The sequence below is a fragment of the Salvelinus sp. IW2-2015 genome, linkage group LG20 (assembly GCF_002910315.2).
Source record: "Salvelinus sp. IW2-2015 linkage group LG20, ASM291031v2, whole genome shotgun sequence".
Lineage (NCBI taxonomy): Eukaryota > Metazoa > Chordata > Actinopteri > Salmoniformes > Salmonidae > Salvelinus > Salvelinus sp. IW2-2015.
This window is the reverse complement of record NC_036860.1, coordinates 46,003,993-46,127,452: the sequence shown is the minus strand read 5'-3', so window position 1 is coordinate 46,127,452 and position 123,460 is coordinate 46,003,993. Positions and strand designations below refer to the sequence as shown.

The 123,460-nt window shown below is 42.7% G+C and overlaps 5 protein-coding genes and 1 pseudogene across 13 annotated transcripts; 2 read left to right on the top strand and 4 right to left on the bottom strand.

Annotated features, from left to right (window-relative positions):
• Window positions 1–1,873: 1,873 nt before the first annotated feature.
• Window positions 1,874–38,408, bottom strand: LOC111980788 (protein POF1B). 4 transcript variants are annotated; one of them, XM_024011774.2, is made up of 13 exons: window positions 37,807–38,408; window positions 35,432–35,557; window positions 14,720–14,928; window positions 13,779–13,812; window positions 12,249–12,329; window positions 12,007–12,099; window positions 11,398–11,511; window positions 11,089–11,241; window positions 10,791–10,910; window positions 6,177–6,305; window positions 5,689–5,759; window positions 5,373–5,504; window positions 1,874–2,771 (listed from the first exon to the last, which is right to left on the bottom strand). In XM_024011774.2, the coding sequence occupies exons 1-12, from the start codon at window positions 38,176–38,178 to the stop codon at window positions 5,378–5,380; spliced, it is 1,629 nt and encodes a 542-aa protein (XP_023867542.1). In that variant the 5' UTR covers window positions 38,179–38,408; the 3' UTR covers window positions 1,874–2,771; window positions 5,373–5,377. The 4 variants fall into 4 exon arrangements, with proteins under 4 accessions (XP_023867542.1, XP_070305531.1, XP_070305530.1 ...); XM_070449430.1 differs by having other exon boundaries at window positions 14,720–14,916; XM_070449429.1 differs by having other exon boundaries at window positions 35,438–35,557.
• Window positions 38,409–39,384: 976 nt separating this feature from the next.
• LOC111980610 (brain mitochondrial carrier protein 1-like) lies at window positions 39,385–57,414 on the bottom strand. Of its 3 annotated transcripts, none has more exons than XM_024011432.2 (9): window positions 57,254–57,414; window positions 56,576–56,674; window positions 51,927–52,065; window positions 49,849–49,943; window positions 48,116–48,201; window positions 47,837–47,932; window positions 47,464–47,588; window positions 47,097–47,310; window positions 39,385–45,650 (listed from the first exon to the last, which is right to left on the bottom strand). In XM_024011432.2, exons 2-9 carry the CDS (start codon window positions 56,637–56,639, stop codon window positions 45,609–45,611), a joined length of 861 nt encoding a protein of 286 aa, XP_023867200.1. In that variant the 5' UTR covers window positions 56,640–56,674; window positions 57,254–57,414; the 3' UTR covers window positions 39,385–45,608. The 3 variants fall into 3 exon arrangements, with proteins under 3 accessions (XP_023867200.1, XP_023867201.1, XP_023867199.1); XM_024011433.2 differs by having other exon boundaries at window positions 56,576–56,671; XM_024011431.2 differs by lacking the exon at window positions 57,254–57,414 and having other exon boundaries at window positions 56,576–56,821.
• LOC111980611 (glucose-dependent insulinotropic receptor-like) lies at window positions 56,937–66,992 on the top strand (annotated as a pseudogene).
• Window positions 66,993–70,912: 3,920 nt separating this feature from the next.
• On the top strand, window positions 70,913–73,721 carry LOC111981920 (RNA-binding motif protein, X-linked 2). Its single transcript, XM_024013411.3, has 6 exons — window positions 70,913–71,145; window positions 71,550–71,665; window positions 71,903–71,954; window positions 72,165–72,294; window positions 72,477–72,663; window positions 72,879–73,721. Exons 1-6 carry the CDS (start codon window positions 71,141–71,143, stop codon window positions 73,532–73,534), a joined length of 1,146 nt encoding a protein of 381 aa, XP_023869179.1. The 5' UTR covers window positions 70,913–71,140; the 3' UTR covers window positions 73,535–73,721.
• A 36-nt stretch (window positions 73,722–73,757) lies between these two features.
• Window positions 73,758–107,693, bottom strand: LOC111981921 (E3 ubiquitin-protein ligase Siah2). Of its 3 annotated transcripts, XM_024013412.2 has the most exons (3): window positions 107,132–107,693; window positions 81,907–82,486; window positions 73,758–81,628 (listed from the first exon to the last, which is right to left on the bottom strand). In XM_024013412.2, the coding sequence occupies exons 1-2, from the start codon at window positions 107,537–107,539 to the stop codon at window positions 81,935–81,937; spliced, it is 960 nt and encodes a 319-aa protein (XP_023869180.1). In that variant the 5' UTR covers window positions 107,540–107,693; the 3' UTR covers window positions 73,758–81,628; window positions 81,907–81,934. The 3 variants fall into 3 exon arrangements, with proteins under 3 accessions (XP_023869180.1, XP_070305528.1, XP_023869181.1); XM_070449427.1 differs by having other exon boundaries at window positions 73,758–82,486; XM_024013413.2 differs by lacking the exon at window positions 107,132–107,693 and adding an exon at window positions 96,853–98,578 and having other exon boundaries at window positions 73,758–82,486.
• Window positions 107,694–108,562: 869 nt separating this feature from the next.
• Window positions 108,563–119,381, bottom strand: LOC111981956 (transcription initiation factor TFIID subunit 9). 2 transcript variants are annotated; one of them, XM_024013460.2, is made up of 7 exons: window positions 119,074–119,381; window positions 118,187–118,268; window positions 117,204–117,340; window positions 116,969–117,103; window positions 116,785–116,866; window positions 116,471–116,581; window positions 108,563–108,920 (listed from the first exon to the last, which is right to left on the bottom strand). In XM_024013460.2, exons 1-7 carry the CDS (start codon window positions 119,107–119,109, stop codon window positions 108,766–108,768), a joined length of 738 nt encoding a protein of 245 aa, XP_023869228.1. In that variant the 5' UTR covers window positions 119,110–119,381; the 3' UTR covers window positions 108,563–108,765. The 2 variants fall into 2 exon arrangements, with proteins under 2 accessions (XP_023869228.1, XP_070305527.1); XM_070449426.1 differs by lacking the exon at window positions 108,563–108,920 and adding an exon at window positions 111,418–111,547.
• Between the last annotated feature and the right edge of the window lie 4,079 nt (window positions 119,382–123,460).

Genomic DNA, 123,460 nt, shown 5'->3' with positions numbered 1-123,460 from the left:
TATGTGAGTGAACAGATGATGGAGTGAGTGTGTGTGTGTGAGAGTGTGTAGGGCCCTGTGAGTGTGCATAGTCAGATTGGAAAGAGAGAGAGAGTATGGGTTGTGTTAGGATAGAAGGAGAGGGAGAGTACGGTTTGGGTTATGGATGGAAAGAGACAGTGAAAAACAATGAAAACTAAAACTTATATAAACACAACAGAATTGAGGAAGTTAAGGAACACCGGCAGACAAAGACAGACATGGTAAAAATCCCTGTGAGTTTGGACACACACAAACAGTTCTGTGGTAGTACTGTACAAACACACACTTACACAATCACTCACTTACACACACTCTACATGTCCGTGCATGCTCTCTCTTTCGCTCTATCAAACACAGAGAGAGCGAGAGAGAAAGAGAGTGTGTAAACCCAATATCCTCTGTGGCCCCCAGGGGCTTTGAGTACACAGGCAGTGCAGGAAGAGAGAGACTGCATTATCCACATCAAAGCCCTGAATTATCAGCCATAATCAATGCTTCCCCATTATCCCCAGCCCCCACATCTCCCTCTCTCTCCTCACCCATCCGATGCTCAACCTCACACACACTAGCCCATGCATCTCTAACTCTAGAGCTACATCAGGCCATGCAGTGGGAAGGGAGGGAGAGAGGATAGAGATGTGGAGAACGAGAGAGAGAGAGAGGGATTGGAAGAGGGGAAACTAAGAATGATACCGCTTCAAATCAAAATCAAATCACTATCGTGATCATATAGACACAATAGTGTGCGTACGTGTAACTGTGCGTGGGTGCTTGCTTGTGTGTGTCATAACTTATTAGGATGTGACTTACGTACAGGTACCAAGAGGCTAGTCTGACAACGCTGTTCTGCCGTTCGCTACATACTTTAGTCTGAGACTGCCATCATTGAAGTCGTTTGTGGTGATGAGGGGTACGATTAGTGTCCTACAAAGTCGTAAAGCGATTGGATTGTCTCTAAACAATCGGTGTATCAAAAACAATTATGATTTTTTTTACCCACGTGTGTTCTGGCTCTGGTCCAACCCATCGGTTTCTGGACCAATCAGATGGCCCGAATGTGTCCGCATTCGGTGAAGGGTCTGCAAATACTCAGATCCAGACTTGGGCATGGTGTACCGTTTGGCCGGAGCAAGGAGTCTGGTTAGCCAGGCAATCAGGAGGCCAGGTAGGTAGGCCAATCAGGAGGCCAGGTAGGTAGGCCAATCAGGAGGCCAGGTAGGTAGGCCAATCAGATAGCAGAGGCCCAGATAATCCCTAACTTTATGAATGAGACAGTATTTTCCTTTAGGAGCCGTAGCTTCCCTCCGACCTCATTCTCCTGAAGAGAGCAGTTGAGGACCTACCAGAGACTAATCACTAATTCATGAAGCATGCATAAAACGGAAATGGTTCAGTCAAGAAATGTGTCACAAAAGTTTCTCACACACTAACAACACAACTAATAATTGTACTTATTTGACTGTTAATACTACTAATAGCACTGCAATATCTAGGTACTAGTGTCCTACTACCATTACCAAGCATATATAGATCACAGGGCATGTGTGCATCGTCAGACAGAAAGTCCAGTGAATGGGACAGTGAAATGGTTGACAGTCTGCCTGAGCCAAGCCCTACAGAGATATCATGACCTCATTCATTGAGAGCAGAGCAGAGGGGGATGCTCCATACCACTCTGTCACTCTGAGCCACAACTGTAGGCCACTGGCCCCCTCTGCTGCCACAAGAAGGTAACTGCACACTGACAGTGGCACCCTACTGGATAATATAGTAGTTGCCCCGAGGCCTAATTATTGGCGTTTCATAGGTAAAAATAAAATAAAACACATAAAAAAATTAAAGACAAGTGACGTTAAATTCTACATTTTAATCACAGTTCCAAAAAGCAGAGGTTAAGGCCTAATTAGAAAAGAACAGGCTGACTTTAAATGTGAGAGCACATTAAAGAGAACTTAAGCATATAACAATTGAAGGAAAAACAAAGTACTCCATACAGTGTTTATTGTGCTTCTAWAATGACCAGGTCATCCACTAAGGTATATTACCCATAGAACCATGCACCAGTCCATGTCCAACCCAGTCATTCATATTCTCATACACCCACTCCAACCCCCAACCCCAAGCACAGCATTCCATTCAAATAACCCCTCATTCAAAACAAACCCATGCACCTCTTAAGGTTTAAACATGAAACAAAATGCATCTAAAACATATCGCACTTATGTACCATTACCTTGCCACAAAAGAATAGCAAATGACCAGAAGAGGTGGCCATTTTTATTAAATGTCTGCCAAAGCGAGTTTCACCATAGTCTTTTTAATTAGCGCATAATTAAAGCATATTTAGCTAACTTATTTACATGCAAAGTAACCATAATGCCTTCAGAGGAGTTGTCCCCAAGATTAGCAGGGTAGTGCTGGCTCCATGGAGGACAGAGGACTAGATAGCTGCACACTAATAAGCCCCCTCTTCCCTGTCCCCTCCCCAGCCCTCGTGGCTGTAGCATAAGCTTCTACTATAACATATTTGGTGGTTGAGTATTTGGTGTCCCTATCCTAACCAAAGTCAAGCCTCTCGTCTAACCCCATTTGTTCCAAACCACTCATCCCAAATATAGGGGTGTTGACCCTACCACCACCACCCTGGGAGCCCTGAGGAAGTGGGAGACGGCAGCTGCGGGGGGAGAAGGGGAGGGACGGACGGAGTGTGGGAGGGAGGGGGAACATCAGGGTCTTCTTGTCCTTCATTCCTGTGCGGAGCAAAGAGAAGCAGTCTCTTTACATTTACATTTACATTTAAGTCATTTAGCAGACGCTCTTATCCAGAGCGACTTACAAATTGGTGCATTCACCTTATGAAATCCAGTGGAACAACCACTTTACAATAGTGCATCTAACTCTTTTAAGGGGGAGGGGTGGGGTTAGGAGGATTACTTTATCCTAGGTATTCCTTAAAGAGGTGGGGTTTCAGGTGTCTCTTTAAGGGGTTGTAATGATTTTCTGTTTCAAAATAAACAACATGGATACAGTCGTTATGGCGTGAAGGACTAATCCATCAGATGTACTTAATTACATGTCTGTTTCTCGCTTTTTCTCACTCAGTATAAATCTGCCACACAACTCTTTCATTATGTCTTGGAAAGACAAAAAGCTTGATCTTATCTAACCCTCTGATTGATGTTGTTGTTTTGACTAGTGCTAATGACAGCTTTGATTCAGACGTCATGACAGCTCTAAAACTAACAGTGGATCTCCAATCCCTGGAAAAGTCGATAATGTCACCCAACAGTGCATTCAGAAAGTATTCAGACCCCTTTACGTTTTCCACATTTTATTACGTTACAGCTTTATACTAAAAAGGATTAGATTTTTAAAAAAGTCCTCATCAATCTACACACAATACCCCATTGTCTGAATACTTATTTACATAAGTATTCAGACCCTTTGCTATGAGACTCAAAATTGAGCCCTGGTGCATCCTGTTTCCATTGATCATCTTTGAGATTTTTCTACAACTTGATCGGTGTCCACCTGTGGTAAATTCAATTGCTTGGACAGGATTTGGAAAGGCATATAAGTGTTATACTGTCTATATAAGGTCCCACAGTTAACAGTGCATGTCAGAGCAAAAACCAAGCCATGAGGTGGAAGGACTTGTTCGTAGAGCTCCGAGACAGGATTGTGTCGAGGCACAGATCTGGGGAAGGGTACTAAAAAATGTCTGCAGCATTGAAAGTCCCCACGAACACAGTGGCCTCCATCATTCTTAAATGGAAGACGTTTGGAACCACCAAGACTCTTCCTAGAGCTGGCCGTCCGGCCAAACTGAGCAATCGGGGGAGAAGGGCCTTGGTGACCAAGAACCCGATGGTCACTCTGACAGAGCTCCAGAGTTCCTCTGTGGAGACGGGAGAACCTTCCAGAAGGACAACCATCTCTGCAGCACTCCACCAAACAGGCCTTTACGATACAGAAGCCACTCCTAAGTAAAAGGCACGACAGCCCACGTGGAGTGTCCCAAAAGGCATCTAAAGTACTCTCAGACCATGAGAAACAAGATTCTCTGGTCTGATGAAACCAAGATGGAACTCTTTGGCCTGAATGCCAAGCGTCATGTCTGGAGGAAATCTGMCACCATCCCTATGGTGGTGGCAGCCTCATGCTGTGGAGATGTTTTGCAGCGGCACGGACTGGGAGACTAGTCAGGATCGAGGGAAAGATGAACGTAGCAAAGTACAGAGAGATCCTTGATGAAAATCTGCTCCAGAGCGCTCAAGACCTCAGACTGAGGCGAAGGTTCCCCTTCCAACAGGACAACGACCCTAAGCACACAGCCAAGACAACACAGGAGTGGTTTCTGGACAAGTCTCTGAATGTCCTTGAGTGGCCCAGCCAGAGCCTGGACTTGAACCCGATCTAACATCTCTGGAGAGACCTGAAAATAGCTATGCAGTGACACTCCCCATCCAACCTGACAGAGCTTGAGATGATCTGCAGAGAATGGGAAAAACTCCCCAAATACAGGTGTGCCAAACTTGTAGTGTCATACCCAAGAAGACACGAGGCTATAATCGCTTCCAAAGGTGCTTCAACAAAGTACTGAGTAAAGGGTCTGAATACTTATGTTAATGTCATATTTCCTTMTTTTTTTAAATACATTTGCACTCCAAAAATCTGAACCTGTTTTTGATTTGTCATTATGGGGTATTGTTTGTAGATTGATGAGGGAAAAAATAATTTTTGCAATTTTAGAATAAGGCTGTAAYGTAACAACATTTGGAAAGGGGGGTCTGAATACTTTCTGAATGCACTGCATATCCACTCCAACTCAATCACTACCTCTTGCATGCTTCTCACAAACAAGGACACCTGTCCAATTAAACATACCACCCTGATGTGGAATTTAGTAGAGTTGGGAGAACATCCATTTATTTTACTACTAACAGACAGAGGCAGAATTGAACATGGTCTCTCCATGCCATCAGTGCCTAGCTCTCCAGGACCATAGAGGGAATTGCCTCCATCCATCCATCAGCCTCTCATCATCCCTCCTCACACAGCGACCCCTGGCCCAGCTTCTGACAGGGCCCAGTAAGGAACCCAAGCTCCCTCCTGGTTCCCCGTGACAGTACACACATGGTTAACACTATTTGGCCATGTCAGAATGGACATCACTAATCATATTTCACTTTTAACCACTTACCCTAACCTTAATTATTTCCCTAATCTTACCCCTCACTTCAAACTCTAAACTGAGAACAATACCTGATGTTGTTACTCGTCAGTTCTTACAGTATAGCTATACTATAGTTTGTCCATTCTAGCATGGCCATCTAGCTTATACTTCTTACCTGCTCTACTCTACCTGTTTGATAATCTCCCCTGTCCGGCTCTTGATGACGATGGTCTTGGCGTCCTTGATGGGCAATGTAGATTGGAAGTCATCACTCAGCAGGCCCAGGAGGGGGTACTGGTTACTGTACCTACACATCAGTTATACACAGTAAGGACCGCATACTGGTTGGTTATGTTCTTACTGTATACCAGTACAAAATCCTGTTTTGGGAAATACCACACTAGGCATCCTAAATTACATTAACCCATTTTAGGGGAGCTTCTTCCAAATATTCCCCATAAAATAGGCTCATGGTGTTGTGGGGGACTGACCTTTTGGTGATAGTGGTTGTGGTGACATTCTTGGCGCTGTCGCTCTTCTGCTGCTGCAGTCGCCAGATCTCCTGATGGTTAAAGGTCAGAAATGGGAGGTCAGAGATGAATAAGAAGGGAGGAGGAAGTAGGCCTGTGCTGTAAACAGGTGTTAATGATGTAGCTAAAGGTGTACACGCGTGTCAGATAAACACATTCCTAAGGTGAAATTAAAAGAACCTTCAGAGCCACGTTAACACAAGGACTGTGAGAGAATGTAGTCAGACTGGCCRGACCAAAAAACCCATAACTTGATTATGGGAACAAATGAGATGAAAGACCCTAAAAGCAGGTTTTTCCCCCTAATCCAAACCTGTTGGGTTAGTTTGGTTCTCTTAAGGGAGTTTAAGTCAGGCAATACATACAAATCTTGTTGGAGTTTTTTCTTAGATCTGATCCTAGATCTGTGCCTAAAGGCTGAACAGTGACCAGTAACTATGACCCCTGACCTCTTCCTGACGTTTGATGACAACCTCCCGCTGCTCCAGTGTTGTCAGCAGCTGTGTGATGCGGAGCTGCAGGCTCTTGTCACCTGATCTCTCCGTGGTGTACTCCGTGGTGATCCGTGTCAGCTGGGTCTGGACAGACACACACATAGTCAGAGACACACATAGTCAGTATAACACTATATACCCATAGTCAGTATAACACTATATACCCATAGTCAGTATAACACAATATACCCATAGTCAATATAACACAATATACCCATTGTCACGTTCCTGACCTGTTTTCCTTTGTCTTGTATTTATTTTAGTTGGTCAGGGCGTGAGTTGGGTGGGTTGGTCTATGGTTGATTTTCTATGTTGGGATTTGGTGGCCGGCCTGGTATGATTCTCAATCAGAGACAGCTGTCAATCGTTGTCCCTGATTGAGAATCATACTTAGGCAGCCTGGGTTTCACTTGTGTTTGGTGGGTGTTTGTTCCTGTGACTGTGTTTGGGCCACACAGGACTGTTTCGGGTTTGTCACGTTTGTTGGTTTTGTATTTTGAAGTGTTTTGTTGATTTTTCATTAAAATATGAACACTAACTACTCTGCATCTTGGTCCGATCCATGCTCCTCCTCGTCTGAGGAGGAGAACGACTACGACAGCCGTTACACCCACCAACGGACAGCGGAGTGGAGAAGGAAGGCAAGAACAACAGCAATGGAGAGAAGAGGAATGGACATGGGAGGAGCAGACGGGAGAGGACCCTGGGCATACAGAGGAGTTGTCGCCGCCAAGCGGAGCTGGAGGCAGCGAGGAGACAGAGGCAACCGGAGAGAGGAACCGGAGGTATGAAGGTACGGGCTAGCACGGAAGCCGAGAGGCTCACCCAAAAATTTCTTGGGGGGGCTAAAGGGGAGTGTGGTGAGCCGGGTAGGATACTGAGCCAACTCCCGGGCTTACCGTGGGTGAGAGGGCGTCGTACTGGTCAGACACGTGTTATGCGGTAAAGCCACGGTGTCCCAGTACGCGTGCTTAGCCCAGTGCGGGCTATTCCACCATGCCGCACTGGCTGGGCTAGGTTGGCATCGAGCCGGGTGTCATGAGCCGGCCCAACATATCTGGCTCCAGTACGTCTCCTCGGCGCGGCGTACATGGCAAGCCCTTACAGAGGGTGTCCCCGTTCGCCAGCATAGGCAGATGCGCGGCACGGTTTCCACCTCGCCGCCTGGCAGGGCTACGGGACCATTCAACCTGGTAAGGTTGGGGAGGCTCGGTGCTCAAGAGCGCGTGTCCTTTCACGCTCGGTATATCCGGCGCCACCTTCCACCCAGCCAGTACCATCAGTGCCGACACCACGCACCAGGCTTCCAGTGCGTTTCCAGACCTGTTCTCCTCACGCACTCTCCCTGTGGTGCGTGTCTCCAGCCCAGTGCCTCCAGTTCCGGCACCACGCACCACCTACTGTGCGCCTCAGCGTCAGAGTCGGCCGTCTGCCACGCCGCCTGCGCTGCTTGCCTGCCAGCGCTGCCCGTCTGTCCCGAGCTGCCCGTCTGTCCCGAGCCTTAGAGCCATCCAGCCAGGACCCAGCCAGAAGCCGTCCAGCCAGGACCAGCCGGAGCGTCCAGCCAGGACCAGCGGAGCCGTCAGCCACGGACAGCGCGCCGTCCACGCCAAGACCAGCCGGAGCGTCAGCCAGGGCTGCCGCCGGGCTTCCGCCAGCCAGGATCCGCCGGAGCCTTCCGCGCCAGATCCGCCGAGCCTGCCGCCAGCCAAGGATCGCCGGCGCTTCGCCAGCGATCCGCCGGAGCCTTCGCAGCAGGTCCGCCGGAGCCTTCCGCCACCGGACGCCGAGGCCTTCGAGCCAGATCGCCGGAGCCTTCCGCCAGCCAGATCCGCAGAGCCCAGCCTCCGCGCACGCGCCAGGTCCGACTTCGCCAGCAGACTCCGCCAGGACGCAGAGCCTTCCGCCAGCCAGACGCCGGCTCGCGCAGGATCGCCAGAGCCAGCCAGCCAGATCCGCCCCCAGTCGGTGCTGCCCTCAGTCGGTGCTGCCCCTCAGTCCGGTGCTGCCTCAGTGCCCGGTGCTGCCCTCAGTCCGGTGCTGTGCCCTTCAGTCTGTTACTGCCCTTTGGAGTAGTGGGATTGACATGGAGGGTGGTATTGGGAGGAGCCACGAAGCGGGGGTTGACTATGTGGGGTGGGACCAGCAGCGCCAGAGCGCACCGTGGACAGACCCACCCAGCCCTCCCCTAGACTTTGTACTGGTGCCCGGAGTTCGCGACCTTAAGGGGGGGTTCTGTCACGTTCCTGACCTGTTTCCTTGTTTCTTGTATTTATTTTAGTTGGTCAGGGCGTAGTTGGGTGGGTTGGTTTGGTATTTTCTATGTTGGGATTGGTGTTCGGGCTGGTATGATTATCAGAGACAGCTGTCATCGTTGTCCCTGATTGAGAATATACTTAGGCAGCTGGGTTTCACTTGTGTTTGGTGGGTGTTTGTTCCTGTGACTGTTTGGGCACACAGGACTGTTTGGGTTTGTCACGTTTGTTGGTTTTGTATTTTGAAGTGTTTTGTTGATTTTTCATTAAATATGAACACTAACTACTCTGCATCTGGGGATCCGATGCTCCTCCTCGTCTGAGGAGGGACCGATACGACAGTTACCCCATAGTCAGTATAACACTATTATACCAGTAGTATACACTATACAACCCATGTCAGTATAACATAACATACGTCATAAACATTCAGTTAACACTACCATATTCAGTATAACATACACTGTCAGCTATAAACTACATACCCTAGTCAGTCATAAACTAAGACCCATAGTCGTATAACACTACTACCCATATCAGTATAACTACATACCCTAGTCGATATAACTACTAATACCTAGTCAGTATAATCACTACCCATGTCTATACACATAATACCATAGTCAGTATAACCTACTCATTCATAACACAACATAGTCAGTATACACTACATAGACACTACCGTCAGTATAACACTATAACCATAGTCAGTAACACACTAGTCAGTTAACACTACATCCATAGTCAGTATACATATCCATGTCCAGTTATAACCTAACATACCTGTCAGTATATCATACCATAGTCAGTATAACACTAATACCATAGTCAGTATAACACTCTTATACCCATAGTCAGTATACACACTATATACCCATAGTCAGTATCTACATACCATCCCATATCAGTATACACATACATACCCATAGTTCAGTTACAAACTTCACTAGCATAACCCTTAATATGACCTTAGTCGTTACATCACTATACCGTTATAGTCAGATAACAGTACAGTCATAGTTTCAGCTATAACAACAATGTCAGTATTTAACACTCCATACCATAGTCAGTATAACTATATACCCATGCGTTAACCATACACCATGTCAGTATAATACCATACCCATGTAGTCTAACTAATACCATAGTCAGTATAACACATATACCATAGTAGTATAACACTACAGACCATAGTCAGTATACACTATATACCTAGTCAGTATAAACAGCTACATTTACCCATAGTCAGTATACACTTACACTCGTTCGTATACACATAACCATAGTCAGGTTTGTGGGAGTGTGTCCCTTGTCTTATAACTCACCATAGTCAGTTTATACTATCATAGTCGGTTAGCATCATATACCATAGTCAGTTACCACTGCTTACCAGGCGTTTACCCTAAGACCCATAGTCGTATCACACTAGCGGGAGTAGCGGGTATAGGTCGATCATAACAAATACCATGTCAGTATAACACGACTCCATAGTCAGTATATACACTACTAACTGTCGTATTAACTAGTGTACCTGTCATTATACATACCTAGCCCATAGTCGTTACCTATACCCATAGTCGCCTTAACACTACTACCATTTGTTCGTTAACGACTACTACCCTGTCGGGATAAACAAATACTCTAACAGTTAAACTATACTAACCAGTGTAACTTACATCATGTCAGGTGTCTATGGACCTTGTCAGTATAACATACTACTATAGTCAGTTATCTAATACATAGTCAGTTACATACCTACTCTTTCTAACATACATCCCATCTCAGTTAACACTATTCATAGTGTTAAATACATACCTGTCGGTAGTGATTGAACTATTCCCTAGTCAGTATAACTAACATACTAGTCAGTTTAGTTGTGGTTCTATCAGTATACATATACCTATTCGTATAACCTAGCTTAGATCGTATCACACTATTCCCTAGTCAGTTAACCTAATACCCTTAGTCATATAACCACTATATTACCCATATTGTAAACACTACTACCCATGTACGTTAACACTTATAATGTCAGTATACATTACATAGTCAGGGTAGGGAGGGAGTATTACATAAGTCAGTTAACATGACACTCGTGGCTCAGTATAAACACTTTACCATGTCATTCTTCATGACATACATGTCGTGGGGTTTCAACTACATACATAGTCGCATTATTTTACCACTAAACTACCTAGTCAGTAATACTCCATACCCATATTTCTGCCCACAAGTACAGTCAGTACTGCTACACTACTTCCAACTGTGCAGGAAAGCCCATCCCTGTATCCATACATTTCTGTAGGCTTCTCACCCTGAGGCTCTGCAGTTCCTTGTCCTTCTCCTGGCGCAGGGCAGCTAGCTGCTCCGAGTACTGACGTGACAACTCCTCTGTCTTAAACTGAATGGTGCTACTGCTGCACTGACCGGCCAGCTGGATGAAAACAGATACAGAGAGAGACAAGTTAGTTAAGGAAGTTGGTTCTATGAGAATAATTCTACAGTCAGATACTATAGTTAAGTAATCTTGTGCAGGAAGAATTGGTAAGAGTTTATTCTAGCTCTGAAGTGAGATAGGTTAGAGTCAGAGATGGAGAGTAAAGTTAGAGTACCTTCTGTTTGAGCATCTCGTTCTCCTTCTCCAGGGCTCGGTAGCTGCCCTCCAGTTCTCTAATGCGGAACTCCCTGCCTGAGTCTGTACTGTGGCTGCTCAGGATCTGAGTCTCCAGGGTCCGCTGGCTGGAGCTGCTCTCCTTCAGAGATATCTATATGGATGGATGGACAGAGTTGCTCACACATATACTGTATGCACCCATTGCACTAACATATATGGCAGAGGAGGTGTACACACAGGCAAACCCACACAAGCAACACACAGTGGAAGACACACACAAACAAACTCCCCCAACACACACACCTACCTGTAGCTGTCTGTTGTTCTCTCGTACGGCCTCTAGGAGGCGGTCATACTGCTCAGCCTGGTCAGCCTTGAAGCTTAAGTCTCTCTCCAGGGTCTCCTTCTCACTCTCCAGACGCTGGGAGAACAGAGACCAAAGTATTTTTTGTTGTCGTGAAGACAGTAACATTAGTACTTTCAAAAAAGTTATACTTTAAGGTAAATGGTTTTATACATTTGTACATTTTAATGTTTAGCTCACAGAATTGAAGTTAAAAGTATGCATTAACAGCGTCCCCTGTCAGTCATCTAGTGCAGTGGTTCCAAACCAGGGGTACCTCTGGGGGTACTTGGCCTATCCTTAGGGGGTACTTGAGAAGACCCATGACACCATAGGCTTACTGGTAAAATGCGCGTGAGGGGGTACTTCAGGAGTACTCAGGGCAGAGCAAAAAACAGTTGGTGGTACAGTAACCGAAAAAGGATGGGAACCACCGATCTAGTGCATTTATAAATCATTAACAGAGACAGACGCAGTAATACTCTGTTAGACTGCCTACATGTATATTTCAATGGGACAGTTTAGAAAAGAGCCATTAGAGGCTATTTTAGGGGCCCGCTCCCCAGGTCTTACCCTCAGGTCCTCTGACATGTGGATCAGCTCCTCCCTCAGGCTGCTGAAGGTGGTCAGCAGGAGACGCATTGTCTTGTCAGCTGTCATACGGGTCTGAGAGAGCGGGAGAGAGGGGGGGAGGAGGTCAGAGAAGATATGTGAGAAAAACAAGACTAACAGGAGAGAGTGATTAATAGAGGGAAAGACTGTGAGGGAATGTTCTTGGAGAACACTGTTAAACAGCCAATAGAAACAGGTGTTACCTGCAGCAGGTAACGGATCTGCTGTTTGGTCAGTTCAGATGCTCCTTTGGGGATCAGGGCCTCGATGTCCTCTCTCTCCATCTGGACAAATACACACACACACACACACGTTTAGTCTTTCATGTTTCGAATGGTTACCTTCTTCTAAAGAGCACTTTGAGCACCTAGTGAGAAAATAACTATACTAACAAAACCATTGTGCTTTTCCCTACTTCATTCAAAAAGTATTCAGACTCCTTCCCTTTTTACACATTTTGTTACGTTACAGGCTTATTTGAAATGGATCAAATAAATATTTATCCTCCTCAATCTACACATAATACCGCATAATAGCACATTTAAAATCATAAAAAAACTGAAATATCTTATTTACATAAGTATTCAGACTCTTTGCTATGAGACACATAGTTGACCTCCATCATTCTTAAAAGGGAGAAGTTTAGAACCACCAAGACTCTTCTTAGCGCTGGCCGCCCGGCCAAACTGAGCAATCGGGGGAGAAGGGCCTTGGTCAGGGAGGTGACCAAGAACCCGATGGTCACTCTGACAAAGCTCCAGAGTTCCTCTGTGGAAATGGGAGAACCTTCCAGAAGGACAACCATCTCTGCAGCACTCCACCAATCAGGCCTTTATGGTAGAGTGGCCAGACGGAAGCCACTCCTAAGTAAAAGGCACGACAGCCCAGTTCTAGTTTCCCGAAAAGGCACCTAAAGTACTCTCAGACCATGAGAAACAAGATTCTCTGGTCTGATGAAACCAAGATGGAACTCTTTGGCCTGAATGCCAAGTGTCATGTCTGGAGGAAATCTGCCACCATCCCTATGGTGGTGGCAGCATCATGCTGTGGAGATGTTTTTCAGCGGCACGGACTGGGAGACTAGTCAGGATCAAGGGAAAGATGAATGCAGCAAAGTACAGAGAGATCCTTGATGAAATGCTGCTCCAGAGCGCTCAAGACCTCAGACTGAGGCGAAGGTTCCCCTTCCAACAGGACAACGACCCTAAGCACACAGCGAAGACAACACAGGAGTGGCTTCTGGACAAGTCTCTGAATGTCCTTGAGTGGCCCAGCCAGAGCCTGGACTTGAACCCGATCTAACATCTCTGGAGACCTGAAAATAGCTGTGCAGTGACGCTCCCCATCCAACCTGACAGAGCTTGAGATGATCTGCAGAGAATGGGAAAAACTCTCCAAATACAGGTGTGCCACGCTTGCAGTGTCATACCCAAGAAGATTCGAAGGCTATAATCACTTCCAAAGGTGCTTCAACAAAGTACTGTGTAAAGGGTCTGAATACTTATGTAAATGTCATATTTATTTTTTCAATATTTTTTTATACATTTGCACACCAAAAATCTAAACCTGTTTTTACTTTGTAATTATGGGGTATTGTTTGTAGATTGATGATAGAATAAGACTGTAACGTGGTCTGAATACTTTCAGAATGCACTGTAACTGTTTAAACCGTACAGTACAAGACTTATATGATGTACTGTGTAAAACCATCATGGCAGCCGTCCCCGCTGTACCTTGTAGTCGTTGCTGGGGTCCAGGAGGTGTTTCCTGGGAGAGAGATGGAAAGGTAAACACTGAAGAACATGACAGGTCATGAGGCACGCACACACACACACGCACACACGCACGCACACACACACACACACACACGCACACACTTAGTCTAATCCTAATCAGACTGGTCTATAAATCATTGCTGTGTCTCTACACAGGTTCACATGGATGCAGAAGGACAGGGAAACAGAGGGGTGTGTTTGCTCAGTGAATCACAGGCACTATGASTAAACAGAGAGTCTAGAGAAAGAGAGGTCTGACTGACAGTTGTAATTACAGGACTCCTTGGGAAACATTGTTGCTGAGCAGATTATCCCAAAAAACATTAGGGTGTTGTACATTCCATAGCGTTACTGTACATATTATATGGCCTAGCTAGTGAGTCTAGAAAGTTTATGTAAAATGTGTTGACTATGACTACTAGAGACTGTTCTTTAATGGCTCCAGGAGCGTTATATTCCCCCAAAACTGTAGTCTCTATGGGTTACAGAGTAGCAGTGCCTGCGCCTCAAACCTCATCCAGTATTTTATGACCTAACCTGACAAACCTAATACAGTATTTTATGACCTAACCTGACAAACCTCATACAGTATTTTATGATCTAGCATGACAAATTGAATTAGAGCAAGTGTGACATTCTGAACCAAGTGTGAAACTGAGGAGAGGAGAGCCAGAGCTAACACTGATTATTGAAATACTCAACCAGCACCCGAAACGACCCCTACAGTTTAGAAGGAGATAGAGTTACAGTACTTTCTCCCTTTGGTTTCTGTCTTGCTTCCTTATTGTTTTTCTTAGTATGTTATGTTTTATGGTTGGTGCTGGAGGAAAAACAAAGCTATAACAAAGCTATAAGCCCTACACATTAAAAAGGCTTTATGTTGAAAAACCTAAACCCACCGTCCGCGTATCTTGGCCACGTGTTCTGAGATGCACGTGTGGATGTCACAGTTCTTCCTATAAACCTCCGCCAGCAGCTCTCCAAAGAAACGTGTGTCCATCTTCACCACTGGTTGTACCTCCCTCACCTTGCACTTTATCTTCACCTGAGACACGTTCTCTATCACCCTCTCCACCACCCTCTCCTCCACACTGTCCTCTTCTACCTCCTGAGGAAAAAGAGAGGGAAAAAGTTCAATCTTACACATCAATCTATCACAAGCAAAAGAGAGAGACATCTACAATCATTGAATCAATTACCCTACAGTCGGTTTCCTACAACACAACACATGCAACTGTTCCTTGCCCCAAAAATACTGATTTAATCATATAATTTTCGGTATGGTAAAACATTTTCAGTGTAAACTTAAATGACTAAAACTAGATATAAAGTATGTAGAAAAGATAATGGAACAATATATTATTTAATAAGTACATTTTGGGGAACGAAGACTCACCAAAATAAAAACTAGACAGTCAGGGAGAATCTAAAATGCAAAAAATGGCATGGCATGGGGCCCCCCCATTGATTTTGCTATAATGTCTGAGCAGTCACTCAGATCGCAATAGAACACGGCATGAGCCACTGCAAAATGTGTAGAATGGCACATTTTCTCTCAGCTCAATGGAAGAATGTGTAGAATTGCAGGAAATTAGCTTTGAAAATGCAATTATTCTCTCAGCCCCATGACAAAATGAATAGAATTGCAGGAAACTATCTTTAAAATGTTCTTTCCGCCCCCAAACTATGTAGAATTGAAGGCTTTAAAACCGCAAAATGTTGTCTCTGCGGCCAACAGGAGGGCCTCTAACAGAGCTCTGCTACCCGACCCGAGCTCGACGGGCCCCGACGTTATACATCGCGTTAGGACCGGGTATAGCCTGTTTTTCATCAATAACTAGGGTACGGGTAGTGCTTGGGTATCACTAAATTGATCACTAATATTTTGAAGCTGAGCCATTTGCTTAGAGTAACCAAAAGAAGCTTACTGCTCTCTCACGTCTCTTTGGTCGTAGAGCAGAGCCAGAGATACTTTTGAGGAGATGGGAAACTCCATTGGAATCATATTAATAGTACACAGACAGAGCAGAGTGCATGCAGAGCGAGCTGACCGTGCGCAGGAAGAGAGGGCCTGAACGTCACGGGCCTGAACGTCACGGGCATGGGTAGGGTAAGGCCTGTACGTCACGGGCATGGGTAGGGCCTGAACGTCACGGGCATGGGTAGGGCCTGAACGTCACGGGCATGGTAGGGTAAGGGCCTGAACGTCACGGGCATGGGTAGGGCCTTTGAACGTCACGGGCATGGGTAGGGTAAGGCCTGAACATCACGGGCCTGGTAGGGTAGGCCTGAACGTCACAGGCCTGAGTAGGGTAGGCCTGAACGTCACGGGCCATGGGTAGGGTAGGGCTGACGTCACGGGCATGGGTAGGGTAGGCCTGAAATGTCACGGGCATGGGTAGGGTAGGCCTGATCGTCACGGGCATGGGTAGGGCCTGAACGTCACGGGCATGGGTAGGGTAGGGCCTGAACGTCACGGGCATGGGTAGGGTAGGGCCTGAAAATGTCAACGGGCATGGGTAGGGTAGGGCCCTGAACGTCACGGCATGGGTAGGGTAGGGCCTGAATGTCACGGGCATGAGGTAGGGCTGAACGTCACGGGCATGGGTAGTGGGCCTGATCGTCACGGCATGGGTAGGGGCCTGAACTGTCACGGGCATTGCGGTAGGGTAGGGCCTGATCGTCACGGGCATGGGTAGGGCCTGAACGTGCACGGGCATGGGTAGGTAGGGCCTGAACGTCACGGGCATGGGTAGGGTAGGGCTGAATCACGAGGGCATGGTAGGGTAGGGCCTGAACGTCACGGGCATTGGGGTAGGGTAGGGCCTGATACGTCACGGCAGGTAGGGTAGGGCGCGTGTCACGGGCATGGTAGGGTAGGGCCTGATCGTCACAGGCATGGGTAGGAGCTGAACGTCACGGGCATGGGTAGGGTAGGGCTGAATGTCACGGGCATGGTAGGGTAGGGCCTGATCGTCACGGGGCATGGGGTAGGCCTGAACTCACGGGCCATGGGTAGGGTAGGGCCTGAACGTCACGGGCATGGGTAGGGTAGGGCCTGAACGTCACGGGCATGGGTAGGGTAGGGCCTTAAAATTCATGCCTGTGCAGGGCTCGAGCCTCTAATAAACATTTACGCTAATTTGACAACAGCTGTATCCCTTSTAGCCATGACCCTTTTTTGTGCTATAACCCATTTTTTATGGTTCTTCATAGAGCCATTATTGAGAATGGTTCTATAAAGAACCGTTCTTAAAGAACCGTTCTTAATCTCAAAGGTTCTACAAAGAACATTTTGAAGAAACATACAGGGTTTTACTTCTGGTAGCGATATTAAAATTCCATAGGTGTTAATTCACAAGTTGAATGAGGTGTGCTAGCCCTGGAACAGCTGGGGGTCCCTGAGGAGAGAATTGAGAACCACTGATTTTGTCAACAGTCCTCAACTGACACAAGGCCTTAAATGAGTCTTTCAAAAGACACCATAACTAACCCTAGTCATATTTAACATGTAAAGACAAAACACAACAGATTAGATCAACTGGAATGACTCTCTCACTCACAGTTGCACAAAAAGAGCTGTGAGCAAACCACGCCGTAAAATATTTAGAATGAGCCGCCGCCCCTACATTTTACAGGTCAGTACAGGCAGAACCATCATGCTCTCACAACACTGGCTCAGTTTCCACTTCATCCACTCAGCGACTGGTTCAGCGACTGGATCCTGGTGCCTCATAATGGCTGGCTGTCCTATATCAGGACAATCAATAGATAGGGCCCGTCTATTGTAGGCAATAGCTTAATAGCTGCCGCGGTCACTCTAGACCAAAGGGCGAGACACTCTAGACTAGGGGTCGACCGATTAAACGGAATGGCCGATTAATCGGGGCCGATTTCAAGTTTTCATAACAATTGGAAATCGGTATTTTTGGGCACCGATTTGCCGATTYTTTWWATTTTTTTATTATTATTATATATTTTTTTTACACCTTTATTTAATCTTTATTTAACTAGGCAAGTCAGTTAAGAACACATTCTTATTTTCAATAACGGCCTAGGACGGGCAGAACGACAGATTTTTTACCTTGTCAGCTCGGGGGATGCAATCTTGCAACCTTACAGTTAACTAGTCCAATGCTCTAACACCTGATTACATTGCACTCCACGAGGAGCCTGCCTGTTAGCGAATTCAGTAAGCTAAGGTAAGTTGCTAGCTAGCATTAAACTTATCTTATAAAAAACAATCAATCAATGACTGTCATTGCTCCAATGTGTACTTAACCATAAACATCAATGCCTTTCTTAAAATCAATACACAAGTATATATTTTTAAACCTGCATATTTAGCTAAAAGAAATCCAGGTTAGCAGGCAATATTAACCAGGTGAAATTGTGTCATTTCTCTTGCATTCATTGCACGCAGGGTCAGGGTATATGCAACAGTTTGGGCCTGTTGTCCGGACCTCTGGCAGTCTCTATGGGGGTGCCACAGGGTTCAATCCTCGGGCCGACTCTTTTCTCTGTATACATCAATAATGTCGCTCTTGCTGCTGGTGTGTCTCTGATCCACCTCTACGCAGACAACACCATTCTGTATACTTCTGGCCCTTCTTTTGACACTGTGTTAACTAACCTCCAGACGAGCTTCAATGCCATACAACTCTCCTTCCGTGGCCTCCAACTGCTCTTAAATGCAAGCAAAACTAAATGCATGCTCTTCAACCGATCGCTGCCCACACCTACCTACCCGTCCAGCATCACTACTCTGGACGGTTCTGATTTAGAATATGTGGACAACTACAAATACCTAGGTGTCTGGTTAGACTGTAAACTCTCCTTCCGACTCACATTAAGCATCTCCAATCCAAAGCATCCTTCACTCATGCTGCCAAACATACCCTAGCAAAACTGACTATCCTACCGATCCTTGACTTCGGCGATGTCATTTACAAAACAGCCTCCAACACTACTCAGCAAATTGGATGCAGTCTATCACAGTGCCATCCGTTTTGTCACCAAAGCCCCATATACTACCCACCACTATGACCTGTATGCGCCCGTTGGCTGGCCCTCGCTTCATATCCGTCGCCAAACCCACTGGCTCCAGGTCATCTATAAGTCGTTGCTAGATAAAGCCCCGCCTTATCTCAGCTCACTGGTCACCATAGCAGCACCCACCCGCAGCACGCACTCCAGCAGGTATATTTCACTGGTCACCCCAAAAGCCAATTCCTCTTTCGGCCACCTTTCCTTCCAGTTCTCTGCTGCCAATGACTGGAATGAACTGCAAAAATCACTGAAGCTGGAGACTCATATCTCCCTCACTAGCTTTAAGCACCAGCTGTCAGAGCAGCTCACAGATCACTGCACCTGTACATAGCCAATCTGTAAATAGCCCATCCAACTATCTCATCACCATATTGTTATTTATTTTGCTCCTTTGCACCCCAGTATCACTACTTGCACATCTTCTGCACATCTATCACCCAAGTGTTTAATTTGCCATACTGTAATCATTTCGCCACTATGGCCTTTTTATTGCCTCACCCCCTTATTCTACCTCATTGGCACACACTGTATATAGACTTTCTCTATTGTATTATTGACTGTATGTTTGGTTATACCATGTTTTAACTCTGTGTTGTTGTTTGTGTCGCACTGCTTTGCTTTATCTTGGCCAGGTCGCAGTTGTAAATGAGAACTTGTTCTCAACTAGCCTACCTGGTTAAATAAAAAAATAAAAAATAATTTTACGTTGACAACGTCAGAGAAAAATAATGGGCTGTAGAAAGAGTCTCAGATATCCCTTGGTGTAATATCTTGGCTAATTCACAAATCTAGAAATCGGATGTTTATGTTTTTGGCCTGAACTGATCAGAGTTTCAGTCTGGTTTCGCCTGGTTTCACTGCCAGTAGACTGAGAGAAGATAATGTTCTCTGTCTGATCTCTTCCTCCATATCAAATTTCAAACCATGGTAGGTGTGGTTGAGCCACACAGCAGCCAGTCAGGCCAGATTCCAAAGGGGAGACTGAGCCAATAGGAAACTATGGTTTTCAGCTGGTTAGGTTTATGTTCACACTTAAAGCACGCACAAACACTGATATGTTTGGGTGCAAATGAGAATGGGGTAATTATCACTGCCCCTTAGATTTATTTAACCTTTTACTGATTTTTTTTTAGGTAGTCTCCATTATCAATGTTTCTAACCCTGACATTTATTCTGAATGCAGGTTGCCAGTGTATAAAAATCCCAACGGTTGGATATCCTAACTCTGGCTGGATTCCAATAGGAATTATATATCACTTTGCAAGCCAGCATAATGTGACTTGAAGGCCTGRTCTGTAGGTCCCTAACACCACTGTGTTGTGGTAAAACATGGCAATCAAAATAAGGCATTATGAAATATGTAACGTATTGTCGTAAACAGTTTATATAATATATATATATAAACTCAGAAAAAAAAGAAATGTCCTCTCACTGTCAACTGCGTTAATTTTCAGCAAAATTAACAGGTGTAAATATTGGTATGAACATAACAAGAATTGAACAAGTTGCACAGACATGTGACTAACAGAAATTGAATAATGTGTCCCTGAACAAAGGGGGGGTCCAAATCAAAAGTAACAGTCAGTATCTGGTGTGGCCACCAGATGTATTAAGTACTGCAGTGCATCTCCTCCTCCCACAGTTCTTGCTGTGAGATGTTACCCCACTCTTCCACCAAGGCACCTGCAAGTTCCTGGACATTTCTGGGGGGAATGGCTCTAGCCCTCACCCTCCGATCCAACAGGTCCCAGACGTGCTCAATGGGATTAAGATGCGGGCTCTTTGCTGGCCATGGCAGAACACTGACATTCCTGTCTTACAGTTAATCATGCACAGAACGAGCCAAGTATGTGCTGGTGGCATTGTCATGCTGGCAGGGTTCATGTCGGATTGAGCCTTGGCATGGAAAACGGTAACCAACATTGAGCGGAGGGCGCAGTCTTCCTATCTTGTAGACTGCACAAAGCGTTGAATTTGCCTGCCAATGACAACAAGCTAGTCCGATGATGCTGTTACACCCACCGCACCAGACCATGACGGACCCTCCACCTCCAAATCGGATCCCACTCCAGAGTACAGGCCTCGGAATGTAACGCTCATTCCTTCAACGATAACGCGAATCCGACCATCACCCCCGTGAGACAAACCACGACTCATCAGTGAAGAGCAGTTTTTGCCAGTGCTGTCTGTCCAGCGACGTGGGTTTGTACCCATAGGCGACGTTGTTGCCGGTGATGTTTGGTGAGAAGGACTGCCTTACAACAGGCCTACAAGCCCTCAGTCCAGCCTCTCTCAGCCTATTGCGGGAATCAGTCTGAGCACTAATGGAGGATTGTGGCGTTCCTGGCGTAACTTTGGTGCAGTTGTTGTTGCCATCCTGTACCTGTCCCGCAGGTTTGATGTTCGGATGTACCGATCTCTGTGCAGGTGTTGGTACACCATGGTCTGCCACTGCGAAGACGATCAGCTCTCCGTCCTGTCTCCCTGTAGCGCTGTCTTAGGCGTCTCACAGAAACGGACATAGCAAGTTATTGCCCTGGGCCAATCTGCAGTTCCTCATGCTTCCTTGCAGCATGCCTAAGGCACGTTCACGCAGGATGAGCAGGGACCCTGGGCATCTTTCTTCTGGTGTTTTCAGAGTCAGTAGAAAGGCACTCTTTACTGCGTCTAAGTTTCATAACTGTGACCTTAATTGCCTACCGTTCTGTAAGCTGTTAGTGTGTCTTAACACCGTACCGTCCACAGGTGCATGTTCAGTACCTATCCAACACTTTGTTCTCCACTTAAGCCACCAATAGTTCAATTTCTACTCCAGGTGAGAGCAGCGACTGGGCGGAACACTCAAGGTGTTTAATTTATACCCTTTGACATTATTGTAATCAGCACATACTCGCAGTCTTTGGAATTGTTTTACACTGGAGTGCATTATCTTTGAAAGACTAGTTGCTACTAGGAAAGAAAGGCGAGAGACATGCTACGGTTTCTTTTGATTTAGTCTCGAGTTTCATATTATCATATTTACATACTACACATCAGATTCTGTCAGCAAACTAACCCGAAAGATGTTTGATCGCTCGCAAGTTTAACATAACGGAATTTAAAGGTGTCAAATGTTTATATTACGACTTCCGCCGAGGTATACATCTGGGTAGAATCTCCATACTCTCTTGGGTGTCAAGAGGGCGGCAATGTCTCGGTGAGTCAGACGCTCCACCAGGTTTTTATCCAGTCGTCGATCCACCTTTCATTTATCCTTTGTTTTGTACTGTGATCATATCTCCGCACACCTGGTGTGGCATTCGCCTGCATATACTTCGTCGTGCATATAATCTGCTGGATGTCCACACCAACCCAATGGTCTGTGTGTGGAAATTGATATAATAAGGTGAAATATATTGATTTGTTAATATGATAATGATATGGATGTGTAAACTCCAGCAAAAGGTGGTTGCGCGGGTTTTATTAGTTTGTAAGATCCCTTCGTTTGTCAAGGAGTTTAGGTCTCCACCCTTTTCTCATTAATGACATGCTTTACGCGTGTTCATTTGGCTTCGCCCTCTCAAACCAGATAGGGCTTTCCGTCCTCTAGACTAGACCCCTATTTCCTGGCCTCGCTTGCGAGCAGGAGTCTGCACGATTCCCTGCACAGATTTCCCCTGACACTGTAAAACTTTCGCTGCCAGGAGCAAACTTCAACCTGTATATACCTACACGATTAGCACAGCAGTGACCCAGTCTCATAAAGTTTGGATCACTACCTATCTCCATCTTGCAGAGGTTTCGTACTTTTCTTTATTTAAAACTTTCTGCTTCATATTGCGTTAGGTAATCATAGGGCAAAGAACCATCTAAAACTTCATGCACCAATAAAAACACCAACATTCATGTCATCAATGTAGTATTAGCCAATGAAAGAAAGGTGTTTTGTACAATATGGGATTGTATTCAAGTGAGCCACCCGTTACCTTGATGACAGCTTTCACACTCTTGACATGCTGAGGCCCCAGTCAAGTCATCTGATGCAGCACTCCATACATCCCCTTCTTTCAAAATAAACCCTTACACAGCCGTGTTTTGAGCATTGTCTTGTTGAAGACAAACAAAATGATAGTACACACTAAGCACAACGAACGGTGGGGGATGGGCTAGTCGCTGCAGAATGGCAGGGTTTAGCCCATGCTGGTTAAGTGTGCCTTGATTTCTGCTGGTGTCACTGACAGGTCACCAGCAAAGCAACATCACACCTCCTCCTCCATGCTTCAAGGTGGGAACCCATAATGCGGAGATCATCCGTTCACCTACTCTGCGTCTCACAAAGACACGGCCGTGGGAACCAAAAATCTCAATTTGGACTATCAGACCAAAGGACATATTCCACCGGTCTATGTCCATTGTTCGTGTTTCTTGGCCCAAGCAGTCTCTTTCTATTGGTGTCCTTTAGTAGTGGTTTCTTTGCAGAAATCAACCATGAAGGCCTGATTCACGTACCTCTCTGAACAGTGAGTTTGATATGTGTCTTAACTACTGTGAGGTGCAATCTGAGGTCAGTTTGATTGCCAATTTCTGAGAGGCTGTAATTCTATATATGACTTATCCTCTGCAGCAGAGGTAACTCTGGGTCTCCTTCCTTGGCTGTCACATCCATGGAGAATCCAAAGTAGTCGATCCCAATATAGCGAGGTTAATGAAAATGATGTTTATGGCGTAAATGCAGAAACAGTTTGAACCTCAAAAAATAAGCCAATCAAAAAGAGTTTAACTGACGACAGGACCTCCATATTACCTTTAAGACACATGACGGGTCAGGATCAATTTCGTCTTGACCATGGAAAAATCCTGTCATTGTCCTTAAGAATAAGAATAGAAAACTAGTAATGATGGGTTGAAGTTCTTCAAAAATACCTGTCGTGCAGTCTACAACCTAGACCATCAAGCGCTATGACGAAAACTCGGAGTCTACATGAAGAGACAGTCCACAGGAAAGGACAGACACACAAGAGAGTACCTGCTGTGCAGAGGATAAGTTCCATTAGAATACCAGCCTCAGAAAATTGGCAATCAAACTGGCACCTCCAGATTGCCACCTTCACAGGAATTTAGTTACAGACACATATCAACAGTCAAACTGTTCAGAGGAGTACGTGAATCAGGCCTTCATGGTTGAATTTCTGCAAAGAAACCACTACTAAAGGACACCAATAAGAAGAGACTTGCTTGGGCCAAGAAACACGAACAATGGACATTAGACCGGTGGAAATCTGTCCTTTGGTCTGATTAGTCCAAATTTGAGATTTTTGGTTCCCACGGCCGTGTCTTTGTGAGACGCAGAGTAGGTGAACGGATGATCTCCGCATTATGGGTTCCCACCWTGAAGCATGGAGGAGGAGGTGTGATGTTGCTTTGCTGGTGACACTGTCAGTGACACCAGCAGAAATCAAGGCACACTTAACCAGCATGGCTAACACAGCATTCTGCAGCGATACGCCATCCCMTCCGGTTTGTGCTTAGTGTGACTATCATTTGTTTTTCAACAAGACAATGACTCAAAACACAGGCTGTGTAAGGGTTATTTGACCAAGAAGGGGAGTGATGGAGTGCTGCATCAGATGACCTGGCCTCCACAATCACACAACCTCAATCCAATTGAGATGGTTTGGGGTGAGTTGGACCGCAGAGTGAAGGAAAAGAGGCCAACAAGTGCTCAGCATATGTGGGAACTCCTTCACGACTGTTGGAAAACTGGTTGAGAGAATGCAAAGCTGTCATTAAGGCAAAGGGTGGCTACTTTGAAAAGTCTAAAATCTAAAATACATTTTGATTTCATTAACACTTTTTTGGTTACTACATGATTCCATATGTGTTATTTCATAGTTTTGATGTCTTCACTATTATTCTACAATGTATAAAATATAACATTTTCCTACAGTAGAAACTCACTTTGTGAAGTCCACAGGAATGAAAATGAATGAATTCAACAAGMATGTCTCTGTCACTAATAAACACAGTCATGGGTTGTAACTACAATTCACTCGAATTGACAAGGCACACTGGGAAATTATATTGGGGGAGTGGCTTAGTGGGGGTGTGACTTTCAAGAAGTGTTGTACCAGTTTAAGTGGTCTATGGTTATATTCATTAAAGTTTTAGCATGTCTGCTGCCAGTTCTAAAGTATTTACAGTATAAGCGCTTACATAAGAGCATGTGGCAATAAAGACCTGTAAATATTTTTGTAAGTGTCCATTACCCAACCTTGTCAAGAGATATGAACCTCTTGGTGTAAGCAAGTGGGGTTCAACGCAATATTAAAAATACTATATGAGGTGTTATTGCATAACACTGAAAGTGTTCATTTCCCAACATCGACAAAGTGTAACAGTGTCAGCACAAAGCACACTGTTAATTTAACACTCAAAAGTGTGGACCAGTATAGACACCGCCCAGGGTTAAATTTAACATGGTCCGTGTTGATTTAACACTGGAGAATTTGCCGTGCAATTTTCTGGATTCAGGTTCACTGAAACATCGTTTTAAGCTTTGTTTAACCATTAACAGTTACAGCTGATTTCAGGATTTGTATATCGAGTCGCTCTACTTAAATATTTGTCATCTGATGTATTTGTTTCAGTCTCTGAATTGTTTAATCAAACGCCAGCTCCTGATATTAGGGCATAAAAAGCTATATCCTGTCCCGAGCTTGTTTCCCCCGTTTTTTCCTGGCTGAACAATGATAGTTTTCGTCCCACATTGCCAAACGTCATAAAAACTGCACCCTCAACTTCATAACTCCTTTGCTAGTTATTCAATCATAGAACTAAGACATTCACTGGAAAGAAACTTGAAAATTATTTGTTTTGTTGAATAGTCATGACTGGTTCAAGCTATTTCTTGTGTCGAAAGACAAAGGTGGCGAAGAATATCATTGCTACTTAACGCGGATCCAAATTCAGTTTTGGGATCCACCGGCATCATTGGAGTAGGGTAATCTGGACGTTTCTGACAGGTCTTGGAACTGTAAAAACGCGCAGCCTCTCCCCGCTTGGTCCGATGGGATAGGTAGTTATTTAGCCAACACAGCCAGATATGTACACAGTCTTGTGTACCCTTAGCCATTTTTAAACTGACTATCGTATTTGTTGATTAAATCTGACTTCATTAGTATAATGAGTAATCAAGGAATGTCACAAGTTAATTGACACAAGAAAACTTGAGAGAAAAGCAACTCTATAGAGCGCCAATGGCTACAATGAATGGCGAAATTACTTCCGGACAGAAAGGGTCCACAGAGCTCCTCCTCACTGCTCTATAATACTGTAATAATCTAAAAAACGGTCACCCTCTATTTCACCTTCTCTCTCCCCTACCCTTTCTGTCATAACATCTCAGATATTAGCGCCATGTTGGGCGCTAACCTTTGGGCTTCTGAGTGGCGCAGCGGTCTAAGGAACTGCATCTCAGTGCTAGAGGCATCACTACAGACCCTGGTTCAATTCCAGGCTGTATCACAACCGGCTGTGATTGGGAGTCCCATAGGGCGGCGAACAATTGTCCCAGCGTCGTCCGGGTTAGGGTTTGGCCGGGGTATGCCGTCATTGTGAATAAGAATTTGTTCTTAACTGACTTGCCTTGTTAAATAAAGGTTAAATAAATAAATAAATAAATATATTATTATGACATGTACTGTACTATGTGATGAGTGACAAGGGGTTATTAATAAGGGGCTTTTTAATGTGGAGAGATAAGTGATAGTTTGGCTTACTCGCTCCTGCCTGCACTGCTGTGTTTTGGGTGTAATCACCCGTGTGGAGGAAGAGTGTCCTTGAACCTTGCCTGGCTCCTGGTTGGGTGTGTCTGATATGGAAACATTCCAGGGATTCTTCCAGTGAAAGAGAGGTAGTTGGTAGAGGTTATGGTGACAGGCTTGGCCCTGAAGCTGGCTGCCACTCAACCGGTTTGGAGAACAGAGCAACACCTGAGGCAAGAAGCAACAGGCTCTGTAAACACTTTATGCTGCTGCCCCTCCATAGCACGGAGTTAAACTTATATGGATACAACTGAACTGGGCATGCATAACTAAGTTCAAGCACAATGGTGAGGTTAGCTATACCCTGAGTGAAACTTTTCTATATCTATACAAATACACATAGGTTACCAGACTGTAAGGTCAAGATACCCTATGAGTCAAACCTAAAGATTTTAATTTGATAACCCTGTTGCAGGAGAACTTTCATGCAATGCTTGTTTATACGTGTAGTGTATTTGAAGTTTAAAAAGGCTTCTGAAGTTTGTAATTTCCACTTTGAAACGTCAGACTTGATTTTCCCTTATGGAAAATGTCCATATAATCCACATAATAATTCACATTTCCTGTTACTGCAGGATCATTTTTCAGCTGTAGCAAACTGGCTTAAATTAAGATACTACATTTGTATCTGTTTCCATATAGTTAAACCTATAGTACCAGTCAAAAGTTTGGACACACTTACTAATTCAAGGGTTTTTCTTTATATTTACTATTTTATACATTGTAGAATAATAGTGACGACATCAAAACTATGAAATAACACATATGGAATCATGTAGTAACCAAAAAAAGTGTTAAATTAAGTTGCCACCCTTTGCCTTGATGACAGCTTTGCACACTCTTGGCATTCTCTCAACCAGCTTCATGAGGTAGTCACCTGGAATGCATTGCAATTAACAGGTGTGCCTTGTTAAGCGTTAAAAATTCATGTGAGGCAATCAGCTGTGTTGTGACAAGGTAGGGGTAGTATACAGAAGATAGCCCTATTTGGTAAAAGACCAAGTCCATATTATGGCAAGAACAGCTCAAATAAGCAAAGAGAAACGACAGTCCATCATTACTTTAAGAAGGTAAGTCAATGCAGAACATTTCAAGAACTTTGAAAGTTTCTTCAAATGCAGTCGCAAAATCCATCAAGCACTATGATGAAACTGGATCTCATGAGGACCGCCACAGGAAAGGAAGACCCAGAGTTACCTTTGCTGTAGAGGATAAGTTCATTAGAGTTACCAGCCTCAGAAATTGGCAATTTACTGCACCTCAGATTGCACCTCACAGAGTTAAAGTTACAGACACATATCAACATCAACTGTTCAGAGGAGACTGCGTGAATCAGGCCTTCATGGTCGAATTGCTGCAAAGAAACCACTACTAAAAGGAAACCACTACTAAACTGCATTGTTGGTTAGGGGCTTGTAAGTAAGAATTTCACTGTAAGGTTCACCTGTTGTATTCGGCGCATGTGACTAATAAAATTTAATTTGATTTTAAAGGACATCAATAAGAAGAAGAGATTTGCTTGGGCCAAGAAACATGAGCAATAGACATTAGACCGGTGGAAATCTGTCCTTTGGTCTGATGAGACCAAGTTGGAGATTTTTGATTCCAACTGCGCGTCTCTTTGTGAGACGCAGAGTAGGTGAACGGATGATCTTCGCATGTGGGGTTCCCACCATGAAGCATGGAGGAGGAGGTGTGATGGTGTGGGGGTGCTTTGCTGGTTACACTGTCAGTGATTTATTTAGAATTCAAGGCACACTTAACCAGCATGGCTACRACAACATTCTGCAGCAATACACCAGCCCATATGGTTTGCACTTAGTGGGACTATCATTTGTTTTTCCAACAGGACAATGACCCAACACACCTCCAGGCTGTATTTGACCAAGAAGAGTGATGGAGTTCTGCATCAGATGACCTGGCCTCCACAATCACCCAACCTCAACCCAATTGAGATGTTTTGGGATGAGTTGGACCACAGAGTGAAGGAAATGCAGCCAACAAGTGCTCAGTATATGTGGGAACTCCTTCAAGACTGTTGGAAAAGCATTCCAGGAGAAGCTGGTTGAGAGAATGCTAAGAGTGTGCAAAGCTGTCATCAAGGCAAAGGGTGGCTACTTTGAAGAATCTAAAATGTAAAATATATTTTGATTTGTTTTACACTTGTTTGGTTACTACAGTTGAAGTCGGAAGTTTACATTACACCTTAGCCAAATACATTTAAAACTCAGTTTTTCACAATTACTGACATTAATCCTAGTAAAAATTCCCTGTTTTAGGTGAAGAATGTGAAATGTCAGAATAATAGTAGAGAGAATGATTTATTTCAGCGTTTATTTCTTTCATCACATTCCCAGTGGGTCAGAAGTTTACATACACTCAATTAGTATTTGGTAGCATTGCCTTTAAATTGTTTATTTGGGTCAAACGTTTTGGGTAGCCTTCCACAAGCTTCCCACAATAAGTTGGGTGAATTTTGGCCCATTCCTCCTGACAGAGCTGGTGTAACTGAGTCAGGTTGTAGGCCTCCTTGCTCGCACACGCTTTTCAGTTCAGCCACACGTTTTCTATAGGATTGAGGTCAGGGCTTTGTGATGGCCACTCCAATACTTGACTTGTTGTCCTTAAGCCATTTTGCCACAACTTTGAAAGTATTCTTGTGGTCATTGTCCAGTTGGAAGACCCATTTGCGACCAAGCTTTAACTTCCTGACTGATGTCTTGAGATGTTGCTTCAATATATCCACATATTTTCCATCCTCATGATGCCTTCTATTTTGTGAAGTGCACCAGTTCCTCCTGCAGCAAAGCACCCCCACAACATGATGCTGCCACCCCCGTGCTTCACGGTTGGGATGGTGTTCTTCGGCTTGCAAACCTCCCCCTTTTTCCTCCAAACATAACGATGGTCATTATGGCCAAACAGTTTCATCAGATCAGAGGACATTTCTCCAAAAAGTACGATCTTTGTCCCAATGTGCAGTTGCAAACCATAGTCTGGATTTTTTATGGCAGTTTTGGAGCAGTGGCTTTTCCTTGCTGAGTGGCCTTTCAGGTTATGTTGATATAGGTCTCGTTTTACTGTGGATATAGATACTTTTGTACCTGTTTCCTCCAGCATCTTCACAAGTCCTTTGCTGTTGTTCTGGGATTGATTTGCACTTTTCGCACCAAAGTACATTTATCTCAGAATGCGTCTCCTTCCTGAGTGGTATGACGGCTGCGTGGTCCCATGGTGTTTATACTTGCGTACTATTGTTTGTACAGATGAACGTGGTACCTTCAGGCGTTTGGAAATTGCTCCCAAGGACGAACCAAGACTTGTGGAGCTCTACAATTTTTTTTCTGAGATCTTGGCTGATTTCTTTTGCCCCCATGTTGTCAAGCAAAGAGGCACTGAGTTTGAAGGTGGTCTTGAAATACATCCACAGGTACACCTCCAATTGACTCAAATTATGTCAATTAGCCTATCAGAAGCTTCTAAAGCCATGACATAATTTTCTGGAATTGTCCAAGCTGTTTAAAGGCACAGTCAACTTAGTGTATGTAAACTTCTGACCCACTGGAATTGTGATACAGTGAATTATAAGTGAAATAATCTGTCTGTAATCAATTGTTGGAAAAATTACTTGTGTCATGTACAAAGTAGATGTCCTAACCGACTTGCCAAAACTATAGCTTGTTAACAAGACATTTGTGGAGCGGTTGAAAAACTAATTTTAATGGCTCCAACCTAAGTGTATGTAAACTTCCGACTTCAACTGTACATGCTTCCATATATATTATTTAATAGTTTTGATGTCTTCACTATTATTTTACAATGTAGAAAATAGTAAAAATAAAGAAAAACCCTTGAATGAGTAGGTGTGTCCAAACTTTTCACTGGTACTGTATATCTGTGTCCAAGTGAACCAGGGCACTAGTGTAGGGGTTATGCTGACCTCAGGCTGTAGAATGTGTATTGGAGAAGGAGAGTTCAACTATGAGTTAATGGTATAGGAGAGAAAACTATGGGGTAATGGTATAGGAGGGTGAGAGTGATAGTAAAGCAGGAGAAACGGTGGGAAAGCAGGGAGAAGCAGATAAAAGAGAATGAGAAAAATAAAGGTGTTAGCTGAGCTATAGATATTGTGCTAGAAGAATGCAGAAACAAACAAGCCCTTCTATTTTACATTCTTATCTTTCTATGTTGTATTGCATGCACATGGGCTATATCATTAGGATGTTGGCTGTGAGTCAAGACAACATGTCATTATGAGCTGAATATGCTTATCCTTATCATAGTTAATTAACAACCAGCTCTGAAGGATTGCTGTTAGGAGATTGCCCAACCAAGTCAAAGTATTTTAAGGGCAATTCCACAGCTGCTAAGTCCAAATATATTTTTAGGTATCACAGAATGTTCTGGCAATTCTCACTTCATTGGGAGGAAGGATGTTTAACATGATTTTTACATTTGTATCACAACCCATTTTTTGAGAAAATCATGATGATAGTGACCATTTTAGGCCCCTTTTAGACCTATACATGCCTCCTGTAAGGCCCTATGATCTATGAACCGTACATGATACAGACAAAACCTTGGTGTCATACTCCTAACAGTGTGCTATAAAATATGTATGGCTATATTCTGAAATAAACATTTTCACATTMAATTTGATTATTATCATCTCAAAAAATATATATTTGATTTAGCAAATTTTTAGAACAATACACTCTTAAAACACATCACATTTCCAGAGTGGCTCTCTGCTCCTTCTGAAGAAATTATACATTTTATACATAGAAATTGACATTATAGGTCATTAACCTGTAGGATTGCGCATTTAGCAAATCACCATCTGAGGGAGTTCTCATTCATGTGTAAAATTGTATTTCAGAATGTAGTGATGCTCCATATTTTAGAGCACACTGTTAGGAGGTGTTGTCTGTATAATGTATAGTTCATGGATCATTGGGTCTTACATGAGGCCTGTATGGCTCTAAATAAGGCCTAAAATTGTCACTTTAATCATGATTTTCTCAAAAATGGTTTGTGTTACAAATGTAAAAGCATATTAAACATCCTTCCTCCCAATTAAGTTTCTATGTGAGAACTGACAGATTAATCTGAGATACCAAACATATTTCCAGGCYATGCTAGCATGGAATTGCCCTTAAAATCCCTACTACACTGTACACATCCATCCAGCTGAACCAGCTTCCCCTCTCTGGGGGGAGTAGGATATTACTAAACAGAGACATTCTATAGTCACTGATCAGACCCTATTTCAAATTCCTCCATTTTCTTAAGAAAGCCCTTATAAACCCAGACAGACTCATTTATCTAGAGTGAAAAGCACACTTGTATCTGGTTTGTATCACATACAATTTGATCTAAATAAAAATGTGATCCCTTCAAACAAATGTATTTTTGTATAGAATCTGAGACAGCAATCTCCTTTAACTATCTATACATCTGTAATCTAAAACTTGAAGGCAATACATAATGATGGCTCCACCTGGAAGTGTGTCCAGTMCTTCTAGACGGTATTGCCTTATCCACAAAGGCCCTGTGTGTCCATGTGAATACTGATGTAGGTCAGGACAGGAGTATGAACCAGKGCCCAGGGCATCAGTGTTACACTGTAACAGCAGAGTTTGGGGTATTGTGACACTGCCTGTGTAGAGTGGGAGGGAGTGTTAGCTTTCTAACAGTCTGACCATTTGACACTGGAGGGACCTCACAGGAATGTGAAGGCATAAGATAAACAATAACAAGGACATATGCAAATAAAATTGAGGTCTGTTTGGTCATACACAAACACACAAACTCGCACACGCACACACAGGCACACACGCACAGCACTCAACACATACAACACAGAACCAAAATGATCAGCAAACCATTTTACTGTGTACAGGCCTGTAACCACTAGTTATTGAGTAATCAACTACATGTATGTACCTTGTGCTCCCAATCTTCATCATCAAGGGCAGCAGTGTGCCAATAAAATGCCAAGCCCAGTCATTATCATCGCTGGGCTGTTAGTGTATCGTGGGAACACAGGCCAGAGACTGAAAGAACCTGTCTAGATCCAAATGGCAATTAAACTGGCTGCTGCCTATATGCAAAAAACAAGTTTGACATAGAAACATTTAGAGTCCGACCGATATATCGGTTCATGATCGCCGATATTGGCCTTTTACCGCTATATCAGTATCGGCCGATAATTCAACAGATATTCAATAAATAGGTTGAAAAAAGAGAATGTCATGCTTATCTGAACACTTGCGGCCATTCTCATGATGTGTCATTATCGTCACAATGTATGAAATCAACATTTGAAGCATAGTTATTGGACAATTGCTCTTTTGGATGGAAATGTATAAGAATTCAGTGTGGAAAAATTACAACATTTAATTTCCCCGCAGTCCAAAAAAAAATCGGAATTGGTATCTGTAGGCTACACCCAATTAAGCACGGACCAACACTGATATCTTTTGGTCCTGTCTCGTCCGGCTGTCTTTTTTTGGTGCGGTCCGGACTGGCCTTGAACCAATCATTGACGTCCATGTTTGGTTCGGATTTGGTCCGGTCTGGACCAGCCTTGATTTGGGCCAAATATAGACATCAATGTTTGGTTCAGATTTGGTATGGTCTGGACCAGCGTTGATTTGTAACTATTTGTATCTATAACTGACGTCTTATCAACTTTCATTCAGAACCGATAATGAACCTAATTTCAACGTCCGGGAAATAAGTATTTTAACCTTTCATTCAGAAGCTAAAATGAACCTAACTTCAACGTCGCAAAAATTCGTATTATAGACGTCTTTTCAACATAATTTAGCTTACTGGGACTAGTGTAGATTTGCAGGGTTTAGAAGGGCTGCAATTATTTTTGCCTCGCCTAGGGCGGAAGAGTGGCCAGGACCGGGCCTGCACAAAGTAATCTAACTTGGGAGTGAGAGAAAGTTCCTGTGTGTACAGCCGTCTACTAACTTGCCTACATTTTCCATAGTCATGCAAGCAGAAGATTAGAAGATAAGTGATTATCTTAGTCCCTCAGGGCAACAAAGCTGACTGAAATTTGTTTTGACATCACTTTAAATCCCAAAATCTTTATAGGGGGAAACTAACATTCACGTTAGAGTGCTGTGGTTTTTCCTTAGTGTGAAGAAAGTAAGAAACCTAGAATTCTGTCTTTCAACCTCACCTCTTCCAGATACAATAGCACACATAGGTGTGGTGTGGTTAGGAACAAGCTGGATCAGTCCTCCCTTCACAATGTACCTGACAATCACTAGTGATTAATGGATATGTTCTATGTGATTCAGTGAGAAAGGAAACTGAATCCCTGAATAACGCTAAGTCTATGGCTGTACGCCCTGAAGAACGCTAAGTCTACGGCTGTACGCCCTGAAGCGTCTTGATCTTGGAATGAATTAATGCTTCATTTCATTCTTAAAATATKTTGAATGCAAGCCTGAACAACATAGGCATGTCACAACACAAAGTGAGATGACAATAACMTAGAACAACTTAAACAAAGACAATATGCTAATAACTCCTCAGATGCTCAGTATGCCTCTTCAAGTGGCTAAAAAGATATCCTCGGTCAGACAAAATCTACACATTAACACACACACATGTACTCACACACTCAGTCACACACACTTTGACATGACCCAAGTATGCCGTGATGATTATTTGACAAAACAATACTGAACAGCAATAAGCCAGTTAATGTGCAGCCAGCAAATTGAGATGAAAGCCAGGTRATAACAACACCACACATGAATAAAGTTTTTTTTCTCTGTTCTGACAACAGCTATCATCATGGCATCTCTGGTCTGATCAAAAAGAGCTGCCRCCTCTGACCACAGCAAAGGCTTCTTGGTAACAGGGTGGCATGCCGCACCCTAACCTGCCCCCACGCATAGCGTTGCATAAGACTAGGGACAACGCTGATGAACAAAGTTCAGCTGTAATACTGTTAGTGTTCTCTATTCATAAAACCAACTGTATCGAAAAGGCCAAACTTTAGTCAAAGGTGTGTGTGTGATTGGCTCATTGTTCTGGTAAAGGCATGTTAAAAGCTCCAAAGCCACCACTAGGTCAAACTAGGCCAAGCTTAAGTGCTCAATACAATGACCGCACCATTAGGTAATTACCATAGTTCCATAAAAGTTATTTGAGAAACAGCTGTGAACAGGGTCAAGGGTCATAAACGGTCAATAGACCTGACTCCAGAAATAAAGGTCCAGGCAGGCAAATATATTCCAGGACTGCTGTGTGTGTGTGTTAGCTCTCAGCATTATTTACAGTGTGCTTGCATGACTACTTGCATGAATAATTGACTTAAGTGCAGTGCTGTACACCCACACTGTGAAAACAAAAGATGTTGATTCAACATACAATTGTAAGGCAACCAGCTGCCATTGAGAGTTTGCTCAAAAAAATGTTCAAACAAACTTTTTGTTGTGAGTTTCCTCAACATATTTTTTGTTGAGCAAACTCACAATCCTATCGCAGCTGGTTTCCTTACAATTGTATTTTGAATAAAAATAAAATGTGTGCATGTCAGGTCTTGCGTGTGTAAGTGCATATTTGTGTGTGTGCCCTGTGCAGGTGTGTGTGTGTGCATGTGTAATTAGATGCTTTCATGTGCACTAAACAGGTTTGCATGTAGGAAGGTGTATGTGTGTGTGTCTCTTGTGTGAAGAGCAGTACGCAAGTAAATTCGATGTGTGTGCAGGTGTGTATAGTCCCTCTCACCACCACCTCCTCCTCCTCCTCCTCTTCCTCCTCCTCTTCCTCCTCCTCCTCTCCGACACCAGGCTCAGGGCTCTTGATGGAGCTAGACGTCTGGCTGAAGACAGAAGGAGTTTTCCCATCGATACTCTGAAGGAAGCAAAAAAAACAGGCACAGGGTCATTAAGAGTATAGGTTCTAGAATATTACTGGTAGCACTTAATATGTAATTTGTGTTACACATCACATTTCTAAGAAGGAAAAATACTTGTATTTCTGTGGCACTGGTTTGATGATGAACCTGAAAGTTCAACGAGAAACACTGCTGCAGATTAGAGTGATGACTGGGGCTGCTGAATCAGAGGGGTGTAAGAAGTTGATTTATTATTTCGTTGTAATAAGGTGTGACGGCTGGTTTAAACTTGACTAGGTGTGGCTCCATAACAGGAGTACCCTGTGGGATCCAAGCAAAGACAAGCATTCAGGAAAGCATGCTTCTTTCATCGGTGTGCTTTTCTCAGGCTCAGAGATGCATTTTCAGGCTGGAAGTATAAAGGAGGCTCAAATGTGAAACATACGTTAGTTTGCAATTTTGAAAATTGCGTAAAACTGGCATACTGGCATTTTCCAGACCTACGACAGGTTCGGCAATTTACCTGTCTAACATCAGCGGTCTTGTGCTGAGATGAGAGAGGCGGAAATATGAGGTGTGTCCTTAAAAACATGCACCAATATGCCAATTTCAATGAGAGCAACCAAAGATATTTAAGACCGACCAAAAGCTAGTCTTAGGGGTAGGCCTGCCTAATGCAATTGGTTATGGCATTGATTTTACCAGCTGAGGCACAAACAGTAGCCTTATGTAGGCCTACATCACCAATGTTTTATGAAAATATCACAAACAGCAAAATAGTCAACAGACATTGTTTTTTATTTATTTATATTGGACATGATTTTTGTCCAGCTTCTCTGAAATGTTTAGACTCATTATGTGCAATGCCCATTCTATGAAAGGTGTCAGTGACTATAGGAAGCTTGTTTAGGAACATCAAGTAATTTAAAAATAATTTATCATTTTGATTTGAAAAAAAAAACTCTTCCACTTTCCTCTGTTGGACCGAACTGTCAAATCGCGACAATTGTCTGTCCATGGTGCTGAATCCGCTTGTAGGTTATATTGCCTGTTTGTTTGTTTACCTTTCACGTGGCAAAGTCACTACTGGCCATATCGACAGCGATGGTATGCTATAGCTATATATATATATATTTGGAAGCAGTAACAGTGAGTGGACAGTCCCCCTTTCTCTTTATATTGGATCTTTTTCCGTGTCCTGTGAAAAGTTTGAATGTGTGTAAAAACCTCCATAGTCTACGTTGTCTTTTAGGCCTAATATTATATGCCCACGGGGGAAAATGATGGTGCCTCTAACTGTATTTAGACATAGCCTATTTAAAACAAGTTGTTGTTACGTTTTATTAGAATTATTCACTGTCTTTCAAGGTCTAATTAATAGTGAATGTAATCTTGCTTATTGACAACATTTGGCAAGTCCATGGCTCAGACATTATGCATTTTACAGTAGGCCTATATCAGTGCGAATTATATTCTAACAATATATTTCCATATTAAAGCCATGCAATTAATGTTCAAAAATATGTTAAACATATTTAGCAAATTAGGGATAGGCCTACATTTTGTTATTTTGTTTCTGTAGGCTATTTAGGCTCTATATTGGAATAACATTCAAATTGGAGTGAATGACAACGCAATACATAAAAGACCATAAATGCACAACTTGAACGAACCACATATTTAGCCATGGAGCACTTTTTGATTGGCCAGTGAGTGGCCAAGCCTCTACAAACCTTCAACTTGTTTATTCATCAAAACCCAGCCATTTCCCGCCACCACCAGCTACTCGCCCATAATTCTGGTTGTGAAAATAGCAAAAATATTTCTGACACACCCCTAGGGCTACCACCAAAGCTTAGATTTACCATTGCATTAGGTTTGTTCAAATGAAGCCCTCAGGGTTATACTGGAGCAAAATGTTGTTCCTTTAGCCAACTGCCAAATCACTATCACAAGCAAGCATGTGGCTTTTTTCTGTACAGTATCAAAGAAAGAATGAATGGTGTAAAGACAATGCACTGGGCAGATTATGATATACCTGTCATGTCGACCTGCACTGACAAATTGTTCTCTTATTTGCACATGTATGGATTTTCTACTGAGCCACAAAGATCATCAGTAAGATGATGCCCAAGTGTAAACAGTTCTTTACATTCTTAAAATAAATGATATACAAATATTATAAATGTTAAACTCGTACTCTTTTAGGCATTAACCCCATCACTCCCAATCACACACATCATACAGTGTGTTGTAATAAACTCACCTCTACATGTTGTTGTCGGTAGATGTCCGATTCATCCAAACTACTCACGCTGACCCTCTGCATACTCTGCAAATATACAGGTGACACCATTTGCTGCATAACCTGAGGGGCCTGGTTGACCAGTACGTACTGCATCTGCTGCTGCTGCATCATCTGCTGCTGCATCATCTGCTGCTGCTGCATCTGCTGCTGTACGGGCATCAGGTAGCGCACGGTCTCGTAGCCATTACCGATACCATACTGTACCGGAGCAGGCGAAACACTCATAGTTCTGTAACCGTCGATGTATTGGCCCGAGGATAGAACTGTGGTGGCCGGGTCCGACGAGAGGTTGACGGTCCTGTATGATGTGGAGGTATTGTGAATAGACATCTTGCTGCGAAGAATTACGCCCAGACAGAAACTTTGAAAACGGTTATTTACCAAGTTTATCCACAAAGTGGCCTTGTTAGACCATGTGTGCTCGCATGCGACCTTTATTATCGAAGACAATCGAATAGCCTACTTCATGAAAAATAGTTGCAGAGTGAAGGCTAAATCAAATAAGTCCAGTCCCTATGAAACGCTGAACTTCCTTGAAAGAGAAAGTGATTTGCATAATAGACTACGCAACTAAAGCGTTGGGGGGCGGCGGTCTATGCAAATGACTTGCTGACATAGTGTGCTTCGTTCTCAAATCAGATGGAATATCGCCTACCTTGAATGGGCGGGAAAATGTAATGTGGGAGGCAACCAACATATACAATACAGGGCATGCCACAGATACACTGTATAAAATTGTAATCTGTATGATAGTTCCAGGTGTTGACCTGTAGGCTACTACAGCCTGCGGAGGTGCGTTCGATTTTTGGAAATCGTGCCTTATATATATATATATATATAATGCATAGTCTATTTTGACCTGTGGTACAGTGAGACAATTCTTGTGTGCACATTCTAAAATCAGGTAATTTCCTTCTTACTTGGTTATTCAACTGTCCACCCTTGTGTTCGGTGCTTAAAAATAATGATAAACTGGGTGGTTCGAGCCCTGAATACTGATTGGCTGACAACCACGCTGTTTATTATCTATGCATAGTCACTTCACCCCTATCTACACGTACAAATTACCTCAACTAACCTGTACCCCCGCAGACTGACTCGGTACCAGTACCCCCTGTATAGCCTCGTTATTATGTTATTGTGTTACTTTTTATTATTTTATTTGGTAAATCATTTCTTAACTCTTCTTGAACTGCACTGTTGGTTAAGGGCTTGTAAGTAAGCATTTCACGGTAAGGTTTACACTTGTTGTATTCGGCACATGTGACAAATAAAGTTTGATTTGATATCAGACCGTATAACACGGGTATGACAAAACATATATTTTTACTGATCTAATTACGTTGGTAACCAGTTTATAATAGCAATAAGGCGCCTCGGGGGTTTGTGATATATGGCCAATATACCACGGCTAAGGGCTGTGTCCAGGCACTCCGCCGTACATAAGAACAGYTCTTAGCCATGGTATATTGACCATATACCACACCCCCTCGGGCCTTATTGCTTAAATAGATCACTGATGGATGTATCAAAACCATCAGTGGATATATTTTATTTCGGAAGTATACATACTTGTTTTTTTATACAAAACCAAATCCAATCTGTAACTGAAAATAGTTTACACGTAATTAATCAACCATACAATCAATTGACTAAACAAGCAAAATTATTATAAATATGATTGCAAATACAGTTTTATCGACAGACATTTGACCAAAGTGCACATGACCAGGTAATATGACAGGCTAAAAGATTTGACAGAGACCAAACAGTGTCCCAGCCAGCTGAGTCATACAGCAGTAGAGAATACAACCATGAAAACAGAAATAAATACGATTTACTGTCGTCAAAATATACAATGCCTTCAAAAAGCATTCATACCACTTGACTTCTTCCATATTTTGTTGTGTTACAGCCGGAATTAAAAATAGATTAAAATGTAGATTTTGTGTCACTGGCCTACACACAATACCACGTAATATCAAAGGGGAATCATGGTTGACTTTTTTAAAAATTAATTAAAAATTAAAAGCTGAAATGTCTTGAGTCAATAAGTATTCAACCCCTTTGTTATGGCAAGCCTAAATAAGTTCAGGAGAAATGTGCTTAACAAGTCACATAATAAGTTACATGGACTCACTGTGTGCAATAATTGTGTTTAACATGATTTTTGAATGACTGCCTCATCTCTGTACCCCACATATACAACACAGATTCAACCACAAAGACCAGGGAGGTCCAATGCCTCGCAAATAATCAGACATTGAATATCCCTTTGAGCACAGTGAAGTTATTAATTACACTTTGGATGGTGTATCAATACACCCAGTGACTACAAAGATGCATGTATCCTTCCTAACTCAGTTGCCGGAGAGGAAGGAAACCGCTCAGGGATTTCACCATGAGGTGATAGGAGAAAACTGAGGATGGATCAACAACATTGGTGTTACTTCACAAAACTAACTTAAATGACAGAGTGAAAAGAAGGACACCTGTACAGAATAAAACAATATTAAAAAACATGCATCCTGTTTGCAATAAGGCACGAATGTACAACAGTTAAAAATGTGGTGAAGAAATGTACTTTATGTCCTGAATACAAAGCGTTATGTTTGGGACAAATCCAATGCAACGTCACTGAGTACCACTCTTCATATTTTCAAGCATGGTGGTCATGTTAGGGGTATGCTTGTCATCAGGAAGGACTAGGGAGTTTTTTGGGGGGGATAAAAAGGAACGGAATGGAACTAAGCACAGACAAAATTCTAGAGGAAAACCTGGTTCAGTCTGCTTTCCAACAGACACTCAGAGACCAATTCACCTTTCAGCAGGACAATAACCTAAAATACAAGGCCAAGTATACACTGGAGTTGCTTATCAAGACGACATTGAATGTTCCTGAGTGACCTAGTTACAGTTTTGACTTAATGGGCTTGAAAATCTATGGCAAGACTTGAAAATCGCTGTCTAACAATGATCAATCAACTTGACAGAGCTTGAAGAATTGTTTAAATAATAATGTGCAAATATTGTACAATCCAGGTGTGCAAAGCTCTTAGAGACTTACCCAGAAGGATGTACAGCTGTAAATCACTGCCAAAGGTGATTCTAACATGTATTGACTCAGGGGTGTGAATACTTAGCCTTGATGACAGCTTTGCACACACTAAAGGTGGCTACTATGAATAATCTCAAATATAAAATATATTTTGATTTGTTTAATACTTTTTCCCCCTCCTACATGATTCCATATGTGTTATTTCATAGTTTTGATGTCTTCACTATTATTCTAGTGTAGAAAATAGTAAAAATAAAGAAAAACCATGGAATAAGTACGTGTGTCCAAACTCTTGACTGGCACTGTATGTAAATGAKATATTTTTGTATTTAATTTTCAATACATTTGCAAAAATGTCTAAAAATGTGTTTTCACTGTAATTCTGGGGTATTGGGTGTAGATGGGTGAGAAAATCAATTTTGAGTTCAGGCTGTAACAACAAAATGTGGAATAAGTCAAAGGGTATGAATACTTTCTGAAGGAACTGTATAACAATACAGTAAGGCAAGTCTAAGGAGTMAAATGGTAACAGCTGAATGACAACACTGTACTTTCATTTTCATGATATAAAAAGAAAGACAGGATTATGAAGAGAAAGCATACAGTGTTGGTCAATTCTGAAATTCCAATACAATGATGAATCCATTTTCAATTAGGGTTTTTTCTATTCTTAAATTGGAAATTCAAATCACTCCCTGAAGTGAATGAACTGAAAATGTACTGATCACCTAAGTATGTATTAATCTATATCATGGTAATAATCAATTTGTGGTTACCAGAATGCAGCTGGAGCCAACTATATGGGTTGTATAAATGCAATAATTGTCCAATAATCATTATAAAAGAACAGCAATTAGATAAAAATACATAACACTGCATTTTTGAGTAAAGGGGGAAAAGGTTCAAGACTTCAAGAAAGTGTTCTTTGTTAAGTTCATATGGGAAAACATGAGGTTATTTAAAAAATAGATAAAGCTTTGGAAAGAAATTCGATCCAATAAAAATAAAAGTTATTCATTCATATTTTTCAATAAATCTGACTAAATATATTAGCCAATATAATAGTCTCTTCCACACAAACAATGGATGTGTTTAAAAGGAAAAAATCCCACACAATATTCTCTGTGGGAAAAAAGTATTACATCATGGTAAAGACACATCATCATGGTAAAGCTGAAAGGACGGCTTATTAAAACATGACTGCTGAAACAACAAATGAATGCTTATAATTGTCCTATTTCACACATGTACAAGTCTATTCATACGCATTTGTGATTTATTATTATTATTTTTTTCCATCTCCCAACTCAGACACCCTTGGAGAGTGAAGTCACGGCCAGGGTCTGCCATTATCAACGGCGAACATGGACCAATTAGGGCTAAGTTCCTTGCTCAAGGGCACAGACACATTTTTCAACTTGTTGGCTCAGGGCTTTAAACTAGCAACCTTTCGGTCACTGACCGAACACTCTAACCGCTAGGCCATCTGCCGCCCGTAAGCATGATCTGTAAAAATCAAACCTAAAGAAAACAGGACGTTGGTTTCAATTAATTACACAGTACATAACACCCACATCTCTCACACCTAATATCCATATACATGATCTGGAAATGCTACAACAAAACTTGTCATTCTAATAAAAACMCAACTCAACATGACCATGGGACATGAGGCAGAGGCACAGAAAGAGGCATCATAGAAATTAGAAACATGATTATGAAAGTAAAGTGTAAGGCTTGAGTAAGTATGTAACAGTGCAGTTCTCCTGGTACCTAGCCAACACTGACCTATTCAGGGACAGCGCTTTACAACAGCGGTGCAGTACATGCACACTTTGGCACTACGGCCCCCATATCCTAGTACTACAGGCCATTTCTATTCAGGGCTTTACGCAAACCTCAAAATAGAAACAAAAAGCAAGTACTCTGAAGTAGCTTTATGTACAAGCTAGACATGCCTGTCACAATATGGTGTATCCACCTTCACATGTGTCTCTCTGTACATACATGTACATAATGTACTTATGGGAATCACCATGACAACCAGGCAGGTCCAAGAAATGTCCTAATTGCTTCCACTGCCATGCTTGTTCCGGACAAGAAAAAACATATCTCTGTTTCACACAGAGGTCAGGGGACTTGGAGAGGGCAAAGGAAAATAACAATCTAAAACCTTTCAATAGTTATACTACCTTCTGACGAAAAGTGACATGTTTTTTACAGTAGAATTTGTGCGTGCGCCAACAACTTATCAGGTATTCGGGGGGTTTTGTAGTGAAATGCACAGAAAGCAGTCACTCTTCGGGGAACAACTGGTGGCTTTGGTTCAACAACAGACTGCATTCAAGTAATGACAAAAGAGTCCCCAATCCCATCTTATTGGCCATACAGATAGAGTCTCAGCTTTGTCCTGAGTTCCTCTAAAAGACAAAACAGAATCTATTGTAACCTTTTCTTAAAAAGGTAAGTCATTGAGAATAAATGATTTGACAATAAAAACCCGGTTAACCCATCATGCATCCTCTGCTAGCTAGCGCTGCCCAAAACAGTGAATAGATTATTCAAACGTCAGATCAGACAGGCAAAACAACAATTCTAAACATTTAAAGAGATTGAACCAGATCTTTACATTTGTAACATATTGTACGAATTGGAATACGTAACATATCATACGAATTGCAGGACAACTTCTTTTTTTTTTTAATTTCAGGAAGGAACATATACAAAATAGTTGACGTACACAGCTGTGCACAATTTTCAGAACCAGTTTTGGCTCGTGAGCGCTACTTTCTGGCTGAAATTACATAAAACCTTTGTCTTTTTCCTGCATGTCCCATGAAGTGCAGAGATGCGGTTAAAAACTAGGTCAGACACAAACAGAGGCCCATTCCACATCTCTCTAAATAAGCTCAAGTAGATCTCCAGTTCCCGTTCCACCCAGGATAGTCCTCCTCCTCACTAAGAAGGTAGCAAGCTGGCAGGCAACCTACCTAGCTAATACCTTATGGCCCAAACAGGCTTCCGTCCTCAGCTACAACCTAAGGTTTAGCTGCCAGGAGAGGCCTCAAGGGTGGTTGAGGGGTATGAAGAAGTGTTTTAAAAAACATAATACAACTAATAACTTTAAATGATTTTTTTTATACTATCAATATTATTAAAAGTTCAAATAAAACTAAAATAACACTTAGATGAGCATGCACAGACATACAGATTGTGTGACAGAGGGAGGGATTGTGAATGTAACAAGGACGAAGGGCTGAGGCGTCAAACTCATTCCATGCAGGGCCTAGTGTTTTCAAACTCAAGTCTAGACCTCAAAGCCAGTTCCACTGCATTTTTCATAGTTCCCCTCTAATCAGGGACTGATTTAGACCTGAGATACCAGGTGTGTGCAATTAATTATCAGGTAGAACAGAAAACCAGCATGCTCGTAGAGTAAGAGTTGAATAACCCTGGCCTAGTGGTTTTTGTTTTTTCCTTTTAATTAAGACCTTGACAACAAGGTGAGAGGAGTTCTTTACTAATTAGTGACCTTAATTCATCAATCAAGTACAAGGGAGGAGTGAAAACCTGGACACTCGGACCTCCGTGGAATGAGTTTGACACGTGGGCTGGGGTGTTGTGGGGTTTCCCGCTCTCCAACACACTATAGACCAGTAATGGGCAACTCCAGTCCTCGGGGGCCTGATTGTTGTCACACTTTAGCCCAAGCTAACACACCGGACTCCAATAATCAACTAATCATGATCTTCAGTTTAAGGCCAGGCACCACAGGCCGAAGTGACATTTTTGCATCTACCTATCAATTTTGAGGTTTGTTGGCATTTTGGTTAATTCATTTTAGTATTTTCAAGAAGTAAACTTAAAAATGTCGAACTTGATAAATGTATATTTTCTTTAGTTGATCATACTACCGTCATCAACATTATGAATTTTAACCACTTTAAAATTGGACATACATCAATCATTTTAAAGTTCACTGAATTACACAATTTCGAAGCTCATTTCATAGAATGTTCCAAACTGGACTACATGTAATAACTTACTTTGAAGAGATGGTGATTTGGTCTGAATAGGCTTTTGGTATTCTTAATTCAGTGTACTTGTCTTTACCTGCCATTTCCAAAAAGTCAGACTCTTCCCACCGCCAACTTATTTTTCTCAGCTTCAGAAGCATCTGCATTCTAATTGTGTGTAGTTATCCTTAGATATATTCTCCAGACTTGCCCAGGGGGAATTGTTGATGAAACTTTTTAAAATTCTAGATAACATTTGGAAAATTGCACACAAAAAATGAATTTTTTAAATATACAAGTTTTTAAAGATAAAAAGTTTATCCAGAATCTGCTCTGGACAAGTCAGGTCCTGGAGTGTCTTAAACTGAAACAAACATTTAGGCAGAATTCATCCAGCATCTATAAAAAATTAATTTGTATGGTATGTAAATATGTATACTTATTACCTAATTTGCATATCTTTTAATATTTCAAACATTTATACAAAACTTTGTCTATATTCAACTAGGAAAAGTAGATTGTTATATGATTAAGATAAAATAAAATCCCCAATATGGTATGGTGCCTGGCCTTAATCAGTTGTGTTTGCTAGGGATGGGGAAAAAGTGGGACAACACTCCGGCCCCCGAGGACTGGAGTTGCCCATCCCTGCATCTAGTCCGACGGGGTGTCCACTTCCTGTCCAACTACAAGTTGAGTTTCTTCAGCTGCTCGAATGTGATGAAGAACTAAATAGCTCTGGTTAAGGACAACAGATGACGGCAGCCTTGAAGTATATATAGTCTTGACATTATCTCTGCCCATACAAAAATAATCATAATACATTTAAGACTTTACTGAATAAAATTAACATTTGGTATTATTCAATATCACTGTAAATATACTGAACAAAAATGTGTTGATCACATTATTCATGAGCTGAAATTAAAGATCCCAGAAATTGTCAATTTGCACAAAAAGCTTCTCTCCCAAACTTTGTGCAGAAATGCGTTTCCATCCCAGTTAGTGAGCATTTCTCCTTTGCCAAGATAATCCATCCACCTGACAGGTGTGGCATATCAAGAAGCTGATTAAACAGCATGATCATTACACAGGTGCACGTTGTGCTGGGGACAATAAAAGGCCACTCTAAAAATGTGCAGTTGTGTCACAACAATGCCACAGATGTCTCAAGTTGAGAGAGCGTGCAGTTGGCATGCTGACTGCAGGAATGTCCACCAGAGATGTCGCCAGAGAATTGGATATTCATTTATCTACCATAAGCCGCATTCCAGCGTAATTTTAGAGAATTTGGCAATACGTCCAACTGGCCTCACAACCGTAGACCACGTGTAACCACGCATGCCCAGGACCTCCCAAATCCGGCTTCTTCACCTGCAAGATCATCTGAGCCCAGCCACCCAGACAGCTGATGAAACTGAGGAGTATTCTGTCTGTAATAAAGCCCTTTTGTGGGATAAAACTTATTCTGATTGGCTGGGCCTAGCTCCCCACTGGGTCGGCCTGTGCCCACCATGGCTGCGCCCCTGCCCAGTCGTGATGTCATAGATTAGGGCCTAATGAATTTTTTCATTTGACCGATTTCCTTATGAACAGTAACTCAGTAAAACCGTTAATTGTTGCATGTGTTAATATTTTTGTTCAGTATATAACAATGTTCTATCCTTGCATATTTTGCTTCAGTGCATGTATTTGGTGCCTTCTACTGCTAGGAATAGTGCTCTACAATGTCTATAATTAATCAACAAGACACAAGGAGGTGTGGTATATGGCCAATATACAACGGCTAAGGGCTGATCTTATGCGCGATGCGTTGCGGAGTGCCTGGACACGCCGTGGTATATTGGCCATATAGCACAAACCCCCGAGGTGCCTTATCGCTATTATAAACTGGTTACCAACGTAATTAGAGCAGTAAAAATTAAATGTTTTGTCATACCCGTGGTATACCGTCTGATATACCACGACTGTCAGCCAATCAGAATTCAGGGCTCGAACCAGACAGTTTAAAATACTCAATATGACCTGAAGCAAAACTGAACTGACATAACAGAAATCGATATATGTAAATGCAGGGAGTGAGTATGAGAGGTGTTCGGATGGTTCAGTTATTTGGATCATAGTGCTGGCAACACCGTGGGTTTGAACTTTGATTCCACTGATGGAAAGGATACAATGATGTTCCATGGCCCCAGCCGCAGCCAGTTGGGCCAGAAGCCCTTGTACAGGGCAAAGAATCCCTCGTTCTTCCATGTCTGCATTACTCCGTCCAGCGTGCCTTTATACATGGGGTTCCCTGACAGCACTCGCTGGTTCATCATACGTGTCCGCACTACGTCCACTGGGTTGGAGGCTAGCGCCCCCGCCAGGCCACACATAAAACTGGAACTGCAGGAAGAGACAGAAGTGGGAGAAGCCAGAGGTTCAGGTGTAATATGCTCACTCAATATAAAACCTTTTTAAAGAGAGCATGTCGGGACATAAGGAATAACAAATAGTATTTCTATAGATGCATTATCCAATATTGATGTCTAAACTCACATAAAGTGTGTGAGTATGGTGTCTCCCATGGTGCCAGACTTGATGAGGTGCTTCTTAGTGATGTCATAGACAGGAAGCTCCACTCCCACTACGATGGCTGCCCGCTGAGCTGTAGGGATGACGCCCTGAGGATGACAACAATATAAATCATCTGAGAGTACCAGTCACTCAACGGTCTTCAGATGGCCTAAAAAAACAGCTCTCTCACTGGTCACCATCTTACACAACAACAAAGACCACAAAAACTAAATCCTAACAATATGCCTATATACTTCACCTACTACTGCTGTCCCAACCACACAGTACATGGGGGTAGTTTAGAACAGATCAGAGCCACTGTTTGATAGGTTGTGACAGAGAGAGGACCACTCACCCTCCACAGGCCACGGGTTCCCTCCGTCTGGTAGATGCTAATGAAGTTGGACATCATGCTGCCTTGTAACAGACTGCCCTGGGCCTGCATGCGGATCTGAACACAGAACATCAGGGCTTGTGTTCAGCAGGCCAGAACGTTGTGGAACGTTCAGATAGAAATCTATTATAGAACAAACATGCCTCGGACACAAAAAGGAATCACATCAGTTCTATTCATGACATCTCTATCTGCAATGTCCAGGATCTAGATCTTCTTTAAAATACGTTTTTTTTTTACCTTGACGACATCAGTGGGGTTGGCCAGAGAGGAGGACAAGACTCCAGACACCACTCCACAGAACACATTGATCACCATGGTCTCATCTGTCAGAGCAAACACAGGACAGCCCGTTACTCCTCCACATAACACACACACACACAAATAGAGAGAAATGCTAGAAAGACAAAAGTATGTTCCACGTAATAACAAGAGGCTATAATTCTGAACGAGAAGTTTTGCAAATGATCTATTATTTCAAGGTGAACATAAAATCTAAAAGATCAACACAAACATGCAGTAATTCAACTTCAGACAGAGAATCATGAGAATTAGAAAGCCTACATGTACATAAAGAAAAACAGAGAGCCATTATCCTATTCATTATCACAAGTAAAAAATGACTACCAACTACATCTATCTGCAATTTGGATTTGTCACCATTTCACAACATACCACTACTGTATTATTGATACACTACCGTAATGGGACAGAGTGAGACTGCACCCTGTCTCTCTTACAGTACGAGGTTTGAAATGGAATGGGGACCTTCATTTATTTACTAGAAGTTATGACAGTTGTGGTTAGGACAAGAGATTATTAGTCACCGGCAAACAAAACAAATCTACAGTGGAAGTAGGTGTGACACAGGCGCAGGAAAAAAAGAATGGATCAAGTTAAGAACAATAGTTACAGTGAAACCTTGATCAATGTGACCAATAGTTAGTGTGGTCCTGGCACCGTTCATTATGGCAGGAGAACGGGCGCTGGATTCCCCGCCCAACCACCACCACACCAGGCAAACCACAGCCTGTATCAAAATAAGCATTCAAAACACAGTGGCACATCCTGGCAGAGTGAGGCATGCAGAGTGAAGAAGCACAACAGCAGAGAGGTCTTCTGTTTACAACACACACAATCACAAATAAAACCCAGTCCCCACTCCCTACTAACCCCAATCCTTATTAAATCTCAGAAAAAAATCAAACCCCTATACTAACTAGGTTAGTATCAACCCCTATACTAACTAGGTGAACCCCTGTCAGACTTCGTTTGGTCCGTTTCTCTAATGCAGGGGTTCAAATAATATTGTCATTGTTTGTACAGTAAATACAGATAGTCTCTCAGTGGAAAGTGATTCCTGTGATATGAGGATACATGCTGACGCCGGTTAATGTAATGCAAACCTATTGATAGACAGCGGAGGAGATTTGTTCCCTCTTGTCATGGAGGCTCCCAGTCGTCTGTTTAGATTGGGCATTAGTGACAGCAGTTAGGCATTCTCCATCTGTGTCAATGCAGGTTGTGCAGACAGGTATTTGAAAGGTTTTCCCCAGCGGTTATTTTTGCTGATGAGGGTATGAGAAAATGCCCTGTCAAACTCTACTGGAAGGCCTAGAAACAAAACACTGATCTTCAGAAGAATCAGCACAATGGTCTATTTCAAAATTACAGGCTTTATTTAAATCCCTGTTGTTTCTTTGTGTGTGCAAATTAACAGTATATGGTGAAGTAAAATCAAGTGCTGACTGCTGTCCCCTCTACCCTTTCAGGTTGACCAGCTAACCTCTTCCTTCCTCCTCCTCCCCCCCACACCCACACATGGCTGTAAAGGGGTGACTGTCCTGTCCTGGTATGAGTATTTGGAATTTGGCTGGGAGTTCAGTATTCAATCAAAAGCTATATGGGTGGAGCAAACAAAGAGAATATGATGTGAGATAGAAAGCAGTGGGGACAGAGTCATTGAAACCCACCTTCCGGATGGGTCACAAATAACCTCTTCAGTGTGTTGTATGTCCCAATCTTGATGGTCCCGTAGGAGGCTTGCCTCAGGAGAGCTGGGGAGATGCTGCACGGAAAAAGAGAAAGACAGAAGTAATATCAGGGAATGTCACTTCTATGAACAAGTGAAGAGGCACTCTGCCTAATTTTCACATTACCTTGCCATCAGGACTGTCAAGACTTTGGAAGGCATTTGTATTCTGCCCGTGGAGCTCAGTTCCCTAAATCAACTCTTGTTTAGGTTGCACACTATTGACTATTGTTGTCATCACACTAGTTCTAGAGAGCAGAATGACCTGGATTTCAAAAGCAGTTCCCTGATAAAAACCACAGCCAAGAAGAGCACTTCGCCCCTAGGTTGTGCTAAAGATCATTCCCACTTTCCTTGTCAAAGGTCACCCTCTCACAAACAAGACCAGATTCTATGTCAGTAGCTCAGAGGTCAAATGTTGATATTATCCTTGAGAATGAGAGAAGGTTCTAGTAGAGTTTATTTAGATTAATGGATAGTGGTTTACATGATAATGATCTAACTGTTCTAAGAAGAAAAATATTGTGTTTGATTCCATGTTCTACAATGGTAGAACTGAGAGTCTTGGACACTGTGTATACTTACAAATTAAACATTTATTGACAAGTTCACCCATTTGGCCACATAGACCTTTGTCAAAGCATGACTTTTCAAAAACAAAAATGTTGAATTTGCAAGTACAATGCGCAGTGTAGGAGTCACTTGTACCGTTGTTCAGTTCTTCAGTTGTTGCTTCTCCGATGCACCTTTGAGCTAAGATGTTGTTTTCTATTCTGTTAGTCCCTGACCTAAGCCTCTTCTAAGAACTCAGACCTGGACATTGTGTCCTGGATGTTGATATATTCAGGCCAGGAGCTTAAGCTGACCTGACAGTTTCTTGCCTCCCTACAGTAGTCCTACAATGTGTGAATACCATGTATGGATCACATATTTTGTTAAGTCTGTAAAAAGGTTTGCCAATTCACTGAGACATTTGCAACCATCTCTCTAGTCACCAGCATTGACATGATCAATTCTGATAAACTGCAGAAGATTACTACAATTCTGCATACAGTACCAAGTAGGGCCTAGGACTACATTTAGACTGACTGCCACAAATCCAGCATGAGGTTGCATTACACTGTGCAAACAGCATGAACATTAACATATGGTTATGTATGGCATAGCATTTAACATGATCATCTACAACAAAAGTATATTGTAAACATGGCATGACAGCCCTCTATATCCTCCTCCTAGCCATGATAGCAGGCATCTGGAATACAATAGCCACTTAGAATTGTTGCTATGCAGTGTTCATGGTGTTTTCATATTCATAAGCACCAGGCAGTCATCTGATCTAAGTTGTGGCCATTACACACAAAATAAATCTTGCATGTGTACCAGTATTGCTTCCGTTCCTCTCCTCGTACCAATCTGGGCTTGAACCAGCACACATCGACAACAGTCACCCTCGAAGAATCATTACCTATTGCTCCACAAAATCTGTGGCCCTTGCAAGGGAAATAACTACTTCAAGGTTTTATAGCGAGTGACGTCACTGATTGAAACACTACTAGCGCGCATTGCTAACTAGCTAGCCATCTCACAACAGTTACACATGACGCAAAACAGGTTGTACCCTTCCAGGGATAGACGTTAAGGTCAGAAAGGCATTCCTTCATTGGGCAAGTCAGGCATATTTACTTGCCAGATAATGTAAAGTAGCTATTATTACCTACACAGAGGGGTGGAACCAGAAAGACCMGCCTACTGGAATTCTTTGCATTTTGGTTGTTATCAGGGGGGGGCTCACTTCCCTCGGACAATAGGGCAAGCCTTAATGTCAATCCCTGCCCATCCAATCCAAACAGGTATATGTTCCAACATAGCACACCATAACGTGTGGGGCGGCAGGTAGCCTAGTGGTTAGAGCGTTGCAACCGAAAGGTTGCAAGGTCGAATCCCCGAGCTGACAAGGTAAAAATATGTTATTTTCTATAGTGTATAACATGTGTAAACCATATTATTTTTGCTCACCCAGAGTACAGTGCCTTGATGCCTTCCTCCTTGCCGATCTTGAACAGGGCGTGGAACATGCCCCGGTAGCGCACCTCCATGTACTGGGACTGGCCCTGCACCTGCAGCCGCGTCTTAGTCAGATCTATGGGGAATGTACCTAGGGGGAGAACAACAGACAACATCATGACAACATTGTTTCGTTTAGAGATCACAGGTAGTATATCAATGAAGAAAGTTCAGATGACACACAGTGACCCCTCAGTAACTAATGCCACGTTCACATTCTAGTCGGAATTAGAAAACTCAGAAATGTACGACTTGCTGRTTCTTTAAAACACGGCACGTGTATAATTACAACCAGTTAGCAAGTTAGAAATTTCTGAATTTCCTAGTTCCGACTAGCACGGAAATGCAGCATTAGGTCAGCTAATAATATGCTATGCAAGTGCCGCATCGTTTTCCAGGAAGTAGCCTGGCTTTTTTTATTTACTTTTGTACACTTTTTGAATGGTATTCAATGGCCAAAAATGTAGCGCAATGGTCTAAAGCGCAAAAACGTAATAAAAGGCATTTGGCAGAAGTAAAATCCTCCACAAATATAATATACAGTGCATTCAGACCAATTGACTTTTTCCACATTTTATTACATTTCAGCCTCATTCTAAAATGGATTAAATTATATTTTCCCCCCTCAACCTACACACAATACCCAATAATAACAAAGTAAAAAGTCGTTTTTGGAAATGTTTGCGCAAAAAAAAGGAAATATTACATTTACGTAAGTATTCAGACCCTTTACTCAGTACTTTGTTGAAGCACCTTTGGCAGTGATTACAGCCTCGAGGCTTCTTGGGTATGACACTACAAGATTGGCACACCTGTATTTGGGGAGTTTGTCCCATTCTTCTCTGCAGATCCACTCAAGCTCTGTCAGGTTGGATGGGGAGCGTCGCTGCACAGCTATTTTCAGGTCACTCCAGAGATGTTCGATCGGACTCAGGTCTGGACTCTGGCTGGGCCATTCAAGGACATTCAGAGACTTGTATCAAAGCCACTCCTGTGTTGTCTTGGCTGTGTGCTTAGGGTCGTTGTCCTGTTGGAAGGTGAACCTTCCCCCCAGTCTGAGCTGTTGAGCTCTCTGGAGCAGGTTTTCATCAAGGATCTCTCTGTACTTTGCTCTGTTAATCTTTGCCTCGATCCTGACTAGTCTCCCAGTCCGTGCCTCTGAAAAACATCCCCACAGCATGATGCTGCCACCACGCTTCACCATAGGGATAATGCCTGGTTTCCTCCAGACCAAAGAGTTCAATCTTGGTTTCATCAGACCAGAGAATCTTGTTTCTCATGGTCAGAGTCCTTTAGTTGCCTTTTGGCAAACTGCAAGCTGGCTGGCCATTCGACTTTTACTGAGGAGTGGCTTCCGTTTGGCCACTCTACCATAAATGCCTGATTGGTGGAGTGCTGCAGAGATGGTTTGTCCTTCTGGAAAGCTCTCCCATCTCCGCAGAGGAACTCTGGAGCTCTATCAGAGTCACCATCGGGTTCTTGGTCACCTCCCTGACCAAGGCCGCTCAGTTTGGCGGGGCGGCCAGCTCTAGGAAGAGTCTTGGTGGTTCCAAACGTCTTACATTTAAGAATGATGGGGGCCACTGTGTTCTTGGGGACCTTCAATGCTGCAGACATCTTTTGGTACCCTTCCCCAGATCTGTGCCTCAACACAATCCTGCCTCGGAGCTCTATGGACAATTCCTTGACCTCATGGCTTGGTTTTTGCTCTGACATGCACTGTCAACTGTGGGACCTTATATAGACAGACATATAGAAAGGTGTGCCTTTCCAAATCAATTGAATTTACCACAGGAGGACTCCAATTAAGTTGTAGAAACATCTCATGGATGTTCAATGGAAACAGGGTGCACCTGGTCTCAATTTCAAGTCTCATAGGAAAGGGTCTGAATACTAATGTAAATAAGGTATATCTCTTTTCTATTTTTAATACATTTTCAAACACATCTAAAAACCTGTTTTCACTTTGACATTATGGGGTATTGTGTGTAGATTGAGATTTTTATTTATTTTTAAATACATTTTAGAATAAGGTTGTAATGTAATGTATTAAAAAAAAAGGGAAGGTGTCTGAATACTTTCCGAATGCACTGTAGGCACACTACCAGCCAAAAGTTTCTACATTGTAGAATAATAGTGAAGACATCAAAACTATGGAATAACACATATGGAATCATGTAGTAACCACATTTTTTTTAAAGATTATTCAAAGCCACCCTTTGCCTTGATGACAGTTTTGCAAACTCTTGGCATTCTCTCAACCAGCTTCATGATGTAGTCACCTGGATTGCTTTTCAATTAACAGGTGTGCCTTGTGTTGTGACAAGGTAGGGGTGGTGTACAGAAGATAGTCCTATTTTGTAAAAGAACAAGTCCATATTATGGCAAGAACAGCTCAAATAAGCAACGACAGTCCATCATTAATTTAAGACATGAAGGTCAGTCAATGCGTAAAATTTGCAGTCACAAAGACCATCAAGCGCTATGATGAAACTGGCTTTCATGAGGACAGCTACAGGAATGGAAGACCCAGCGTTACCTCTGCTGCAGAGGATAAGTTCATTAGAGTTACCAGCCTCAGAAATTGCAGCCCAAATAAATGTTTCACAGAGTTCAAGTAACAGACACATCTCAAGGAGACTGCGTGAATCAGGCCTTCATGGTCAAATTGCTGCAATGAAACCACTACTAAAGGACACCAATAATAAGAAAATACTTGTTTGAGCAAAGAAACACAAGCAATGGACATTAGACTGGTGGAAATCTGTCCTTTGTTCTGATGAGTCCAAATTGGAGATTTTGGTTACAACCACTGTCTTTGTGAGAAGCAGAGTAGGTGAACGGATGATCTCCACATGTGGGGTTCCCACCGTGAAGCATGGAGGAGGAGGTGTGATGATGTGGGGGTGCTTTGCTGGTAACACTGTCAGTGATTTATTTAGAATTCAAGGCACACTTAACCAGCATGGCTACCACAGCATTCTGCAGCGATACGCCATCCCATCTGGTTTGCGCTTAGTGGGACTATCATTTGTTTTTCAACAGGAAAATGACCCAACACACCTCCAGGCTGTGTGAGGGCTATTTAACCAAGAATGAGAGTGATGGGGGTGCTGCATCAGATGACCTGGCCTCCACAATCACCCGACCTCAACCCGATTGAGATGGTTTGGGATGAGTTGGACCACAGAGTTTAGGAAAAGCAGCTAACAATTGCTCAGCATATGTGGGATCTCCTTCAAGACTGTTGGAAAAGCATTCCATGTGACTACCTCATGAAGCTGGTTGAGAGAATGCCAAGAGTGTACAAAGCTGTCATCAATGCAAAGGGTGGCTACTTTGAAGAATCTAAAATATATTTTGATTTGTTTAACACTTTTGTGGTTACTACATGATTCCATGTGTTATTTAATAGTTTTGATGTCTTCACTAATATTCTACAATGTATAAAATAGTAAAAAGAAAAGAAAACCCTTGAATGAGTAGGTGTGTTCAAAATTTTGACTGGTACTGTATGTATGTGTGCACACACACACACACACACACACACACACACACGAAGGGGAGACAGGTTAAAGAATAATGTTTAAGCGTTGAGACATGGATTGTGTATGTGTGCCATTCAGAGGGTGAATGGGCAAGACAAAATATTTAAGTGCCTTTGAATGGGGTATGGTAGTTGGTTCTCAGGCTCACCTACTAACAAACATTCCATTCTGGCTTTAAAAGCCTGCCAAAAACAAAATGCATTGTGTCCAACTATTTGAGTGTGTCAAGAACGATGCTGTTTTTTTTTTACGCTCAACAGTTTCCTGTGTGTCAAGAATGGTCCACCACCCAAAGGACATCCAGCCAACTTGACACAACCGTGGGAAGCATTGGAGTCAACATGGGCCAGCATCCCTGTGGAACGCTTTCGACAACTTGTAGAGTTCATTTCCAGACTAAATTAGGCTATTCTGAGGGCAAAAGGGGGTGCAACTCAATACTAGGAAGGTATTCCTAATGTTTTGTACACTCAGTGTACACACACACATATATATATATATATATATATATATATATACACACACACACACACAATTAATTTAATGATATAATTGTCAAGCCCCTTCAAAAGATTAGGGGACATGATACTGAAGTAAAGAGGAAGAGGTGATTACTATCACAGGGTATATTATCTCAATACAATGAGGTGGAGTAACAATGCATTGATTGCAATTCAAACCAACATGATTTCGCTTTCAGCAAATAGGTGTGTTGCATTGTTAAGCTTTTTTTCCAAGGAGCGGTATCATTTAAGTTGGTTTATCTAAGTAAATCTATAATTGCTTGGGGTTGCACACAATTGCATCACTATAGATCTACTCCATTGGAGTAGCATCATTAATCATTTGGAGTAGCATCATTAATCATTTGATGCAGCATCCATCATTTAGGGCCTTCGCCATCACTCAAGAAGAGAGACTGATGCAAATCTCGCAGTGCTTCTCAATGTGATGGATCTAAACATACGTCTTAAATGCGTGTGACTAAAATAATAATGAAATTAATGCATGATTAAAATACATTTGTGTGAAATGGTTTGGTGCATCACTTACCGAATTCTGCGACAATAGAGGCCATCCCTCCGTAGATGAACGGTTTCCAGTTCAGGTTGGTCATTTCGGTGGTGGCCGCTTCTACGTGATGGAGCCCTGCTAAAAACAATAGCAGGCCGCCGAAATACAAATAAAGAAATTGTTGTAATCGTACAACATGTAACATTGTGCTACCTGATTTGATTCCTCCCCGAGAGCTCATACAATCAGCATCACAAAATATTGCGCCGGAAAGGAACGCCTCTCTCAAAGAGTCATTAAATTAGCCATCTCAAATATTGAGAATTTCTATTGGCTGCAATTTAAGTCAATCAACATTTAAAGGATTCCAATTGGCTTTGGTTGTTTCATTCCCCGCCCATATCACTGTGTGTAGGATAAAGCGAGTGACAGCAATGTCATTCATATTTTCACCACAAGATGACACAATGTAATGTTATCTGATACTACCAGTTCAACTTTTAAAATAAAGAGGTGAGTCCCAGTCCTATCTGAAATGTCAATCAAATCAAAGGAATAATCGTTCATTTAGCAGAACCCGCGTTGGCCGCAAGGTCCGCATGTTAGCGACAACCAGCTTGCTACTATAGTTACTGTAGCTTGTTAGCTAAAGCCAACAGTTCTAGAAATAAGTTACGAAACCCGCTACAAACTGCAACACCACATAATGACACCTACCAGTAATGTAAATAAAAGTTGTGCACTGCTATTTTATTTTAGATTCCATATCTTCGACATCAAGTGGGTTTATTCAATAAATAAAACAACACAAAAGTTATCCGGCTACGTAGCTTTCCATTTCTAGTGGATTTGTGCCGAAAGATGAACAGAGGGCACCGGAAGTTTCCGGAACCATTTGGAAGGGTACGCGATAAAGATGCAACGCCTTTTTTATGTAGTTTGCCTTTGTTACAATTTCCCTAGGCCTACATTTATCATGTAGTAAATATATTACGTCATATGGCTATCTATTACACCAGACTTATGTTGTGAGTGATATATATATAGGCATATAAAAAATATACTTACAAACATTTATGAAAACAAATGTAAAGTGTATTTTATATCAGTTTTGATAGGCCTACAGCATGAATGACAAAAGACTAAACTGTTATAACATTTAGATCAATCAAGTGGTACAAATGTATTGAACATATCTTCAATGTTGGGGGAGATACTCAGAAAATATAGTTTACTTAACTAAAGTTACTACTAAAAAGAMAATTCTTGCCTACTTCACCTTTTTTAATTTAATTTTAGCAAAAAAAGTAGTCTGTAGTTCCAGTAGTTAGCTACACCGCTACATGGCAAAAAATCCATTAACTACTGAAAACATTACCTAGATTTGAATTTATTTCAACTACCACCAAGCTAATGCAAAGTTGAACTACATGTTGTTCAATACTCCCCAACACTGCCTATCTTCCCATAATTTGCACAAGGTAAAAGCCCAGTATTATTTTATGAAGACGGCACATACTGCAGTATATGCATTCATGGAGCAGATTTAACTAAACTCAATCACATCAAGTCCAGCAGGAAATCTTTTCCATGTCCAGTGGTATTTTTGAAGCTCATTGAAAGCATTAATTTATTGACCATCATGTAGAAATAACTGCTCAGTTCTCCACAAGAGGGCATGAAATGAATGACATCTTTGAATGATCCTGTAATTGGCTTTTCCAGCACTTGCATTACAATGCAGGACATTTCTGCCACTAACACAAAGCTCATGCACTTAAACAAATACTTCTAACATGCACTGCATTTCTTCAGCTATGTCAAAGCATGCTCATAATACATAATACACGGCAAAAGTATGTTCATACTCATTCATACTCTGCAAAAGTAAAAATGCTCTCTGTGAATGGCATTCTGTGTGCACAACAAATTTACCAGCTACTTAAATCAGTCAGTTCTGTGGCGTCTCCCCTCAAGCAAGAGCAACCACACCCTACATCGTTATGCCTACGGAAAGCTGCCAAAATAAAATCCAGTGTCAATGGCCAGCTCATTGTATCCCATCTATGTATTACAAATGTGTTGTTTTCTGTGCTAACAATGGTGCTAACATTCAAGTTCTATAATGGAAAGATCAGTCAAGCATTTAAAAGGGAACAGCCTGAGCCACAGAATCACAGATGAAACCTGAAAACATAATAGACCTACAAGTATGTTTGCGTCCAGGGCCACCCCTAGCCACTAAGAGACATAAGCGGCCACTAGGGGCCCCCAAACCACACAAACAAACTCAGGCAGGGTCTCAACTAACTGTTAGAATAGTAGAATTTTTGGTTGTGCATCACAGTTTTCTCTTGTCATGTCAGTCACTGACAGTCACTCAATTAGCCCATGTCAACAATTTTTGGGATTGGTAAATTAGTCTAGCCAGCAATCTAAACTTGTAGTAATCATGGCCGAATTACCGACCAGGCACGCAGGGCACATGCCCAGGGACCCTGAACTCCAGTGGGCCCCCATTGATTGTATTAGTCACTCTCACTCAGATATCATATTATATTAACATGGCATGAGTCTTGGCAAAATGTGTAGAATTGCAGGAAATTAGCTTTAAAACTGCACATTTTTATCTCTGCAAAATAAGTAGAATTCCATGAAATGAATTATAAAATTGCAAAATGTTCTCTCCGGCCCATGCAAAATGTGTAGTATTGCAGTAAATTAACTTTAAAATGTACTTTTTTTTCTCTCTGCTGTCAAGAAGGGGACCACTAAAATGTTTTGCCCACAAGGTGGGGGGCGCCCCAAACCAAATCTCGCTTAGGGCCCACAAAAGGCTAGGGCCAGCCCTCTTTGTGTCCACCACCTCATTCACATCTCACACAACAAGCCCAGTTGGATCTCAACTAAATCTATCTGAATCAATAACAATTTTTTTACTATCTCCCTCTTTATTACAGTGAACTGCAATGGTAAGAGGGATCTCTAAGAATGTTCAGGTGTTCCAAAAAAACAATCCGTGATTGTGAGAGCACTATTTGTCCTCTTGCTCTGTCTGTGGCAGGTGCTCTGCAGGTCATCTCCATTGGATGGAAAGGGTAGGGCAGTAGAGTGACTCAGTCTTGAGGATGATGAGTGTTAAATGGCTCCACAAGATCACAAAGTGGTGCGCATAAGCCTCGTGACTCGCTGGTACAGCTGCTGGACAACTGTCATGAGATTCCTAAAATGGTTTGTCAAAAGAGCACAAAAGACATGATCAGTGAGTGGTGCCAAACACAGAAAACTGTTCAAGGTAAGGTTCTGTTTAACATACTGTATTAAAAATATATATATTTATATTTGAGCAAAGATTACTAAATTATTACTTTGTTAATTACTTTATGAATACTTGATTTATTACCCTTACTGTGAGTATATTAAGACAAGAAAAGTAACTCAATAGCAATCTTCTTTTTACATCCTGTATTGTTATACTGTATATTTCATTCTCTATCAAGCGAGGAAACATATGCCAACACACACATGTAAAAAACACACACATAAAACAGAGGACATGCCACTACCTCAGATTGTTGCAAATTACCAACAGATGAACAGAAAAGACATTAACACACACCATGATTCATGACTAAGACATTTTTGCCCATCACACAAATACAAACATTTGGGCAAACATACACTGAAATACACACTCACTCACGCCTGTACACACACAGACTCACCGGGTGCTGATGGAGACACAGTTGTTGGGGTTCAAGCAGAAGAGCGAAGCCACGCAGTAGACACAGCCCAACAACATGGACAGCAGCCGTCTCTTTAAAGACATCTTTAATTCACAGTCCAAACGATTCTCAACTTCAGTGTTCAACTTCAGAGTTCAAGCCCAAGAGGAGGTACTGTAGTCTATTCAAAGAATAACAACACCTTCAAGAAGTTTCTAGCCAGGGCATGGTGGGGTTGAGAACCTGTAGGTGAGGAGTGGGCAGTGCTAGGCGTATACAGGGTGAGAATGCCTACTGCTACAGGGGCAGTGGGCACAATTACTGCTGACCAACAGAAGTTTTGAATGGCACTGAAAGGTMTAGTAGGGATGAATAACATACCCACATTGTATCTCTGTGGGAACCAGAGGTTTTTTTCCCCTCTGTGATTAAAAAGAGGATCTTTGCTCTACATGAAAAGATCACTGTGTACTTGATGTGAATCTGGTGATACTGTTTAGACTGACCTGGTTGGGTTGTTGTGGCTGAGGATGTGAGAGGAGGGAGTTGAGAAATTGTTACAGAAAGAGAGAGAAGAGAGACATGTACAGTTGAAGTCGGAAGTTTACATACACCTTTGCCAAATACATTTAAACTCAGATTTTCACAATTCCTGATATTTAATCAGAGTAAAAATTTCCTGTCTTAGGTCAGTTAGGATCACCACTTTATTTTTTTTWAATGTGAAATGTCAGAATAATAGAGAGAATGATTTATTTCAGCTTTTATTTCCTTCATCACATTCCCATTGGGTCAAAAGTTTACATACACTCAATTAGTATTTGGTAGCGTTGCCTTTTAAACTGTCTAACTTGGGTCAAACGTTTCGGGTAGCCTTCCACGAGCTTCCCACAATAAGTTGGGTGAATTTTGGCCCATTCCTCCTGACAGAGCTGGTTCAACTGAGTCAGGTTTGTAGGCCTCCTTGCTCACAAACTTTTTTAGTTCTGCCCACAAATGTTCTATAGGATTGAGGTCAGGGCTTTGTGATGGCCACTCCAATACCATGACTTTGTTGTCCTTAAGCCATTTTGCCACAACTTTGGAAGTATGCTTGGGGTCATTGTCCATTTGGAAGACCCATTTGCGACCAAGCTTTAACTTCCTGACTGATGTCTTGAGATGTTGCTTCAATATATCCACATAATTTTCCATCCTCATGATGCCTTCTATTTTGTGAAGTGCACCAGTTCCTCCTGCAGCAAAGCACCCCCACAACATGATGCTGCCACCCCCGTGCTTCACGGTTGGGATGGTGTTCCTCAGCTTGTAAGCATCCCACTTTTTTCTCCAAACATAATGATGGTCATTATGGCCAAACAGTTCTATTTTTGTTTCATCAGACCAGAGGACATTTCTCCAAAAAGTACGATCTTTGTCCCCATGTGCAGTTGCAAACCGTAGTCTGGCTTTTTTATGGCGGTTTTGGAGCAGTGGCTTCTTCCTTGCTGAGTGGCCTTTCAGGTTATGTCGATTATAGGACTCGTTTTACTGTGGATATAGATACTTTTGTACCTGTTTCCTCCAGCATCTTCACAAGGTCCTTTGCTGTTCTGGGATTCATTTGCACTTTTCACACCAAAGTACGTTCATCTCTAGGAGACAGAACGCATCTCCTTCCTGAGCAGTATGACAGCTGCGTGGTCCCATGGTTTTTATACTTGCGTACTATTGTTTGTACAGATGAACATGGTACCTTCAGGCGTTTGGACATTATTCCCAAGGATGAACCAGACTTGTGGAGGTCTACAATTGTTTTTTTGAGGTCTTGGCTGATTTCCCCATGATGTCAAGCAAAGAGGCACTGAGTTTGAAGGTAGGCCTTGAAATACATCCACAGGTACACCTCCAATTGACTCAAATTATGTCAATTAGCCCATCAGAAGCTTCTAAAGCCATGACATCATTTTCTGGAATTTCCCAAGCTGTTTAAAGGCACAGTCGACTTAGTGTATGTAAACTTCTGACCCACTGGAATTGTGATACAGTGAATTATAAGTGAAATACTCTGTCTGTAAACAATTGTTGGAAAAATGACTTGTGTCATGCACAAAGTAGATGTCCTAACCGACTAACCGACATGCCAAAAATATAGTTTGTTAACATGAAATTTGGGGTGTTGTTGAAAAACGAGTTTTAATGACTCCAACCTAAGTGTATGTAAACTTCCGACTTCAATTGTAAATGCATACTCTTATGAGGAAGTTGGGTAGTAATTTGTGCAGGGTAGTAAGTTATGTCACCCAATGAAATGTTTCCCATACGTAAAACGGAAGTAGTTGACTGATAACAGAGTTTCATGTCATCCTGTCTGGCAAATATTAACTCTCTCCCTATCTCTCATTCTCTCCCTATCATGATTTTGCCTCTGTTTGTTTAGAGCTGTGTAAATACATACAGAAAACCCTTAGCCATAACGTCCAATAGGTACAGTGGTTAGTCACAGCACATTTTGTACAGCACTGTGATCGTGCAGTGTTGTTTGGCCAAGATGAAGGGGCTTCTCAAGATGAAAATACCTTCTATTATATTATTTTTGCTAGGACTCACCTTAGACACTAGAGGAGCCAAGAGAGCAGATACTCTTTATTGATTCTAGTAAGTGGGAGTAGATGGTTGTTTTAATCTTCTGTGTCTCTATCTGGATTTTTTTCTTCTGTGTGTTTTCTAAAGGACTCACATACAGTGGGAGAACAAGTATTTGATACACTGCCGATTTTGCAGGTTTCCTACTTACAAAGCATGTAGAGGTCTGTAATTTTTATCATAGGTACACTTCAACTATGAGAGACGGAATCTAAACAAAAATCCAGAAAATCACATTGTATGATTTTTAAGTAATTAATTGCATTTTATTGCATGACATAAGTATTTGATACATCAGAAAAGCAGAAACTTAATATTTGTACAGAACCTTTGTTTGCAATTACAGAGATCATACGTTTCCTGTAGTTCTGACTAGGTTTGCACACACTGCAGCAGGGATTTTGGCCCACTCTCCCTACAGATCTTCTCCAGATCCTTCAGGTTTCGGGGCTGTCGCTGGGCAATACGGACTTTCAGCTCCCTCCAAAGATTTCTATGGGTTCAGGTCTGGAGACTGGCTAGGCCACTCCAGGACCTTGAGTGCTTCTTACGGAGCCACTCCTTAGTTGCCATGGCTGTGTGCTTCGTGTCGTTGTCATGCTGGAAGACCCAGCCACGACCCATCTTCAATGCTCTTACTGAGGAAGGAGGTTGTTGGCCAAGATCTCGCGATACATGGCCCCATCCATCCTCCCTCAATACGGTGCAGTCGTCCTGTCCCCTTTGCAGAAAAGCATCCCCAAAGAATATGTTTCCACCTCCATGCTTCACGGTTGGGATGGTGTTCTTGGGGTTGTACTCATACTCTTCTTCCTCCAAACACGGCGAGTGGAGTTAGAAAAAAGCTCTATTTTTGTCTCATCAGACCACATGACCTTCTCCCATTCCTCCTCTGGATCATCCAGATGGTCATTGGCAAACTTCAGACGGGCCTGGACATGCACTGGCTTAAGCAGGGGGGACCTTGCGTGCGCTGCAGGATTTTAATCCATGACGGCGTAGTGTGTTACTAATGGTTTTCTTTGAGACTGTGGTCCACGCTCTTCAGGTCATTGACCAGGTCCTGCCGTGTAGTTCTGGGCTGATCCCTCCCCTCCTCATGATCATTGATGCCCACGAGGTGAAATCTTGCATGGAGCCCCAGACCGAGGGTGATTGACCGTCATCTTGAACTTCTTCCATTTTCTAATAATTGCGCCAACAGTTTTTCCTTCTCACCAAGCTGCTCCTATTGTCCTGTAGCCCATCCCAGCCTTGTGCAGGTCTACAATTTTATCCTGATGTCCTTACACAGCTCTCTGTCTTGGCCATTGTGGAGAGGTTGGAATCTGTTGATTGAGTGTGTGGACAGGTGTCTTTTATACAGGTAACGAGTTCAAACAGGTGCAGTTAATACAGGAATGAGTGGAGAACAGGGGGGCTTCTTAAAGAAAACTAACAGGTCTGTGAGAGCCGGAATTCTTACTGGTTGGTAGATACTTATGTCATGCAATAAAATGCAAATTAATTATTTAAAAATCATACAATGTGATTTTCTGGATTTTTGTTTTAGATTCCGTCTCTCACAGTTGAAGTGTACCTATGATAAAAATGACAGACCTCTACATGCTTTGTAAGTAGGAAAACCTGCAAAATCGGCAGTGTATCAAATACTTGTTCTCCCCACTGTATATGCCTACAGATGGGTCTTCCCAAGAGACACGCCACAGCAAACTCTTCATCTCTTACCCCTTACTGCCCTACTTATTGAATTCAATGAACGGGGCTTTAAAAAAACACTAAAGACTTTATGATGAAGATACAGATGGCATCAAAAGTGGATCTTAGTGTATTGTCAGATTATGTTTATACTGCATACTACTGTCATTAACCCAGATTCGGTGGTGGTGAACCCTTGTGTAAAATGTCACCAACATCCCGGATGTCTGCACCAGGGACTCTTCGAGGGGACTGGGATGACAGCCAGATAGCAGGCTGGACAAGAGTCAGATGCAGAGGAACCACAGCTGCAGACGAGAGAGGTGGGGAGATACTTTGCCCTCTCAGGAGCAAAGGCACATCAGGAGTGGATGAGTACCTTCTCAAGTTATACCTTTTTTTCCATAATAACTTTTTAATTAACAGCACCGTTTATCATTGTTTTACAAGGAGTTTGGCAGAGAAAGATATTAACAAGAAACATTTACAGAAGTCAATACAAATAGGAAAAAGGGTCTTTGGATTCAAATATCAATATACCACAGCAGGAGTGGATGTTGGTGGATATCATTTATTTGTTTTGAGGGGGTGGGGATCTCACAGATATACAGGACTTAGAGCTTGTAAATGACTCAATGGCAGCTTACAATAAGACATGCTGGATAGGAGAGTCGGGTGGCAACCTCACGGCCATGATGCCTGGTGTGAGACCTATACCAACCCCTGTTGTCTACACCTCAATGACACCAGAAATTATGGGATGGATCCTGAGTGTGGCCTCCTCATTATCTCAACCAACCTGCTGGTGGCTGCTGCTCTGTTTCAGCTAATGTGCAGGAAGGGCAGTCAGAGCTGGTGCTTCGTTATCAACCTGGCCCTGCCAGATACCCTGATGTCCCTAACAACAGGGTTTCATTTCAATTCAGGGGATGAACAGACTCAATTTGTGAATTCTTGATCAACTGGATAATGAACAATATATATTTTTACATTAATAATCTAAATACTATAAATATAGTATGTTTATTATTCTCCTCTGCTCTGCAGCTACAGCAGAGAAACTTYGACAGCAGCAGTCTTTGCACCTTCTCTGTCATCCGTCCTAGGGGCTTCATTGTGGTGTTCTGTGCTGGCTTCTTCACCATCCTCTCTGTCTTCACCTACTTCTACCTGGAGATCCTGAAGATTGCCTGCGGCCACCAGATGCAGATCCGTCAGGCCAGCTAAAGGCTTCCACAGCGCAGCCACTACTGGGGCCACGTCAAGGCCCTGAGGACTGTGGCTCTGCTGGTGGGCTGTTTCACCATCTGCTGGTGCCCTTTGTAGTGTGTGTGTGGTGCAGGTGCTGTGTGAGGGCTGTGAATTGTACAAGGTGCTGGAGAACGACCTGTAGCTGGTTGGGACTGTCCAACTCCCTCATCAACCCTCTGGTGTACACCTGCTGGCAGAGGGAGGTGTGGCTGAAGATCGGGGCACTCATCTTCGTTAAGGACAGGTTCAGGAACACAGCTGTGTTAGAGGCTAGTGAGAGATGTCAGACAGAGCTGCGTATACTGCGTACACTTATACTGTTATATCTGTGGACGATGCCATGAGCCTGGACCGCACCTTCCCCCGGTCACCACTGAACAGGGCCACACTGTATCGCTTTCGGCCTCAACCACCTTGTAAATGACTTAAACATTTTGAGAACAACTCATTGAGGTTTAATAAACCAATTTGAACACTTACTGTGGCAGCTTAGCGCTTTCTCCATTTCTGGTAGAAACGGTTCACGTCACACATCTGGCGACAGCAACCAACTGACAAAAACAACGAAAAGTGGAAAAATAACAGTGAGATAATGGATGTGGAGACATCATGAAACCTATTTGCTGTTTTTCCGCTCTGTTTCCTCTACTAACCTAATTGATATTATCTCTGCAAAGTATGCACTTTGTCCCTCTGCATTCCCACCCAGCTAGCACATAATGCTCTGAGCGCTATATGTTTCTTAGAGCGTAATTGTTCTGGGAATGGTGCAGGATAGTTACTTGGCTTTGGAACATTCTCAGTACATTGAACTTGACAAAATAATGTTATTTTTTTGGTATTTCATTACTTTAACAGAACGTTTCCTAAAAGTTCAAACTTGGTTACATTTAATAAAAAAAAATGGTAATGTTCTAGGAACCTTTTCCAACTGGATTGGGAATGTCATCAAATTGTTCCGAGAATGTTAAGAAATAATGTTCTGTGGGAATTTCAGTACTTCAGCTTAACGTTTTCTGTAGGTTTACACATGGTTCAATTTTCTCAGAACACTACAAATATTTTCCATAAAAACCCAATAATTGGCCACACCTGATCTTACTAAGTGCTTGTTTCCTTTGAAATGGCGTCTGTTTGAATAAACTAAAATGAACAGCTTTGTATGAGTAAAGAAAAGATGGTATCATGGTGGATAGAGAACAGAAGATCATAGCTTTAAATCTCATTGACACAGTGTTTGCATGATTAATGCCTAAGCAAATTAAATTCCATGTGTCCTATCTGTGCTTGGAGATCAAAACAGTTAAACTAAGCTAGCAGTGTTATTAAAAGTCTTATTGAAACATTCAGTGAAAATAAAATAACCTAGAATTTCTGTTCTCAGGACGTTTATAAAATCTCCCAGGAATACTTTTAGGGAACCATAGTAAAACGTCCTCAGAACCGCCCTGCAACATTAAAATGTATGTTCCMAGAGCAGCCATCGCCTGTATTGTGGGAGGCAATATTGTCAACCAATCAATAGGATGTTTTTGCTTGACCCACACGAACGTGACCAATGGCATGACTGAAACAGGAGCCAACTTTGCTGCAATTCATGTATACAGTGGATATGTACAAATGACTGTGATATTTGAGTCTCTCTCACCATTTGAGTGTACATTGTACAAACATATTTTCAGTTTGAGTGTTTTGATATGTTATTTATTTTTTATTATTGGGATTTATTAGGTTGGAGACATGTTTATTTCAACATTATRAAGAAACTTTTATAAACAATGACAACACCGCCATGTTGCACTGAGCCTTGCTGTTGGAAAACAACATCAGTAGCTAGGTTTCCACCTAATTGGCGACAGATTTTCATGCAAATATTCTAAAATCTGCATAAAGAAAGATGCACCTTTTCCCACCAGAGATGTTTCCATCAAATTGACTTGTTGCAGATAAGAAGCTGTGCGTGATGATGTAGTGCACATAAAAATACTTTTGCAGTTAAATTCGAATGTACCGAATAAAAAAATACAAGATTAATGGGTTTCCATCACATTTTTAACTGTACTGATGGTTTTCTCGCAATTTCTTTTTGCGTTATATAGCGAATTTGCCCACTCTGGTATTGACACTGCATGTTTTTCTGACTAGTCCTAGTGGGAGGTTCACACAACATGTTATCGCGGTTTATTTCGATTATGATAGTTATTATATCAATAGTTGCGCATAAAAGCGTTTCCACCAACAGTTCTTGCATAATTAATTTTCCTTACTCCAAAAAATCCCACCCTGTCTAGCTGGACAGTTTACCGACAAATGTTCTGTTTCCATTAGGCCTGTCATTAAATATTTTTTCCCGACATGTACTTTACTCGCATTAAAAGGTTGGATGGAAACCCGGTTAGTGTCAGACTTGAGGCTGTCCCAGATGCACCTCCCCCGACTTCATTCTTCGACTTTTGTCTACATTCGGTTGCTTTCACCTTACCACTTAAACGAGCCCATTGTCTATGTGTGTCTGAGAAGCAGTGGTGGAAAAAGTACTCATTTGTAATACTTGAGTAAAAGTAAAGATACCTAAACAGTAAATTACTCAAGTAAAAGTGAAAGTCACCTAGTAAAATACTACTCGAGTAAAAGTCTAAAAGTATTTGGTTTGAAATATATTTAATTATCAAAAATACATGGAATTGCTAAAATATACTTATACAGCTTTCGGAAAGTTTTCAGACCCCTTGACTTTTTCCACATTTTGTTAAGTTAGTCTTATTCTAAAATTTATTCAATAGTTTTTTCCCCTCATCAATCTACACACAATACCCCATAATGACAGAGCAAAAATAGGTTTTTAGAAATGTTTGCAAATAAAAAACTTAAATATGACATTTACGTAAGTATTCAGACCCGGAGGTGAACCTTCTCCCCAGTCTGAGCTGTTGAGCTCTCTGGAGCAGGTTTTCATCAAGGATCTCTCTGTACTTTGCTCTGTTCATCTTTGCCTCAATCCTGACTGGTCTCRCAGTCTCTGCCGCTGAAAAACATCCCCACAGCATGATACTGCCACCACCATGCTTCCCCGTAGGGATGGTGCCAGGTTTCCTCCAGATGTAACGCTTGGCATTCAAGCGAAAGTGTTCAATCTTGTTTTCATCAGACCAGAGAATCTTATTTCTCATGCTGTGACAGTCTTTAGGTGCCTTTTGGCAAACTCCAAGCGGGCTGTCATGTGCCTTTTACTGAGGAGTGGCTTCCGTCTGCCACTCTACCATAAAGGCCTGTTTGGTGGACTGCTGCAGAGGTGGTTGCCCTTCTGGAAGTTTCTCCCATCTCCACAGAGGAACTCTAGAGCTCTGTCAGAGTGACCATTGGGTTCTTGGTCACCTCCCTGATCAAGGCCCTTCTCCCCTGATTGCTCAGTTTGGCCAGGCGGCCAGCTCTATAAAGAGCCTTGGTGATTCAAAACTTCTTCCATTTAAAAATTATGGAGGCCACAGTGTTCTTGGGGACCTTCAATGCTGCAGACATTTTTGGTACCCTTCCCTAGATCTGTGCCTCGACACAATCCTGTCTCGGAGCTCTACTGACAACTCCTTCGACCTCATGGCTTGGTTTTTGCTCTAATATGCACTGTCAACTGTGGGGCCTTATATAGACAGGTGTGTGCCTTTCTAAATCATGTCCAATCAATTAAATTTACCATGGGTGGACTCCAATCAAGTTGTAGAAAAATAATATGGCTGTAACGTAACAAAATGTGGAAAAAGTCAAGGGGTCTGAATACTTTCCGAAGGCACTAAGTATTAAAAGTAAAAGTAAAGTATAAATCACTTAAAATTACTTATATTAAGCAAACCAAACAAACAATGTTCTTGCTTTTTATTTATTTACAGATAGCCAGGGGCAATCTCCAACACTCAGACATAATTTACACATTATTTTTTATGTTTAGTGAGTCCACCAGATCAAAGGCAGTAGGGATGACCAGGGATGGTCTCTTGATAAGTGCGTGAATTTGACCATTGTTCTGTCAAAATGTAACGAGTACTTTTGGGTGTAACGAGTACTTTATAAAAATGTATGGAGTAAAAAGTACATTATTTTCTTTAGGATCTAGAAGCACAAGCATTTCGCTACACTCGCATTAACATCTGCTAACCATGTGTATGTGACAAATAAAATTTGATTTGATTTGATTTAGTGAAGTAGAAGTAAAAGTAGGCAAAAATGTAAACAGTAAAGGACAGATACCCCAAAAGTAAAAATACTTTAAAGTACTTTACACCACTGTTGAGAGGTGTACGTAGGTATAGGTGTTTTGAAGTGGAACAGCTTGTTTTGTGTACAAATGGTTGTTCTCTGATCAGTCAGTGATTATATGAACAACTTTTTTTGACAAAGTAATTTCTTATGAAAGTAGTGTGTATTATTACCTCCATTCAGGAGGTACATGGGAAATGGGTGTTATGTTTTATTGCCCACATTTTGCATCATCTCCAAATGATTTACTCTCTTTGTGTCAATGAAGAATTGCTTTATTGTTGTCACTTACAGTACCATAGTGGCAACATATTGAGAAAACCTTGATATGGGGTAGGTATTGTTTGAGTGTTTGTTGGTTCAAATAAATGAGACAGTGGTTGAATGATTATTCATTCATGGGCACTTCCTTGTCATATAAGCACTTATTTATAGGATAAATATATCAATTTTTCACAACTAGGCAATACAATTACACTCACTGATATGAGGGATGATGGTGCTATAAAAGTCGATATAAAGAGAACTGATAATAAGTGTGGGCCAATGCAGTATCATTGAAGCAAACTTTTCCTGAATAAAAAAATACTCTTGGAATTGAATAACATTATATTAAAATGCATTTTTTTCGGCAGGACTCTTTTGGAAAGACACAAGTTTGTCTGAAGTTTGTCCACTGAGAAGGAAACATGCCTTTAAACTACACCTCCCACAATCCCCTCCGCTTAGTCTGACGCGTCGATAGCGGAAGTTGTTCGGGTATCTCCGGTCGTCACTAGTTACCCCAGCCAGAAAGTCATAATTATGGCTAAACCCCGCCTATTTCTACAATTTCTCTTCTTAAAATCTGGTTTTAAACCTAACACTAACCGTAACCCCACTGCTAACCTTAACCTTAAATTACGACCAAAAAGCTTTTTATTAAATGTTTTATTAATATGTACGATATAGCCAATTTTGACTTTGTGACTGTGGTAGCTAACTAAAGTAATGACAAACGGGATCTCCATTTTAAAGTCAGAATCGCGTTTACGTTCATGAAGATCACTTTATAATGAAGTGAGTATAAGTGACCGATTATGTGCTGTACATTTTGTATCGACTGCACCTATTATATAGTTACTCGCGTTGGTGTAATGTTAATAGTGATCATGTGAAAAGATCTAGCTAACTAACTAGCCAGCCAGCCAGCCACTAACTTTACCTGGACATCAGTCAACATGGCTAACGTTGTCTTGCTAATAATTTGCTACTGTTACTAATGTTAACGTTATATAAATACACCATACTAACCATAATAGCTGCTAGCTAACTAGTCAGATGGTATGTAGTTACTCATGGGGTAAAAAAAAGCTTGGCCATGGATGGTCAAGAAAAGAGACAGGATCAGCAGAGAGATGATTCTGTATTCTATTGCATGTTAAACACAATTTTTTTGTCCATCTCTCCCTCCCACCCTGCAGTCCCCTGACCAAAGTGAAGCTGATCAATGAGCTGAATGAGAGAGAGGCCTCACTGGGGGTCAAGGAGACTGTGTCATGGCACTCGGAGTACAAGGACAGCGCCTGGATCTTCATCGGTAAGAGGCTGTGTCAGAGACACCTGTGGGATTGAGTAGAATTGATCCAAACCCTTGTATTACAAATCCACACCATACTAACAGCCAAGGTTGGTGTGTAGTGTACTGGCAGCTCACCATTTGGGGGCTGAAAATGAGTGGCTTGTTTATTCACAGTTAATGGCTTGCTCTCTAGTCTCTCACCACCAGAGTTATAAGCCTTTTTTTTTACCTTAGTGTTTCTGTTGTAACCTGCAGGTGGATTTCCTTATGAGCTGACAGAAGGTGACATCGTCTGTGTCTTCTCTCAGTGAGGCCCATACATATACCCTTTCCTCCCATCTCTCCACTCACTCACATTCCCCTTTCTCTCCCCCTGTTCTTTCTGTCTCTTGTTTATCCAATTGCATGTCTCTTTCCACCCTTATCTACCACTCTTCCCTCTGAACCTTCTTCCTTTTCATTCTGAATAAAAAATTCTGCATTAGGTTGAGTTATCCTGCTTAATGTGTGTCTGCAGGTATGGCGAGATAGCCAACATCAACCTGGTGCGTGATAAGAAGACTGGTAAATCCAAAGGCTTCTGCTTCATCTGCTACGAGGACCAAAGGAGCACAATCCTGGCTGTGGACAACTTAAACGGGATCAAGGTAATGAACAGTAATCACTCCCAGCTGAAAGAGAACAAGAGAGAAATACATTTTATGAGACCAAACCAGTAAACATGCATAAATGAAGGTTAGATGTTCCAAACACTTTTACTGGCAAAATACTTGTAAATTACTGTACCTCATTACATTGTGTTATGATCTGTCTCTCTCTTGACATCTAGATAAAGGGGCGGACCATCCGAGTGGACCACGTGCTGAACTACCGCCCTCCCAAAGACAATGAGGACATGGACGATATCACCAAGCGCCTGAGGGAGGAGGGCTGTGCCCCTAAACTACCCGACCATTCATCCTCTGAGTCCGAAGAAGAGGAACAGTATGCTGTACCAGTGAAGAAGCCCAAGAAAGGTGAGGAGGGGATACTACTGGAGGCTTAGATGGTACATGTCTGCTGCTTGTCATTCCCAGAGCCGTTTTGACTTTAATTGTAAGGCAAGGACACTGAGTACAGCCAAGTAGTGAAGGATAACTTGGCTGTCAGTGTCTCAAATAGGCGTCTGTCATGTTCATATCATCTCCTCTTACCTGACCTCACTCTGTCTTTTCTTTCATTTCCAACCCAGACAAGAAAGAGAAGAAGAAAAATAAAAAGGAGAAAAAGGAGAAGAAGGCTCTAAAGGAGGAGAGGGAGCAGAGGGAGAGGCTGGCCCAGACTCCCCCTGGGCCTGCCCCGACAGTGAGGATGAAGCAGGAGAAAGAGGACCTGGGTTATGACAAGTACAGCCAGCGGGGGGCGGCAGAGGAGCGGCTGAGGTCCAGGGGAGAGAGACCAGGGCCTGGGGCAGAACCACGGAACCCCCGAGACACACACAGGCAGGAGGACGGAGGGTTACGAAATCGCCATGGAGACCAACAGAACAGAGAGAGGGATAGGTCCAGGGAGGATGAGAAGAGGAGACATGAGATGGGGGAGAGGAGAGATGGAGGACTGCAGTTGGAGAGCAAGAGGACAGGCAGGGAGGAGGGAGAAAGAACTAGGGAGAGAGAAAGAGAGAGGGACAATGATAGAAATAGGGAGAGCGAGAAAGACAGGGACAGTGATAGAAATAGGGACAGGGAGCGAGAGAAAGACAGGGACAGTGATAGAAATAGGGACAGGGAGCGAGAGAAAGACCGGGATAGTGATAGAAATAGGGACAGTGATAGGAATAGAGAGAGAGACCAGTCCAGTAAGCACAGAGAAGAACACAGTCGGGAGAGAGACTACAGGAGAAAGTAACAGGAAATACATGCCATGAGAAGATGTCCTATACTGTTTCCACGACAATAGCTTAGTCAACATCAGCAGCAGAGTAAATGGGAACTGGATTTCCAATGGATTGCCACCTTTAAACTGCTGTACACTGTTTAATTTGACTTAATGATTTACTGTTGTAAATAAAAATGACAATTGCTTTTGTAGAGAAGACTTGAGATTTGCTTTCAAACAAGAGTGAGACAGATGCCATATAAATAACATTTTTATTTTTGTAATTAGATTTCAAGTGATAGACACCTAACGCAAGATCGGGGCTTCAAAAATATAGGTAATTTTGGGTGAAAAGAAAGAGAGAAATAGCCTCCAAAGAKATAACATTGACTGTCCAAAACAACATTACACAACTTATAATTCAGTGAAGAACCAACAAAATTAGAAAATGAATAATTCCTAATCAAACAAAGAGTATTTACATGGTATCACTAGCCCATACCTGCTTTACAGGATTTTAACTGTAATTCATCCGTATCACTGAACGTCACGCTAAATTATGTTTAAAAGCCACATCAACATAGTTAATCACCTAGCGAGAGAGAACAAAGCATTGCTACAGAAATATATTCCATGAATAAATTAACTTTGTGTCAAAACATGAAAGGGGAAAAAGAGGTAAAGCATATTGTGCCTGTGATCATCAGCCATTAAATAAACAATTTAATTCCAACCAAGAGGTTAAGCGTGTGAAGGAGCCTGTCGATCGTTGGCATTTGAAACACAGTACATGTAATCAGCTCTTTTAATCTCATCACACAAGGGTTCCAATGAAAATACCAAACTGGGGTACAGAGACTGAGGACGAGCCACCATTTTGTCCTTAGTAGACAGATATGAGTTAATCTCCCTCTCTCTGGGTTAACCATTCCTTATCCTCTCTAAACTCTCCCAGTGGGGGGCCAGGCAACAGACAGGCCACACTCACTTAATCACTGGGATTTTAGTCACCATCGTTGTCTGGCTGCATGAATAGATCCTCAATGCTATGCTATCCTCTAGTCCAGTTGATGCTATCTGTTAGTTGCCTAGGTGGTGATGTACTAGACAGTTTTTATGAATTCCATGTCTGCGCTTCGCTGGTCAGACTGGGCTAGAGGTCAGAGATCAATTTCTGCTATGACCTGGGCCCCAGATGAGCAGACACTTAGCCAGACTGGGAAGAAAAGGAGAGGAGAGCATTGCGGTGTCCCAAATATATATTTTTTTAGTTAGGGACATAATTGCAATTGAAAGGGGAGTTTTGGAGCGTGGAAGTTGGTGCAATTTAGCACTATGTGATGCAATATAGTTGAATATCATGCAAGCATCATATTTAACTGGGTTTTGACCAATTCTCTGTTGAGAGATAATAATAATAAAGTTCAGGGAGACAACCCAGATATTGACCTTCTGTCTTGGTTTATAAACTCCTCCACACTATATAGCCTCAAAGGTTTCCTACTGTATAGGAATACATCACACAAGCAGAACAAATATTTTGCCATTACAATTAACAACACTGATAGTATCAACCCCCATCATTTCCTGTTTACAAAAAACAAAGAAATACAGAAAATAAGCTCTGATCATAAACTGTAATRATCACATTTCAATCCACAATCTGACACATGATGCAGTCCATCCAGAGTTGAAAAGAAGTTGTCAAGAGTATCTATCACAAATAAGAAATTGTTATAGAATCCTCACAGGATCTGGCAAGACTCGGGAAGAGAGAAGTATTGGGCCTGCTGTACAAAATATGTATTTGACATGTTTACTATGAATGTACTGAATCTAAAACACTTGGGTTGTATTTCCCTGAGGTATGTCAAGAACGTGTGTACTTTTCAGGGTTGTAGAATGATTATAATGGATTGACAGGTGGATGAAAATGCCTCTGAATGAGGTATGGTAGTAGGTGCCAGGTGCACTGGTTTGAGTGTGTCAACGCTGCTGGGTTTTTCACACTCAACAATTTCTTGCGTGCATAAATAATGGTCCACCACCCAAAGGACATCCAGCCAATTTGACACAACTGTGGGAAACATTAGAGTCAACATGGGCCAGCATCCCTGTGGAACGCTTGACACCTTATAGAGCCCATACCCCGACAAATTGAGTCTGTTCTGAGGGCAAAAGGAGTGTACAATAATAGGAATATTGTACACTCAGTGTACAGTGGATATCATAAGTATTCCACCACCTTGGATGTCTTCACATTTTATTGCTTTAGTGGGATTAAAATGGATTTGTAATATTTTGTCAACAGATCGTTGACAAAATATTACAAACTCTCCATATTACAACAACATACTCTGAAATGCGTAAGTGAGATTTTTACTTTTTACATTTCTTAAAATGTAATGAAAAATAATATACAGTACCTTAATTAGATAAGTATTCACCCCGAGTCAATACATGCTAGAAACACTTTTGGGCAGTGATTACAGCTGTGAGTCTTCTTGGGTTAGTCTCTAAGAGCTCTTCACACTTGGATTGTGCAATATTTGCCCATTATTCTTTTAAAAAATGTTTCAAGCTCTGTCAAGGTGTTGGGGGTCATAGCTACACAGCAATTTTGAAATCTTGCCATATATTTTCAAGCAGATTTTAGTCCAAACTTTCACTTGGTCACTCAGGAACATTAACGGTCTTCTTGGTAAGCAACTTCAGTATAGATTTGGCCTTGTGTTGTAGTTTATTACCCTGCTGAAAGGTGCATTTGTCTCCCAGTGTCTTGTRGAAAGCAAACTGAAGACTGTTTTCCTCTAGGATCTATCCTGAAATATTCCAGTTTTTGCCAATGTCAAGCTTACCCATACCATGATGCTGCCACACTTGAAAATAAGGAGGCAGTTACTCAGTGATGTGTTGTGTTGGATTTGCCCCAAACATAAGGCTTTGCAATTAGGCCAAAAAGTGTATTCCTTTACCGTGTTTTCTCGCAGTATAACTTTAGTGCTTTGTTGCACACAGGATGCATGTTTTGGAATATTCTGTATATTTATAGCCTTCTTTTCACTTTGTCATTTAGGTCATTATTGTGGTGTAACTAGAATGTTGTTGATCCATCCTCAGTTGCTTTCTCCCATCACCCTCCCATTCTCCTGTAGCAGTTTTAAAATCACAAATGGCCTCATGGTGACATCCCTGAGCAGTTTATTTCCTGTCCTCCAGCTCAGTTCAGAACGACAACTGTTGTGTCTGGGTGGTTTAATACATCATCCACAGCATAATTATTCATTTGACCATGCTTAAAGAGATATTCAATGTTTGATTTGTTATTGTTACTCATCTACCAATCACTGCCCTTCTTTATGAGGCTTTTTATGAGGCTCTCTGGTCTTTGTAATTTAATCTGTGCTTGAAATTCAATACTTGACTGAGGAACCTTACAGATGTCATATGGACAGAGGAAGGTGTAGCCATTAAAAAATGTATGTCAAATCTATTATTTCACAGAGTGAGTCCATGTAATTTTTGTAATTTGTTAAGCCAAAATTTACTCCTGAACTAATTCAGGGGGTGAATACTTATGCAACGACTATATTTGAGTTATAAAATGTTTATTCATTTGTAGAATTATTTTCACTTCGACATTGAGTATTTCATGTAGTATAATGACAACAAAAAAATCACAATTACATCCATTTCAATCCCACTTTGTAAATACATCCAAGGGGGATTAATATTTATGACACCCACTGTAATGACAGCCTAGGTATTCATTAGCATTTCTAAGACTTGGTTTTCATATGACAGTACCTGCAAAGGATTTCTATATTTCTAACTGCCATCGTATGTTTAAAGTAGCTGTCCAGTGTTTCCAGATTTCTATTAAATATTTATATGATCTATAATTAATTACAATATGAATTAAATAATGTCCACCTTTTGGAAGGGAAACTATGTTAAAAATCAGGTTGTTTTCTGTGTTTGAATGATGTGGGGGTATTACCGGTCAATAAAAGTATTCATGACAAGTAAACTGCTGATTGGCCAGCTCAGCCAAYGAGACGTCTCGGCCAAAACACTGACATCCTCCTCTATGATATGCAGCTTCTCTATGATGAAATAGCAAGCATTTTTTAAACAGTCTGTTTCAGATATATGTTTTTTAAGTGGTTTTTTTCCTCAAATGTATGCTTTGGCCACAATTACAAGTATAGAACGAATCAACAACATTATTTGGCTATGAGTGAACAGATGAGCTTTTAAAAGTGAGATTTTTCCTGGACAGTTACTTTAAGTTAGATGATAGAATGCTTATGAATGTTGACAGATGTTTTTGTCAGGTAATGGTGATGTAGACCTAAAAGGTGTTTTCAATTTGCAAAGTGGAAACAAATGCACCATGAAATCCTGAAATCTCATTTTGTGGACAGTGTCTCTGCCTTAGTTTTCTTTTCACTGATTTGATCTCCTATTGCCCCATTAACAATACATTAATGAAATGCCAAACAGACAGTTTGTTTTTTATGACCATGTTTTCCTTTCTGCTTGCATTTTGTATTGATATTGATGTGTGTATTTTCTGTAAATCAGGGCTAATCTGTGAATGAGACATTGGTCTCAGTATGACTCCCTGATTAAATAAAGGTAAAAATAAATAAAAAGAAGACTGCAGTCCGATGACTCACGGCAACTGATCATGATAACTGACGCAGCATGAAAGGCTTAAAGTCCATCTTAGGAAAATATGATCGTCACAGTTAGCATTTTTTGCTGACATTACAGATAAACCATAGTGATTGCAGAGCTGTGCTGCCCAAAGGACTGTGTTGGCAGAAATGTCTGTCCAGGCAGTGGGTAAAACAGGGACACTGACCACTAGAGCAGAATGTCAGGAAGTTTCAACAGCTCAAAATAACCTCAAAACCTCTGTACAACAGTTGAGTAACCGTGAACACATAAATAGCGCTCAAATTAACAGAATATCCTCATACATCTTTTAGAAAATATGGTCATTTACATATTTCAAACATTTTTAAGAAAGACGAGAGCAGTGGAGCAGAGGTGATTGGCAGAGGGTGTTTCTGGGTATACTGCAGGGGTTTGTGGGCAAGTAGTGGGGATCCCTCCCTCCATGCAGGACATCAGGAGAGCGAGCAGGAGAGGACTGTTGGATTACAGACATATCCGTGGTCGACGTCATTAGAGGTATTTCATGGAAAGGTGGGTACTTGTTCGGTTACTATGATGCCAGGTGAGGGCGAAGGTACATGGCTAGACTACTATGGGATGCCCATTTTTACCCACTTTGTCACAGGATTTTGCCCCGAAGTCCACTCAAACCGAGAGTCTGTTCAAGACACTAAGGGTTGGTCTGAGTCAGTCTGAGTTAGTCCTCAGAGATGCCCTCCCAACGCAGGGCATGCTAGTTAGGATACGTACAAAAGTAAGGCTGTGGTGGGTTGACTGACACAAGAGGAAAACTACCCCCATAATACAGTATATCAGAGCATAAAATAACTGAAGGTAAACCAGGATCAACGATTAAGAGAATTGTTACACATAGGAACAAATAAGAAAATGTGTGTATTTACAAATGCGTGCCTCCTCCATACTGTTCTCTGTTGGTAAGGAGTGTATTCAGAGAAAAACACAGCATATATAATCCCAACCGTGGTGGTACTGTAGTACTTTCTCCAGAACCTTCTCAGTGCTTTACAAACTTTGACAATAACCTAATCTTCAGGCAAACATTGAAGTATTCACAAACGCACACACAATAAAATGTGACTTGACTTGTGTCATGAAGTGAACATAATGCTATCTAAAATATGACACCTCGAGACCTTGGGACTATCTGCGCAAAGCAGTTCTGAGATATTGAGCATAAAAGTTCACACATCTCAGAACTGTTTTGTAGTGAATTATTCTTTCTTAATTAACATTCATCACATTTGTTAAAGCGAAAGTTCCCCAAAATGGCAAATACACTATATCCTACAGAGAACTAGTAACATTGTTAAAGCTTAGCTCTGGATGAGTAAACTGATAATGTTCTGGTCTCTGACACAAGGTCAGTAAACTACTTGCTATTAAATCAATAAAATCTGGTAAGTTTGTAATTTCAGTGAAATACCCCTTCCATGGAGGTTTTCGTATTGATATAAGACAAAAACAGTAATGCCTCTCCTAAGTGCCTAAAATATGCTCTACTGCACCTGTATTTATTAGTTTTTACCTTAAATTATGTCCATTGTTCTGAAAAAGTGGTGAGAAAAAAAATCGAATTGAAAAAGAAGACCAGAACCTATGATATAATAATCAAGAACTTGGGACTAGAAGGTTCTATCTGCAAAATATATTGTTTTTAGATGGAGTATTTTTCAAGTCCCAGATCTCAGAACTGTTTTGTGATGTCTTACTCTTTTATGACTCAATAAGTATATCACCTTACATGCAATTCTTTTTGATTGACAACCCAGCATTGTGATTGGATCGCAGATAGAACCTTAAAGTTAAAAAGGTGTTTGCGCAAATAGAACTTACAATTTATTCTTTTTTTTTTCATTACAAACTGGACCTCTCACATGTAAAGGACCACCAAAAGAGTAACTATCTGAATAACTCATTTTTGACCAAAATGTAAGATAGAATCTTACAGTCCCAAGGTCCGGTCTTTCATTCAGGGATTTAAATGAAAAATGACCATACAAAAAAGGCGTGGGACTTCATTGTTAGCAAACAAGCTAACCTTCAATCAGTCAGGGTATAAACAACAGAACTTGTGACTTTGGAGAAGTACCGTAACATGCTTTTGTTGTTTGAGAATGTAAATATTCAACTTAAGTTTGTTTTACTTTTGTTGTTTGTATTGTCATACAGAATCCATGTGAATAACTAGGCACTAGGGTTTTACCAAACAGTGGTTATGACAGGTTTCATACCATCATTATGATGGCATTATGTAACCTTTATGATACGTTATGATGAGCGCCTATGACCAAAACATCTAATCTTTCTTTATTCTACATGCTGGACAGATATGCTTACAATCAGGATCAATCGCCTGAGTGTACAAAACATTAGGAACACCTGCTCTTTCCATGACAGACTGACCAGGTGAAATCTGATGATCCATTATTGATGTTACCTGTTAAATCCACTTCAAATCAGTGTAGATGAAGGGGAGATGGGTTAGCGAATGATTTTTAAGTCTTGAGACAATTGAGATAAGGATTGTGTATATGTATGCCATTCCAAGGATGAATGGTCAAGACAAAATACTTAAGTGTCTTTGAACAGGGTTTGGTAGTAGGTGCCAGGCGCACCGGTCTGAGTGTGTCAAGAACTGCAACACCGCTGGGGTTTTCATGCTTAACAGTTTCCCTTCTGCATCAAATGCATGGTCCACCATCCAAAGGACATCCAGCCAACTTGACAACTGTGGGAAGTATTGGAGTCAACATCGGCCAGCATCCATGTGGAATACTTTCGACACCTTGTAGAGTCCATGCCGCAACAAATTGAGGCTGTTCGGAGAGCAAAAGGGAGYGCAACTCAATACTAGGAAGGTGTTCCTAATGTTTCGTACACTCAGTGTATATTATACACACAACCTCTCAGTTACAGTGTCACCATCTTCATTTCATAGACACTCTGGACATAACATAGGCTTGTTTTAATAAGCATGACATACTTATGGAAATGGTTGCGTTTTGCAGCTTACTGTTTTGAACAGTAAGGAGTTGGTTAGTAGTCTGTGTAATCCTTTAGCAGAGCATGAGCAACCCCACAGCTCACACTAACCCAGACTGGGAGGCAGCGCATTGGTCACCATCAGGCCCTGACTCTGCCCACATGCGTCTCTGAAGCCCCGATTTGTCCACTGTCCAATTTACTGAAACTTGATTCGCTGTGAGGATTAGAAAGCTGCATCTGCAGGGGCCACTGGCTGTTGAAGTGGAGCTTCTCTGAATCTGCAGGGTGGAAGCAGATTGACGGACCGCCCCTTCTTACCCTGGGCAGTGCCCTCCTTGCCTGGCACCGGTTGGCTGGGCAGAAGAGGTGGTGGGGGTGAGCGGAGTRGGAGCAGTTGAGGGATGTGGGGTCCTGGGAGCAAGGCAAACTCACCTGGGCACAGGTAGGGAATCAATCATTACAAGCCCACCACATGTAAGCTACTGTACACTGTCTCCAGCACACACAATGAGAGAACAGGCACACACCTTGAAACTACGCTACAGGCCAGTTTCCATTCAAGCATTATGGGGAGCCAACAAGCCTCAAGCAGCAACACACACACACATATATCCTCTCGATCTCCTACCCGTCCTCTCACACACAAAACCTCTACTGCATCACACAGCAGTCAGTAACTGTACACTGGTTTGTGTGTAACTTCTACGCACGGGTGTGTGTGTTTCCAATCTGAGCAGCTCAGCACATGGAGATGGTGACGTTGATCCCCAGGTTGCCGTTGTCAGCAAACAGGTGCGCGATGGACGTGTCAAACACCAAACAGTCGCTGTTCATGATGGCAGCTGCCACGCCGTCGTGGATGGAGCGGGGCGTGGCCTCCCAGGTGAGGCGCCGCCGGTTCCCGTTGAGCTCCAGGCGGTAGGCGAAGTTCTCGGCCTGCTTCCTTGTTCCGATGAGCAGCACCACGGCGAAGAACTGCTGGTGGCCCTCGTACTTCTCCTGCTTCTCCAGGACCAGCATGAAGTGGTGGCCGAAGCAGGACTGCATCATGACCCAGTCCACAGCCCCCGGCAGGTTGATGTCTGTGGCCAGGAAGACGATGTCCTCTCCCTGCAGGGTGGTGATGGACTTGTGGGCGTGCATCAGGTGGGGCATGACGGCCTCCAGGGAGCCCTGCCACTTACAAGAAGCTCCGGGGCACGGGCATGTGTAGGGACGGAACTCACACACTTCCTCGTGTTCAGGCTTCTCACTGTGGTGGAGGGACAACAGGCAGCCAGCTGATGCGTACTGGAGGGGGGAGAGCGAGAGAGAGAATGACAATCGTTTACAATTTGGTTTTAGGTAGGTTGATTGATAACCTATTCTTGTTTATGACAATAAGCTTGAAGTGGAGTTGAATGAGCCAAAGATGGGAGAGGAAAGATGGAATGGGAGAGGGAAAATAAAAGAGATGACAAAAGGAGATGGGGGGAAAAGAGGAAATGAAGGAATGATGTTGGTGGAGAGGGAACGCAAGAGGAACAAATTGAGAGAAAAAAAATGTGGGGGAGGAGAGAGAAAAGAGAGGCAGGGAAAGAGTGCAAGAGAGAGGGAACAAAGACATGGAGGAGGGAGGGGGTGTGAGGGAGAGCATGTGAAGAGTAGTAGATAAAATGAGGAGGGTAGGGAGTGGGGGGAGGAGAAGAACATGATCAAGATAAATGTTCATCAAAAGACCCATGAGATTATAATATCACCAATTACCATTCACGAGACATTACTGTCCAACCAATGTCATGCATAGAAAACTAAGGCTACACAGATGAGGGAGACAAGGTTGAGTGTAAATGCCAGCTGTGAAAGTGTCAGGGTACGAGAGTGTGATGTGTACGTGTGTGGTGTGCGTGTTTGACGACGAAGCGGCTGCCTATAGATGTTTATGTGTGCATGCTTATGAGCTGGTGTGAGGCATGCATGCTCTTTAAAGGAGGAGAGGCTCAGGTCAATCAAGAAGAGATGAATTGCATGGCTCCAGTACAGGGCTTTCTCCTTGATTATCTTCGACAGGGAATACCAATGAAGGTCATACTGGTATGCTCTCCCTCCCTCTCCTCCTCATACGGCTGCTTAATCTAGTTGAACAGCAGCAGCACCTCTCTAGACAAACCCTCTGGCACTACTACAGCTTCCAAACACATCAACKGAGATGTTAGGCAGGACAAATCTTAGAAGATTCGATGATAATGAAACAATGTATGAAAACAATGCAATACAAGGCCATTCAACTAAATGAGACACATGACATCGTTAGCTGGGATGTTTTTAAAAGAAATGCACATACTGAATCAGCAGATAACAGTAAAGATAGAGTGTAGCAGGAGAGGAGAGACAGTATGTGAAGACATGTCATGTGCGTAGATCCTCCATTTCTGGGAGTGCTGGGGAGGTATTGAATGACTGGAGTAATAAGTGGATTATCTAATGAAAGGTGCATAGAGGGGGCGGATTTGGCTGTTTGGCCTTGATAAGGCTGGAGGGAGAGGGCTTCTGCTGAACTAGAGCTGGACTCACGTCCTGAAGGGCTACAAACACAAGGACAGGAGATCCATTTGATGTCATTAAGGTGGATAACCTGGGATAGATAGACAACCTATTGTCTGTGATGGAAAGCTTGAATTTGAATTTCCTTCAGGAAGGAATTGAAGCAAATGTCACAATATACCCACTCAGTTCTGTTAGATCAGTCATTACTCCAAGCAAGGTAGGAAGGAAGAAAGGATGCATTTTTCTAAGCATTCCAACAGGGCCTATGTGCTGTGTCCTCCTTTTAACCTGGGGTTGAAAGGATGGGAGCGTGTGAAGGAGGGGGACCGAGGGAGGATGTGGGGTGACATGGTGTGAGATATGCTTGTGTTTTGGCCCCAGTTAACCAGGGTTGTGGTCAATTCAGAATTGAAAATGACTCAAATTCCAATTAAATTATTGGATTTACATTTTAAATAGTAAACATGAATTAAAAGGAAATAGAATGCAATGAAATTCAAAGGCCTCTTCTATATTAGGTGTAATCTATATAAGTATACATCTTGTACATAAAACATGTCGTTATACACATGCATATAAAATATGGTTGACATTTTCCAGAATGCATTAGTAACCCTCAAATTATAATTGGCTATTCTAAGCACTAAGGTTAAAAGAGTATGAACATTGTTTCCATAGAAAAGTGATATATTCTTTGGTATCTGGAAGTGTGTCAGATACAATGAAAATCTCATGTTCTATGACAGAGTGGAATTTCTTTGAATTGCACTGAATTAAATTCTACTTCATGAACCTCAAATTCTACATCCTGTGGGGTGTGGCCAATCAAGTCAAATTTCAACTCATGAGTTGAATGGGAGTCAATTCAAAATTCTGAATTGAGCTCAACCCTGCAGTTAACTGGCCTAGGGGGCAAGTTTTAATATTTGCCCCATTAAATATTCATCTATGTGGCAGATTAGAGGCTTCCCACTTGGTGTGATCGAACATAGCTATTGGACCCACTGGACCATTTGAGAGAATAGAAGCATGACCGACAAACCGTGCGTTATATATAGGGTAGCTGGGTAGTAAAACCATCAGGGGCCAGACACACACAACTGCAACTGTTTGGGTTAGAAAATGTTGGTTAAAATCAAATACTGATTCCCCTGTCCATTAAACGTTTCCCAATTATTAACCTAACAATCTGGTTAAACGTCATTCCATTCGGATTTTCAAATGGGCCAGTCACGCAGTCACGCAAATTCCTCTGTATCCTTTTTCATTCGCTCCCAGACCAAATATTTGTATAGAAGTCAGTCTGTTTCACTGGTTGAGTCCCTGGGGGAAGCTGATCCTCTTATCCACCTTTATTAATGAGTGATTGACAGGATTTGTTGCCGTAATCCTGTTGGCAGGCCGTCTGTGATAAAGCTCGCTCCCTCCTCTCCCCTCCTTGATGTGGGGTGTGTGTGCTAGGGGGTTGGGAGGGAGAAGGGGTAAATGAGGACCTCTGGTAGAGTGCCCCAATGTTGCCAATGAATTTAATTTAGGCAAATTGAATTGAAAAACCTTGTCCATCAAAATTGGTCACATTTCCTCAGAGCCACCAAAACATTAACACTCGCTAAACAACTGAGCAGCGCTCACTTTACATCTCATAGGATGTAGCATGTCCCTGCTCCATTTGGATCAAACCCCTTTCTTCTCCTCGTCATCTCTGAATACAATAACAGTGATTGTACACTGTGTCCTACCTCCATCTACTCCTTCTCCAGTGTGTGTGTGTGTGTGTGTGTGTGTGTCGGACCGGTCATAGCCCGGCATCTCTCTGTGGGGTGCTACAGAGTCTCAGGGTTTTCATGTCAACTGCACTTCTCTACACTATCAATGACGTAGTGCACACACACAACCCCCTCGAAACTTATTCACCCACACAATTTTTTAAAATCAATTTAGCTCTCTAAACCAGGGAGTGAAAAACCAACTGGTTTGTTGGCAATCCCTTGACATTAACAAAAGCTGGTAAATTTGCCCAGTGGCGGTAAACGCTATTTTCTTCCTCCTCTCCCTCGTGCTTATTTTAATTAAACCTAATCTAGCCCGGGCCTGGGCTCTGGAGGCCTGCTAAAATCCTAACTAAAGCATTATCTTTCTAGTACTGGCTGGCTTGGGATGGGGCTGCATGGTGGGGGCGATATGGCGGAGGCTGGGGGATAGGGCTAGCAATAGGGATGGGACTGGTGCTGGGCAGATCGAGATGGGGCTGAGGCGGTGGGCTGAGGCTGGGTCTGGGGAGATGGGGATGGAGATAGGTCTACAAGGGTACGTGGGCTGGAACGGAGGCAGGGGGCAAGGTCTAGAACGGGGTTTCCCCAACTGGCGGGTGGTTGTATTTAAAAAAGAAAAAGGCCTGCGGCTGAATCTAGTTGATGATCCCTGGTCTAGAGAGATGGGGCTGGGTTCCTGCCAGGAAACGGGCCAAACCTTTGAAGAGGCACAAAGGTCAGCCCAGCCACTGGCTGCTGAATTAATGAACTTCCACATTTAAGTTGCAAATCATGTGCAGTGAGCTTGGCCAGCGAGGGGAGTCTGACTGGAGCTGCTGGTGAACGTTTCCTAGACTTATGTGTTCACGTTGAATCAAAACAGAAGTTCGATAAACCGCCTTGGCTTGTATCCCTCTGCTTTGACATTCTTAAATGTACATATATTTTCTAAAATTCTGTATGCTTCTTTGTTGGTCTTTGATGACAGCTTTTGACTTGAGGGTATTTCCATCGAAAAGGAACCATGAGGACCAACATGAAGTTCAAAGGAGCGTGTCGAAAAGCTAAAAGTTAATAGTTTTGGGGAGATTAAGGCATAGATAACATTTTCAACCATTTCCCATCTTAAAATGTAGGCATAATTAAAGGCTTTGATTTCTGGATAAACAGATGTAAAAAGGGTCTTGGAAAACATCTGCCAGAAAAAGTCTTAAAAAGGTATCAGAAATACATCAAAAACACAATAATGTTGACGTAAAGACCCCTGCCAACTAACATCAACACATATTTCGTTTTGGAAAAGCCGTTTACCTTCTGTTAGTTAATGAAATACTCTGCCTTGTCTCAGGATGGTAAGTTGGTGGTTGAAGATATCCCTCTAGTGGTGTGGGTGCTGTTCTTTGGCAAAGTGGGTGGGGTTATATCCTGCCTGTTTGGCCCTGTCCGGGGGTATCATCGGATGGGGCCACAGTGTCTCCTGACCCCTCCTGTCTCAGCCTCCAGTATTTATGCTGCAGTAGTTTATGTGTCGGGGGGGCTAGGGTCAGTCTGTTATATTTTGAGTATTTCTCCTGTCTTATCAAATAAAATTTTATTTGTCACATACACATGGTTAGCAGATGTTAATGCGAGTGTAGCGAAATGCTTGTGCTTCTAGTTCCGACAATGCAGTAATAACCAACGAGTAATCTAACCTAACAATTCCACAACTACTACCTTATACACACAAGTGTAAAGGGATAAAGAATATGTACATAAAGATATATGAATGAGTGATGGTACAGAACGGCAATAGGCCAAGGATGCAGTAGATGGTATAGAGAACAGTATATACATATGAGATGAGTAATGTAGGGTATATAAACAAAGTGGCATAGTTTAAAGTGGCTAGTGATACATGTATTACATAAAGATGGCAAGATCAGTAGATGATATAGAGTACAGTATATACATATATACATATACATATGAGATGAGTAATGTAGGGTATGTAAACATTATATTAAGCGGCATTGTTTAAAGTGGCCAGTGATACATTTTACATTACAATTTCCATAAATTCCCATTATTAAAGTGGCTGGAGTTGAGTCAGTATGTTGGCAGCAGCCACTAAATGTTAGTGGTGGCTGTTTAACAGTCTGATGGCCTTGAGATAGAAGCTGTTTTCCAGTCTCTCGGTCCCTGCTTTGATGCACCTGTACTGACTCGCCTTCTGGATGATAGCGGGGTGAACAGGCAGTGGCTCGGGTGGTTGTTGTCCTTGATGATCTTTATGGCCTTCCTGTGACATCGGGTGGTGTAGGTGTCCTGGAGGGCAGGTAGTTTGCCCCCAGTGATGCGTTGTGCAGACCTCACTACCCTCTGGAGAGCCTTACGTTGTGGGCGAAGTAGTTGCAGTACCAGGCGGTGATACAGCCCGACAGGATGCTCTCGATTGTGCATCTGTAGAAGTTTGTGAGTGCTTTTGGTGACAAGCCAAATTTCTTCAGCCTCCTGAGGTTGAAGAGGCGCTGCTGCGCCTTCTTCACAACGCCGTCTGTGTGGGTGGACCAATTCAGTTTGTCCGTGATGTGTACGCCGAGGAACTTAAAACTTACTACCCTCTCCACTACTGTCCCGTCGATGTGGATAGGGGGTTGCTCCCTCTGCTGTTTCCTGAAGTCCACAATCCTCTCCTTTGTTTTGTTTTGTTGACGTTGAGTGTGAGGTTATTTTCCTAACACCACACTCCGAGGGCCCTCACCTCTTCCCTGTAGGCCGTCTCATCGTTTGTGGTAATCAAGCCTACCACTGTAGTGTCGTCCACAAACTTGATGATTGAGTTGGAGGCGTGCATGGCCACGCAGTCGTGGGCGAACAGGGAGTACAGGAGAGGGCTGAGAACGCACCCTTGTGGGGCCCCAGTGTTGAGGATCAGCGGGGTGGAGATGTTGTTACCTACCCTACAACCTGGGGGCGGCCCGTCAGGAAGTCCAGTACCCAGTTGCACAGGGCGGGGTCGAGACCCAAGGTCTCGAGCTTGATGACGAGTTTGGAGGGTACTATGGTGTTAAATGCTCAGCTGTATCGATGAAACAGCATTCTCACATAGGTATTCCTCTTGTCCAGATGGGTTAGGGCAGTGTGCAGTGTGGTTGCGATTGCGCGTCTGTGGACCTATTGGGGCGGTAAGCAAATTKGAGTGGGTCTAGGGTRTCAGGTAGGGTGGAGGTGATATGGTCCTTGACTAGTCTCTCAAAGCACTTCATGATGACGGAAGTGAGTGCTACGGGGCGGTAGTTGTTTAGCTCAGTTACCTTAGCTTTCTTGGGAACAGGAGCAATGGTGGCCCTCTTGAAGCATGTGGGAACAGCATACGGAGATAAGGATTGATTGAATATGTCCGTAAACACACCAGCCCCGTCTGGGCCTGCAGCCTTGCGAGGGTTAACRCGTTTAAATGTTTTACTCACCTCGGCTGCAGTGAAGAAGAGCCCGCAGGTTTTGGTAGCGGGCCGTGTCAGTGGCACTGTATTGTCCTCAAAGCGAGCAAAGAAGTTGTTTAGTCTGTCTGGGAGCAAGACATCCTGGTCTGCGACGGGGCTGGTTTTCTTTTTGTAATCCGTGATTGACTGYAGACCCTGCCACATACCTCTTGTGTCTGAGCTGTTAAATTGCGACTCTACTTTGTCTCTATACTGGCACTTAGCTTGTTTGATTGCCTTGCAGAGGAAATAGCTACACTGTTTGTATTCGGTCATGTTTCCGGTCACCTTGCCCTGGTTAAAAGCAGTGGTTCGCGCTTTCAGTTTCGCGCGAATGCTGCCATCAATCCACGGGTTCTGGTTTGGGAATGTTTTAATCGTTGCTGTGGGTATAACGTCTCCGATGCACTTTCTAATGAACTCGCTCACCGAATCAGCGTATTCGTCAATGTTGTTGTTGGACGCAATGCGGAACATATCCCAATGTCCGCGGGAGCTTCTTGTTTTAGTTTCTTTTTGTAGGCTGGAAGCAACAAAATTGAGTCATGGTCAGCTTTTCCGAAAGGAGGGCGGGGGAGGGCCTTCTATGCGTCGCGGAAGTTAGAATAACAATGATCCAGGGTTTTACCAGCCCTGGATCGCTGTCCCGTGTGAATTTAAGTATGCTCTCTCTAATTCTCTCTTTCTTTCTTTCTCTCTCTCGGAGGACCTGAGCCCTAGGACCATACCTCAGGACTACCTGGCATGAYGACTCCTTGTTGTCCCCAGTCCACTTGGCCGTGCTGCTGCTCCAGTTTCAACTGTTCTGCCTATGGAACCCTGACCTGTTCACTGTGATTACGATTATTTGACCATGCTGGTCATTTATGAACATTTGAACATCTTGGCCATGTTCTGTTATAATCTCCACCCGGCACAGCCAGAAGAGGACTGGCCACCCCTCATAGCCTGGTTCCTCTAGGTTTCTTCCTAGCCACTGTGCTTCTACACCTGCGCTGTTTGGGGTTTTAGGCTGGGTTTCTGTACAGCACTTTGATATATCAGCTGATGTAAGAAGGGCTATGTAAATACATTTGATATATTGCCTTGTAATTCCATTAACAAAACCCACCACATATCTTTAAGATATTTTCTAATCTCTCTACCTCATGAGGGAGGATAATGAAAGTTCACAGAATTAACAAGTAATGGTTGTCCTGCCAATAAATTGGTGATTCTACTGATATACATTGTTTATTAAGTGATTAAAACTTGTAATTCCGTTACCAATTTACCAACAAAATAAATATCACTAACGCCATTACTGCAACTGAATTGGCTGCAATGGGAAATCATAAGACACAAACCCACTGTTGGGCCACCTTCTACCGTCCTTTCACTGGCATACTGTTATGGTCAGCTCATAACTGTTTTCTTTGTCTTTGTTGGTTAAACCAAAAGTGTTAAAACAGTCAGTCTCGACAACCCTTCTCTCTCGCCCCCTCTCTGCCTCTCTCTCCAGTTAAATGTCACCTCTCCCAGTTCTTACTGACACCTACCCATGAGCCCCCTCTTTCCATTTACTGTAACCAGCATCCTCACCCACTGAGCACCGACCGACACTGGAAGTCCATGGCCATTGAAAAGTAGTTGAAATTTGGTCAGTCTACCCTGGCCTTGATGTTAATGGATTGTACCAAATCTGAACCTATCATAGACGAATGTTTCACAAGTTTGGATATCACAGTACAGTTAAGTGAGTAGAGCACAGTACTGAGTACAGTACAGCAACTTACTGTACAGTGAGTAGAGCACAGTAGAGTAAAGTAAAATACAATAAAGTAAAGTAAGGTACAGTTATTGTACTGTACTCTGTGTTCTGCAATGTCCAATTATGCATTTCTGTGTAGTACACATCAGGGACCCATGATTTAATTCCGTTAGCAGGTGTAAATCCACTTCACTTACCATAGTTCAATAGCCAAAATATATTTTTTCAAACTCAAGGTGCCATGTCATAGCAGACACCGTATTCTTTCTGCAGACATCTTTGAATCTTAAGTCGAAGCAGATATTTTGGAAACCACGGTCGCATATAAAACTGAAGGGAGATTCCGTTACCAAAGTTTACATTTGCAAAGTTCAAACACAAAATACATTTTTTCAAATGTTTCAGTGTAAACTGTTAAGTAGTCCTTGTGCATAGAGTTGTATGGTTTGTTCAACTTTGAAATCAATGGGTCCATGAGTCCATGATTCTCTCTCTTAAATTCTGTCCAACACAGCCAACCTCAATTATAAGCTGGTCAGCAATCAATTAACAAATGACATGAAACCATCTCAAATTTGAGAAGATGAATAAAAACACCCAGTTGTGTGACCATTAACTGTGAGGGCATTGCTAGAAAATTAATTTACTGACAACCTCCTGAAGCAGCAGTAAAACACTGCCAACCCCACCTCAATTCAGCTGAGAGACCCAGCTTCTCTCCCACCACTACCTCTTGAGATGACCAACTCAAAGTACGCAAACTACCTCACTGGCTGTGCAGGAGTGGAACGGTCAGGCCTGTTCTAACAGTTACAAGTTGTTAGCTACACTGAATTATTGAACAGCTTCTCAGACTAAGACAACATTCGCCTGGGCAACTTCCTCACTGCTTTGCCGGGCTGGGTTGGTATCGACTGACTGGATGAGGCACTTTGGAAGCACTCCTTATGAGGTAGAGAGTGTCTTGTCCTCCCTCCAGGATGTGTTCCATCAGGCCTGTGAAGTTGCAGACTCATCAGTCCTGCTAAGTGGCTACTCTTCACAAGGCAGCAGGGCTTGCTGGGAGACCTGGTCCAGAGACTACAAGGTACCTGGGTTAATGGGCCTCAGACTAACCTGATGGAAGACTTTACAGGTCAGTCAATTAGAGAGTCTGGGATCACMGCCCTGGAGTAGTGTACATTCGTGCAATTTTAATCGTTGTGCTTAAACACAGAACTATAAACTAGAGGTTGACCGATTATGATTTTTCAACGCCGATACCGATTATTGGAGTACCAAAAAAAGCCGATATTGATTAAATCAGCCAATTGATTGATTGATATATTTGTAATAATGACAATTACAACAATACTGAATGAACACTCATTTTAACTTAATATAATACATAAATAAAATCAATTTAGTCTCACATAAATAATGAAACGTTCAATTTGGTTTAAATAATGCAAAAACAAAAGTGCAATATGTGCCATGTAAAACAGCTAACGTTTCAGTTCCTTGCTCAGAACATGAGAACATATGAAGCTGGTGGTTCCTTTGAACATGAGTCTTCAATATTCCCAGTTAAGAAGTTTTAAGTTGTAGTTTTTATAGGAATTATAGGACTATTTCTCTCTATATCATTTRTATTTCATATACCTTTGACTATTGGATGTTCTTATAGGCACTATAGTATTGCCAGCCTAATCTCGGGAGTTGATAGGCTTCAAGTCATAAACAGCGCTGTGCTTTAAGCATTGCAAAGAGCTGCTGGCAAATGCAGGAAAGTGCTGTTTGAATGAATGCTTATGAGCCTGCTACTACCTACCACCGCTCAGTCAGACTGCTCTATCAAATCATAGACTTAATTATAATATAATAAACACACAGAAATACGAGCCGTAGGTCATTAATATGGTCAAATCCGGAAACTATMATTTCGAAAACAAAACGTTTATTCTTTCAGTGAAATACGGAATCGTTCCGTATTTTATTGAACGGGTTGCAACCCTAAGTCTAAATATTGCTATTACATTGCACAACCTTCAATGTTATGTCATAATTATGTAAAATTCTGGCAAATTATTTACAGTCTTTGTCAGGAAGAAATGGTCTTCACACAGTTCACAACGAGCCAGGCGGCCCAAACTGCTGCATATACCCTGACTCTGCTGGCACTGAACGCAAGAGAACACAATTTCCCTCRTTAATATTGCCTGCTAAGATGAAACTTTTAACTAAATATGCAGGTTTTTWAAAAATATACTGTGCATTGATTTTAAGAAAGGCATTGATGTTTATGGTTAGGTTCATTGGTGCTACGATTGTGCTTTTTTCACGAATGCGCTTTGTTAAATCATCCTCCGTTTGGCGTAGTAGGCTGCGATTCGATTATAAATTAACAGACACCGCATTGATTATATGCAACGCAGGACAAGCTAGTTAAACTAGTAATATCATCAATCATGTGTAGTTAACTAATGATTATGTTAAGATTGATTATTTTTTATAAAGGTAAGTTTAATGCTAGCTAGCAACTTACCTTGGCTCCTTGCTGCACTCGCGTAATAGGTGGTCAGCCTGCCACGCAGTCTCATCGTGGATTGTAATGTAATCGGCGTCCAAAAATACAGATTACCAATTGTTATGAAAACTTGAAATCGGCCCTGCCGATTAAAATCGGTCGACCTCGACTATAAACGGAACGATTTATTTCATATTGACGTTGACAGAGCAGATTGGAGAAAATGAGATGGGTGTGAGATGGTTGTACAGATACTGTAAATGTGTGTGTGTTGTCTAGGCAGATTCCCTGAGACAGAGCCCTGGGGAGGAGTGATGGTGGTGCTGAGGGGACTTAACTCCTTGGAGCCTGACTGCATCATTAACCGCCAGACTCAGAACACAAACCCTGCTAGCTAGTCTCCATCCTGCAACTCTCTCTCTTCTCCACGGATGGTTGGAATGTCCCACGAGACAGAGAGAGGGAGGGTAAATAATGATCAAAAGGGAGAGAGAAGATGGATGAAGTAAGCAAAAAAAGGAGAGGGAGAGTGGCGAGATCAAGAGAAGTGTGAGGAGGGTGGCGAGCTCAAGAGAAGTGTGAGGAGGGTGGCGAGCTCAAGAGAAGTGTGAGGAGGGTGGCGAGATCAAGAGAATAGTAAAGTGGATGTAGACGTTCCCTAAAAAAAAAAATCCCACTGAGCAAATTTCAGGTCTACTGAGCGCAAACTTGAACGTTGTGAAAATTCTGTACAACTTCCAGTGCGTGTTTACTGTGAACACTGAGGCTATACCCGCTTTAAGTTAGTTTTAACAGTGGCCAAGTAGGCTACTGTGGCTATTTGATCATAATGTAGGCTTAACAGAGTGGTCTACCATCATCAACGGAGAAAATGCATCCCAAATGGAAATAGCTTACAGTAGCAGCCAAAGTGTGGTGTTTATTGTAGGCCTACATTCCATGAGACGTTTGAACAAAACCATTCAGAGCTTGACATGAACCTGTTTATCTACYTGTCCTTCAGACAAGGTGAGTGAAAATGTTGTTTAATGCAAGAAACCACTTTACAAAATAAAATGCATTAGTATTCCCATACCATTATTATATAGAATCAGACAAATGATGCTACCCTCTACCTATTTAGCTTACTCAAGTCCATCTCAAAATACAACACGGCCCCTTTACCTGACTTGATTTTCAAAGATAGAAATGTACACGTTTTGTGCTCTTGTAGGAAGCAATCAGTACAAATGATCTATAACTGGGCTAATATCTCACACGTGACTACATGCAGCTCTCGCTTTGATCTCAAAACAAGCACATCTACTCATGACTGCTCATGCTGTAAACACAGTCCAGTTCAAAGTAAATGGCACAGATTAATATATGGCAATGGTCCATCAGCATAGGCCTACTGCAGCTCTGATTGGTTATCCTGCACCGGTCTGTGTAGAATCCTACTCCGATGCATTCTGCCTACAACAAAATATCTTGCATATTTAGGTTTTGCATACTCAGTCTTGCATAGTTTGTTTTGTTTTGGTATGTTGCATTTAAAGTGGATAATATTGCGCTGATTGATCACAATTCCCACAGTAAAAGGAAATGTTGATAGTGTTAACTTCTTTACGCTAGGGGTCAGATTTATTTTTTAATTTTTTWAAATAACGTTCCCAAGGTAAACGGACTATTTCTCAGGTCCTGATCGTAGAATATGCATATAATTTACAGATTAGGATAGAAAACACTCSAAAGTTTCCAAAACTGTTAATATTGTCTGTGAGTATAACAAAACTGATTCTGCAGGCGAAAACCTGAGGAAATCTAACCCGGAAGTGATTTCTTTTATTTTTTTATCTGTGTTTCCTTGCCCGTCTTTTTTCCATTTAAAGTACCAACATTCCATTCTTCCATCCTTTTCCAATGGCTTCCTCAGGCTGTGACCAGGCTTTAGACATAGTTYCAGGCTTTTATTTTGAAAAATGAGCAAGATTTTTCAAAACTAGTCAGGTGTCCTTTGATTAGTTCCTGCGCGCGAGAGGGGTAGCTCTCCATTTTCTTTCTCTCTTTTATTGAATAGGTTACGGTCCGGTTGAAATATTATCGATTATGATTGTTAAAAACAACCTGAGGATTGATTATAAAAAACATTTGACATGTTTCTACAAACATTACGGATACTTTTTGGAATTTTCGTCGAACGGAACGAGGCTTTGGTTTTCTGAACATAACGCGCAACCCAAATGGCGTTTTTTTGTTATAAAAGTAATATTTATCGAACAAAAATAACATTTATTGTGTAACTGGGAGTCTCGTGAGTGCAAACATCCGAAGATTATCAAAGGTAAGCGATTAATTTTATTGCTTTTGACTTTCGTGACCAAGCTAATTTGGGGCTAGCTGTTCTAGCATTGATTGAAACACTCACAAAAGCTTGGATCGAAAAGCTTGGATCGCTGCAAAGCATATTTTCAAAATCTGACACGATAGGTGGATTAACAACAAGCTAAGCTGTGTTTTGGTATATTTCACTTGTGATTGCATGATTATAAATATTTTTAGTAATATTTTGCGCCCTGCAATTCAGCGGTTGTTTAGGAAAATGATCCCGCTAAAGGGATCCGTAGCGCAGAGAGGTTAACTAACATGGAAAACTCTAGAAAGTTGAGTGAAGTTCAAGCTCATGTTTCTCTGCGGAAGCTGGAATTTCTTCTGCGCGCAGCTGCGAGGAAACATTGGATGTAGAGGTAGACAGAGGGAAAAACAGAGGGAAAGGAAAAAACAATGGTGAACTGTAGAAGAAAAGCAAGAAGCTGGTGAGGAATAGAAAGAGAGCAGGTGTGGTCCTCTCCTGTAGTTCCAGTGAGAGGCAGTGACCTCATGGTTCTCTGCCTGGGAAGCGTGATGAGGTCATAATGACAGACTACTGAACAGAGTACCCAGAGGCTCATGTGTCCCGAACAGTCATCCAGCTGCCAGACCAGGGGTGTTTGATTACCCTCTTGCCCAGGGAATGTGTCACAGAGGGTCGTCTGCATCCTCTCCATCTCCCCCCACCCCTCCAACCCCAGCCATTACACCCACCACCTCCTCTCCATTCCTCTGCCCACACTAGGATCAATAGCAATCTGGCTAAAAGTTTGGGATAAGATTGGCCGGCAGTGAGAGACTGTCTAGTAATTGGGTTAGAGGCATCAAATTTCCCGGATTGAACACCACACGTTCCATTACCTGTTCTTCTTATCCAATTGTTTTTCCTTCAGTYACACTCTTTCCCTGGCTGCAATAGCAGGCTTCAACATGAGATATAGCAACATTGTTTTGATGCCATGGTGAGAGGAGAGCGCTTCTAATTTTAGTACAAGACTTTCCTTCATCTGCTGCTAAATATTCAACATCATGCAAAACAGAGGCAAGAATTTCATCAAACGAGTTACATTGTGGTGGTAAAAACGGCTCTGGGCATAACAACCCTCACACCAGCAGCAAGACCCCCAATGACAAGCATCACACAAACTCTTCAAAAGAATACAGAACCCTCTGAGGGGATAGACACCTAAAAGAYGGGGTTTATAAATTATTAATTGCTCTTTTAGCAGTATCTAGCTGATCTAAAGTGTCGTGTAAAAATACTAGGTTTAAACTGTCTGAAAGGTTGCCGAGTAAATGAAGGTACTCACCTTGCTCCCCTGTTGAGGATTGGTGCGGCAGATGGGTCGAGTCGTGCCCCCCACCGCAACCCTGACTTCTGACCCCAGCCCAGCCCCTGCCGTGACCCCCGTGCTGACGCCGTGATGGCGGTGCCACCCCAGGAGGCAGCGCCACTGAGCCATCTCCCTCAGGAGAGGCAGGCAGGATGCAGGGCACAGCATGACGCGTGAGAATGGACACACACACACCCTGTCTGACACACTATCCCTCAACCAATTTCACGCACCACTGAGTCTTTACTATACCCCCCMACGAGACCTATCAATGGCCGTGCTCTTCCTTCACAAGCGGATCCAATCCAAATCTCAATTCCTGTATACCAAAGTCCTGCTGAATTCACAGTCTCAAGTAGTTTAGGGGCTAAATCCCTTCTGCACTCTAAGGATAGAATACCTCTCCGGCTCAACCATAAGCCAGGTAAGAGAGATGAGGAGGCTCCACAACTGGCCTGCTGGCTACATAAAGCAATCTGAGTATCAGTCCCCAAAGCACACTGCTGTAATGTAACGGCAGCCTGAGGTATAAGGAGAGCTGCCTGCTCTAATGGTGCAGTAACGGCTGAAAATACACAAAGTCCCTAATATCGGTTTCACACAGTCAATGGTATGCATGTCTCTCTAAGTGTGAATGAATGGGTGTGTGTCTGTCCGGTCCACAGTCACACTAAGTTACCTCTAGCACTAATCCTGCCACCACCCAAGCTCAGCTCACATTTATTGTGCCTCTGACTGAACACACTGAAATCAGCCCACTGTTTCTCTCCCGCCAGGCAGCCTAAACAAAGCCACGAGGAGCTCCGAACCTCTCTGCTGTGGAGGAAATCAGCCGCTTCTCTTCTCTCTCACACAAACACAGTCTGATGCTCAGCACACAGCAGCATAGAGCCCAGCTGACTAGCTACCTCACCGTCCATCCTCTACCCAGAGAGAACATTCAGTACCGCCATTGTATGACTTCAGCCAGACTCAGGCATGTGCTGTATCAGCCACACAGCTAAACACTAGCAAGCATCTCTAGAGAAGATGAACAGACCAATGGACATGGAGGGTAACAGCTGTCTCTCACTCGTTCCAGCGCTCCCCCTTTCCTGCTCCCTCCCTTCCTGGCGGTCTCCTGCAGCAGTCAAATGCAAACAACTCTCAATGACAGCTCCTCCTCGATGGCTTACCGAGCTAAACACACGACCAACAGCAGAATAGTGGCTGTCACACACAGCAAAAGCTCCTACTGAATCACCTGAAGCTGGACACAGGAATGCCTGCATAACACACACACACTCTGCTGCGCTCTCCTTTCAGCTCAGCGCGGTGACAGACAAGGTGCCGCGCAAAAACATTCCCCCATCGAACAACTGCAGCACACACACGAATGGAGGAGGCGGGGAGACAGACTGCCTGTGTGTGTGTGTCTGGGGGGGGGGRGGGCACTGTATTCGTCACAGCAGCATCCCTCCCTCTGCATATTAGGATACATCCTCAGTGTAAATCAGTTTATACTCCAGAGTTTGTTTACTGGATTTCCATTGAATGTTCTATATGTTGACTATGTGTCTATTCAGTTTGTACATTGTCTATGTCAACAACCCCCTGGCCTTCCTCTCCCATGTTTTTCTTTGTCCCTCTCTTTTTCCCTCTGCATTCATCTGCCCCTGTAGGACAGACTGTTCGGACTCCAGAGCAGACTCACCATCCTCTGGCCTTTTTCTTGCAGATTGTGTGTGTATGTGTATGTGTGTGTGTATGTGTGTGTGTATGTATGTATGTGTGTGTGTATGTGTGTGTGGGGGGGGAGCTGGTTTCATTGATTCTGGCAGGTAGCTGATCGAAGAGCAGCTGGCCTTGGCCGACTGACTTTCCATTTCCCCAGCATCGTTTCCATGGTGTCCCCCCTATCCAAGGCCAGCCTCTAATACCTCCCTCAATGGGATGTGGATGAGAAGCCAGAGGTACATGTATGCGTGTACACTTGTGTCTGGAGGCTAGGACACACCTCAGTCTAAAAACAAGACAACAGATTCAGCAGCAGGTCCTGCCAGAGGAGAGAAGTTCTGCTRATGCAATGCCTTCAGAACACCCACCACCGCCAAGTTTATAAACAAGCGGTATGGCAGTAGGCACACATACATAGTGTGTGCAAACGCACACACTCATAAAGACACCGAAATGCATATGGATAGATGTGCAGACACAGACAACCACACGACACCCCTACATAAGCTGCATAGCTAACTGTCAGCATCCCTGCAGTGTACAGTCGTGGCCAAAAGTTGAGAATGACACAAATATTACTTTGCACAAAGTCTGCTGCCTCAGTTTGTATGATGGCAATTTGTATATACTCCAGAATGTTATGAAGAGTGATCAGATGAATTGCAAAAAGTTCCACTGCATTTCAGCCATGCCACAAAAGTACCAGCTGACATCATGATTCTCTCATTAACACAGGTGTGAGTGTTGACAAGGACAAGGCTGGAGATCACTCTGTCATGCTGATTGAAGCTTCCAGTCTGTTATTCGAAATCAAAAGGAAGGTGGTGCTTGGAATATTGTTCTTCCTCTGTCAACCATGGTTGCCTACAAGGAAACACGTGCCGTCATCATTGCTTTGCACAAAAAGGGCTTCATAGGCAAGGATATTGCTGCCAGTAAGATTGCACATAAATCAACCATTTATCAGATCATCAAGAACTTCAAGGAGAACGGTTCAATTGTTGTGAAGAAGGCTTCAGTGCGCCCAAGAAAGTCCAGCGAGCGCCAGGACCGTCTCCTAAAATTGATTCAGCTTCGGTATCGGGGCACCACCAGTACAGAGCTTGCTCAGGAATGGCAGCAGGCAGGTGTGAGTGCATCTGCACACACAGTGAGGYGAAGACTTTTGGAGGATGGCCTGGTGTCAAGAAGGGCAGCAAAGAAGCCACTTCTCTCCAGGAAAAACATCAGGGACAGACTGATATTCTGGTACAGGTACAGGGATTGGACTGCTGAGAACTGGGGTAAAGTCATTTTCTCTGATGAATCCCTTTTCCGATTGTTTGGGGCATCCAGAAAAAAGGTTGTCTGGAGAAGACAAGTTGAGCGCTACCATCAGTCCTGTGTCATGCCAACAGTAAAGCATCCTGAGACCATTCATGTGTGGGGTTGTTTCTCAGTCAAGGAAGTGGGCTCACTCAAAATGTTGCCTAAGAGCACAGCCATGAATAAAGAATGGTACCAACACATCCTCCGAGAGCAACTTCTCCCAACCATCCAGGAACAGTTTGGTGACGAACAATGCCTTTTCCAGCATGATGGAGCACCTTGCCATAAGGCAAAAGTGATAACTAAGTGGCTCGGGGAACAAAACATCGATATTTTGGGTCCATGGCCAGGAAACTCCCCAGACCTTAATCCCATTGAGAACTTGTGGTCAATCCTCAAGAGGCGGGTGGACAAACAAAAACCCACAAATTCTGACAAACTCCAAGCATTGATTATGCAAGAATGGGCTGCCATCAGTCAGGATGTGGCCCAGAAGTTAATTGACAGCATGCCAGAGCAGATTGCAGAGGTCTTGAAAAAGAAGGGTCAACACTGCAAATATTGACTCTTTGCATCAACTTCATGTAATTGTCAATAAAATCTACTATACTTCAGTATTCCATAGTAACATCTGACAAAAATATCTAAAGACATTGAAGCAGCAAACTTTGTGGAAATCAATATTTGTGTCATTCTCAAAACTTTTGGCCACGACTGTACATGGCTGAATATGTATAGTGTTAGCTGTGGGTGACAGTATCAGGTGAGGTTACAATTAGGGAAAGGGAGATACCTAGTCAGTTGTACAACTGAATGCCTTCAACTGAAATGTGTCTTCCCCATTTAACCCAACCCCTCTGAATCAGACAGCTGGAGTCATGTGTGATGTAATGAGGCACACGCATGCACACACACACACAAACCCATACACTGCAGTGCAACATGGACAAGTGCCATGGACAAGGACAAACAGGATGCCTCTGAAGCCAAAAAGGACCAGGAGCCTCCATTACTGCCAAATAATGGATGATTAAAGAGTGAGAGCAAAGGGAAGGAGATGGGGAGCAAGACTAGAACAGGAAGGGAAAGCACTCCCTGTATATTAGCTTCATCCTTCTGGATTTTATTTCTCCTGTTACTATTTCTATCATTTTTCTTTCACTCCGCATTGCTGGAAGGGCTCGTGAGCAAGCATTTCACGGTCAAGTCTACTCCTGCTGTATTTGACACGTGTGACAAATAACATTTAATTTGAAAGAGAGAATGAGGCCTTTTGCCAGGCCGTCATTGTAAATAAGAATTTGTTCTTAACTGACTTGCCTAGTTAAATAAAAGGTTAAATCAATAAATTATAAATGAGTAGGAGTGATAGTGAATGAGGAAATAACAAGAAAAAGCATGAGAGGAAGAGAATGACGAGTGAGAAAAGGCATGATTAAAAGACCGACATCACGCAGAGACAGACGGGTGATCAGTGTTCTTTAAATCACCAGGCAATTCAATTAAGTGTTGACGGGTGAGGGTTTATGGTGCAGTCAGGTGTGACCATCACTCTGGCCTGGCTGAGGTGAAGGACTCCTCACACAGGAGAGAGGGAGGAGGAGTAGAGATAAGGGGAAGGAGAGGAGAAAGGAAGAGTAGAGGACAGACACACTGATGATCTGGTCACTGATTCAGCAGTATAATAGAAAGGRACCGATGTGGTGGTAGCTGGGCTAGGAGCTCATAAAGCAGATAAATCAGGTTCTTTTGTTTTCATGATGACATTCATTCAAGTATATCTCACCCCCACTGAGCCCAGGCTGCTAATACAGCATGATGAAAACACGTTCCAGTCAATAAATTCCATTCAGGGGCTTGGTGAACACACACAGCAACCATACACACCCTACCGCAGTCRATCGCAATCAACCGGTTGATCTCCAAGGMATTTCTAGTCKCCAAACATCTGTAAAAAACCCAACGATAAAGCCTTGAGTTCCACTCAAAAAATAATAATTATCGCGCAGTTGGCGGTAGGGTGCACCCGATTCAGTCCTGCGTGTTCTGATTTTTGAACCATTTCATGTGTCTGAAGGTACAAACTCTGCCTTCCCGGCGGGCCCGGAGAACAAATCAAGTGCACTACTGTTCTCTCCCACCGCTGAGACTGACCATCAGATGCAGGCACTATCAGCCCAGTAAAATAAAAAATAAAAAGCAAATTATTTGAATATATGCTCACTCAGCTGTGCCTCATAAGTAATACGACTGATCGATTGCCAGTGTGATCAAATAGCCTACCAAAAAATGGTCAGGACAAWAATGCATTGGCAGGGCAATTCAAGCAAAGCCAATATGCGGTGATAATGTATTGGGCCTATAGCCTACTCCACAAACCTCATTGCTACAGTAATGTTTTTAATAGCTTCATGTGGCATAGGATTACATTTTTTAAGTCATGTTTAAAAAAAATCTGAGCGGAAGATCTCGGTTTGTATTTTGATTCAGAAAGTGATCTTGACTCAGAAACGGTTGGTGACCACTACCGTACCACATACATCAGTAGAATGAGTTGAGATGGAATGGTATTTTTCAGACATACAAGACAGTTCTATACATTTATGGAAGGGAAAGCATATTACACTACTGGAACAATCAATACTACACAGGCAGGCAGGTGGAGATGTTATCATATGGCTCCGGCTAGAGACTCTCCCCTCAGCTATAACCACAAGACCGCAACACAGAAGCACATGTGTCAATCACAACGCTGACACACACACACAGGAGAGCAACACTTCAGAGGGGATGGGGTTGGATTGGCAACCTGCCAGCGTTTGTGTGGAAACACACACACACACCAACTGGAGACATGAGGAAATGTATTTGTGGATAGGATGATATTTTCAGGTTGACTGAGTGTGAAAATTTGCTGATGGCTTTGAGAAGGAGAGCCGAGGAGATGCAGGGGAAGACTGACGAGGAGAGAGGAGAGCCGAGGAGATAGAATGCCCCAGAGTCTGCTCACGATCCTCTTCATTAAATCACACACTTAACAAGACCGCAGTAGTGAGATCCAGACAGCTAATGCTGGTTTAATCAAATCCCCATTAGAAACCCCCATGGTGAGACATCACATCAGCTGTAATAGCTAGTAGAGGTCGGATATACTGACTCGCAGGGTCTACTACATCCTCCCTGCATTATAAACTCACATTTTATTGGCAATTCCATTTCATCTCCATATGATGTCGATCATTTTAAATTGATGGTCCAAAAAAAAAWTTAAACACTGCAGTTCCGTTTCCCTACATTAGATAGTGGCATAGTGGCACTACAGACATGTTGCTGTACAGAGCAGTTGATACATTCACTGAAAAACAACCACAACAAACATTGCGCCGTCCTACTTCCTAACACCTTCCTTGACATCCCAACAAATGCAAACAAATAAATAATGAATAAAGGTAACGCAAAAGTATGCAACCAACTCAAAAGACTGCTAATACAAAAACATCCAAAGTAAGGAAGCAGCGCTCACACTAATACTGTAAAACACACCAAATGAACAGCCATTCCATCCACACCACAACTGAGCTGAACTACCATCTGTCATACATCAGCCCTGCTCTCTCTCTAACACACACACACGCCTCAGCAGGCGTCCTGCTTTATCGACTAACCACGCCACAACTTTAACCACACACAGACACACACAGACTGCATGTTTCCTCCCAGCAGAGGTCTCAGCTCGGAGGCAGAGGAGTATGCAAAGCAGATGTCACATTGCCTGCTTCTAAAAATAACATTGGGCCATAGAGGCAGAACTGAAGTGAGGAATCACATGCTCGGGAGTGACGCACCAGGCCAGCGCAGCACCACCGGCCATGCAACCGCAAGGGGGATGCTGTAGGGTGGAAGGACCAGACATAGTTAGCATTTCATAAATAGTAAATCAATACAGACCTGACACATCCAATTCAAATCTCTACTTGGGATAACCAATCATGAAATAAGAGGAAGACGATTCTTGACCTGCTAACAGTTTTGCTGCTCCTAAAAAGAGAATGTCCCAACACCCGCACCCTGAAATCAAGCTTTTTTATTGAGTGGAAATGCCAAATATCCTGAGTGGAATTAACCATGTGCGAGTTCCTCTCCATTCAAGTGTTTATTCAGTCGTCAACTMATTTCCTGAAAATGAGTAACCAGAATCCCCTAAGAGGATTTTGTTTTCTTCGATAAACAGGAAATAGTGCATCTTTCCTGCTAAGACAATTGTCTCATGGTGTGTGTGTGTCTGTTCACATGGCCCAATGCCTGATTTCGACAAAAGCTGCCAGGGCACATGGGTCACCCTGCAATCAGCGCAATGGTGAAATTAACCAGAGGCAGCAGGCTAGGCATCCTCACTCCCTCAGCCATATTATGGAGGGAACACACCTCAGAAAGGAGGGGAACAATGTGTGCATGTGTTTGTGTGGGAGAGAAAGTGATAGGCTAATGAGAGAGAGAGAGAATGAATGAGCAAGAATGTGTGTGTGTGTGTGTATGGGCTTTTGATCTGCTTCTAAGCTCAGCTGAAGTGTGAAATGTTGCTGATTTCTCATTAAAATCTCCATTATGAGAGTGGAGGGGAGTGGAGGTAAGTGTGTGTGGGAGGGAATGTGTGTGAGAGGGTTTGTGAGTAGGCCAACCTGTTGTGTGTGTGTGTGTGTGTGTAAGACAGACTATGAGACATTACTATTATGATGCATACGTGACTCCTAGTATGTATAATGATGCTTGTGTGTGTTGTTCCCCGTCTGCTGCAATCAGGCTCTGCCATTCTAAATGACTCAGATAAGGGGTGTGATTAGAGGGGTCCAAAAAGGTGTGTTTGTCTGTCCGCACCCGAGCGTCTGTTAGAATCAGCTTTCGTAGCCAACAACAAACCGTCGGGAAGGCAGTTGGCTGTGTGTGAACAACCCAAAAAAAACAGGAACCGGTCCAGAATAGACTGACTCCTACCGAAAATAAACTGTCAGCTCATGCAGGCAGGGAGGCAGGCCTGGGGCTCAGCATATCCATGTCTAATCCCATTACACAGTGTGCCGGTTGCAGGCCAACGCTGAGACCGTTACAACACTAACACCAGGAGAGGAGAGGACCTGGTTGGGAAAAGGCCAAAATACATCAAAAGTAGCTGCATAAAACAGAGCTCACTGAATAGAGGGAGGATCTCCAAAAAGCCAATCAGTGATGTAGCCTAAACATTCAGCTGCTCCTGAGGAAATGGGCATGCATAAAATCACCATATAACACCTCTATGTGCAGTGGAGCAGTGGGCTGCAGCTTTAGAGAAGATAAACACAGGCATTCAGAGGAAACACTACTGGAAGAACAAGAGCTGTAATGTTTGGGTMAAGGGTCTGCTTAGTCCTGTGCTGTTATCGGTCATAGTGATACCTGTCCTCAGTGGAAGTTAGAGAAGGTTAAGGGTTCTATGGTGTTGGTACTACTGAGAGATGAGGGCTGAAGATGGTTCGGCTGACTACTGAGGCAGGGCTGGGAAGGACAAGGAAGGACATGGCAGGGCTTCATATAGCTTTCAAATGTTCGTCTCTGCAGGCCTGGGTCCTGCAGAGTCCTTAGCACCCCGACGAAAACACTTGAGGACATATGGATGGATATACAGGCAGGTATTAAATACCAAATGACTGACCTTAGTCTCTTTATCCCCGCTTCTCTCCGACACAGCCTTTAGCCTCAGCCAGAGAGTGAGAAGATGAAGCAGGGATCATCTTTCAAAGGATTGTAGCACCACAGAGCGCTGATACATCTTTAATGCGGCCGCATTGCAATCCCAGCACCATTAAGAGGCAGGAGCAGCTACTGCCCTGGCTGACAGAGCGGGAATACATGTGTTTCACACTACCATGAAGTCGAGCGACGGCTTGACTGAGTGGATCCAAGCAAGCATGAATGAGAGTAGTGAGAGCCAATTTAATTGTACACATTAAGCCTCCTCTGCTCCATTTTGAATGTCGGAATCCAAAGGGATTCATGACCCTCAGGACCCTGGGACATTGAGGGAATTATTTTACGCTGGCCCAGTTTGAACCGGGCAAAAGCCTGTCATGTCATCAGGCGAAAGCGGGGAGGGAGGAGAGCCATTCTCAAATCAAACAGTAAGGCATCCTTTTGTCAACAAGGCAGCATGGTGCATCACCCAGAAGCTCTTTTCCATTAAATACATTTAGAATTTTCAAACTAGTTCTCACTGGGAAGGCAGATAAAGCATATTTATCAAAAGCAATTCTCTTTTGCATGGGAAAACACAGAATCTTAAATTACTACACATCCTTAATTATGTCACTTTTGTTTTGAACTGACTTCGCAGTTGAACAGAGGGGCACCTGGCTCACGCCCGGGGGACAGCCTGGTTCCAAATCGAATGCAATCATCGTTCAGCCGGTGCAAGACACACCTACACAGGCGTCCGGGCAAGGTTTAATCGAACCCCCTCATTGAGCAGTTAAGAGTGATGATATCAGCACCATCTCAGCAGGTCCAATGAAAGGGTGTGAACTACAAACTGAACCTCTTGATTTGTAAAGGTCATTTGATCAGTCATAACTGTGTGAATGATTGAGCAGATTTACAGAATGTACTGTTGATGATTCACAAGGACAATGACAACACATCTGGTCCTTATGACAACACCAGATACTTTATCTGACAATGTTAGTTCAGACAAGGGCTTCTTGTTATTTGCCAGGCCAGCATTCTTCAATGTTGTGGTCCATTCAATTCTGGTCTTCTCTGACAATTACATGACAAGTGACTAACCATGACGGCAACACAGTATAGATCATAACTACCTACTTCCCAGTAGTAAAAAAAAAAGAAGCAGAGATGCAATAGTAACCCCTGCGTGGCATCAACGTCCAAACCTTCAATTCGAATACACTTTGTTTGCTTTAGACTCATTTAAAGTAACGTTATCCAAGTACAATACACTGGAAGATATCTGATGGGAAGGATGAGACAGTATGGAGATTTACAAACCTGGACCTTGTATCATCATCCGAACTCGTTTTGATCTAGCTACCGGAGAGCACGAGGGACTCGCACACACACTTGTGAAAGTGACTGCGAGCTCTCTTTTAGCTGTCAATCTAGTTATTACTTGGCAGTAAGTACAACAAGCTAGTTAAAATCAGATATCTGCGTATTTCGGATTCAATGGATCTCTGTATTTTCTTACCTTACAAGGAAACGGTAGAGTAGAGGCAACTTTTTCCATAGCCAAGTTCCTGATACTCGGGGTGAGAGGGCCTCGACAAGTTGGACAACAACTCAGCTTTTGACGACATTGGTTGCAAACTAGATGCCCGGCCTGGCATTGCAGAATCGGTGGCAGAACGTAGTCAAAACAAACCGGGCACTCAAACAAGGCTGTAAGTTCAGCAGATTGTCCAGGTAGTGCTGCTGAGGGCAAGGAAACAACAGCGGCAGGTAGAGCCGAGACAGACCCGGCCACAGATCCTACTCCGGCGGCCGCGACTGCAGCTGCGGCGGCCGCAGCTCCTCCCGAACCTCCGTGCTTTCCTCCTCCTGCTTTCCCGGCACCGAGTCCTCCGCCCCCGCCGCCCGCAGAGGACGGGTGGCTCATAGCGATTAGTTCAGTTCTTTAGGATAAACACAGCGCGAAGTTTGAAGCCCAGAACACTGTTTACACACTCCTCGGCGTGGCAGACTCCTCTCCAAGAAATCTACAAGCCCCCGGGGACAGAACATGGCGGCCTGTGTTTGACAGAAAGCAAGTAGTCCATTGGAGAAGATGGTTTGGACTGACAGCTTCTGCGCCAATTAGAAAGTGAGCCTGGGCGGTTATGTAACGTGCACTTTCTTCTGCACAGGCTTTGCTGACGCTTCCCAGATCTTACAACGCCTGGATAGGTATTTTATGTATCAGCTAACCACATATGTTATAGCAATCTGTCAGTCGCTGACAGTCGACGTGCCAAGCAACCAATGGTTGATGCATGCAACGTCTGAACAGGGGAACGCGACCGTAGTCATGGGGTAAAATGAACGTTGGGATCAGAGGTTTTGATAAACCATTGATCGTAAAAGAACATGTCGTGTAAAACATTTAGAACGCTGCACAATTTACTGGACAGTTTGGAACTCCAAGTTATTCATGTGCAATATGATTGCTGTATCCTAGTAGCTGGGTAAGGTTTGACAGGACAGTCCAGTTTCTTACTGTTCATCTCAGGACTATAAAAAAAAAAAAGAGCACAAGCCTACTGCTTTGATATTCAAGTGTATATTCCCAATAAAATGATAATCAGATTAGGGAGCCAATAGACTGAAGTCTCCCTCTATTGGCTACTAACTGGAATACATCTAAACTATGCCCAAACAACTGGAAAACTCCTGTTGTATTCACTCACTTCTTGCTTTCTTCATTTTAAGTCCCATTATAAGTTATAATGGACTAGACTTGCTATTGGAGGTGGCAGATAGCCTAGCAGTTAAGAGTGTTGGGTCAATAACTGAAAGGTTGCTGGTTTAAATCCCTGAGCAGACTAAGTGAAACAAATCTGTCAATGTGCCCTTTTCAGCAAGGCACTTAACCCCAATTGCTCCTATAAGTCGCTCTTTATAAGAGTGTCTGCTAAATGACACATTTCTTCTCGTCACAAATATCTTTTTTATTTGTATGTACAAAAATTTGTGGCAAACAGGTATAACAGTTACTCATTTTACACAATGTGATGGGAGAATTGTAAACTGGCTGGCTAACCTCAAAACTACCTAATACAATATTTACAGCACACGCTTGCTTTCATCTAGCCGACTCCTCCCTGCTTTATCTACTTATCCATGAGGTCATAATGCATCATAGTCATCGTCTTCGTGCTTCCTTTTCAGCGATTCACTGGCCAAGTTCTGTGACACCATGTTGGTGGTGATGAGGATGTTCTTAGAGCCGATCAGGGAGGGATTGATTAGGACGTTTTGAACCGTTGGGGTGGATGGTGTGGCTGTCGGAAAACAAGACAAAAATCATGATTTATTATTAACATTTTGAATTCACATTTTATTCACTGAATAAATGCTAAGACAATCCCCACAAACGACTTAATTGAAGCTTCAGAGACCTGAATTACTCTAATGATGTACAGTGCATTCAGAAAGTATTCATACCCATTGAAGTATTCCAAGGGTCGGAAACTTTCCGGGAATTTTCCATGTGAAGTTAAGCCCGGGAATTTGGGGAATTTTGCTTCAATTCATCCTAAAAAGTTAGCTTATAACAGTGAACCTTTTTTGTGGGATTCACATGGAAATTCTAGGTCTTGTGGCATATTTTGGTTAAACTATCCCCAATTCAATGGAATTGCAACCCTCGCATGCACAGTGCATTCTTCCATCACATGTACAGCTGATTCTSAAGATCTTGCACACTAATGAGATGCTATCGAGCCCACACTACTACACTGTCTGAGCCAAGGACTACATGCTTTCTGGTAAGTTGATTACAATACTGGGTGGGATGAATATATTTTATATGACATACATTATTTGTTAACTAGTAAATTAGTACCCTACAGCAAAGTGTGTTTAAATCATTTCTAACTTGTTAACAATTTCTGCTAGTTAGTTTTTGCTAACATGTGGGTTTTAGCTTGCTTGAGCCTGCTAAGTGAGGAGTGTTAATTCACCTGTTTCAATACATGTTTCATTTTAAAACATTTATCTTACAAAAGGAGTTGTTTAACTGCTTAACTATTTACTTGTACATGGAATTGTATTTGGGGATTTTTACTCATTTTTTTCTAATCTTTACAGGAAAATGCCACGGGCACTATCTGATGTGTGGAGACATTTCACTGCAGCTAATGTAGAAGGAAAAGCTTGTACATTTGCAAATACTGTGCCAAATCATATGTAAAGAATGCAACAAAGATGCAGAATCATCTGGCCAAGTGCATAAAGTTCCCTCAGCGCCCACAACAAGCAACCTCTGACAAAAGTTACTCTACTTCTATTCGAGGTGAAAATTATAAATCAGACACCGTATCGATAACAACAGCTCATGGTCCTCCTGGAATCAGAAGTTTTTAACTCAATGGAGGAACGTAGTCAGAGAAATGGTGATGAATGTCTTGCTCAAGCTGTGTATGCAACTGGTTCACCTCTGATGCTCACAGGCAATGTGTATTGGAAGAGATTTCTGAACGTTCTTCCCCCAGCATACACCCCTCCAACCAGACATGCTTTATCTACTCATTTTCTGGATGCAGAGTTCAAGTGAAGGTCCAACAAATCATAGAGAAAACCGACTGTATTGTAATCATCTCTGATGGGTGGTCGAATGGTCGTGGGCAAGGAATAATTAACTACATAATCTCCACCCCTCAACCAGTATTCTACAAGAGCACAGACACAAGGGACAACAGACACACCGGTCTCTACATTGCAGATGAGCTGAAGGCAGTCATCAATGATCTTGGACCACAGAAGGTATTTGCACTGGTGACAGACAATGCTGCGAACATGAAGGCTGCTTGGTCTAAAGTGGAGGAGTCCTACCCTCACATCACACCCATTGGCTGTGCTGCTCATGCATTGAATCTGCTCCTCAAGGACATCATGGCACTGAAAACAATAGATACACTCTACAAGAGAGCCAAGGAAATGGTTAGGTATGTGAAGGGTCATCAAGTTATAGCAGCAATCTACCTCACCAAGCAAAGTAAGAAGAATAAAAGCGCCACACTGTAGCTGCCCAGCAACACCCGTGGGGTTGGTGTTGTSWTGTTTGACAGTCTCCTGGAGGGGAAGGAGTCTCTCCAAGAAATGTCCATATCGCAGTCTGCCGATATGGACAGCCACATCAAGAGGATCCTCCTGGATTATGTATTTTGGGAGAGAGTGGTAACCAGCCTGAAACTCCTGAAACCTATAGCAGTAGCCATTGCACGGATTGAGGGAGACAATGCCATCCTGTCTGATGTTCAGACTCTGCTTGCAGATGTAAGAGAAGAAATCCATACTGCCCTGCCCACTTCACTGTTGCTCCAAGCAGAGGAAACTACAGTTCTGAAATGCATCAAAAAGCGTGAAGACTTCTGCCTGAAGCCCATACACGCCGCAACATACATGTTGGACCCCCAAGTATGCTGGCAAGAGCATCCTGTCTGGTGCAGAGATCAACGAGGCCTGTGGTATCATCTCTACCGTGTCTCGCCACCATGGCTTGGATCAGGGCAAGGTTCTTGGCAGTCTGCGAAGTACACTTCCAAGCAAGGGCTTTGGAATGGAAATGCAATATGGCAGTCGTGGCAACATATCTCATCAGCCACCTGGTGGAAGAGACTTTGTGGATCTGAGGCTATTTCCCTGTTGCCTCCATCATCCTCCAAATCTCACCAACATCAGCTGCCTCAGAGCGCAACTGGTCCTTGTTTGGGAACACACACACCAAAGCACGCAACAGGATGACCAAGGTTGAAAAATTKGTGGCCATCCGGGCAAATTTTAGGCTTTTTGAGCCTGACAACGAGCCATCCTCAACAAGGTTGGAAGGTGACAGTGAAGATGAGGCCTCAGAGTCTGATGTTCAAGAGTTGGACATTGAGGTCATCCAGGGAGAAGACATGGAAGCCTGAGGGGAAGACAACCAAAGCTTTAGTTTCTAGACTATCATTTTACAGATGTATGTTGAAAACATTTTTGGGAGATGCGATGGATCATTCAATATTCCCTTTCTTTTGTTGTTCAGTGAAATCATCCCATGTGAAGAGTCAACTCATTTAATTAAAGTGACATTTTTAACTAAATTGTTGTTGTTTTTTCTATTGGAAGGATTTAATCATTTGTAATTATGTTTACTTATGATAATGTAAAAGGTCTATGTTTCTGTCTCCATATGATATGGTAAATATATCCAATGGAAAAAACCATCTACATTTAAATGGTATTAATATTAATTCCCATGGAAAGTTTCCACCTCTGAATATTCCCCAAAATGTGCAACCCTAGTTACAGCCCAAATTCAAAATGGATTAAATAGATGATTAGTAACCCATCTACACACTATACCCCATCATGAAAAAGTCAAAACATGTTTCGAAATTTTAGCAAATGTAATGAAAATGAAATACAGAAATATCTAATTTACATAAGTATTCACACCCCTGAGTCAATAGATGTTAGAATCCCATTTAGTAGCGATTACAGCTTTGAGTCGTTCTAGAACTACAGGATTAAGATTAAATCCTACTACACCGGCTTTGACGCTCGTCGGATGTGGCAGGGCTTGAAAACTATTACGGACTACAAAATAAAACCCAGATACGAGCCTACCAGACGAGCTAAATGCCTTTTATGCTCGAGGCAAGCAACAATGAAGCATGCACGAGAGCACCATCTGTTCTGGATAACTGTGTGACAACGTTCTCAGTAGCCGATGTGAGAAAGACCTTTAAACAGGTCAACATTCACAAAGCCGCGGGGCCAGATGGATTACCAGGACGTATACTCAAAGCATGTGCAGACCAACTGGCAAGTGTCTTCACTGACATTTTCAACCTCTCCCTGACTAAGTCTGTAATACCTACATGTTTCAAGACGACCACAATAGTCCCTGTGCYCAAGGAAGCGAAGGAAACCTGCCTAAATTATTACTGCCACCTGGCACTCACGTCGGTAACCATGAAGTGCTTTGAAAGGCTGGTCATGGCTCACAACAGCATCATCCCGGATACCCTAGACCCACTCCAATTCGCATACCGCCCCAACACATCCACAGATGATGCAATCTCAATCACACTCCAAACTGCCTTTTCCCACCTGGACAAAAGGAACACCTATGTGAGAATGCTGTTCAGTGACTACAGCTAAGCGTTCAACACTATAGTGCCCACGAAGCTCATCACTAAGCTAAGGACCCTGGGACTAAACACGGGCCACCCCCAGGTGGTAAGGCAAGGCAACAACACGTCTGCCACCCTGATCCTCAACACTGGGGCCCCTCAGGGGTGTGTACTTTGTCCCCTCCTGTACTCCCTGTTTACCCACGACTGCGTGGTCAAACACGACTCTAAAACCATCATTAAGTTAGCTGACGACAGTGGTAGGCCTGATCACCAACAACAATGAGATGGCCTATAGGGAGGAAGTCAGAGAACAACAACTTCTCCCTCAATGTGAGCAAGACAAAGGAGCTGATCGTGGACTACAGGAAAAGGTGGGCCAAACAGGCCCCCATTAACATCAACAGGGATGTAGTGGAGAGGTTCAAGTTCCCTGTTGTCCACATCACCAACGATCTAACATGGTCCAAACACACCAAGACAGTCGTGAAGAGGGCACAACAAAACCCATTCCTCCTCAGGAGACAGATTTTTTTTTTTGCATGGGTCCCCATCTCCTCAAAAGGTTCTACAGCTGCACCATCAAGAGCATCCTGACCGGTTGCATCACCGCCTGGTATGGCAACTGTTCAACATCTGACCGTAAGGAGCTACAAAGGGTAGTGCGTACAGCCCAGTACATCATTGGGGCTAAGCTTCCTGCAATCCAGGACTTATGTAAATAGGCGGTGTCAGAGGAACGCCCATCCAGTCATAGACTCTTCTCTCTGCTAACGCACAGCAAGCGGTTTCAGAGCACCAAATCTAAGACCAAAAGGCTCCTCAACAGCTTCTACCCCCAAGCCATAAGACTGCTGAACAATTAATTCAATGGCCACCGGACTATTACATTGACCCCCCCATTTGTTTTGTACACTGCTACTACTCGCTGTTTACCATCTATGCATAGTCACTTCACGCCTACCTACATGTACAAATTACCTCAACTAACCTGTACCCCCACACACTGACTCGGTACCGGTACCCCTGTATATAGCCTCGTTATTGCTGTGTTACTTTTTATAATTTATTTGGTAAATATAGGACTTCTAAGTAAGCATTTCATGGTAAGGCTACACTTGTTGTATTCGACACATGTGAAAAATAAAGTTTGAACTTTGCACACCTGGATTGTACAATATTTGCAAATCATATTTTTTTATTAATCTCTGTGAAGTCGGTTGTTGGTCAGCCAGTCTTGCCAGAGATTTTCAAGCCAATTTCAATCAAAACTAACTGGGCAACTCATGAACATTCAATGTCATCTTGGTAAGCAACTCCAGCGTAGATTTGGCCTTGTGTTTTAGGTTACTGTCCTGCTGAAAGGTGAATGTCTCCCAGTGTCTGTTGGAAAGCAGACAACCAGGTTCTCAGTTTCTTTTTATACAAAAAAAAAAAAACTACCTAGTCTTTGCAAAAGACAAATCTTTGCCACTTTTTTTGCAGTTTTACTTTAGTGCCTTATTGCAAACAGGATGCAAGTTGTGTAATATTTTTATTCTGTACAGGCTTCCTTATTTTYACTCTGTCATTTACGTTAGTATTGTGGAGTAACTACAATGTCGATCCATCATCAGTTCTCCTGTCACAGCCATTAAACCCTCTAACTGTTTTAAAGTCACCATTGGCCTCACAGTGAAATCCCTGAACGGTTTCCTCCCTCTTCGGCAACAGAGTTAGGAAGGACAACTGTATCTTTGTTGTGACTGGGTGTATTGATACACCATCCAAAGTGTAATTAATAACTTTGGTCAAAAGGGATATTCAATGTCTGCTTTTTAAAATTGTTAACCAATCGACCAATAGGTGCCCTTCTTTGGAAGGCATTGGAAAATCTCCCTGGTCTTTGTGGTTGAATCGGTGTTTGAAATTCACTGTTCGACTGAAGGACCTTACAGATAATTGTATGTGTGGGGTAAAGCGATGAGGTAGTCATTCAAAAATCAGTCCATGCAACTTAAGCAAATTTGCACTCCTGAACTTCAGGCTTGCCATAACAATGGGGTTGAATACTTATTGACATTTCAGCTTTTCATTTTTAATCAATTTGTAAAAATGTCTAAACACATAATTCCATTTGGACATTATGGTGTATTGTGTGTGGGCCAGTGACACTATCTCTAATTCCAGGCTGTAACAACATGTGGAAAAAGTCTTAGGGGTGTGGATACTTTCTTTAGGCACTGTAAATACACTGAACAAACATGTAAAATGCAACATTTAAAAAGTGTTAGTCCCATGTTTAATGAGCTCAAATAATAGATCCCAGAAATTTCCCATACGCACATTTGGTGCACAAATTTGTTAAAATCCCTGTTAGTGAGCATTTCTCCTTTGCCAAGATAATCCACTTGACAGGTGTGGCATATCAAGAAGCCGATTAAACAGCATGATCATTACACAGGTGCACCTTGTGCTGGGGAAAATAAAAGGCCACTAAAATGTGCAGCGGTGTCACAACAATGCCACAGATGTCTCAAGTTGAGGGAGCGTGCAATTGGCATGCTGACTGCAGGAATATCCACCAGAGCTGTTGCCAGAGAATTTAATGTTCATTTCTCTACAATAAGCCACCTCCAACATAGTTTTAGAGAATTTGGCAGTACGTCCAACCAATGTCACAACCGCAGACCACACGTAACCAAGCCAGCCCAGGACCTCCACATCCGGCTTCTTCACCTGCGGGATCGTCTGAGACCAGCCACCCGGACAGTTGATGAAATTGTGGGTTTGCACAACTGAAAAATGTCAGCACAAACTGTCAGAAACCGTCTCAGGGAAGCTCACTTGCGTGATCTGTGTCCTCACTAGGGTCTTGACCTGACTGCACTTTGGCATCATAACCAACTTCAGTGGGCAAATGCTCACCTTCAATGGCCACTGGTACGCTGGAAAAGTGTACTCTTCATGGATGAATCCCGGTTTCACATGTACCGGGCAGATGGCAGACAGAGTGTATGACGCCATGTGAGCGAGCGGTTTGCTGATGTCAACGTTGTGAACAGGGTGCCAGTGGGGTTATGGTGTGGCCAGGCATAAGCTACGGACAATGAACACCGTTGCATTTTATCAATGGAAATTTGAATGCACAGACATACTGTGACGAGATCCTGAGGCCCATTGTCGTGCCATTCATCCGACGCCATCACCTCATGTTTCAGCATGACCTGTACACAATTCCTAGAAGCTGAAAATATCACAGTTCTTCCATGGCCTGTATACTCACCAGACATGTATCCATTGAGCATGTTTGGGATGCTCTGGATCGACAGCATGTTCCAGTTCGCGCCAATATCCACAAACTTGCATAGCCATTAAAGAGAAGTGGGCCAAAATTCCACAGGCCACAATCAGCCTAATCAACTCTATGCGAAGGAGATGTGTCACACTGCATGAGGCAAATGGTGGTCACACCAGATACTGACTGGTTTTCTGATCCACGCCCCTACTTAAGTTATCTGTATTCTCAGTATTGTGAAATCCATAGATTTGGGCCTAATGATTTTATTTCAATTAACCGATTTCCTTATATAAACTAACTCAGTAAAATCATAAATTGTTGCACTGATATTTTTGTTCAGTGTACATAGTATAAACTTAATAGGACTACAGTAGACTCATTCACCAGCCGTCTGAAACAAGTTAGCAGTGTGAAATGAAGAATAGTCTCTTACAGGACTTGGAGGCTGCAGTCTGTGAGGATGGGATCTGAACGGTGAAGCGTTGCCCCGACAGAGACATTGGCGTCCCCACTTTGGTAGTGACTGACTGAACTGAGGGAGTGCCTGGAAACATGCAAGAAGAAAGGAGTCAATGTTTTTGTAATGAAACAGAAAATACATCAGATATGGTAGCAACAGGGCTGCACACCAAAAGGCCAACCCAAATCCCAATGTCAAATGTACGTGCTTGGGACAATGTGTTAGAAAAATATGTAACACAATGAAGAGATATTACTGAAAAGTTCATGCACTAAAGGGTCCCTCACCAAAGGTAGGTGTGCTGGACCTGCTGGATACAGCTCCTACACTGAGACGAGGCACTGTTATTCTCCCCGCGGATGAGGACATCTGCACAGGAGAGGAACAATCAGAAAGATTCACAAAATAGAACAGAATGGAATAGAACACAATAAAGATGAATTGCGAGTGCAGAGCAGATCATGAGGTTACCTTTCTCTGTATGGATTTGAGCCTGTAGTTAGGAGCAGTCAGACAGTAACGGTCTGGGGGCAGGCGGGGCCCAGTGTATGGCTTAATCAAAGGCAGAGGGGTCTGGTTCTTCTGCCTAGCTACCTCCAGCAGGAACTACACAAAGTCAACATAGTCAGGAGTTAGTCTTGATCATTTATGAACACCTGAATAGGCAAATAATGATGTCGGTCTTGGCACTGATACTCAATCTTACATCTCGTGGTGGTGGGGAGGTGAAGGACTGGTCCATGCGACTCTGGATCGCCAGTCTTATGTCGTCAGCATCCACATTGTTCTTCTTGGCATGTGTTGCATAGATTTTGGCATCCTCGATAATGGTTGTCACATATCCTGTAAAATCAAATTACTTTATTTTCTTGTAGTGCTCAGTGATCAACCAACATTTTGGTTATTTTGGGGTTTTAAAAATGTATTGACCGACGTCTGTTCAATTATTTAAATTCCATTTCGTTCTTAAAAAGAATTTGTGAGCGCAACGTGCAGTTTTTCTAGAGATGAATCAGGTCAAGTCCGATCTGTGCGATGTAGTACAGTTGTAATTTCCAACAGGACAATATTATAAATATTTTAGCCCAGAAATCGTGGTAATGAACTACAATGACCATAATCCATTGCGCGCCTACTTGTCTGAGACGGAGAGAGGAGACAGAAAAACGAGCGATCGAGATGGATAGAGCACTTGCTTGTGAAGCATCTTCTCTACCTGAAAAAAACATTATATAAGAATAATAGTTGGTATCCAGCAGTCATAAAAATATGCCTTATTTACTTACTTTCAAAAACTACTAAAATAGTGATTTCGTCAGACAGCAGCTCTATAGAGATATGAAATAATAAAGTAATCAAATAGGCCTAAAACACATTAAATACACAACTGAAATATTTTTTTAAAGTAAACTAATGTGAATAAATGATGGTTAATAAGTGATAAGCAGTAATGGGCAATTACTACCATCATGAGGCTTTTATTAATTGTTTTATTCTGTGTCATTACAGCATTCAACCCACATAATACATTTAGTGTGTAAAAATATTGACACCGAAACGACCACAAAAAGCACTAATCCATCAGCACTATTGTTTTGGTACATTAACGTTTGTCTTGTACGTTAGCTGCTAATATGCAATATTACACACAGAGCATAACTAACAAAGGAGAGTTGAATGTATACTTACTGTAGGTAAACTCCAGCATTTGATTAATCACTCTGGGCTCATACTCTGTTATCCCCATGTCTTTGAGGATTTGAATCATAACCTTTGCAATGGAAGAATTAGAGGATAAGAAGCTAGAAAAGCAGTATACTGTGTCATCAACTCGTCAATCCAGACATTAGCTTTGAAGTCCCTAGGGCAATTCCGACAGCTGACAGGATTTTTATATTTAAGTATGTGTTGGTTTTAATTGACTTTTTATTCTTATGTGTTCTTAATGTGTTGCATTGTGTATATTTATCTATACTTACCTGTTTTATGTGCTTGTTTGTGTATTGTGCTGGGCTCATTTGTAAAAGAGACTTTAGTTTCAATATGACTTCCTTGTTGATATAAAGGTAAATACAATGCACTAGCTAGATAGCTAGCTACAACAATAAAAATTAAGTCAGCTGCTGACGTTAGTTTGTCCTGATAACTAACAGGCTAACGTTAACTAGCTACTATAGCTAGTTACTCTTCCCAATACAATAGTCAAGTAGATGCATTATGTAAATATATCCAAATAGAATGACATGGAGTTATATTTCTGAACAGCACCCTACATAAATGCAGTTTGAAAAAGAAAGCCTTATGTTCTAGTTCTAACGTTATCTAGCTAAAAGATAAATAACTGTCTAGCTACCTAGCTCGCAAGCTACCATAACTTAGCTAACATTCATTAACTTACCTAATGTTAGCCACCTAGCTAACGTTAGCTAGCGAGATAATGAGCTGAAAATCCTGCAAAAATCGACTTAAAAACTTCAGACAAAGCCACAATAGATATTTACCTAAACACTCATCATTACTGTGAATGATTGAGACTATGACATTTCACAAATTGTAACTAGGTGGTTTACTCCTACCTGTGCATCTTTAGGAACAGTTTTCGGAGAAGCCATTTTCACGTTTGTTCCTTTCCCGCGCCTCCACTTCCGCACTAAAATCTAGGTTGAAGATGGGATAATAATAATAATAATAATAATAATAATAATAATAATAATAATATTCTTCTTCTTCTGTATTATGCCGGTCCAGAAACAGATGTTATGGGTGCAAGACGCCACCTATTGTATCAACCTACTATTCTGCAGTATGATTTTATTACACTTTGCGAGAAAAAAAATCCCTACCAATTTACCCTACAGCCATTAAAACCTCTCCATTATTCCACTAATTTGGCTCTATCTGATGCTACACCAGGCCAGCAGCCTGAGAGGATGTTCAATACACCTTGTAACTCTTCTGCAGTAAAATCTCGTATACCCAAGTACTTCTCTGCAGCTGCCACCACAATATCTATCCTCTGTGATTTACATTCCCTTCCTGAGGTACAGTTGACAACCATGGCCATGAATGTAAAAAATATATATTCTTATTGAATCACACGTAATTCCTATCACTTTCTATTGGCCTTGGCCTACTCACAGGGATCCTTTTTGGACCCATCTTCCTCTACTACTCAATTCAATTCAAGGGGCTTTATTGGCATGGGAAACATATGTTAACATTGCCAAAGCAAGTGAAGTAGATAATATACAAAAGTGAAATTAACAATAAAAATTAACAGTAAACATTACACTTACAGAAGTTCCAAAAGGATAAAGACATTACAAATGCCATACTATGTATATATACCGTGTTGTAACGATGTGCAAATGGTTAAAGTACAAAAGGGAAAATAAATAAACATAAATATGGGTTGTATTTACAATGGTGTTTGATCTTCACAGGTTGCCCTTTTCTTGTGGCAACAGGTCACAAATCTTGCTGCTGTGATGGCACACTGTGGTATTTCACCCAGTAGATATGGGAGTTTATCAAAATCGTGTTTGTTTTCGAATTCTTTGTGGCTCTGTGTAATCTGAAGGAAATATGTGTCTCTAATATGGTCGTACATTTGGCATTAGTTTAGGAAATGCATCTCAGTTTCCACCTCATTTTGTGGGCAGTGTGCACATAGCCTGTCTCTCTTGAGAGCCAGATCTGCCTACGGCGGCTTTTCTCAATAGCAAGGCTATGCTCACTGAGTCTGTACATAGTCAAAGCTTTCCTTAACACCTTCTGCAATACTCTGATCATGTCAACCTCAGCCTGCCTTTCTCTCACCGGACACCTCTGATCTCCAGCACCATGGGTACCCCTACAGTTTACACACGCAACTTTTCCACTGATACTACACATTCCTTTGTATCATGTCCTCCTGCACGCTTCTCACATCTAGGAATCTCCCTCCCACACATTGCTGCCACATGACCATATGCTTGACACCTAAAACACCATAATGGGTTCGGGACAAAAGCTCTCATGGGAAAATTTACACATTCTAACTTGACTTCATCTGTCAAAGACTCTGCATCAAAACTCAGTAGTACAGACAGTGTCTTATCTGATTCACCAAGCTCTTCAGCAGGTCTGTGTCGCACCAAACGACGGGTGTCACAGACACCGGGAATCTTCAACTTCAGTTGACCATCCTCAACACTTAAAGCCACTCCAGTTATCACTCCATTCAACAGCACCCTCCTCCAGAGAGGAAAGCAAGTCACAGTTCTTGTCCCCAGTCACGTGGTCGAAGCACACGCTCCCTCTGGATGACAGAAACACAAAAAATCAACACAACTCCACTTGGAGTTACTTTTACCGACCCAACATTCCCCAACCTCTTCTCCACCCAACCTGACAACACATATGGATCAGCCAGAAGGCAAGGGTCCATTCTTTWAAAAAATCTCACTCCCACTGGGCCAAAAATCACCTTTATCACCATTGGGATGAGGCTCAAACTTAGCTTCACTGCACCTGCCACTGCAGTTAATTCACCCTCATTCTCGTCATGTTCAATTTCCTTCTGCAGCATTCCATATTTACTCTTAATATGTTCCACTTTATAATTTTTTTTGCCTAACTTCTTACTGACCTACAGTTGAAGTTGTAAGTTTACATACACCTTAGCCAAATACATTTAAACTCAGTTGTTCACAATTCCTGACATTTAATCAGAGTAAAAATACCCTGTCTTAGGTCAGTAAAGATCACCACTTTATTTTAAGAATGTGTAATGTCAGAATAATAGTAGAGAGAATGATGCTGCCACCCCTGTGCTTCATGGTTGKGCCGGTGTTTTTGCCGCCGACACCGGACTGGGGCCCCTTGCAGTGGGCCCCGGACAGGAGGGCTACTCTGGCGGCTCCGGACAGGAGGGCGACTCTGGCGGCTCCGGACAGGAGGGAGACTCTGCCGGCTCCGGACAGGAGGGAGACTCTGGCGGCTCCGGACTGGGGATCGTCGCTGGAGGCTCCGGACTGAAGGGCGTCACTGGAGTGGAGAGACAAACAGGAGGCTTCGTGCCATGGATCATCACTGGAGGCTTCTTGCATGGATCATCACTGAGGCTTCTGCCATGGATCATCACTGGAGGCTTCTTGCCATGGATCATCACTGGAGGCTTCGTGCCATAGATCATCACTGGAGGCTTCGTGCCATGGATATCACTGGAGGCTTCGTGCCATGGATCATCACTGGAGGCTTCTTACCATGGATCATCACTGGAGGCTTCGTGCCATGGATCATCACTGGAGGCTTCGTGCCATGGATCATCACTGGAGGCTTCATGCATGGATCATCACTGGAGCTTCTTGCCATGGATCATCACTGGAGGCTTCGTGCCATGGATCATCCACTGGAGGCTTCGTGCGCAATGGATCATCACTGGAGGCTTCTTACCATGGATCATCACTGGAGGCTTCTTGCCATGCATCATCACTGGAGGCTTCGTGCCATGGATCACCACTTGAGTGGAGAGACACACAGGAGGCCTGGCTCTGGGAGAAGGCACAGGACTCACCAGGCTGGGGAGACATGCAGGAGGGTTAGGCCTTAGCACAGGCACAGGACTCACCAGGCTGAGGAGACATGCAGGAGGCCTCTTCCTTGGCCGAGGCACCGGATACACTGGGCCGTGGAGGCGCACTGGCGGTCTCGAGCCCAGAGCTAGCACAACTCGTCCTGGCTGGATACCCCCCGTAGCCCGGCAAGTGCGGGGAGCTGGAACAGGCCGCACTGGGCTGTGCTGGCGAACCAGGGACACCGTGCATAGGGCTGGTGCAGGATAACCCGGGCCGAGGAGACGCACTGGAGGCCTGGAGAGCAGGGCTGGCAGACTCCGTCCTGGCTCGATGCCCACTCTAGCCCGGCCGATGCGAGGAGCTGGGATATAGCGCACCGGGCTAAGAACACGTACTGGAGACACCGTGCTCTCCACCGCATAACACGGTGCCTGACCAGTACAACGCTCGCCACGGTAAGCACGGGGAGTTGGCTCAGGTCTCCTACCTGACTCCGCCAATCTTCTCGTGTGTCCCCCCCCCCTAAAAAAAAAATCTGGGGCTGCCTCTCGTGCACGTTTCCTCGAGCCAACTCCTCGTAGCGTCGCCACTCCGCTCTAGCTGCCTCCAGCTCCTCTTTAGGACGGCGATACTCTCCCGGCTGTGCCCAGGGTCCCTTGCCGTCCAAGATTTCCTCCCATATCCAGGAGTCCATTCCACCACGCTGCTTGGTCCTTTGGTGGTGGGTAGTTCTGTAACGATCATCCTGGAAAGAAGTTGACCAAAACGCAGCGTGGTAAGTGTTCATTGTAATTTAATAAAATAACCTGAACACTGAAACAACAAAAACAACAAAGAGAGTGAACGAAACGAAACAGTTCTGTCTGGTGCAACAACACAAAACAGAAAACATAGAACACCAGACATAGAATGCCCACCCCAACTCACGCCCTGACCAAACCAAAATAGAGACATAAAAAGGATCTCTAAGGTCAGGGCGTGACAGACATCCAATAGGGGGTTGCTCAATTAAAAAATAACAAATCTCCAGGATGTGATGGATTAACCTCTGAATTTGACAAAACCTCTGAAGAAATAGCACCATTTTTACTTGAAACCTTTAAGGAGGCTAAAAAGAAGGGAGAACTACCTGCCTCTCTGAAGCAAGGGGTTATTACTCTTATACCTAAACCACACAAGGATCTCTTAAATATTGATAATTGGCATCCAATCCCACTCCTAAATAACGACTACRAAATTATAGCCTTAATCTTTGCGAAAAGGTTAAAGTCTTGCTTGAATGGAATATGGAATATTATACATTATTTAGTTTTTCAGAAGCTCGGAGGGCTTAATTTTTTACTACAATGTCCCTATATTGTGGATAAACTTCCTGTGAAATTGGCCGGCTTTTGACAAGCAGGCT

Bases quoted from the DNA above. Each gene is read 5' to 3' on its own strand.
- LOC111981920 (XM_024013411.3), top strand. The intron at 72,295-72,476 runs GTAATGAACAGT...CTTGACATCTAG, and splicing joins ACAACTTAAACGGGATCAAG to ATAAAGGGGCGGACCATCCG. The intron at 72,664-72,878 runs GTGAGGAGGGGA...TTTCCAACCCAG, and splicing joins AGTGAAGAAGCCCAAGAAAG to ACAAGAAAGAGAAGAAGAAA.
- LOC111980788 (XM_024011774.2), bottom strand. From the start codon at position 38,178: ATGTCTATTCACAATACCTCCACATCATACAGGACCGTCAACCTCTCG. The intron at 11,242-11,397 runs GTAGGTGTGTGT...CCATCCATATAG, and splicing joins AGAACAACAGACAGCTACAG to ATATCTCTGAAGGAGAGCAG. The intron at 6,306-10,790 runs GTGAGAAGCCTA...GTGTCTGTCCAG, and splicing joins AGGAACTGCAGAGCCTCAGG to ACCCAGCTGACACGGATCAC.
- LOC111980610 (XM_024011431.2), bottom strand. From the start codon at position 56,777: ATGAGCTCTCGGGGAGGAATCAAATCAGGTAGCACAATGTTACATGTT. The intron at 52,066-56,575 runs GTAAGTGATGCA...TTCTCCCCCTAG, and splicing joins CTCTATTGTCGCAGAATTCG to GTACATTCCCCATAGATCTG. The intron at 47,311-47,463 runs GTGAGTTTAGAC...CTCTTCCTGCAG, and splicing joins ACCATACTCACACACTTTAT to TTCCAGTTTTATGTGTGGCC.
- LOC111981921 (XM_070449427.1), bottom strand. From the start codon at position 107,539: ATGAGCCACCCGTCCTCTGCGGGCGGCGGGGGCGGAGGACTCGGTGCC. The intron at 82,487-107,131 runs GTAAGAAAATAC...TCCCCCCTCCAG, and splicing joins CTCTACCGTTTCCTTGTAAG to TACGCATCAGCTGGCTGCCT.
- LOC111981956 (XM_024013460.2), bottom strand. From the start codon at position 119,109: ATGGCTTCTCCGAAAACTGTTCCTAAAGATGCACAG. The intron at 118,269-119,073 runs GTAGGAGTAAAC...TCCATTGCAAAG, and splicing joins CTGTTCCTAAAGATGCACAG to GTTATGATTCAAATCCTCAA. The intron at 117,341-118,186 runs GTAAGTATACAT...TTGATTTTACAG, and splicing joins AATGCTGGAGTTTACCTACA to GATATGTGACAACCATTATC.